This window comes from Microtus pennsylvanicus, chromosome 5 (assembly GCF_037038515.1).
Source record: "Microtus pennsylvanicus isolate mMicPen1 chromosome 5, mMicPen1.hap1, whole genome shotgun sequence".
Lineage (NCBI taxonomy): Eukaryota > Metazoa > Chordata > Mammalia > Rodentia > Cricetidae > Microtus > Microtus pennsylvanicus.
In genome coordinates this window covers 28,587,384-28,712,500 of record NC_134583.1, presented here as the reverse complement: position 1 = coordinate 28,712,500, position 125,117 = coordinate 28,587,384, and the positions used below count along the sequence as shown (strand labels likewise).

General features: G+C 45.5%; 3 protein-coding genes across 4 annotated transcripts; 2 read left to right on the top strand and 1 right to left on the bottom strand.

Moving 5' to 3' along the window:
* Positions 1 to 3,481: 3,481 nt before the first annotated feature.
* Rdh10 (retinol dehydrogenase 10) lies at positions 3,482 to 33,871 on the bottom strand. The gene is made up of 6 exons (XM_075971421.1): positions 33,386 to 33,871; positions 31,728 to 31,963; positions 12,423 to 12,521; positions 11,347 to 11,492; positions 4,882 to 5,013; positions 3,482 to 4,800 (listed from the first exon to the last, which is right to left on the bottom strand). The coding sequence occupies exons 1-6, from the start codon at positions 33,672 to 33,674 to the stop codon at positions 4,677 to 4,679; spliced, it is 1,026 nt and encodes a 341-aa protein (XP_075827536.1). The 5' UTR covers positions 33,675 to 33,871; the 3' UTR covers positions 3,482 to 4,676.
* Positions 33,872 to 35,233: 1,362 nt separating this feature from the next.
* On the top strand, positions 35,234 to 38,498 carry Rpl7 (ribosomal protein L7). Its single transcript, XM_075971420.1, has 7 exons — positions 35,234 to 35,347; positions 36,008 to 36,185; positions 36,381 to 36,547; positions 36,922 to 37,059; positions 37,156 to 37,265; positions 37,879 to 38,088; positions 38,435 to 38,498. The coding sequence occupies exons 1-6, from the start codon at positions 35,334 to 35,336 to the stop codon at positions 38,085 to 38,087; spliced, it is 816 nt and encodes a 271-aa protein (XP_075827535.1). The 5' UTR covers positions 35,234 to 35,333; the 3' UTR covers position 38,088; positions 38,435 to 38,498.
* A 4,528-nt stretch (positions 38,499 to 43,026) lies between these two features.
* On the top strand, positions 43,027 to 66,122 carry C5H8orf89 (chromosome 5 C8orf89 homolog). 2 transcript variants are annotated; one of them, XM_075974651.1, is made up of 5 exons: positions 43,027 to 43,433; positions 56,266 to 56,429; positions 58,351 to 58,492; positions 64,295 to 64,350; positions 65,806 to 66,122. In XM_075974651.1, the coding sequence occupies exons 2-5, from the start codon at positions 56,303 to 56,305 to the stop codon at positions 65,952 to 65,954; spliced, it is 474 nt and encodes a 157-aa protein (XP_075830766.1). In that variant the 5' UTR covers positions 43,027 to 43,433; positions 56,266 to 56,302; the 3' UTR covers positions 65,955 to 66,122. The 2 variants fall into 2 exon arrangements, with proteins under 2 accessions (XP_075830766.1, XP_075830768.1); XM_075974653.1 differs by having other exon boundaries at positions 56,263 to 56,429.
* Positions 66,123 to 125,117: the final 58,995 nt, after the last annotated feature.

Here is a 125,117-nt window from a genome sequence, read left to right as displayed (position 1 = left end):
TGTCCAGCTCTAAGTCAATGGTGATCACCCTGCATCCCAAACATACCCACTACCCAGTACTGGGGGCTGCACTCAGAGCCTGTACCTGCCAAGACAAGGCTCTGCCAATGAGTCACCACTCAGCCATTTTCTGAGACGTGACCCCACTAAGCTGCACAGGATGGCCTTGAACTCGCTCTGTGTGTAGCACAGGTGGTCTAGAACTTTTTGCTTCTCCTGCCCCAGCCTCCCAATATGATATGGCTTACACTGCCAGGCACTCCCCAAAATGTAACATCTCTACAGCTGTGTGGAGCCTGCTCTTTCCTTGTGGGTACCATGTTGCTCTTCGGTGCTGAGAGCTGCCAAGTGAAATCAGTGCAGTTCAGTCCAAGATCTCTGTTCTCATTGCTCCTTGACTTCCAGCCGTTCCCCATCAGCCTGGCTACTGTCGTGTCTGCCCAGTGTCTTCTCACTTCTGGCGTCTCAGGCATCCACAGAAGCCTGGTGGATTCCATCAGTTTGAGTATTTCACTTTCTTCCCATATCAAAAGGAGCTGGTTCCCATCCAGAATGATGGCTATTCTCAAGACGGAATCTTCTTAGTTTTTTTTTTTCTATGTTCTGTTTTAGCCACAATGAATAGAATTTGTTAACTTCTGGGGCTTCCCTGGAACGTTACCAAGCCGTGTCAGCTGCCACTTCTCCCCTCCCCCTTTACTGAGACCTCACTGCAGTCTGAGGCTTCATGCATGCCACGTGTAAACAAAGGTACCGGCATTGAAACTGACTCCAGACTGAGTCCCTGGTGCAGACGCCTTGTGTACCTGTTATGTATGAATACACACACTCTCTGTGCTCCCTGGCCTAGACCTGGCCACTTCTGGCCCTTACAGCTTTGGTTTTCCGCACTCATCTTTGTAAGTAGGTGCAGGGTGGGCGATACATTTGGCCTAAGAAGGGCTCACCTGCTCCCCTAGTCCCCACCTATTTTAGATTTTGTTGGAAGCAAAACAAATCGCTAGGATGGAGGACAGCGTCAAGTTAATTTCTGCTAGCTGAAAAAGACACTTCACAGCAGGTGGTGGCGCACGCCTTTAATCCCAGCACTCGGGAGGCAGAGGCAGGCGGATCTCTGTGAGTTCGAGACCAGCCTGGTCTACAAGAGCTAGTTCCAGGACAGGCTCCAAAACCACAAAGAAACCCTGTCTCGAAAAACCAAAAAAAAAAAAAAAAAAAAAAAAAAAAGAAAAGAAAAACAAACAAGAAAGAAAGAAAGAGAAAAGAAAAAAAATGAAAAAGGCGTTTCACTTTTTTTAACTTGGGAAAAATGAGAAAGGTATAGCCTTTCAAGGAAACAGGGTACTTACACACACACACACACACACACACACACACACACACACACACACGGGGGAGGGGGGCGCTGGCTTTATGTAGTTCAATCCTGTCAAGCTATTCTAACTTTATGTGACAGAGCAGCAGACCTAGTAGATCAAGGGGGTGACAATAGCTGGAATTCGTCTTTGTCAGCTTTGAAACTTGATTTCTGAGTCCTACTCATGATAATCCTTAAACTAGTTGAGAAGTTACGGAAGACAGGGCCAGTGCTGGCTAGAGTGAACAGGCCAGACGACAGTAAACTGTGGGGAGGGGGAGCAAAGGGACCGGCCTGGTACAGATGAAATAGCCTTGTGAACACAGAAGTGAGCAACAGAAGCATGGGGGGGGTGGTGCTAGAGCAGAGTCTGTGTCGAGGAAGAACGATCTACACCAGCCATTGCTTGCACATGTGTTAGGTGAAGACAAGGGGGGGGTGCTGGAGCAGAGTCTGTGTCGAGGAAGAACGATCTACACCAGCCATTGCTTGCACATGTGTTAGGTGAAGACAAGGGGGGGGTGCTGGAGCAGAGTCTGTGTCGAGGAAGAACGATCTACACCAGCCATTGCTTGCACATGTGTTAGGTGAAGACAAGGGGGGGGTGCTGGAGCAGAGTCTGTGTCGAGGAAGAACGATCTACACCAGCCATTGCTTGCACATGTGTTAGGTGAAGACAAGGGGGGGGTGCTAGAGCAGAGTCTGTGTCGAGGAAGAACGATCTACACCAGCCATTGCTTGCACATGTGTTAGGTGAAGACAAGGGGGGGGGTGCTAGAGCAGAGTCTGTGTCGAGGAAGAACGATCTACACCAGCCATTGCTTGCACATGTGTTAGGTGAAGACAAGGGGGGGGTGATAGAGCAGAGTCTGTGTCGAGGAAGAACGATCTACACCAGCCATTGCTTGCACATGTGTTAGGTGAAGACAAGGGGGGGGTGCTGGAGCAGAGTCTGTGCCGAGGAAGAACGATCTACACCAGCCATCGCTTGCACATGTGTTAGGTGAAGACAAGGGGGGGGGGTGCTGGAGCAGAGTCTGTGTCGAGGAAGAACGATCTACACCAGCCATTGCTTGCACATGTGTTAGGTGAAGACAAGGGGGGGGGGTGCTGGAGCAGAGTCTGTGTCGAGGAAGAACGATCTACACCAGCCATTGCTTGCACATGTGTTAGGTGAAGACAGGGGGGGGGTGCTGGAGCAGAGTCTGTGCCGAGGAAGAACGATCTACACCAGCCATCGCTTGCACATGTGTTAGGTGAAGACAGGGCATGTACGGGTTTGTGGCTCTCCACCTGCTGTCAACAGTTTCCCTTCCAGACTGAGTCAGTCATGGGAAAGACAGAGAATTAAGTCAGCCCAGGAGCAATTACACTGGGATGGGACATGGAAATGAAAGATAAAGTTATATGAATTAGGTTTATTAAACTTGGAGATGGACCACTCTATAAGGGAAAAGCAAAGAAAACTAGGAATAGATTTCAGCACATGAGAACAAAATTAAATGTGACAAGGGTTTTCCTTGGCTTTAAGGCTGATCAACAAACTATCAATCAGCAGAAATTTCTCAGGCTGGTTTTGTATACCCTAGGCCCCGATAACCTGAGAACAGCCGCCCCGCCCCAACATTGTGGGAAGACTACTTCAAAGGGCTTATTAAGTCCATAATCCAAAATTAAGCAGCAGCTGGCCAATTTACTGTCACAATGCCTCCAGGAGTAGCTGGCTGTCATTCCTAAAGAGAAGTCTGGCCTGGGGTGGTGGCGCACGCCTTTAATCCCAGCAATCCCAGCCGAGGTAGATGACCTACGTGAGTTCCAGGACTGCCAGGTTGGGCTGCACAGAGAAACACTGTCTCGAAGAGAGAGACCTATCCAGAAGGTGGGGCCCTGAACAGTGAGACACCCACACTAACACAGGCAGGAGGTTTCCTTCTCCCATTTGTAAGCAAGCTCTTGATGAAGTACCTGCTCCAGGCAGACTGTGACACTGAGGTTGGAGCACAGGAAACCCACCGAAGTGTGACCCCCTTCAAACATTTTTCTTTACGTAATTCAGGATAGAAGGGAAAAACCCCACACTGCTTTCCTTTATAATGTGGTCGACAGCTAATAAGCACACAGCCAGTCACGTAAGTATTTAATTAGTCCTTTAGAAAACTTCCCGATTAGTAAAGGTAGGCTTATTTTGACAGCCTTAAACATTGGTCACTGTTTAAACAAGACACCCTAAAACAAACAAACAAAAGCAATCACGGAATAGTTCATAGTCATTTACAAGAGGATGGTGCACACGTGGACACAGAGGTAGAGATTCACTTTTACAATGTTTCACTAATGCACAGATACCAAATTCAAGGCACGAAATAGCTTGCTTTACAAAAAATACTGTAAAAATGTCATTTGCTGTCCTACAATGTGAATCGACCTTTCAAAGGAACCTGTAATATAATGGGATCGTTACAGCTGTCCACAGCACTCCACACGAGATCTGCTCCCCACACTAATCAGAGTTGGCACAAACATGGGGACTTTTTAATGCAGAAATTCCCATTTTCCGAAACCGTCCTTAGAGCTGCTGTGTTCTGTAGACAAGGTCCCCTCCCCCAAATGCGACTCCACAGCTCCCTGAGGAAAGGGCCCTTTATGCAGCGAAATTCACAGGAAGAAAATGGACAGTCGTTTCAATGAACCAGGTCTCTAAACAGAGATCGAATTTAAAACTCACCTAATATCTTAGTTATCGTGTGTGTGAGAGAGAGAGAGACCCTCTGGCCTTCGCTGTGACATTCAGACTACACTTATCTCAAACTGACATCAAAAACTCCTCTTAACAAGAGCTAAACCCACAGACGCCATGAGAAGCCACCCACCCTTGCATGAGTAGAACCCAGAACACACAACAAAACATGGCAGTGCCAGTCCTTGAACGCACAAGGGCGCCAGCTGGCTAGACTTTCACAATGATGAATGAAGGAATGAATGGGTTCTGTGGGAATTCGGAAGGACCATACACAGGAAACACACTGTAGTCATCATTTCTAGACTTCCTTGTTCATTACAAAAATAATGATGTCACACAGTGCTTGTCTAAATACTGGACTCACTTTTGGGGCCCTGTCTAAAAAAGGCCCCATTGGCAGAAACCCAAGCTCACATTTTTTCCAGCACTCTAGTCAGTTAATTTACATTTTATTATTTTTTAAAAAGTTGATTAGAAAAAAAAAAGTTGACACGGGGTTAGAATCCAGAGACCGTCAGCACTGCTGATGTGCACAGACCGGACCATCCTGGCTGACATGGCACTCCGTACAAAGCAGTCTTAGATTCCATTTTTTGCTTCATTATTGTTTGTGGCTTGTTTCCTTTGCGCGATGAAGGGGTACATACACTTGTCAGCTCCTAGAAATCGGTACATGCACACGACTGCTTCGAAAGGAAGGATGCTGCAAAGGAAAGGCACAGTGAGCAAATGGTGGGCCGTGGTCCCCTTGGCTGGGGCGGCCGGATGGAGGGGGAGCAGTTACCTCTTCATGAAGGTCACGATGTACATGAGGCGCGGGGTGCAGATCATAGGCTGGTCGGTGAGGATGGCCCGCATGGCCTGCTTCACACAGTAGTCGGGCTTCAGAGGGGGCAGGAAGGGCTCGATCTCTTTTCTGGAATTTATATTCAAAAATGAAATTCACAATTAACATGACTTAGAAGACTGAAAACAATACATCAAAATACTGCGATGTCAACTGAGGAGCACGATTTTCAGAACATTTTGGTTCCTTCATGGTATTTTTGTTTGCCTCACATTTTCTACTATAAACACACTTCATTGCATAATCTAGTGAATAAATTCAGAGAAAAGTAAGCAGAAGGAGTTGGCTTGTTGGTAAAATGAGATGAGGTTACTGAGATGCCTTGTAAGCTGTCTGTATCTCAATCCTTCTAATGCTGTTCTCTGAATAGAGAAGGGATTTGCTTGTCATGAGCATTAGACTAACAAGTGGCGCAGCTTTCTGCATTGGTGCGGCTAAAGCGGCGTGAGCAGCAGGCAGCCTTTCCTGGCCTCACTGCTATAGCCTAGGAGCCTCCGAGGTGAAGGAAGCACACCGCAGGCTCGTGGGCACAGCACAGCTCTACGCAAAGGATAAGAGGCAGACCTGGGATTCAATTTCTTGTCTCTCATTTTCCTTTTCAAGCTTGGAACCAAAACCAGGCCTTGAACATGTTAAGCACATGCTCCAACACTGAGCCCCATCTCAGGCCCTAGAGCTAACTTCTCAGTCCAGACTTCATGCCAGCTGGAGCCTGAAAAGCCCAGACCACTCTCCATCACTTGTCCGACTCAGTAAGTCTACAGAAAAGTCCCCAGCAAACAGGGGGACTTGACCATTGTCCTTTCACCCTTCAAAGATCTCCATGTCAGCAAGTATCCCTGCTGATTCACAGGTGTGTTCACTCTGTTGGGAGCCTTGGCAGGTAAAACCCAATGTTTAGGAATTCATATTCCCATATGCCCCTTCCCAAGTGTGAGGGAATCCATTTAACTGTAACTGTAAATAATTTCATCTTATTGGGCTGAGTCTAGCTGTATATACTTGTTAGGGGGAAAAAGCTTTCAAGACTGTAGACTCGGTCTGTCGTGTGACACTGTCTGTCGTGTGACACTCACTAGGTCTGTAGTGTGACACTGTTTGTCGTGTGACACTCACTAGGTCTGTAGTGTGACACTGTCTGTCGTGTGACACTCACTAGGTCTGTAGTGTGACACTGTCTGTAGTGTGACACTGTCTGTCGTGTGACACTGTCTGTAGTGTGACACTCACTAGGTCTGTCGTGTGACACTGTCTGTCGTGTGACACTCACTAGGTCTGTAGTGTGACACTGTCTGTCGTGTGACACTGTCTGTCGTGTGACACTCACTAGGTCTGTAGTGTGACACTGTCTGTGGTGTGACACTCACTAGGTCTGTCGTGTGACACTGTCTGTAGTGTGACACTCACTAGGTCTGTAGTGTGACACTCACTCGGTCTGTCGTGTGACACTCACTAGGTCTGTAGTGTGACACTGTCTGTCGTGTGACACTCACTAGGTCTGTCGTGTGACACTCACTAGGTCTGTAGTGTGACACTGTCTGTCGTGTGACACTGTCTGTCGTGTGACACTGTCTGTAGTGTGACACTCACTAGGTCTGTCGTGTGACACTCACTAGGTCTGTAGTGTGACACTGTCTGTAGTGTGACACTCACTAGGTCTGTAGTGTGACACTCACTAGGTCTGTAGTGTGACACTGTCTGTAGTGTGACACTCACTAGGTCTGTCGTGTGACACTCACTAGGTCTGTCGTGTGACACTGTCTGTCGTGTGACACTCACTAGGTCTGTAGTGTGACACTGTCTGTAGTGTGACACTCACTAGGTCTGTAGTGTGACACTCACTAGGTCTGTAGTGTGACACTGTCTGTCGTGTGACACTCACTAGGTCTGTAGTGTGACACTCACTAGGTCTGTAGTGTGACACTCACTAGGTCTGTAGTGTGACACTCACTAGGTCTGTCGTGTGACACTCACTAGGTCTGTAGTGTGACACTGTCTGTCGTGTGACACTCACTAGGTCTGTGGTGTGACACTGTCTGTAGTGTGACACTCACTAGGTCTGTAGTGTGACACTCACTAGGTCTGTGGTGTGACACTGTCTGTCGTGTGACACTCACTAGGTCTGTAGTGTGACACTCACTAGGTCTGTCGTGTGACACTGTCTGTCGTGTGACACTCACTAGGTCTGTAGTGTGACACTGTCTGTCGTGTGACACTGTCTGTCGTGTGACACTCACTCGGTCTGTCGTGTGACACTGTCTGTCGTGTGACACTGTCTGTCGTGTGACACTCACTCGGTCTGTCGTGTGACACTCACTAGGTCTGTAGTGTGACACTCACTAGGTCTGTAGTGTGACACTCACTAGGTCTGTCGTGTGACACTCACTAGGTCTGTAGTGTGACACTCACTAGGTCTGTCGTGTGACACTCAGTAGGTCTGTGGTGTGACACTCACTAGGTCTGTCGTGTGACACTCACTAGGTCTGTCGTGTGACACTCAGTAGGTCTGTAGTGTGACACTGTCTGTCGTGTGACACTCACTAGGTCTGTCGTGTGACACTCACTAGGTCTGTCGTGTGACACTCACTAGGTCTGTAGTGTGACACTCACTAGGTCTGTCGTGTGACACTCACTAGGTCTGTCGTGTGACACTCAGTAGGTCTGTGGTGTGACACTCACTAGGTCTGTCGTGTGACACTCACTAGGTCTGTAGTGTGACACTCACTAGGTCTGTCGTGTGACACTGTCTGTCGTGTGACACTCACTAGGTCTGTCGTGTGACACTCACTAGGTCTGTCGTGTGACACTCACTAGGTCTGTCGTGTGACACTGTCTGTCGTGTGACACTGTCTGTCGTGTGACACTCACTAGGTCTGTAGTGTGACACTCACTAGGTCTGTAGTGTGACACTCACTAGGTCTGTCGTGTGACACTGTCTGTCGTGTGACACTCACTAGGTCTGTAGTGTGACACTCACTAGGTCTGTCGTGTGACACTCACTAGGTCTGTAGTGTGACACTGTCTATCGTGTGACACTCACTAGGTCTGTGGTGTGACACTCACTAGGTCTGTCGTGTGACACTGTCTGTCGTGTGACACTCACTAGGTCTGTCGTGTGACACTCACTAGGTCTGTCGTGTGACACTCACTAGGTCTGTCGTGTGACACTGTCTGTCGTGTGACACTCACTAGGTCTGTAGTGTGACACTGTCTGTCGTGTGACACTCACTAGGTCTGTCGTGTGACACTCACTAGGTCTGTAGTGTGACACTCACTAGGTCTGTCGTGTGACACTCACTAGGTCTGTCGTGTGACACTCACTAGGTCTGTCGTGTGACACTGTCTGTCGTGTGACACTCACTAGGTCTGTCGTGTGACACTCACTAGGTCTGTAGTGTGACACTCACTAGGTCTGTCGTGTGACACTCACTAGGTCTGTCGTGTGACACTGTCTGTCGTGTGACACTCACTAGTTCTGTCGTGTGACACTGTCTGTCGTGTGACACTGTCTGTCGTGTGACACTCAGTAGGTCTGTCGTGTGACACTGTCTGTCGTGTGACACTGTCTGTCGTGTGACACTCACTAGGTCTGTCGTGTGACACTCACTAGGTCTGTCGTGTGACACTGTCTGTCGTGTGACACTCACTAGGTCTGTCGTGTGACACTGTCTGTCGTGTGACACTGTCTGTCGTGTGACACTGTCTGTCGTGTGACACTCACTAGGTCTGTCGTGTGACACTGTCTGTCGTGTGACACTGTCTGTCGTGTGACACTGTCTGTCGTGTGACACTCACTAGGTCTGTAGTGTGACACTGTCTGTCGTGTGACACTCACTAGGTCTGTCGTGTGACACTCACTAGGTCTGTAGTGTGACACTCACTAGGTCTGTAGTGTGACACTCACTAGGTCTGTCGTGTGACACTCACTAGGTCTGTAGTGTGACACTGTCTGTCGTGTGACACTCACTAGGTCTGTGGTGTGACACTGTCTGTAGTGTGACACTCACTAGGTCTGTAGTGTGACACTCACTAGGTCTGTGGTGTGACACTGTCTGTCGTGTGACACTCACTAGGTCTGTAGTGTGACACTCACTAGGTCTGTAGTGTGACACTGTCTGTCGTGTGACACTGTCTGTCGTGTGACACTCACTCGGTCTGTCGTGTGACACTGTCTGTCGTGTGACACTGTCTGTCGTGTGACACTCACTCGGTCTGTCGTGTGACACTCACTAGATCTGTAGTGAGACACTCACTAGGTCTGTAGTGTGACACTCACTAGGTCTGTCGTGTGACACTCACTAGGTCTGTAGTGTGACACTCACTAGGTCTGTCGTGTGACACTCAGTAGGTCTGTGGTGTGACACTCACTAGGTCTGTCGTGTGACACTCACTAGGTCTGTCGTGTGACACTCAGTAGGTCTGTAGTGTGACACTGTCTGTCGTGTGACACTCACTAGGTCTGTCGTGTGACACTCACTAGGTCTGTCGTGTGACACTCACTAGGTCTGTAGTGTGACACTCACTAGGTCTGTCGTGTGACACTCACTAGGTCTGTCGTGTGACACTCACTAGGTCTGTAGTGTGACACTGTCTGTCGTGTGACACTGTCTGTCGTGTGACACTCACTAGGTCTGTCGTGTGACACTCACTAGGTCTGTAGTGTGACACTCACTAGGTCTGTCGTGTGACACTGTCTGTCGTGTGACACTCACTAGGTCTGTCGTGTGACACTCACTAGGTCTGTCGTGTGACACTCACTAGGTCTGTCGTGTGACACTGTCTGTCGTGTGACACTGTCTGTCGTGTGACACTCACTAGGTCTGTAGTGTGACACTCACTAGGTCTGTAGTGTGACACTCACTAGGTCTGTCGTGTGACACTGTCTGTCGTGTGACACTCACTAGGTCTGTAGTGTGACACTCACTAGGTCTGTCGTGTGACACTCACTAGGTCTGTAGTGTGACACTGTCTATCGTGTGACACTCACTAGGTCTGTGGTGTGACACTCACTAGGTCTGTCGTGTGACACTGTCTGTCGTGTGACACTCACTAGGTCTGTCGTGTGACACTCACTAGGTCTGTCGTGTGACACTCACTAGGTCTGTCGTGTGACACTGTCTGTCGTGTGACACTCACTAGGTCTGTAGTGTGACACTGTCTGTCGTGTGACACTCACTAGGTCTGTCGTGTGACACTCACTAGGTCTGTCGTGTGACACTCACTAGGTCTGTCGTGTGACACTGTCTGTCGTGTGACACTCACTAGGTCTGTCGTGTGACACTCACTAGGTCTGTAGTGTGACACTCACTAGGTCTGTCGTGTGACACTCACTAGGTCTGTCGTGTGACACTGTCTGTCGTGTGACACTCACTAGGTCTGTCGTGTGACACTGTCTGTCGTGTGACACTGTCTGTCGTGTGACACTCAGTAGGTCTGTCGTGTGACACTGTCTGTCGTGTGACACTGTCTGTCGTGTGACACTCACTAGGTCTGTCGTGTGACACTCACTAGGTCTGTCGTGTGACACTGTCTGTCGTGTGACACTCACTAGGTCTGTCGTGTGACACTGTCTGTCGTGTGACACTGTCTGTCGTGTGACACTGTCTGTCGTGTGACACTCACTAGGTCTGTCGTGTGACACTGTCTGTCGTGTGACACTGTCTGTCGTGTGACACTGTCTGTCGTGTGACACTCACTAGGTCTGTAGTGTGACACTGTCTGTCGTGTGACACTCACTAGGTCTGTCGTGTGACACTCACTAGGTCTGTAGTGTGACACTGTCTGTGGTGTGACACTCACTCGGTCTGTAGTGTGACACTGTCTGTCGTGTGACACTCACTAGGTCTGCAGCGTGAAACTCAGGCTTTTTAGAAGGGAAGGTATGGTGACCCTCTGTGACACTGATATTGTTTCATATCCAGGACAAAGTCACATTAAGGACTTCTCTCCTGCTGCCATCACCTGCCAAGACTAATAAATAGTAGAGAAGTAACTCTTAAGGATATAGCATCTAAGAAAACTCCCGGGTATCTGTATGTCCTCCTGGAAGATGGAGAAAAGCCTACTCCTATCTGATACTCGGGATTAATCCATTAGTATCAGCGTGGCATCAAGCCCTCATTTGTCAATCTTACACATGCACATTAGAGCCTTCCCTTCCTTCTCTGTAGCGAGGTCTCACAATGAGGCCCTGGCTGGCCTGGAATTCACCATGGAGACTAATCTGGTTTCTGACTTGTGACAATCTCCCTGCCCCTTGAGAAGTGCTAAGGGATCACTGACGTGTGTCACCGCACTCAGCTGGTGCTGACAGTTCAAGTGCAAGCCTGGCTGATGAGAGATAAGTCCATACATCTCCAACATTACTCTGTTGTATTAGCAAGAAGACAGGTTCCCACTGACCTGATTCGGCAGCCTCTGAACATGCCCGTGTCTACAAGGTAAGGGCAGACCAAAGTTGTTTTAATTCCATCCTTTTCAGCAGCCTTTAGCTCATGGCTCAGAGATTCGTGAAAACCCACAACTCCAAATTTACTGGCACAGTAATCCTGAGTAAGAGGAGAGAGAACAGAAATGCTAAGTCTGTACACACGCTCCCAGCTGATGTGCAGCTTCCTGGTGCTGTCTGGTTAGACGTTTACTATGAAGGTTCAGGTGACAAAGCCAAGACAAGGAAGCTGTCTTCAAGGACATATATCTGATGTGGTTCAGAGCAGAAACAGCATCTTCCAGGCAACAACAGAACAGAAGAATGCTTTTTGCCACATCAACCAAGTATCATGTTACTTTGGGGGAAGTCACTGCAAAGGGTTCTATGAAAGCTAAAAGGCTGGAGTGAAAAAATGCAGGGAGCTTCCCTTTGAAGTACCTGGAAACCTTACAAATGGCCTCTTGTTTAGCGAAGGAGACTGAAAAACCTGTTTGTTACCAGGAGAACAAAGATAAGTTAACTTGGGCTATAAGCTATTAGGATCTGAAGTTAAATAGCAAGAGCCATATCTTCTGAACTTCAAACACAACTTGAGAGCATATGATATAGGAGTATTTGGGTATCTGCAAGAAGCGGCGTTTCCAATTTTCCAGGCATCTGTAGCCACGTCTTAGGGAACAATGTGTGGAGATGTTTTATAATCTCAACCCAGCTGAGAATGGGTTAAGAAGCTGAGATCTACACACTCATAGAGCACCTGCCCCTGGCCATGGCAGTTCACCTTTGACCTCACTTATCCGTTCTCCCCACACTGTCGTGTCGCTCTGTGGGTCCATTCTCAACCCTGTACCTTCTACATCCAGCAAGGCTGCTGAGGAAAATGGGCTCCGTCCCTGCCCTGTCTTCTGGGCTGTGACAACTTGGTAAATTGGTATTGGTAAGTTTACAGCCAAGGAGAACCCCTCCTCCGCAGCTGGCCTGTTTTAGAGGTGTGGTAGCAGGTCTCTTGTGATGTGAGAAGGAAGGAAATGCTTTAGAGCTGACAAACCTCAACTCCAGCAGTGCTGAACAACCCCAGGGAGCTCGCGACCGTCACAATGTGGCCATGATTAATCTCCAGCATCGTCGGAAGAAAGGCCTTAGTGGTCTGAAAGAAGCAAGATGCAAGCTTTAGAATTGACATGTCACATCCCCTCTAAAGCCCAGATCACAGAACAATCTCAGAGCTGTAAAAATGACATCTCCTAGTTCATCTGAAAACATCTTCCATCTATCAAAGAGAGACCTTTTTTCTTAAGTGTCTGGCTAACTTAGCGCCATAGCATTGCCCTGCTAGGCCAGCTGTAAGCCGGGACCAACAAAGCTGTAACCCAAGAGCTTTGGGGGCTAATGTCCAGAGATGAAAAGAAAGTCATTAGGAGAAGGTTCTATATCACCTTTCGAGTGATAGAGATCTGCTAATCTGAACCACTCCTGGGTCACAGGGCCTTCTCCTGTCATGCCCCGTGGCTCAGCTGTGTTCTGGTCTATGAGCAGCTGCCAGCCTGCCCACCAGCAGGTGCCTCATGACAATGTTTCCGAGGTGGCAGATCCATGAATGAAGAGCCGTCCTAGCACTCTGCGACACCTAAGGTTTACAGTCTAAGAGATGAGCAGGAGTTAAGGTACTTTAGAACATAAACACTGACAAAGCTCAGAGCCATTTTAGTGAAAAAATAGTGTCATGGTGTGAATGCCGCACTGCTGGGAACCCAGAGGAACCCGAAGGACCACAGTCCACTGTAGAGCACATGCAGGGTCTCCCCACAAAGGCAGAAGTCCACCCCCTCAGGGTAGCAGATGATAGAGCAGGCCCACAACAAGGTAGCAAAATCAGATATTGCATAGGCTTTTTATTAAACTACTGACTCCTGTCTCCAAGACATAGGCAGTATTTAAACAAAAAGATCCCTTGAATTACTTAAGATGATCTATAAACCATCCCACCAGGCTCCCAACAGTTTTATAACCTGCTTCTTAAAAGAAAGCAGCGAAGAGCAATCTGTCTACTGTTGAGTTATGGTCTACTTCCAGCACCGGTCCCCATGATTTATGAACTTACAAGACAAAACACTACACAGCCTCCTCCGAGAAGAGCTGCGTTCCATTTCAGACTCTGGTATCAGAGTCTGCGCACGCATTTCTAGTGCTTAGATAACTTGTGTGCACAAGATCAAAAACAGTGGTCCCATTAATTCTGAAGGTTTCCACACTCCAATTCATGGGGCAGTTGCCAGATGAATCTTCAAGTGACTCGAGGTCTTGCCCAGACTGTTTCCCGCATCATCACAGAGCACCCATCCCCCAGACTGTTTCCCGCATCATCACAGAGCACCCATCCCCCAAACGACATCCCGTTTGCTTGGGGCTCTTTTGGAACCCATGCCAAGCTCACTCTCATTTGCCAGCATTCCTGTCCTATAGAAAACGAAGTGTAACATTCAGTACTCATTTACCTTGTTTTTAAATGAGTTTCAAATGCTCAACATCACTGGAATCTTCAATAATAACTTTACTAAGTTTTAAAATTCCTATAATTCTTTATTTATTTTAGTCTTTGCGTATGTGATATCAGAGATTGAACCCAAAGAATTATGTGCACACCACTCAAAATACAGCCCCAGGTCATGCGGTTTCGTATTGTTCTAGACCAGCTTGACTTTGTCTACACCCTAACATATCATTATGTATTTTACAGTGTTTTGATTCTGCTTGTCTTATACTTGTCTGGCTATCCCAGACAAGCTCAAAGACATAGCTCAGTCAGTCTTACAAATCCTTCTCACACCACATGGACCAGCGCACTGCTGCTGTCCGACAGAACACCAATGCTTTGGTTCCACTGTTTCTCTGGAGCAGTAAACAGGAGCAGGGCACATCCGATACTAATCATTACTTTGGTCAGTTGGCATTCCAGGTCACTTAAGGGCTCAGCTTCAGGCTCTATAACTTACATGCAGTGGTTATTCCACAGAACTGAGGTAGAGGAGTTTGCAGGAGCACATACATTTCGAACTAAAGTAGAAGGTATGAAGTCTTAAGAGTAGTTACATCTCCTGAATGTCTAGTTAAGACTAATGCCTGCAGATTAATTAAAGGGTCTTTCATTTTGTGGCCAGACAGACTTAGTGGCGAATACCAGGGATCCATCTGTGCCCCCTGCCAGCAGCAGCAGACTTAAGATCCACACCACCATACCTGGCCTTTACTAGGTGCTGGGGATCCAAGCCCAGGATCTTAATGCTTGTATAAGCAACACCTTATCAACTGAACATCTCCCCAGCTCCAGGGAAACATCTTCTTAACCTTCATCTGAGGTCACTTCTAGGGACTTGTGAGCCAACCTAAAAACTTACCTTAAGCTGAAAGGGAACTTACTATCCCAAATCTGCTGAACACTCCAGCTTATCCTGGCCCACCTCAAGTGTGCCCAGAGCACTTGTGTAAGCCTCCAGCCGGGCACAGGTGCAGAGCGACTGCAGAGCCTAACGCTAGTCCGGGGAAAGATCAAAATTCAAGGCACAGTTCCTTCTGCACATATTACCATTTCAAATCATCACAAAGTCAAGGGAACCTAGTCAAACCATTCTGAGTTGGAGGGACTGTCTATATTAAGTTTGCCTAGTGTTGAAAGACAGGGATAAATTTAGTGCCTTTTAAACTTTTTTGTTTTAAAGTTCTTAATGCGGGTAAGTACAAGGACTTGATATTAAATGCTAAGAAACGGCACAGTCTAAAAAGCCAGGAAGATTTTGGTCTTCTTGCTTTGGTGGCCATGTTCAGCAACTGGGCTGACTGAGAACCCATTCACACCAGAGTAGGTGAGATTCTGATAACCGCTAGGCCATATGTGCTAAGGGCCTGTCTAGAGGCATTAAGCAACTAACCCAGATCCCCAGCACAGAACAGGGCAGGTGACAAGTTCCCAAGGTTGTGACAAGGTCTCAACTTTAATTTGTTGCAAAGTTCTGAAACTGATTAATGTCCCTTCCTCCCTCCAGGAGGGAGTCTGGTAATATCAATGTATCCACTTGACAGGCACTCCCCCCACCCCCTGACATCTATCTAGTATTGGCAGGCACTATGTAGGGACCTGGCCAAGCAGCCATTAGTGAGCCAGGGGCTGGCCCATTCCTCCACTCCTGTCTTTGAGCACAACTCCACACTCACCTGTGCATCAGTGTAAGCCAGCTCGAGTTTACCTTTTGCATAAGACGGTGCACAGTGTCAAAACAATGTGTTTTGGGTCTAATTTTACTCTGATGCCCTTGGTCCACCTCACCCACCTGCAATGCTGTCTGGAAAGCGAAGGTACTCTGTGTTTAAGGGAGGGAACAGAAATAAAATCCAAATATGGCCAAGTAACTGGTCTTTATGTGTGCACTACCGGAGAACTGTTTGAGTGGCTAGTAACAAGACACGGAGAGGAGTGTTTTGTTCAGATACAAACCTCTTTTTAGCCTTAGTCTTTACAGTAGCAGTGGTCAATATTCAGTTAGAAATGCATGACTTCTTTACCTAACAGTTACCTCTGAATGAAGGAATTGGAATGTGCCTTTGTATAGTTTACATTTTAAGACAAAGGCTCATATTTTTCATTTAGAAAGTGTCCAGTTGTAGGTGAAGCTATAAACCACTACACTCCTGACGATACATACGCATTACAGTTTGACCCTAAGAGGTGAAGCCATCTGAGGCCGCACAGTCTGCCTGCAGGTTTCAGGCCGTTTGAATGAAACTCTTACCAGGCCTTCCCCTTTGCGAGGCAGAGACAAGCCTGAGGTACTCAGTACCCGTGTCAGGATCACTCCAGTGCCAGCTGACGTCACACGTGACTGTGCACTGCGGCCGTGGGCAATTACAGCTGCCACGAGCAACCCCACCTGAGGTATGAGCTTTGCTAGTAGATAAAGTTAGACCCTTACTTTGTAAAAAAAAAAAAAATACTGCAAATGGGTGAGTAGAAACCATGGCATTTTCAGGAATTTTCTGAAGTAAGCTTTCCTGTCTGATTCTTCTTGCCCTCAACAGTCTGCTAGATGACATCTGAGATAGCACAGTGTACTCCGTCCTTGACACAGCTTGACAGCACAAAGAAATCTGGCACTTGGCAATGAATTATTAATGTGCACAAATATTGTAGCATGTGTGAGGTGGAGACCAGCGAAAGGTGAAGTGCTAGTTGCCATGACACCAGTCAGTTCAAGCTAAGGTTCATCATCTTCACCTTTGTCTCAAAGAGTCTGAGTCTCGCGCCTGAGTGACTTCAGGTATGAACTTGAGCATGTTCTGCATGTGTGCTCTCAAAAGGGACAACTCAGAAAGTCGCTGACCATCGAGCGTGTTGAGACAAGAGGATCTAGATGGGGTCTTTCAGGCTGTGTAGCCAGGCCTGATGCCCACAGTGGTTGCTAAGGTTCCCTAGGTCCTGATTTAAATTCAGACAACTGTACCCTGCTTTCTCTTCTCGCAAACACGTCTGAAAGAGGAGGAAAAAAATCTAGTGTCCATCAGAGAAGCCACAGTTGGTCACAGCACCGGCAACTCTTAGTTGGGACCTAGAACTGTTTAGTGTTTGTGTTCCCCGCTCCCCTCCCCATTTGTAAAAATGAAAACTTTAATTGGCATTCCATGTTTCCGTCGGCACAGTTCCTCAGGGTCCCTCTTCAGAGCTCTGGGCACTCTGGAAGGAACTGTTAAGGGTCCCGTTTACACTCTGAGCAGGGTCTTCCTAACAGAGAAACAAGGGGCTGCGTAGGGACACTACATGCTGCAGCTTGAGCAATCTTTGAACGCTATGTTTACACCAAATTAACTTCCAACAGCCCGCTGTCCAGACTGTTCTTGGTGCTCTTAATGACAGACTGGGCAGCATGGAGCCTGCAGCTGCAGTGTCAGAACCAATCAGGCTCAACGAGAGGATGTGGAAAGATGTAGAACCCGGCAAAGGCTAACTTCTGCCATCTGGAGACATCGCACGGTGGAGGCGCAGGTGAGACACACAGAGTATGCTCCATATACCTGAGCTAGTTCAGGTTCACGGACACGAAGGGGAAAATTAATTTCTCTCAATAGAAAAAGGATTCACACTACATTTTTATGCATTTACCAGACCATTCCATGAACAATTTCAGAAAAGCTATCTTTAGAAAAAATTCAAAGTATTTGTCTCTCAGTTGAATATTCAAGGATAAACAGAAACTCGTTTCCAAGTGGGAAAATGGGAAATGGGTTAATAGCGCTGACATACCTAGTTAAGGGCTTGCAGATCTCCACACGGCAGCATGGTATACAATTCAGGGAAGGAAAATAAAGATGAAGGAGGGGAGGAACAGAAAGAGGAGTAAAACCAAGACTGCACACATGGAAATGTTGTTTCTCCCCAGGAGAAAACCCCTTTCCTTGTACTTTGCTCATTCTGTCTGTGCTACTACCAGAGTCTTTATCAGGCTCACAAAAGAACACTCTGCTTACTTGCACGACCATCATGGAATCTGGCGGTGCTCCTCTGTGAAGCCTCAGTCATGTCTCCTGGAAAACTGTGACTCAATCGTGAAAACCTTTGTATATGTGTATTTGTGTGGGTGCATCTTTCTGTCCTCCTCTCTCCGTCTGTGTGTGTGTGTGTGTGTGTGTGTGTGTGTGTGTGTGTGTGCACGCACATGCCTGCTGGGGGTAACCTCCAGTGCCACTCCTTAGGAGCCATCCACATGTTATTTTCAGACAAGGCCCCTCATGGGAACCTGGAATTCACAGATAGGACCACAATGGCCAGCCAGTGAGCTTCAGGGATCTGTGAGTCTCCATCTTCCTGGTGCTGGGATTACAAATGTGCACCACACCTGGCCTTTTCATGTGCACGGTGGGCATTAAAACTTGGGTCCTTAGAAGCACTTTACCAGCTGAGCTATCTTCCCAGCCCCTGGGAAGGACTTTCTAAGGCACTATAAATACAGCTGACTGAGTTTGGAAGATAATAGGATAAATCACTAACATGCCCAAAGCGTACAAATGCTGATGCACTGCACTCTAGGTAAGGAATGAATGGCTAAATATTTTGAATTTTATAAAGTTGAAGGTATCTGATGAGTAAATATATATCAAACTTTAGAACTTTGGCCACAGACAAGTGATGCTTGATAAAAGCAATCTTTATTACAAAAATACCTATAGCTAAGAGATAAAGTATATTTGCTAGGAATGTACTGATGAATTCTTTTAGATGCAGTTGACAGATCCTGCTGTTCATGTAGCTGCATGAGAACCTGTGCTCCCTGTCCCAGCTGGGCTCATTTGCACAGGCAGAAAGGTCTCTGAGTAGTTGTGCAACAGAGCCCTGGGGCACTGGAGCCTGGAACTATTTCCTCTTAGCCTGAACACAATGCACATGTTACTGTCCATTAAACCGAGACACAGTATTTGTTTTAAAGACAGAGGGGAGCTAGAGAACGTCACGAGAGTCACATCTGTGCTGGTGTTGCAGACAGTTCTGACTGAGAAGCTATGGACAAGGGACTGAAAGCATCAGCAGTTAATACTTGCACATGCACAAGAAGACTCCTACAGTTGCCCTGTAACCAAGAAGCTAATAAAAGCTCAGCCTTTCAAACGAACACCTAGATGATGACACCATTAGTTATTCAGCAAAAATAAATGCTTCATTAACTTGTCTTCCCACTGTTAAAGACGGGATGAATGTAGCCCAGGGCAGAAGCTGTGGTTCCAACATTCCCTTACAGCGTAGGGCCTGCTACACAGAAAGATCAGGGAGGAGGTGACTACACTCTCTCTGTTGGGAGAGTGCACTGGTCTTCGGGATCCAGAGCCTACATGTAGTCCCGACAACCAGTTGCCTAACCTTCCTGTCTGGCTGGACAGAGCTCATTTGTGATACAGAAGGGGACCTCCAGGACTTATGCTCCATGCCCACAGACTCCTTCATCCATCCCTCAACAACGAGAACTCACAGCACAGGTCTTCACTCTGCAGCATTCCTTGCCTAAGCCTCTCGTAAATGACTCAATAAGGAATCAACTCTATTACTGCAGCTGCCAGCATCTGGTGATCAGTAAAACATCGACTCATTAAATATTTATTTGTTGTCGTGGCTGTGCCTTTTCACATAGTTTAACATGCATTCATACCTTTTATCTATTAAAAATTACAAACTGTCTGTGAGAAACACTTATCATTATTCTCTGTTTTGCTTAAGTCTGTGGCAGTTCCATGTGTTAAAAACAATGAACATGGGTTTTGAAATTCTGCTTCCTCTGCTCCCCAGATGATCAAAGGAGAGGTCCAGGAGCTCTTAAGCTCGGGCCCCCTCGCCTATATAACAACTCTTATGGAATAATGAAAATAGCTCAGAAAATTGCAGCCATATCACCTGATGAGTGGCAGGCTGTTGCCCAACGCCATGCCTCACACTTGTGCCCCTTCCCAGAAACCACAATTAAGACAGACACTGGTTCTGTACTAGTGACCACAATTAAGACAGACCTTTCGAAAGGCAGACACTGGTTCTGTACTAGTGACCACAATTAAGACAGACTTTTCGAAAGGCAGACACTGGTTCTGTACTAGTGACCACAATTAAGACAGACCTTCCGAAAGGCAGATACTGGTTCTGTACTATGACCAGGAGCTACATCCAGAAGGCACAAGACGCCCACACCAGCTTAGCCACTGCAAGCGGCAGGATGTCTTTGCCCCGGTCCAAAGGCCCTATGGCCATCAGCCCTTGTAATTCACACATGCAAATAGTTCACATACTTCACTGCTTCCAACAAGTCTTTAAAGACTTCTTTATTTAGCACAGGGTACATGTAATCAAGGGGTTAACGCCTGAAAACCTATGGCATCTGTGCTGAGTTAGGTGCTGCAAAAACACAAAGATAAAACACTTGTGACTCTCATGAGAACTTTAGGAATTATAGAAACCACCTTTTCCTTTAAAACAGTGGTTCTCAAATCCTGCTGCACACCAGAACTATCTGTGAAGCTCTTCTCCTCATGTCCAGGCCACACACACCATCTATTCCACAATTCCCACGGGGGCAAAGCAGGTAGGACATACTCCCCCGGGGGACTGCAGATAGCAGGGGGAGATCCTCAGGACCACCAGGAAGTTTAGTGTCTTAGAGGCACACCTCGGGATGCTGGCGGAACATGCCTCTCATCTTCACTCGATGCCAACTCCATCAAGCCGACAGGAAGAAATGTTTCCAAAGGTTGCCATGCTACATGAAGGCAAGGCTGCCTCCTAAAAGTCATTCTCTAAGGAACATGGTCATCAGTGAAGAATGCATATATACATATATATGTACATATACAACCAGAGTGATTTTCTTTTAAGGTTAGGAATACATTCTATGCAAAAAAACAAAAAACAAAAAAACCCTACAAATTTGTGCTACCCATCACGTTTAACTTCTATGGCTTTACACTACCACTTTACAACTAAAATCTTTTTGGGAAGTAAAATAATGCTGAGGATACAGCTGGGAACTGAACAGCATTACAGGGTTGTGCGTGCGTGTGCATGTGTGATGCTGGAGTTCAAGGCCGTACACACTGGGTCAGTGCTTCACTACTGAGCTGCACCCCTAAACAAAGAACACTAAACAGTAACAAGAGGACTGCGATCACATTAGTCAGCTCCAGCTAACCCACCACAAGTGCTATTATTAAACTGTGAACTCCGAACAAGAAAACGTCCTTTTAAGTATAGCAAGTATACGTGACACCCTCCCCCATGGCAACAAAATGCCAGGGTCCTGGGCTGGGAGCTGGGACTCAAGGAGAGCAGCACCGGTGATGCCCCGCCCACCAGCCCACAAACCGTGGCCAGAGCTCACTGCAGTTCTTCATTTTCTGCCACTCAGCTTATAGCAGAGGGCAACAGTGACTTGGAGAGACGAGGACAAGCTGGACTTGCTCATTCCTACCCTAGATCTGAACCCAAATTAAAACAAAACAAACAAACAAACAAAAACCTAGCTGGGTGTGGTGTTTTTCTGGATCCCAGCACTGAGGCTGTGGCTGGAAGACACTGAAATCCAGGCCAACCCAGGCTGTGTAGCAAGACCTTGTCTGAAAAACAGGAGATAAGCCACTTGCTGTGCAGTGGGAAGACCCTCGTTGGAATCGTCAGGGCATAGCAGTGTGTTTGTAGTCCAAACAAGAAGACTGGAGCAGCCTAAGAGGCTCAAAGCCAGCCAGCATGGCATAGCCAATGGCGAATGAGAACCTGTCTCAGGGTGGAAGATGAGGAGAGACACGCAGGGTTGTCCTCTGGTCGCCACAGGAACACTGGTGTGTTGTGGGATGCACACATCTGCCCGCACACACACGAACACACACATACACAGAGAGAGACAGAGACAGACACAGACTTTTTTGTTTGTTTAAAAAAAGAAATCTTGATGAGGGTGGGCTCCATCTACAGTGTATGACAGGACATTTGCCTAGTTTAACAGGCGGGTTGAGGAAGCTGGGAGGAAGGATGAAGGCCTGCTCCTCTCCAGACAGAGATGGTACAGCGATTCTCAGAGGAGCTGCCACTGCTGTCACTCTCTGCACTAGCATGGCCCCACTTCCATTAGATGCTCTGTGAGCCCGTGAGCTCACCTAGGAGAAGATGGCGTCTGTACAAGTCAGGTGCTTCCGCAGCAGTACCAGCTGGTGGAAACCGCAGGATTTTCAAAATCCTCGATTAAGATTTTTAAAGAGAAGTCTTAGAGTGATCTGAAATTCTGATCTCATAAGATGCTTATGGAACAGAATAAAGATGTTTGCATTTCCCAGGAGCTAAGCAAACAAAAACTCGACCCATGCTGACTGAAATTCTGCACCAAGCACTCATAGGCCTTGCTCGCCCGTCCTTGTAGAAGAGGCCTTCTCATGTGCTCTCCTTCAGGTCTCCTCTGCAAGGCTGACATAAACCAGGAAGCGAAGGAAGGGAACTGGGTGACCATGGATGCAACCACATGACTCTCCAAGATCTTGGCCTCCTCCAATGTAGGCCATGGGAAATTAGAGGAAAGGCACAGAAAAACCCAGAGCTGGACGTTAGTAATAAAATTCTAGTGTGACACTGATTCTTCAAGCTACAATTTTACATGCATGTCTAATTTATAGAGCAAACTTTCTGGGGATATTAGCTAGGGTTAATAAGTCATTACTAAACTTACCATGCTAATAAAAAAATCACATTTGAAGATTCTTACATTATACCAGAGGGCAAAGACTGTAAGTGAGTCACAGGACAAGCTACTGGACAAGAGCTTTGAACATTAGTAACAACTTTACACGTCCTAACTTGGAGCTTTCGGGCGAGGGTCTGGGTCCTACCGCCTGCCTGGCTTCCTTGTGGAAGACCTGAAGGAAGTCTCGCTCTACCTCGAGATGGCTGTTTTAGCCACCGATGAAAGGATAATAGCGCTATTTAACTCAAACTTGCTGCAAGGCTCAAATGAAAGGTGAGTGTTTCTGAAGAATCTGCCAGTTCAAATGCCATATAAAAAGCCCAGTGAATGGACGGAGGCTTGTTAAGGACATGCTTGTAGGCTATTTTGGCTGAGTGCTGTCTATTTTTGGCTGGCTTGCTCGTTTCTTTCTTGAGGCTCCCGCAGTTCCTGGTTCTTACTATGTATAGCTGCCAGCCCTCCCTGCTCTCCGCACAGCACCAGTCCGTACTCTGGGTTAGAACCCGGATGTTAGCACAAGAGGAAGCCTTGTGTGAGCAGTTGTTTCACACGCCTTGAATCCCAGAGGATGCTGGGAAACAGAAGCAACACTTCACAGTGACACCTCTCCTCTAATGCCTTTCCTCAGTCCTTCTGGACTGAGCACAGAAAACAACTGTTTTAACTACGAACCAAAATAATACTTGAATGCAGGTTAAAAATACTCACTCCAAGTCTGTGCAGAAGTATTGAAAATAACTGATTAAACCAATTACCCTCTATGTTTCTTTCCCAGGAGACTCAGAAGCACCCCATTTAAAAGCCCTTGAGAAAGCAGCAGGGGGCAGTATGCTAATTACAATTTGCAGGTGGGAAAATCTAGGCTTTGAATGTGATGTTTCACTTGTCCTCAAAATACCCATGTGTTTACATAACTTACACTACAAATATTTTCCCAGTTACACTGATTTGGGAAGTGTTATTTTGAGCCTCATTGCTTAGAATAACACTAAGAAACCAAACCTTGTTAATATTCAAAAACTCTAGTACTAAGGTATTTGAGGGAAAAGCAACAAATTCACATTTTATGCAAGCAGCAAAAGCATTTGTGTGATCTTGGAAAGCTTCACAGACCAAGTAATTGGTCTTGTAAAAACACAAGTTTTGTTTTCAAATGTGAATTCCTTCTAAGTGCCTTGTCACTGAAGGGGCTGGTGTGGCGGTCAGGGCCCCCAGCAACTGTCGTTGCTTGTTAGACATTCTAGCGGCATTTGCGGACGCTTCTGTGATTACCAAGCAGACTCACATTAGTTTCTGAGCATGTTGGGGAAAATGCGCCCTGACAGGTGTGAACTTGAGTTTGAAGGGAATTGATAAATACAATGGAAAGGAAAAAGGAATTGCAAACAGGCCACACTTGGGAAGCTCATCGGGTAAAACAGGCCAGCATTCCTGTGGGTGAAATCCTTCTTGAGAGGGGGATGTGGAAGGCTGCACAAACCCAGAGAACCAGGTGACTGAAACTGGTTGGCCAGGTGTGTCACGGGAAGTGTGACTAAACCCTGAGGCCATGCTCTGCCAGCCAGAGTTAAGTCACAACACAGGGACATTTTCTGATGCTGCCTTCCTACTTTAATGTCAGAGGAAGAAGCCAAAGCTCCCACCCCCTTAGTTATTTGCTAATTATGAGGGAGGGGGAGGGGAGCCTGGAAAGAACTTCCAGGACTGCAGACAGATGTCAGGGGACAAGGCCCTCTGAGTAGCTAACATAATGCATTGCCCTCTGAGATAAGGAATCACTAATTAACCCAAACGAGATTAACACATTTTAGTCTGAGTTTGGGCATTACAGGCTCAAACACTGGATTTAACTCACTCAAGTGAGACAGGAGGTAGATCCCTATTCCTGAGGACTGTTAGACTTTTTTCTCCCCACACTTTCAAGATTAATAGCAAAGGGTCCCTTCTCCTAGGGAAAATCGAGTTATGTTTTATGTTTGTAGGAAATAAGATATAAATCTGACCTGCCATGACACCCCCTAGTGGAACTTTAGTAAAGTACAGTTTGGGGGTCTCAAAACATCTTGGATACAGGTTATTTTTCTAATCCAAAATGCCTATAACAAGAAGGGTTCAAAATTCCTCCATATTTGCATATGCATAATGAAGTATCTTGGGGATGGAACTCAAGTTTAAATGTAAATTTGTTTGTGTTTCTCACATATACTCTGCACATATACATAGCCTAAAGGAATTCGATGCAAATATTTTGCTTCTGTTTTGACCCTATCATATACATATGGTTAAGTGTGGAACTTTCAGGTTTCTGATCAAGGTGCTCTTGTTTCTGGGGACTTCCAGATCAAGGCTAGGGGCCAGCACCACAGTCACCTGCCCACCGCTCACCACTGAACAGAACAAAAGCAAGCAAGTAAATAAATGAAGCATGTGCTCTGCAAATTCCCCCAGAGTAGGGATCCGAGGAAGGCAAGCTGGCTGCTCGCCTCGGCTCAAGAGGCTTAATTTTAGTTTCTGAAAGAACTGAAGCAGAAAGTTAGGCAACTCCGCTATTATTTATATCCCTTATCCCAAGAAAAGCCTTAAATAAAAGGGATTCCTACTTAAAATTCTTCTACTTCTCAAGTAAGATTATTAAAGTGCTCCCAGTAATTTTCTGATTGTCGTTAAATTAATTCACTGAGGTCAGAGAATCAACCCACTCGAATTTGCCAAAGGTCATGAATGGCTCGCAAACAATTGCAGCAAAAGCAAATTTAAGGGACAAGAATAAACGGGGAGAACATGGGTGGCTGTACGTTTAACCGCAGTGTCTGCAGCTCTGCCCCTGCCTCAGCGACCGGCCCTGCAATGAATGACTAAAGACTCTGCCAAGGGCTCTCTGTTCAGCCTTTCTGAAGAAGCTACTCAGGGAGCTAGCCTGGCATGGGTTAAAGAATGCCCCACTCTCCCACGTCTTTTAGATTAATTTTTACCTGGGAAGATAATAAATAAAGTCCCGGGCACAGAAACTCCAGGCATAGAGAACAAATACCACTTTGCTTCAAGAAACTGAGAAGCACCAGTCACTTGCGATCAAACAAGAGGTCATTCCTTGGACCATGACTTTGAGGACTGTCCACCAGGGCCTGCCAATTACAGATAAAGACCCTGTTGCCCTTTCACAGGTGTGACGTGCATCTGCTTGTCCCTGAGACGGGAGTCACTCTGCAGCCCAGGCTGCACCTAACTCACGACAATCCAGCCGTGGCCTCCTAAAATTTGGGTTTACAGGCTTAAGCCCCCATATTTGACATTGTTTGAAAAAATCGATTTGATTTTATTGTCTCCCAAAAAACCCAAACTCTTCTCCAGTGCAAGAAGCACCTGGGAAGCATGGCTACACGGGCTCTCGCAGGTCAGTCGAGTGTCTAGTCCAGCAGAGACAGAGAGTGCCAGGGAACAGAACAGGTGCTGAACTGGGAAGACAGATGTCGTTCAAGACACCATGCTTATGGCCTTCGACTTCCCATTGTGAGCAATATGGTCACACTTCAAACTCAACACTGCTTAGATAACCCTGGGTTGGGCAGCAAGGAATAGACACAGGGAAGGACGTCCGGGGATCTTAGAGTGCAGGTGAGAGGACGTGGAGGCATGCATGATGGAGTGGACATTTGTTCAAAAAGGTCTTGGTGACCAATGAATGCGCACAGGACACACAACTGCTGTCAGGCTCGGTGACTCAGCCAGGACAGGGAGTGAAGGGGTAGGGGGCTGAGCATCCTCACAGGCTGAAGGACAGGGGGACAGCCAGGAGGAGCGTGAGCTTGCCAAGGGCCTAGAAATCAGTTAGGCCACAGATCACCCAGTTAGATAGAGGCACGGAGAGAAGGGTGTGAGCACACAACACCGAGGAGCCAGCGCTTTACCATGGAGAGCTAAGATGTGGAGCAAAGGGGAGAAGGGACTTGCATTTCAAGGAGGCAATCAAGGCCACATTCTGAGAACACAGGCTTCCCTCTGCCAGCTGAGAACACACGGCACTGGCTACCCAAGTCTGACAACCAGGCACAGACCAAAGATGGAGTGGCACTTTTAGATGAGATACCATTTTCTTCCCTGCTTATACCAGGATGCAAAGTACATTTTATCATGTTGTAAAATTTGACTTTTAGGGGCAATAGATTTGGCCCAGCATATATCAATATAGAAATTCGAAATTCACAGAGCATGTGATCTTATTCTGTGTACACAGTACAAGCTGTGCATGCCCCAAGCAGCTGCCAATCTAAAGAGAAGTCTCATCAGTGTTCAGCGACCGCCAGAACCCGACAAGGTAGCCAACACAGACCTCTGCTCAGCCACCACCTCCTTCTGCCCTCACACGGCTATACACAGGACGTCTACCGGGTGCCAGGAGCCAGTTCTGGCACACTGACAAAGAGGCTACAAACTCCACATTTTCAGCAGCTACCCTGAAATAGGAAAGTGATCATTCCATAAAAGATTTAGTTTTATAATATTAGAGTATGAGAGAGAAAGAATTAGACAAATAATTTTACGAGTACTTTAGAAAAAACACAACACTTAAAGTCTAAGAGAGCTTAAGCCAACTAGGTTTTTCTAGTCAGAGAATACAGTATATAAGATTAAAAACCAGTAAATCACATAAGAACGCAAACATTAACGATCATCAGGTACAGTGGTAGCGCGCTAATGTCTTTAAGTGCTGCCTTACTCTGATCTAGCCAGTGGGCTCTCACTTCTCCTGGATGGATTCTACTAAATAGACTGCAGACATTTAGATATAGATAAATGCTGAATTCGGTAATTAGTATTTTAAAACTGTGAAACCTTTTAAGTTAAGTGGTCTATTAATTAACTACCAATTATCTTGTCTGACTACCATATCAATAGAAGTAAATTACTGACTAGCTATCTGACAGATTTAGTCCTTTACCAAGGAAAATCTCTACTGCACATAAAAGGTCTGAGGTTGAATGCTTTTTCTTTTTCTCTTTCTAGTAATCCTGGATCAGTTTGCCAATTTGATAAAGGCCAAATGCAGCTCCCTGGTTTAAAAGGACCTATGGCTAAACTCTGGCTCAGAAACCAACCAAGACTCCCTCTCTGGAAAAAAACCCAAAGAGAAGCTAATTTAGTTATTTCAGGGAAATGCGAAGCTGCAGTCACTGTATGGAGGCCAGGCTGTAATGTCACTTGGTGGATGAGAGGTGTGTTTTCAAGTTCTTGCCTCTCACGGAGACGGCATTTGTGTGAATGACTTGGATGCTCATGGTAGACAAGCAGACTAAAGCCTACCCCGCATCATCCATTTGCTGACTGGAGCCAAGAGAAGGCTCCTGGAAGGTCTGCTGGTGCAGAACAACTCTGAAGGCTAGCGTCATAGCTGACGGCACGGCTGTGCCTTCCAGTCTGCAGAGTGTATGTGCTCAGAAGGAAGGAAGGCCCGGGTCACAGACAATGAATGATGGCTGCCATGCATTCAATCTGTGTTTGATTCACAGTGCTGTACCAGCAGCTGTCTTCTTCTTTTTTTTTTTTTTTTGTTTTTGTTTTTGTTTTTCGAGACCGAGCCTTGCACCTAGGAGTGGGTTCAGTATGCTACGGAAACAAGAGCACACAGGAGCAAGGGGAGCAAAAAGTGTGGGTAGCAACTGAAGGAGACAGAGACAATGAGTGGAAGGCAACCCCGACTTGAAGTCAATAGCTTGGTTAGTCCAGCATGATGTTTCCCTGCTCAGAAGACAGCATGGACCCATCTGAGTACTCTCTGAATAGGTTACCTTCTAAATATTTAAGCAGAAGCCTTAATATGATCAAATATTTATTAACTAAATTAGAATGCAGTTCCAGGTATGTGGTGTGTGTGTGTGTGTGTAGTGGGGGTTTGGCTATAACAAACTGCCACCAAACAATCTGTCACCAACTTTGTTATGTGAGGCACAAAGTTGACAAAATTCTTTCAGAAAACACTTACTATGCGCCAAAGGACAAAATGAAAATATGTGCCACAAAAAGCAGAAAAGGAAAAAAAAAAGTTATACACAGTTCATTTAACTGTAGCATCACTGGAAAAGTAGGGATTAGGCCAGGAGTGTAGCTAGGGGGTAAAAAGCCCCAACATATGCAGGGGCTCAGAGAACAGGGTGTTGAAAGGACAGTCCTAAGGCTCCTTACAGCTCCCAAACCCAAGGTACCAGTAAAGGCAGGGGTTGGGAGGGACGCTTACATGGCCGTCTTGAACTAGACCTTAGAGGAGCCGTGGCTGGAGCTGGCAGAGCTCCTCCAAGGTGGAGTCACGTGCTATTCTAGTTCCTCCACGACTTCAACTCTGAGTCAGGATCAACACAGTTGTTATTCTTCGAAAACACATTGACTGCTAGTTAAAAGTCTGGCTTAAGATGATCTGTCCAAATGGCGGAATGTACTCTGCTCAGCAGACCAACATTTTTAACTGGATGGGGCAACTTCTTTTCCCCGCCCAGGCATAGTCAAAAGGCACACTGGTTATTTCCTTCTGAAACAAGAATGGCGGAAGCCAAGGCAACACATCTTTGCAAACCTACCACTAACATTTTCAAACAAGAAAACCAGAAATGGGGCTGGAGAGATGGCTCAGAGGTTAAGAGAGAGCACCGACTGTCCTTCCAGAGGTCCTGAGTTCAATTCCCAGCAACCACATGGTGGCTCACAACCATCCATAATGAGAGTTGGTTCCCCATTCTGGCCTGTAAGCATACATGCAGGCAGAACATTGTACATGAAATAAATGTTTTTTTTTTTAAAAAAAAGAAAACCAGAAATGGAAGCTGAACTCAAGTGGCGTTCAGCAATACTTTTAAACCCCCGCAGCAACCACCGTAAAGATTAAAAGCAGCCTTCTTTTATGTTGCAGTTGCTAACTCTCAGCTTCTCTAAAGGTTTGTGAAGTCTTGGCAAGAAGTCAGAAATTCCAACACTAAAATGAATTTTCTGACTCAATATTGAAAATAAACTCTTAAGTTTAGATGCTTAGGGGAAAAACAGCTGGAGAATTCAGGAGCCTCCCATAGTTTAATACAAAGTGATGTCATTACCAACCAGGCTTCCAAGAACTCCCTAAATTGTGTGGTTAAGCAACTCATAGCTCAGCGAGGAGGTTAGGAAGGTGCAGCTCACCCTTGGTGCATGGACTCGGGCACAGGGGTGCAATTTCTCCCTGGACGCCACACTCACGTCAGCCTGTGCCCTTTCACAGCACTCTAAGCCAGCCCCTACATTTCATGTCTAGAGAGCTGCTGCTGTCCTGAGGCATGCATTTAACCCAAGGCTGCACGCTTTCTCTAAGAACCTGGGTATATTTAAAATTGTACAAGTCAGAAAAATGATTATGTAGAGAATAGTCAAGAAGGTGAAACTGGAGGAAACTTGGTGAAAGTTGAAGTTAATAGTTAGGAAATCTTGCATCACCTCAAACGTTACTGAGGGGGAAAATCAGTGTCTAGTTAATACTAATCTTCTAATGGATGTGTCTGTTCTCAAGACTGGCGAGGCAACTGAAATCAGCTGGAATCTGTGGCGGCTCAAACACGGAACTTACACTGTACCCGCAGTTTGTTTTTTATTTCAAATGCTGACCCTCGTTTTGTTTGTTTGTTTTGGAAACAAGGTCTTGCTCTGTAGCCCTGGATGGCCTGAAACTCAGTGTTATTAGACCAGGCTAACCTGGAACTTATAGAGATCCATCTACCCCTGTCTCCCAAGTGCTGAGGTTAAAGGTGATTGATGTGTGCTACGCCTTGTCTGGGGAGTTTTTTACACTCAGAATTATAAACACGTAGGATTCCTGACAAATTATCCTGCCAAGTCCATTCAGTTGGCCCTTACTAACTCATGGCTGTGCTGTGACACTTGATGCCTGTTCCTGCAGCAGCAAAAAACTTGTCTGCTTTGCGTACATGTGTGTGCTCATTCTCCCACACCATTCACTCATTAAAAATGCCACGATGGGTGAGTTCAGCTTATTCATATGTTCATTTCCAGAAGCTTGGAAACAAATTGCATAAAGCTCATGTTTCCAAATAAAACATTAGGATAAGTTTCATCCAGGACCAGAGAAGAGCCTTGATACTGGACAAGCAATATCTGAATACTTCAGAAGACAGATTAAGTTTTTAAGCAGTTGCTAAAACATTAATGAGGTTTAATGTGACCTGTTTAGGAGAAACAGCCCTTTGTTGAGTTCTATTGGAAGACATCTCTGCCTATGGGGGTAAAACCCTATCTCCTTACCCTTTCTTCTTCCTTTCCTCTTAGTTCAGGGATATAACCCAGGGCCTTGCACATGCTCAGTTAACACCCTACCACTACCTGAACTACTCTCAATTCTTCTTAGTTCTCTTTTACTGGATCATTTCTGACTACATAAGGAAAATACAAAGAAAAAACAGTAAATCATGGATCAACACGACATGCTCAGAGTTGGAGGGAAGGTGTCGCATCTACCTTTATTGACAATCCAGCTAAAAAGGTATGGTCCTCTGGGAACTGAAGCCCCCTTGCACTCTCTGGATGCTGTAGGGCTCACAGGGACTCACAAATGCTCTTCCCCTCTCTGCAGTTCTTTCAAGATGACTTCTCATTTGAGAGGCGCCAGATAAAACAGTCCCGAGATGTCCACCATCTGAGCAGTCTGTATGGCCGATGGATGCTAAGTAGCCGCCAAGGTGGCCTGGCCACTCCCAATTAACCACAGACGCTGATCTCAGAATTTCTGGCACTTTCTAAAATGTGGCTGAGCAGTAGTTTGGAAGCCTAACCCCTGACTTTATGTATCCATAAGAACTAGGGTTTTCTAAACTCAACAGAAAGCTAAATAAACAAAGCCGGGGCTTACACTCCCTCTTGTTATTTTAACAGCAACCTTTCAAAGTAGTTCACCATCATCAATTTCTACCTTCTTAAGGAACACTGAAGGGGGCAGTTTAAAATACCCACCAGACACGGCGGGAACAGCTCATTAGATGTGGAGGGGTGCAGGTGGCTTTCATGCTGGCACACGAGTCTGTCCTTCCGAGCCTTCTCACTGAGGACCCAGGAATAAAAACAAATACATTGATATTTACCCAGAAGTGTGCATGGCAGTTGACCATCATGGTTCTCTCGATGAGCTCATCAGGGCATTCCAGGAGGTGATGTCCAGAAACCACACCGGCATTATTGACCAGGACCGAGACCTCACCGACCTCCTTGCGGACCCTTTCAGCTGTTAGGTAGACATTCTCCCTCTTTCCCACGTCACAAGTGTAGGTAAAAACCTGCAAGTTACACGGGGGCAGGATTTCCTCCTCACCATTGCCAGCTGTCCTCGGAATCCAGATGAGGGGAGGATGGAAGAGAGAAGGGGTGCAGAGAGTGAACCACATGGCAGTCAGCAGGACAAACTCATACAAAGCAAAAACACTACAGTGAGCTTCAAATTTCTAACACCGTAATGCTTGCCAATAATTCAGCTTACAGCTGCCTTCCTCCCCCGAAAGTCTTTGGGAATTACAGCAATTTACTGGACAACCTTGCTTAGGGGAAAGTCATGTAATTGTGGCAACTCCAATACAAGTAGACCACATGGGATCAACTTGCTGGAGCTAGACACCTGCAAAGAACTGAGCTCAGCCCAGAGAATAACACACATTACACATTCCTGGTTTCAGATGGGGTGGGAGGAAGCCAGTGGCTAGAAAGCTCTACCCTCAGAACAGAAATCCTCTCCAAGGCTCACAATCCAAATTGTAAGCAACAATATGAACTCATTCAAAGCCAGGAAATGGATGAGAAGTTTCTAATGAAAGAATGGAGGTCACTGGTTTGTCTTTAAACCGATTCCCTTAAGAATTAATCTCACGGATGGAGTTTAGAAGTTAATGTGCAAGTTTACACAGTAGAGTTCAAACAGCATAAAATCAAAATCCCTTCCCTAAAAATGAATATTTCTTTCTCTCAAATGTGTTGCCTCTCCACACTAGCTCTGAAAATGTGACATTCTGAATCTCACCTAAAAAGCACAGTTCTGGTAAATTTGGTAACAAATGATAGGCATGGGGGAGAGCAGGCCAAGTCAATCTGGCCATTACCAAATTTCCTAGAACAGGATCTATAGCTGATCATGATCCCCACTTAGGTTTACATTTTTTTTCAGATGCACACTAGCTGTTGAGCTCATAAAATGCAGAGTGGGGTACCCCCAAAACCATGAAAGAAGTCTACCCAAGGTCTGAAACATTGAAGCACCTTCTTTCTCAGAGGAAGGGAATCGCTCTCAGTTACTTAAGGATGGGGAAACAATGTAATTATTTCCCGGAGCTAAAGTTATAGTGAAACGATCCACACAGCTCTAGCCTAAGCCGCCCAGACCTCACAGAAACAGATAACTGCTTCAGTTCCTTGTGGAACAACTTCCCAAAGACACTTTAGCTTCCCATCATGCCACATGCAAGCCAGACTGGGAAACTGCTTTGGGATCTAAACCTGTGGTAGAAGCAAATTCCCCCTTGCCCTCCACTATTGGCAGAGTTTAGGAAAGCTCAGCGTGGAGCCAGAGAAACCTGGCTTTAGCGCACTTCCAGTCTTTCAACACAGAAAACAGTGCTCTCTTATCAAGGGGCAAATTCCACTCGCCTTTGGAAGACCTGTGGGTGTTCTTTTCCTGGAGAGCGGGGCTGCCCGTGACAGTAGGATGTGGGGACCCTCCGGGGAGGGGAGAGGTTTGACCCAACCAAGCACTTACCTTGCAGAGCAGCGGCGTCGGCCGCCTCCAGGTCCCGGTAGATGTGACGAACCATGCCTGCAGTCTCCTCGTTGCTCTGTGTGTTGATGTCCCAAAGAACCAGCTGTGCCCGGCGCCGGGCAAACTCCAGAGCGAAGAGGCGGCCCAGGCCGCTGCCCGCGCCCGTGATGAGGCACACCTGGCCGGCCACGCTCTTCTCCTTGGGCCGTACCAGCCAGCGCGCCGCGGCCAGCACGAACGCCCACAGCACTTTGAAAGTGACCACGAAGAACTCCACCACGATGTTCATCACGACGTCCCGGGTCCCGCGCGAGCCCCAGCACCGTGTGTCCTCACCCTCTCTGAGCCAGACAGCCCAGCTCCTGGCCCCGGGAGCGCTTGTCACTGCGATCGGGGCGCGAAGCGTGCGCCCCGAGTCCGCCCCCGAAATGCCGAGAGGGGCCGAAGTGCTCGGGGGCCAGTCCCGCCCGGGCGCTCGGCGCGGTGGCCACGGGCTGTGCCTGCCGCTGCGGCCGCCCGGCTCGGCGCCTCCTGCTGGCGGCCGCTGGCTTGTCCCGCAGCGCCCAGCCGTCCGGCCCCGCTGCAGCAGCGGCGGTGACAGCCACGAGTTAGGCGACGCGCGCTGCCTTCATGACCAAGCCGCCGACGCCCGAACGTCCCCTGCGCCGCTGCTGCGGCTCCCTCTCCTCCTAGGGCAGGGGTGCGCCGTGCGGGTGGCTCCGGGCGCGGGAGTTGTCAACTTGACTCAAGTTGCGGGAGGGTGCGGGCAGCGCCGGGAAGGGACGACTTGTGGGGCGCACGAGAGGGCTGCCAACCGCTCGAGGTGCCAGCGCGCCTCGGGTCCCCTGCCCTGCACTCGCGCCGCTGTCACTCGGGCGCCGGGCTCTGCAGCGGAGCTGTGGCCGCGAGTCGGGGCGCTCTCCGCCGGCTCTGAGAGAGCTCCACACACCGCGCTATATAACCAGAGGGAAGCGCCGGCCGCTGCAGTGGCAGCGGCCCTCCCTCCGCTCGGCCCTCCCCGTCCCCGGGCGCACCCCGCCCCCGGCCCACCTCCCCCCCCCCCGCGCCCTCCCTCCGCCCGCTGGCCGCCTCACCGAGCGTGGCCGCCCCTCTCCCACGACCGTGGCCGGAGCCTCCCGCCCTCGTCGCGCTTCTCCTTGCGGCTCACGCCCCCTGCCGTGGGTCGCCGCGGCTGGCTCCTGCCGGGCCCCGCGGTCGCCAGAGCATCCCCCATCCTCCTCGGACCGTCCGGTCATCGCTCTTGCCCGGCTCGCCACTTTCGCCAACCGAGGGACTGTGGACTCCGCGGCCTGCGATCAGGCGCTGCGGAAGACAGCCACACTGGCGGGCGAAACGAGGACCTCGGCAGGGTGGCCGGGGTGTGGGGGGAGGGGAGCAGGGCTGCGTGGCCACGGACGGCAGAGAGCCCGCGGAGGTGGCCGACAGTGACTTCGTTTCTTAGTTAGCCGCTGAGGGACGTGAACCCCCAGACTCTAGAGAGCCTCACGGGAATCACCACCGCGAAGGCTGCCCAGAGTCCCAGTCAAAGTCGCCCTACAGCCCGGCGGGCTGTGGAGTGATGCATGCTGGGATTTGTAGTTCACATTCATGAAAGTGGCTTTTGGGTCCAACGATCCCGCGTAGTCTGAGCCTAATGTTGTCAACGCAACCTGGAGGAATTAAAGCCTCGAACTGATAAAAGTGTCAGTGTCGTGCTCATTTAAAAATAATATACTTAGTGTATTTGTTTTCCCATGAGTTTTACCCTGAAGTTGGGAGGCAGTGAGTAGGTCAGACTTGTTAATTTTGCGCCCGCAAAGTGAGCGCTCATTTCCAGATTCTTTTCTGGCTTATCTCAGGACAGCTATAAATCCTGGGGCTTCGCGCTCGCGGACCTTTAAGGGGACAGTGCGCATGCGCTGACTTCCTCTTTTTTCCGCCTGGAACCATGGAGGCTGTGCCGTAAGTAGAGTCTTCCCTTCTCCAGAATCCTCCTCCATCTCCCACACTAGAGGCATTTTTGTCTAACTTTTCCAGTGTCTGACTGTAGCCTGCACCACTCTCTACCTGTCTGAGTGTTTGTGACGCTGCGTGACATTAGGAGGGGGGTAAGGGCAGCCGAGGCTCGGAGGCCTCGGGGACGCCGGCAGCAAGCGGCAGAATGTGTGCGGAACCCGCCGCTCGGGCGGAGGTCCACTTCACGGTGTCATGCGTTTCGAGGGGGCCAGGAATGAGCAGGCTTAGGCATTTGCCGATCGGCCCACACCTTCGACATGTGGAACTTGAGACTTGAACCAGGAGGATATTTAGAGTCCTGGGACCTTGGTCCTACAAGTTACATCCTGTGGTAGCAGTTTCTACAGTGTTTGCCAGCCTTTCCATCAGAGGCCAGGACTGATGACTGGGAATAGGCCTAAGTCTTAATGTCTTAGGTGTTAGCCTTTAAGGCGTAAAGGTTCTAAGATTAATATTATGGACATGGAGGAAATCTAAACTCTGCATCTTCAGCAGAACATTCTAGGACAACAAAGATGCCAGTGGGCATAGCACTGTGTACCTGCAGTGTTTGAGAGACAACATTAAGGTTTTTCAGTTATCAACAGTTCTGTTTGCTAATGACAGGGAGAAGAAAAAGGTTCCTGCTGCACCGGGAACCCAGAAGAAAAAGAAGGTTCCTGCTGCGCCAGGAACCCTCAAGAAGAAGAAGCTTCCTGCTGTGCCAGAAACCCTGAAGAAAAAGCGAAGAAATTTCGCAGAGTTGAAGGTGAAGCGCCTTCGGAAGAAGATTGCCCTGAAGTCAGTAAGTAAACGTTGGGGGACTGAGAATGGAGTAAGATGTTAGTAGATTGATCTACTTCGTCGTGGTTATTGCTAAAGAGTTTCTGGCAGGTCCTTATGAGAATCTGCCTTTTAAGAAGTTGTCCCTTACTGTGGTGAGACAGTTTGCTAGAGCTCCCACTGAGCTAAAGTGTGAGTTAATTGCCGTGGTTTTCAGCTGCGAAGGGCCCAGAGGAAGCTCATCTATGAGAAGGCAAAGTACTATCACAAGGAGTACAGGCAAATGTACCGGACGGAGATTCGCATGGCCAGGATGGCAAGGAAAGCTGGGAACTTCTACGTGCCCGCGGAACCGAAGCTGGCGTTCGTCATCAGAATCCGAGGGTTAGTTCTCAGGAATCCTGTTCTAGGAGCCCTGCTGCAGAGACTTTGACAGTTATCATAAGTGCAGTTAGAAAGGGGGACCAGAGATTCATTGAGGGTTTATTTGTAAGACCTGTGCCTGAGCTCTCCACTCTGATAGCACTGTAGGAGTTGTCTAAAGTTATAATGTGCTAATAGTATTGTAACGAAGATGTCTACAAAAGTAGATTCTTGGTTGTTTTTTATTGTATAACAAATCAAAAGATAGAGAAGGCGGGTTAGTAGTGTTAAGTCTATTTATTGGGACTTGCATGCAGTCTTGTTGTGCTTAATTTCCTGTTATTTGAAATTATGGTAAAAGCTGCAGGAACATTCTTGGTCTCTTTCTGTGGCAGTATCAATGGTGTAAGCCCAAAGGTGCGCAAGGTGTTGCAGCTTCTTCGTCTGCGGCAGATCTTCAACGGCACCTTCGTTAAGCTCAACAAGGCTTCGATCAACATGCTGAGGATTGTGGAACCATACATTGCATGGGGGTGAGTTTTCCGCTTAGGCGATTAGTTATATGACAAGATGAACTTAGGTACCTTGACTGTATTCGGATGACCCCTTCCCTGATTTCCCTATTTCAGGTACCCCAATCTGAAGTCAGTAAATGAGCTCATCTACAAACGCGGCTATGGCAAAATTCATAAGAAGAGAATTGCCTTGACAGATAATTCCTTGATTGCTCGGTCTCTTGGTATGTTATGCTTTTTGGGGGTAGGGGTCGGTGCTCCATCAAGGTCATGCTTTCCAGCCACACTTTACTTTTATTTTGTGTATTTGCGGGTGGAGGCTATGTCTCACTAGAACCTGTCCTGTGTTTTCATGTGCTAGGAGGCCACCATGCTTGTCTTGGTGGTGGTGGTGGTGCGGGGCGGGGAGGGGGGGTGTCATTGTCTCTAAACCCCGGTCCTCACTCTTGTGCAACAAGCAGTGTTTATCTCCTGAACCATTTTCCCCGCCTGGCCCCTGTGACATTCCTAAACTCCTTGATGGTTTTAAGAAAAATACATGGCTTCACACACCTTTATTTTTGAGATAAGGTCTCAGTTGTACCTTTGGCTGGCCCTGCGTCCCAGCTAGGGTTAAAGGTGTGGACCACCGGGCCTGACTAGTCCTTGTTTATTTGATGGATAATATTTAATTCCGCCTTTGTGTTTGTTGAATAGCTAGGCGGTTGTGGCAAAGGCACCGACTTGTTCTACAGATTTAAGTTCCAGGACAGGCTCCAAAGCTGCACAGAGAAGCCCTGTCTCAAAAATGATAAGTAAATAAAATGGGTGATCTTAGACTCGATTTTTTTTTTCCAGGTAAATACGGCATCATCTGCATGGAGGATCTAATTCATGAGATCTATACAGTTGGAAAACGCTTCAAGGAAGCAAATAACTTCCTGTGGCCCTTCAAATTGTCTTCTCCACGAGGTGGAATGAAGAAAAAGACAACTCATTTTGTGGAAGGTGGAGATGCTGGCAACAGGGAAGACCAGATAAACAGGCTTATTAGACGGATGAACTAAGGTGAGAGACTGTGTCCTGAACTAGTCTTGTTTGTTTTTTGAGGCAGGATTTCTACATATTTCTGACTGTTCTGGAACTTTGTTGATGAGGCTGGCCTAGAACTCAGCTTTTGCTGTGCAGTTTCTGGGATTGAAGGCATGTGTTGCTATGCCTGGCTAAGAACTAGTTTTCGGGGAGGACGTGTAATCTTGAATGCTTTCTGTTAAATGTTGATTGGGTGTATCACTGATTTTTCTTTTATTTGTATGAGGGGTTCTGTCTGCCTTTGAAGTATGTTCTTTTACAACTGATGTTGACTTATAGCTTGGAGGGTAGTTTTTAACTTGTGTATGTTTTTCCTTTTCAGGTGTTGCCCATGGTATTTTTGTAATCTGGTCAGTTAATAAACAGTCACAGCTTGGCAAACTGAACTGTGTTGGAGTCTTTGTTGGCCTGCCTTTGGCCTATCACTGGTAGTAACAAATCCTAGAATATCAAAAGTTAAATCATATCAACAGCCTGTGACATGCAAAACCAGCTCCAGGGTATATGTTATGAAAAGCCATTTGTTAGAAGACTTCTGAAAACAGTCATTTTTTAAACTTAAGTAAATGAGTAAAACCTTGTGAGCATTTGTAATTTCAAGGAAAATGCCAGAAGTTTGATGTGTTGGACGTTTACTGCTGAAGTACAACGTCTCGGGCTTTGGCTTACCTGGCAGCCTAACACCTGGATGTATTTTGCTGTGGGTGTTGAGACTTCCAAACCATTGTTTTTAACTGCTGAGCCATCTCTAGCACTTCCTTCTGTTTTGATCCTTTCAGTTTTTGATTGTGAGTGAATTATACTTTTTAGTGTATATTTTAAACAGATACTTTGAGCATCTAAAGCAGTTTCAGTGAAATTGGTAAGCAAGATTTAAAAGATTTTTCCTTATTTTCAAATGTGCAGTGGTGTTTTGCCTGCATGTATATCTGTGTGAGAGTGTTGCATCCCCTGGAACTGGAGTTAAAACAATTGTGAGCTGCCATGTGGGGTGTTGGGAATCAAACCCAGGATCTCTAGAAGAGCAGCCAGTGCTCATAACTGCTGAGCCCTAAAAGGCCCCTAAAAGGTTTTTTGAAATATACATGTATGTCTTCTAATCCCTCCTACTGAACCCCTTCATCATGTTTCCTTGCACTTTCATGTCTGTGTGGTGTCTTGTCTACTGCATTTAATTCTGTTGCCTGCACGAGTACAGGATGTAGTTTTTGCCCTGATCAGTTTAAAGGCTATACCACTAAGGGATATGACTGCCCCTCCCCCAGCAACTATTAACTACTTACCTACCTCAGAAAGTAACAGACAACATAGTAAATGGTTTTTGGTCTTCATTAGTTGTACCAAAGTCTTGAGAGTAGGGGGGGAGGGGTGGTGGCACACGCCTTTAATCCCAGCACTCGGGAGGCAGAGGCAGGCGGATCTCTGGGAGTTCGAGGCCAGCCTGGTCTACAAGAGCTAGTTCCGGGACAGGCTCCAAAACCACAGAGAAACCCTGTCTAGAAAAACCAAAAAAAAAAAAATATTCTTGAGAGTATTGTCAAGTAGGTGACTTAAATTTGGGGGCACTGTTGGAGAAATTAATGGTTTGAATAGTTCTCATCTCATGGTCCTGGAAGATAATTTCTCTGAACTGAGAGTCTGAGTTCTGGAGAGAAATCCAGGTTAAGCTGATGTTAATCCCAGCAGTTCAGAGGCAGGTGAATTTTAATTCTGTGCTAGCTAAGGCTACACAGTAAGACCTGGTCTCAAAGAAAAAGTATATGCTCATCTGGGTACTTGTGAGAGGAGTTAAAAGGCTCTTGTGAGCCACATGGTATAGGTGCTGCACTGAACCTGGATCCTCCACAAGATGACTCGGGGCCATACCTAACCTCTTGCTCGGTGTGTCTGAGCAGGTGGAGCCAGAGTTTATGGTCTGTCTTGTGTCTACTACTTTGAAAAGTCAACACAGTACAACTGTTGGTGACTCCTTGGTTTCCAGGCTTTAGGGAGGGTGATAGATGGTCTCTGAGAGATGAGAGTCAATACAACGGACTACTGGGTTGTGGTCTTTATCAAAGTGTTAGGGCTATCTTGTGATAGGATCTTAGTTGATAGCCTTCTTTTGGAGCATATGTCGTCCAGTGACTGCTTTAACCTGAATTTGTGAGTATGAACAAGTTAGTAAATGAGTTGGTTCTCTCAACTTTGTGAGGGCTCTAGGGAGTGGACTCAGATCAAGCCTGCATCGTAAGCACTTTTACCCATTTGCTGGTCCCTAACTTACTGTTTTACAATATTGTATTTATTCTGCATATGTGTATGTTCACGTTACCACAGTGCATCTGTGGAGGTCAGAGGAAAACCCCTGGATGCCTTTCCTGCCTTCTTGTGGGATCACAGATGGCTGGAAAGTATTTCTACCTAGTGAGCTATCTCACACCTCTAACTTACGTTTAAAAAAAAAAAAAGAAAGACAGACAGACAGGCTGCCCCTTACCCAGACTGTCGTTGACCTCACAGTCCTCCCTCAGCCTCCGACAGGCTGGGATTACAGGTGTACACCGGGAGTCACTTGTTCTCAACATTATATGCTGGCCATTGTTTGGGTATTTATACCAGCTGCGTGTGGAGAGTTATTAGGTACCCTTTACTTTTTAGATAGAATCACTGTTTTGTTTTTAAATGAGAAAAACTTTTTTTTGCTAGAATATAATTGCATTTCTCATTCTGTTAAAAAATCTAAGTAAATATGTGAGTTTGCCACTTTCGTGTGAATTCTTTTCACGTTTGCCCCCTGTCATTTCTTCTGACTGGGATGTGGATGGACTTGCGCTGGGAAGATGGCTCAGTGGGCTGATTGCCTGCTGCCCAAGTGTGAGGTCTGGGAGCCTCAGAAACTGATGTGTAAAACCTGGGACATAATGAGTATGCCTGCAATCCTTTCACTCCTACAGGGAGATGGGAGGCAGAGTTAGCTAGTATGGCGTAGACAATTGTAAACAACACAGACCTTGTTTTAGCCAAGGTGGACAATGTCCTGTTTGTTCTCTGACCAAACAAACATGCCTGCATTCAGACACACACACACATGTGAATTGTGTGCGTGCATGCATGTACACACACACACTTTTAAAGACTAAGGAGAGACAGTGAAACAGTAAAATAAGGTGGCCACTCTGGGCTTTATCATGTCATTGGCAAATAGTACGGGATCCAATTTTTTGGCTCCCTCTGTTTCTACTGTGTTTTGAATGTTTGTATTCATGTTGAAACAATGCTCAATAACATTAAGAGATACAAGATTATTGGTGGTCAGGTTGAGAGTTTCATGGATGGGATCAGGGCCTTATAAATTGCCTGGGGGCAATATGGCAGCTCTCCTTTTGCCCTTCTCCATATGACATTTGTTTTTCTGGAGCACGTAGTATTCAAGGTGCCTTCTTGAAAGAAGGTACTGTGTCCTCACCGAGCACTGACCCTGCCTTCTCATTGATCTTGAACTTCTTAGCAGTAGAATTTTTATTTGTTTGTTTGTTGTTTTGTTTTGGTTTTTTGAGACTGGGTTTCTCTGTGGCTTTGGAGCCTGTCCTGGAACCAGGCTGGCCTCAAACTCACAAGAGATCTTCCTGCCTCTGCCTCCCGAGTGCTAGGATTAAAGGCGTGCACCACCACCACTCACCTAGCAGTAGAATTTTAAGAAAACAAACCAGGCAGTGTTGGCACACGCCTTTAATCCCAGCACTCGGAAGCAGAGGTAGGTGGATCTCTGTGAGTTTAAGGCCAGTCTGGGCTACAGAGAGACTACCAAAGCTACACAGAGAAACCCTTTTTCGAAAAACTAAAAGCAAACATACAAAAGCGTTTAAGGGCGGTATTTAGATACCCAGCAAAAGAACAGCTGGGGAAAGGCAGAGTTTGTATGGTGCAGGAGCCAAGAGGGCACGGGGAAGAAACGTTTGAATTCTAGCATATTGTTTAATCCACATGATCTCTTCTATGTGATTCTCTACTTTGCAACTCCAGAACTGAATTTATAATTGGTTTTGAGATTATCTCCAGACATGTTTTCTCTTAATTTCTACCCACTAAATTCTCCCCTTAAGGAAGTTAATATGCAACCCAATCTTATATTTCTCATTATCCTTATTTTTTGTCAAGAATTCTTTTATTTATATAAAGTATACATATTCACATATTCTAGACTGGCCTTGAACTCACGATTACCTTGAACTGATCCTCCTGCCTCCACCACAGGGTTTGGGATTACAAGGCATGTGCCACCCTGCCCTCTTTTATGTACTGCTAACCACCAAACCCAGAGCCTGGTGTGTGCTAGGAGACGGATCCGCCATCTAGATGCCCAGATCCACTGACCCTAGTTTCACACGAGGGCTTAGTTTCTCTACCGAGTCTAATCTGAATTAGCTTTCTTAACCAGAGGCCCTGAGAACCGGTATCCTGTGTGTTGAACAGCGAGGCAGGCTGATGCTGAAATTACTGAGTAGCTGCGGGTGCTAGACTTCTTAAGGTAGGGAGGGGACACCCTTTTCACAAAATACTTGAAAGGGTCTAGTTACTTTGAATCTGAAAAATGAGGCTGATGCCAGCTGATGTGCTAACGGCCTAGGAAGCCAAATTCCACCTTGTCCAACTGTCCATTCTCTCTCCTACCATTGGAAGAGTGTCAGGACTGACTAATGTGAGCCAGCTTGTTTCTGCATAGCGACGCTCTCAGCAGTGACCCAGAGGTAGCAACAGTGTAAGCGGTCTCCGGGCACTTAAACTAGTTTGGTACCCTGACGCAGGATCCCTTCCCTGCTCTCAGTGTAAGCAGTTTTCCTAACCATCCCAGTATCACTCCGGCCCGGTACCCCGCCCTGCTCTCCTAACCATCCCAGCATCCACTCTGGTGCGGCACCGGGTCTCCGGGTCTTTTCAGCTGCTGTACTCTCCGAGCTCAGTGGGACGGCCCCAGGCTACCGGCGCCTAGCAACCAACGGCGCACTAGGCAGGCGGGGCCACAGCTGCAAGCGCTCGCTGGCCCGGCAGGACCGGGCCGTGCTGAGCGGCGGCTGCGCTCCGAGCGTCGCCGGGCTGCCGGCCGCCGAGCATGCTCGCCCTGAGAGTGGTGCCAGTGCGAGCAGGCTGCCGGCCGCCCCGCCCCGCCGCAGCGGACAGTCCCGCGACACCACCGCCGGCCTGGGCCGAGGGCTCGGGTCCGCGCCAGGCCGTCGCTGGCCCCCGCGCTGCCCGCTGCCCCCGCTGGCCGAGTCGACCTCCTTGGTGCCGTGGGTCCGGCACCTGAACAAGCCCATCTCTTCGGTGCAGCTGCGGGGACGGTGAGTTCAAGGAACCAGGGCTCCAGGCTGGAGGCAGGAAGGGCTTCCTCTAAGGAGAAACTGAATGTTTAGAGAGCCACGTGGGCCACTCCAAAGCTGCTCTCGTGACACTTCGGCCGGATGGCTTGGGCATGGGGACCTGACCAAGCCTACTCCACTTGTGGGTCAAATGGCAGGAAATGGGGATGAAGTCATGAAAATTCTTTCCACACCAGTTAGGTACTGTTCAAGCAAAGCACCCCAGTGTTTACTGGACACACCCTTACAGGTTTGCCCTCCACCTCTCCCAGAGTGGAAGCCTAAGGTTGGGACCAGAGATGATGCATTTACTTAGCTTGACTTCCATTTGTCTCCCTTTCTCCCACGTAGACTCAGCTAGATGAACCAGAAGTCACTGCGCTGCCAATTCAGTATTGTTTAATTTTTGATGTGCCCATATTTGTGGGTGCATTTTTTATTTTCACTAGATTCTAATGATACTAGGAACTAATAATGCTGGGCAGGTAGATTGTTTGATGCACTGGTCATCCACACTGGTTGTTCCGCCTTTTTGGAGTCATAACCATCAGGGAAACCATAGGGACAAATGCAAACAACTCTGCAAACAAATGGATTTAGGTCATTGTCCTCCAAGAAGCAAAAGAACCGCAGGTCTTGGGTCATATGCTTGGGCGCATATGTGACCCTGTTAAATGTTAGAATGGTGATTCATAAAACCCTCGTTGTTAAAAAGGTTCTCTGTGCGCTTGTTAAATTATATTATGGCATTTGGGGGCTCCTCGTTGATTTGTGAGCAGGACACTTTCCTTACTTCCTACTACTTCCTTTACTTTTTAATACATTTACTGTTCGTGTTTTTCCACCATTTCCTCCTTTGATTTTGGCCACGGATAGTGTAACCTATACAATCCACAGAGAATGGTTCCAGTTTTTCCCGTTTACAAACAACACAACGATGAACGCCATTCTCACACAATGAAACAGTTCTGTGGAACAAACCCCTTGAAACATAACTGCCGAGGTGAGGGTAGGGTCTGTGAGATGGCGTGAGTGAAGGCTTTTGCAGCACAACCTGATGTCTTGGATTCCAGAACTCCTTAGAGGAGGAAAGAGAGAACCAACTCCACAGGGTTGTCCTCTGCCCTTCACAAGCAAGATGTAGCATATGTGACCTCTGCCCTCTCCCCATACACACCACGCACAGGAAGGACAAAGTAAAGAAACAGTACTGAGTCGGATTACGTACATTAAAATTTTTGGTAGAATTTTGCTTTTAAAAAATGTATTGACTTGCCGGGTGGTGATGGCACACGCCTTTAATCCCAGCACTAGAGAGGCAGGTGGATCTCTGTATCTCTGTGAGTTTGAGGCCGGCCTGGTCTACAGAGGGAGTGCCAGGACAGGCTCCAAAGCTACAGAGAAACCCTGTCTTGAAAAAACAAAAACAAAAAAAAAACAAACAAAAAAACCGTGTTGACTTGCATTTTCTTTTGGTGTGTGTGTGTGTATGTGTGTGTGTGTGTGAGAGAGAGAGAGAGAGAGAGAGAGATCATGGCCTCCAGGCTAACCTTGAACTCCCTACGCTGCTTGAACTGATCCTCTTCCTATTTGCTCCCAATTATAAGAGCGCCATCAAGCAGAGCATGATTTCCCTTGTCATCAGCAGGTGTGGCGAGGGGAAAATGTTTATTATTATTTAAAAATAACTTAAATCATAGTTTCTGTTTGCAGAGTGCTGGACACTTAAAAGTCTTTTAAAAATTCAGTTTTTGTCCTCTTATGAGAGTCAGAAGCACAGCCCTATGAGTGTTTGACTATCAGAAGACAAAGTGAAGACTAAATGCAGGCTCCCTTGACTCTGATGCTGTGCTTCGTGGGCTTTAAAGTCCTGTGCATTTGTTGGCCTGCAATCATCTCATTGGGCACTTGAGCAGTGTTAATCTTTCTCACTAACTCTTGTACACGTGGATATGGCCTCTTGCCTCCGTGGTGCTCGGGTTATCTGTCCGGTCACTCCTCTCTGGCCTTTTCTTCATCCTCGTGCCCCACATATATCTTAAAGGCTCTTCTGGCTTTCTTCTCTTTCTCCAGTCTCTTTTGCCAACTTTAACAAAGTTTCTGGCCTTCTCGTCTGTGAATAGTTTTTAGCATTTTTTAAAAATAGTTTATTTTTATTTTATTAGCATTGGTATTTTCCCTGTATGTCTATCTGTGTGGAGTCAGAGACAGCTGTTAGCTGCCCTATGGGTGCTGGGAACAGAACCCGGGTCCTCTGGAAGAGCAGCAGTTAGTGCTCTTAACCGCTAAGCCATCTCTCCAGCCCCTAGTTTTTAGCTCCTTGTCTTCAAGCCAGTTACCGTACCCAGTTTCTACTGCTTGGTTCCAGGTTTTGTGTGTCTACTGGATGTCCTGCTGGGCTTGTTTTATGGAAAACAGTGTTTCTCTGCCTGTCAATCTCCACTCTAGCTCAGTCCCTTTGAACTCTGTGTATCGGTCAGGTTCTCACGCCCAGATAACAGCTGCAGTCACCTTCAACTCCCTCTTCCTTGTCAGAGCTTCAGTCTTCAATCTATTGTCAAGCTCATTCTCACTGGACTATTTTAATAGTCTCTTAGCAGGGCGTGGCGGTGCACGCCTGTAATCCCAACACTTGAGAGACTGAGTTGGAAGTTTGTGACTTTTCGGCCATCCTGGGCTACATAGTAAGACAGACGTTGTTTAAGAAAAGAAAAAGTACTTGTTTTAGCAATTTGCCAGCTATAGTGACACGCAGATCCCAATATGCTAGTTGCTTTTATATATAGAAGTTGCTCACATTGTAACAATCCCAGGGCAGGTGCATTTATCACCTGGTGGCTTGCTTCCAGTTTTTAGAAGAACCCAGACTCTGCCTAAATTATCCTTTCACTCCTATCCAAATTCAGCTAGCAGACAAATGGTGGCTAAGCTCAGCGATCCAGCTGGAAATTGTGTTATATTTTTTGACTTAATCTTGGAAGTCACACTGACTTCCTTTGCTTTATTTATTTATCTATTTGTATTTGTTTAATGGCTGAAGATGTTAAATTCAGGGAAAGCGGCACCGATCTCATCACTGAGCACTGACGTCACACAGGAAGTGTGACTGAATTTGTACTAGCACATCCATCTTTGACAAAGCCGGTTTCCTAAGTGCCGTGAGAAGACAAATCGCAAACTGCCTTTGGCCTGTGAAGGCTACTAGGCTTGCCATCTATCAAGGAGTGAGCTGCGAAAGGGCGGAGCTGCTAAGCTAGACCAGCTCGACTCTAGGGCCAGAATTCCCACTGACACCGAGTTAGAGACCGCAGCCCAAGAAGATGACTTGATTTTGCCTGTAACTGTGAAACCCCAGGCCAGGCAGAGACCAGTGGGAAACTTCTCTGTATAGCAAAGTACCCATTGCTTAAGTAACCGTTGACTCCTGGAGGCAGCGCTCTCCCCAAATCTCCCTTGAATGTTGGAAGTAAATTAACCACAGTTGGGAGCCGCGGCAAAAGCAGCTTGTGGAATATTTGTGGACAGCAGCTCCGAGCCCCTCTGGGCCCAGCGACACCCCCGAGAGTAGCAACAGAGAGCCAGAGGAAAGATGGGCAGAGGAGTCACCATAGAGAAAAGGTGTCTTGCAACTGCTCTGAGAGCTGCTCAGCATGGTGGCCCTGGAGACATGCAAGGCTTCTCAAAGCGCGCGCGAGCGGGGAACGACACGTTGCAGTGGGAGCCATCTTGAGAAGTTCCCAGCAAGCCTTGCGGAAAAAGGAAAAGGTGTCCATCCCCCGTCCCGCAGCGTGCACGCGTCTTTCCAAGCAGCTCAAAGTCCAAGATGAGGAGGGAGGAGGAAGTCAGAATGGTGGAGAGGGGAATCTCTCCTTCCCTGCATGAGCACTCCTGCAGGGAGGGTCTTTTTTTTGGGGGGGAGGGATATATTTGTTTTTTGCGTGCACTGACTGGTTAACTGGAGTGTGTTTAATTCCATATAAGTGCAAGTACTTTTCATTCTCCTGTTACCTTACTCTTCCTCCCCCATTCTTCTCCATCCCTCAATCCCTTCTCTTTCCATCTCGCTCCTTCCCCCTTAAGATCAAGCCTTTCACTTTCTACTTTTGTCCTGTTTTTTCTTTTTGGGTATTAGATTTTTTTTTGGTTTTTCTCCCTTTTTAACAACTTTTTATCATAATAAAATATGATTGTTATAGTAATCATTTGGCTTATACTATTTCTCCAGCAATCCAGCTGCTGTTGCTCTTAGGTTGTGGATGACGTAGCTGGTTCTTGGTCTTTACTGTACTTTCACTGTTACATGCTGTTATGGTTTTCTCCTTCCCACAGTGTTTGGAGAGTGCTGTGTAGACGTTGAGTGTGAGCCGCTGATGGGACACACCCAGCTCAGAATCAGCACATGTTGCCTACACATAACCTCCCTGGCTCGGACATCAGCAAATACATAAACTCCAAGAATAGGAGAGGTAAAAATTCCAAGCCAGGGACCAGACTCTAAGTAAGCATGGTGTGTGTGTGTGTGTGTGTGTGTGTGTGTGTGTGTGTGTGTGTGTTATGGAATTTCTGACCCCTGGGGGGAAAACATAGATTCAATCCAATTATAATTAAAGGATTTATTGATTACTGCTAGCAGAGCAACAGTTTTTGAATTGAGTATGAGACTCAACTAATGACTGCTTGTTCATTTCCTGACTGCTCAGACTCAAATAATCATACACAAACCAAATTAATTACAACACTGATTGGCCTATTAGCTCTGGCTTCTTATTAATCAACTCTTACATTTTAAATTAACCTATTTGTATTAATCTGTGTATCAGCACGAGGCTGTGGCTTACTGGGAAGGATCCAGTATGTCTGTCTCCTTTGGCAGCTACGTGACATCTACTGATTCTACCTATTCTTTATATCTCTGTTCAGATTTCCCATCTGGCTTTGCTCTGCTAAGCCATTGGCCAAAACAGCTTTATTGCTCAACCAATGAAAACAACACATATACAGAAGGACATCTAACATCAATTTGGCTCTGCCAAGTTTAGGCAACCTGAATGCCTGCACAAGCAGGTTACAAAAAACCAAAAAGCAGTTAGTCACCACAAAACCAGTAGATGGTCATAGATGTGCATTTTTGGGTAGGTGGTCACTAAGTAAGAGTTACTGGGAAATTATCTTCCAGGGACTGGAGTCAGAGACAAACATCTAGTTGGCACCAAGATGGATGCCTGTCATAAAACAGAATATATTTTAGCCATCCTCATGGTCGACAATAACAGAGGAAAATGGAAAAGCCTGACAAGTCTATGGACCCTGCTCCTATAAGGACCACAGCACAGGCTGAGCCCACAGCCTTCAGAACACACGTTCTTACCAGGATAGAGGAGTAATTGAAGGAGGAGGGCCCTGTATGTTCCAGTGTCTACATCTTCTGGATCCATTCCTGTGAGGCCTCAGAAAACAGGATCCTCAGCTTTCTAAATAGTGTGCACTGTTTGAAAACACTAACCCCTAACCAAGACATAAGCAGGGAAATTATACTATTAAATCCATTAGGGTATATATCCACCACGTAAACATTGTCATGTCAGAGGCTGTCTCACCAAGGGAAATCTCTTCCCTGAAAAGGCTGCCACATAAAAATGGAAATATATCCATCCAACATGGAAAGACAAGAAACGTGGGGGAAAAAACCAGGCAAGATGACTCCTTTGAGAATTCATAATTCTCTAGAAACTAGATCCAAAGTTATTGAAATGGGTAAAATGCTGGGTTAAAAACCTCAAAATTATGACTCTTTAACAGACCAATGAAGGCTGGAGAGATGATATAGGTATGAGTAATTTGCATTGATGTGGATTTTAAGGTCAATTTTGCTATATATATATGTATTTCTGCTCTCGATTAAGGTATTGTGATTGTATAGTTCATTAAAAAATGTAATGTATAATTAAGAAATATAGGTTAATGGATAATCATCAGTAATAGTCAAGCTTGTAGTCATGTTAGGTCAGCACAGTTCAGCATGGAGCAGCCACTCCTGCCTCAGATCCATTTGGCGCCCCTAAGCTGAGCATAGTTCCAGGCACACAGCAAGTCCACATTGGCACCGCAGTCAGCAGTTTAACTCTGAGACTGAGCGTGCAGCATAGAAACTCTTTTCATCCAAGTTACAGCCAAATCTGACATGCAGAGCACTGCGCAGTCTGAAAACATCACTCTATATGTCGGCAGGAATCTGCCATGTTCTTCCGCCTGCCTAAGCCTGATTCTACCTTCTGCCCAGGTGCAGGTGGGGAGCGCTGAGAGCCATTAGCATGGTCTCAGAGCACTCTCCTTCCGATCCCAAGCAGGAATAGAAACATCCAGTACCATAAAATCCATTGAAATGCTTTTAAGCCAGAGTTCATGCTGGCAGCACAGCCCCAAGAAGCTGTGCTTTAAAATGACGCAGCTTTTTTTCTGCTGCTGTTGCAGAATCAGGAAATCTCTCTACAGCACACCACCAACAAACAGCAAAAATCTGTGTTAAACTCTCTCTCTCCCTTATTTTTAAGCCTTCTCAGGTTTTTAAGTGGATTTGGTCCATCACGTCTGGGTGCCATCTGTTGAATTAGGAGCGGCGGGGCTGCGTCCCCGGCACCCGGCCGCCCCCACTGCTAGCCAAGTCTGATGACATGAGCTTGATTCCTAGAAGCCTTGTGGTGGTAGGAGAGACCTGATCCCTGACTTCTTCACACATGTTCCATATGTACACACACACACACACACACACACACACGAGTAAATAAAAGTAAAACAAAAAAAATCATTGAATTCGGGGGGGGGTGTGAATTAATTAAGGAAGATAATACAGGATACGAATAAGAAGTTCAATAAAGATAGATTTTTGAAAAGAAAACAAACATGCTTTTAGAAATAAAAAACTAAGTAAGTCAAAATTAAAACAACTCAGTGGAAAACTTCACCGACAGGGGAAGTTAAGAAGAGAGAATTTCAAGGCTGGAACATGAGGTTCATGAGCTAAACTACGCAAACAGGAATAAAGAAAAAGAAACTTCAAGCCTTTGAAGTGACTGAGAAGCTACAGTAGGAAAGTCATAGGCTTGACGCCTACCTGCCTGCAGACCAGCTGACGCAACTTCCCAAGATAAAAGGCAGAGGCTGGCTCAGCACTTAAGAGTTTACTGCTCTTCCTGGGGATTCAAATCAGGCTTCCTGAACCTCTTTTGGGTGGCTCACAACTTCCTGTCCAGTTCAGAAGAAGAAAACAACAGCCATGAATGCACAGGAGAGAATAAATTCGACTAGGAGAAAAGATAAGCAATCAAAAATTAGAAGAGCACCAATTAGGAAGATAAAAAATGATAGGAACTAGGACACACATTTATATTATCACCTTAAGTGAAAATGGTTTTATTTCTCTAATTAAAAGATACAGACTTCTGAGCTTCAGAGGTGCTGTGTTCAATTCCCAGCACCCACAGGTTGGCTCATGACTCTCTATAGTGGGATCTGATGCCCTCTTCTGGCATAAAGTCATACACACATGCGAGATAAAAAGATAGATAGATAGATACATAGATACATAGATGATAGACAGATAGATGATAGATAGGTAGATAGATCTTTACAAAAAGATGTAGACTGGCTAATTAGATTGAAAAACAACAATCAACTGTTTGCTCCTGTAAGAAACACACCTCACTAACAATGACACGTACATAGGCTGAAGGAAATGAAAAATTATATTTTAAGCAATTGTAGTCTGGAAGAAAGCAAAATTAATTGTGTTCATATTTAATAGTGCAGACTTCAAGGCAAAATTAGGAGAAACAAGATCACTTCATATTAGTTCAAGGAATATAAATACATATGCACTTAATGTTGATGTACCCAATTTTATAAAACAAAACAAAGCAGGAATTACTGGACATAAAGGGACATGGAGGCTCCAGTATAACGATAGTTGGTTACTTCAATAGCTTATCCTCACCAGTAGTTTGGTGGCCCATAAATATCTCACTCACACACACACAGAAAAAAAATCACTGAAGGAACTTCAGAGATGAACTATTTGAAAAATTAATGGAGCCAACAGACTCTAAGCTTCATCTAACAACTGCAACATACACATTTTGGATATTTTATGGAAATTTCCTCAAAACTATATCTCTGAAATAGTTATTTTTAAGGCAGAAAACAAGTCTTAAGAAATTTAAAACAGCCGGATGGTGGTGGCACATGCCTTTAATCCCAGCACTCGGGAGACAGAGGCAGGCGGATCTCTGTGAGTTCGAGGCCAACCTGGTCTACAAGAGCTAGTTCCAGGACAGGCTCCAAAGCTACAGAGAAACCCTGTCTCAAACAAACAAACAAAAAAAAAAAAAGAAATTTAAAACACTTGAAATATTTCCTGTCACCTTCTCAGATCATAAAGAAATAAAATTAGAAATCAACAGCAATATATACTACAGAAACCACATAAACATGTAGAGCACAACTGTCCTTTTTGGACAGTGAGCAGATCATTGAAGATATAAGGAGAAAAATTTAAAAGTTACTAGAATCAAATTTAAAATGTAGACACAATCTATTAGAGTATGTGGAATATACCAAAGGCTGTTCCGAGAAACGAATAGCTATGAGAGTCCACATTAAAACAAACCAGAGCTCTCAGCCTGATGATTCATCTCAAGGTCTTCAAAAAAAAAAAAAAAAGAAACCTGTAAATAAAAGGAGGAATACAGATCAGAGTTGAACTCAGTGCAATGGTGGCCAGAAGGACAGTACAAAGACCCAGGCAGACAAGGAGCTGGTTCTGTGAGTAGGTTAGCAAGACTGATAAACCCTTAGCCAGTCTAACCAAAAGAAAGAGAGAAGACATAAATTGTTAGAGAGGCAAAGCAAGATACTATAATATAATGGACAGAAATCCAAGAGAGGTAGCAGGAATTCTTCAATTAAAACAGAACTGCTATAGTGTCTGCCTTCCAGGGCTTTGGAACTGACCTTACTGGGGTGACAATGGATGACAGACACAGTCTTACAGGAGAATGGATGGGGAGGGCTGTGTGAGGCAAACCAGTAGCCTAGTATGTAGTAATATGGGCGCAGCGGGCTGCGTCCCCAATACCCCAGCCGCCCGGCTCGGCTAGCTTATGCCCCGAAATAATTACACACAAACTGTATTCTTTTAAACACTGCTTTGGCCCATTCCTATCTAGCCTCTTCTAGGCTAATTCTCACATATTAATTTAGCCCATTTCTAATCATCTGTGTAGCGCCCCTAGGTGCGCTTATCGGGAAGATTCTAGCCTAAGTCCATCCTGGGTCGGAGCTTCATAGCGTGCGTCTTCCCTGGAGCAGGTAGCATGGCGTCTCTCCTGCGTCTGCTCCCGAGAGGAGAGCTGTGGAGTCTGACCTCACTGCCTCTTCCTCCCGGCATTCTGTTCTGTTTACTCCTCCCACCTATCTCCTAACCAATGAGAGCCAAGCAGCTTCTTTAATTTTAACCAATGACCTTCCTCCATCATTAGTAGCCTAGTAGCATGTACAGCTGGATGAACAGCTTCGCTAGTCTCAGAAGGAGGTCTCTGTACGGAAGTAGTCTTGGGCTTCAGTCATCCCAGAGGAAGTGCTTTCTGCCCACAAGATCAGCATCCACTCAGGGATGCTTGTCATTACCCGGTGTCTGGCCTGGGGAAGGTCTGAGGTATGAGGGTCCGCAACATGGCTGTGCTCATGTCATGAATGTTCATTCATACCTTTGCTCCCCAAATCCACCCATACCTGGTGTATGGGGGAATCAAAGCCATCATACATGAGAGGAGCCTGCGATGCCATGTTGATGATGACGGTTTTCATTCAGCCAGGTTACTGAATCAGCCCAGGAGCCTAGCAGTGTCTGTATGCGTAAAGAAAATGTGGCAGCCGGGCGGTGGTGGCGCACGCCTTTAATCCCAGCACTCGGGAGGCAGAGGCAGGCGGATCTCTGTGAGTTCGAGACCAGCCTGGTCTACAGAGCGAGTTCCAGGACAGGCTCCAAAGCCACAGAGAAACCCTGTCTCGAAAAAACCAAAAAAAAAAAAAAAAAAAAAAAAAAAAAAAAAAAAAAAGAAAAGAAAATGTGGCAAATGAGAGTACTATCCAGACACACAGAGGGATGAAATGATGTCATTTGCAGGAAATGGAGGAATAAAGACCATCATATTAAACCTGGGTCAGGTGATTCCAGGTCCTTGGCCTCTTATCCAAGAACTTGAACATACTTGCAAAAGCGAGATGACTTTACTAAGAGCGAAGTCATGGTGTAGGTTATAGAAATAAACACTGTCAGGACTGACATGGGACAACTTGAGCGACAAGGGTCCTGATTATTATTATCTTATTTGTTTATTATATATACATACAGTGTTCTGCCTGCATATATGCCTGTATGCCAGAAGAGGGCGCCAGATCTGGTTACACATGGTTGTGAGCCACCGTGGGTCGTTTCTGGGAATTAACTCAGCTCCTCTGGAAATCCGTCTCTCCAGCCCAAGGGTCCTGATTATTGTTCTGAGCTTCCTTTTAAGGTTCTCAAGAGAAAGAGTTGGTTACTAAAGGGTTTTTTTTTTTTTGAGGGTTATGTAATGATTTCTCCTTTGGGCATGCATCTCACAGTGCATCTGATGAACACCCCAGCTGTGCATAAGCAGAAGGTGGTACATAGTGGATCCTTCCTATAAAGTTTCTAGAAGACAGTGTTTGCCTTGCGCATGTACCCCAAACCAGTTCAGGCCTGACTGGCCCTTGTATTTCCGTGCCAGATCCATTGGGAATACACTTGACTGAACTGCTCACATTTGAGAACTTCAGAGCTGGGAGTGTGTGTAGTCTAAAGCAGGTGAAGGAGGGCAAGGGGCGTCTGGAGCAGCTAGCTGCACTGTGTGGAGAGGGGCGTGTGTGCGCACAGTTATATGCAGGTGAAGTAGGCGGTTATTAACTGTATTATTACAGGAGGGTGTGTGTGCATAACCCCAAAGCAAATGGCAACCATAGGGCACTGGCCTCCCTTGGTAGAGATTGTGTTTATGAGAAACACCAGAAAAAGCATTAGGTCTGAGTCCGGTGAGACAGCTTAGCAGAGAAAGATGCCCAATGACCTAAATTTGGTACCAAAGATCCACAAAGTAGGAGAGAACCAATTCCCATGGATTTTCCTCTGACATCCGCATGCGTGGTGTGGAACATTTTGTTTTTGAGATAGGATCTCTGTAAATGGATCTAGCTGACCTTGAATTTACAGAGACCCACCTCTCTCTGCTTCCCAAGTGCAGGGATTAAAGATGTAAGCCATCATGCCTGATTAGTTTTGCTTTTTTCTTATTATATCAATTCATTCTTGAAGTTGTGGACTCATTATTTTTTAATTTGTATTTTAAATTTCTCTTTTTTTTATTCCACCCCCCCCCCAAAGTTTTTTTTAAGACTATCTTATACCACCCAAACAGGCCACAGACTAGTCAAGGATGTTCTTAAAGTCCCCATCCTCCTACCTCCCCACTGCTGAGATTACAGCATCCACCATGGGGACAGAGTCTCTCTCTCTGTAACCTTGTAACCTGGACCTCCCCATGCAAACTGGTTTGGCTCTGAATCTACCAGCTTGCCTCTGCCTCCCGAGTGCTGAGATTAAAGCAATTCACCAGAATGCCAGGCTCTCAAATGTGGACTTTCAAACAAAATTTTATCATAAAAAATGTAAAATGTAGATTTAAATTTAGAGATTTGTCTTCATGGATTTATCGTGTGGATGGTCTAGAAAAATCCTGCTGTAAGAACATCTTCTGATCCAGCAGGATAAAATATCCCTAGGAGGCCATTGTGGTCTGAGACACTCAGAAGTCCAGTTGAGTGTCCCTTCTTCCGTCTTCCACTGGCAAGCAGGGTCTGTTGAAAGGGAGCAGGAGACTGGCTTAAAGCTGAAAGTTCTCCAGTTATCTCTGCTTCTATAGATAAAAAGGAAGTTCTCAGAATGGAGTCTGGATTATGATTCTAAGAGTCTTTTCTAAGAGTCTTTTTTTTTTTTGAGCCAGGGTCTCACTCCTATGTAGACCAGGCTGGCCTCAAACTCACAGAGATTGTCTTGTCTCTTCCTCCTGAGTGCTGGGATTAAAGGTGCGTGCCAGCATGCCTGGCTAACTACATGTCTTTTAAGAAACTATCAGTTACTTCGTATTTCATTTGCAGTAATTTTTATGACTGCTGTCGCGCAGAGAGTGGTCTTGGTGGGTCTTCACCTCTTTAGCCACAAATCCTATGGCATCAAAAGCACTTAGGGTATCAAAATACAGGGAGTGGGTGGCATCTTCCTGTTATCTCAGCTCTGGGGAGGTGGAGGAGGGAAGATGGGAAGTTTAAGGCCACCCTTGGAGAGATCTGTATTTAGCCTAGGATAATTGAAACCCTGTCTCAAAACACCAACCAACTGAAAACATTCATTAAAATGCTTAAAACATAGCAAATTTTATTCTTAAAACTGTCTAGCTTTAAAATTCCAAGGCTATGCTGAGCATTGTGGTGCGAGCATTTCTTCCCAGCGCTTCAAGGCAGGGGCAGTCATGTCTCTGTGAGTTCAAGTCCAGCCTGGTCTACATAGTGAGTTCCAGGCTACTCAGGTGGTATATAGTGAGACTTTCAATAAGCAAAACAAAACCCCAAGAATGCCTATTTCCACATTATAGTAAATGTGTGTTAATATTTAATCTTCATGGTAACATGAGAAGAGATAGTTACCAGAAATGCCCATGTTCTTGCCTTCCCTGCCCCGAAGCAGCGTCTCCTTCTCATCCGGGGTATTGAAAGAAGAGAAGATGACAATGTTCTCTCCTGAGTTCAAATTCGAGGCTTCCAAAGTCAGCAGAAGTTCCTTGGACAACTGCTTTCTGTTTGAGAGCAGTTGGAGGAAAGCAGTTTTGGAAACACAGAAGATGAGGAAGGGTAAGTTCATCTTGTTTGTCATCTCTTGGAGAAGCAGAAGGGACGCCTGGAATTTACATATATTTCCCCCTAAGCAGTCAAGAGACATCATGTAACTCCTATGACATTTATATTGGGCTAGTATATTAAGTTTATGGAAAGGGGAAATGGAAGCAAGTTAAGATTAATATTCTTTGAGTGATGCAAACACAGTTTACTTATTTACTTATGTTTTAAATTATTTTATTATGACTTATTTTTAGATTGTTTTACGACAGTCTCACTATGTTGTCCTGGCTGGCCCGGAAGTTGCCATGCAGTCCAGGCTCACCTTGACTCTTTGAAATCCTCTTGTTTCTGCCTCTCAAGTCTGGTGCTAAAAGCATGCACTGCAATGTTCAGCTATCAACTTTTTAAAAATTACCCTTTTCCCTCCTATTTTTCTTTCTAACAGGGTTTTACATACCTCAGGCTAATCTTGAACTTGTAGTCCAGGCTGACCTTTTAATTCCTCATTTTCCTGCCTCCACCTCCCAAATGCTAGGATTTCAGGCTTGTGCCACTGTGACCTGGAAGCTTTTAACCTCTCAACCTGCCTCTTCTATTTAATGTCTTTGTTTTTATTTGTTTTTAAGAGGTGTTTATTATTTTTGTTTTATGAGTGTTTGCCTGCATGTATGTGTGGGTACTAGGTCTCATGGAGACCAGATAAAGATGGAACTGCAGTACTACTAGACTTACCCTGGGGATGAGGAAAGAACTCTGCCCGTAAAGCATTTGCTGAGCAGCGAGTTTAGATCCCCAGAACACATGAGCAGGGCAGCCGGCATGGCAGCCCTCCTGTAACCCAGCACGCCAGCCAAGAGGCGGTAATTACCAAGCTGGCCGGCCATCCAGCTTAACTCCACAGCTCTGCGTTCTGGGTTCTGCCTTAATATATGAGGTGAGAAGGATTGATGAAGGTATCTAAGCAAATCTTGGGCCTCCACACAGGCAAACACCTCCACATTCCTACACACATGAGAAAAAAAATGAAAGAAAACCTGAAGTGGAGCGTACTTCTTGTGATTCCAGGATTTGGGAGGCAGGAAAATTGTTGCAAGTTCAAAATCAGCCTGAGCTACATAGAGAGACCTTGTCTCAATTAGAACCCCAACCAACCAACCAACCAACCAAGCCCAAAACCTAAACAAAAAGACTTGGCAAAATGTGAAGCCAAATGAAGGCAGTCTGGAAACTTCATTTTGGCTTTTACAGATTTGGTTTGAGTTTTGTGGAGAGAAAATTCAAATCACTGCCAAGGGAAGGGTTTCAGATGATGTAATTTCTATTTTGTGGTTATTCACACAAACGCGGGACAGATTCAGTAGCAGACAATGCAGGTCTTGAAGGTGATGCTTGTCTAAATGTGGTGCTAATATTCTGTGAACTCTGATAAAGAGAACAGCCAAAGACTGGCAAAGCTGCCACTGCTCGAGCTTTCGTTCTTGGGGGAAGGGCCTGTGGGATTCTAGGGACGGAACCTAGAGCCTTTCACACTTAGTGAGCCCTGCTACCGAGCTGCTTCCCAATCTGTGCCTTTTATTTTCAGACCCAGAGTCACTAAATTGCCCAGGCTGGCCTTGAACTCACTTAAGGCCTCAGGCTGGCCTTGAACTCAGGACCCTCCTGCCTCAACTTCCCAAACACTGGGATTTCAGGTGTGAGTCAACACACCCTACTCTTGTTCCCATTCTTACCCACCCTCCAAATCTACTCTTCCCTGTGGTGAGTCTGGCTGCATTTGAAAGTCATTCTCCTGGGAGAGACAGATGACAGCAACGCCATGTTCTTCCCTCTGTGGCTGATTTGCTTTGCCACACTGTGTGCTTTAGTATGTGATAGAAGAAGTGTGCATTTAACCAAGACGATTATGATTTTTTTTTATCACTACACACTATAGCATTTGGTCTAGAAGAGCCCAAAGAATGTTTCAAAATGCCATATTTACCAGAACTGCCAAGTTGCCCACACAGCTTAAATTCAACTCCGCTGGAGATCCATAAGCACTTGCTGCATGCTGAGACTGAGATCCCTCCAATCAGGTAGGTGGCCTGCTTCTGACTGCCTTTGTTGACTGTTTATGTCTAAGTAAAGATGCTGAGGTAAAGGGCTTTCTGGGCTGCTTACTGATTTTTTTTCATAAAGGAATGAATTTTATTTGTATTTTTTGCATCTAAGTTAGCCATTTCATTCAAGTTGACAAATAGGCATGTTTCTCTCTTTTCAAGTGGCATTGTCAGACAGGTTTGAAGGACCGGATTTTAAGTATATCAATTGTCTGAGCCTAGTTCAAATGCAGAAGAACACAGGAATGATTCTCTATAAGAACTTTAACTCTGTAGAGTAATTGGCGACTGTTCGTTCATTTCTCAGCCACCCAGAGCTGAATAATCACACAGAAACTGTATTAATTGCAAAACTGCTTGGCCTGTTAGCTCAGATTTCTTAATAAGTAACTTTTACATCTTAAATTAACCCATTTCTATTTTGCCATGAGATTGAATCCTACTGGTAAGGTTCCTGCGTGTCTTTCTCCTTTGGCAGCTACATGGTGTCTCTCTGACTCTGCCTACTCTCTCTTTCTATTATCTCTTCCAGCCTGGCTATATTATGCCCTTCCATAGGCCAAAGCAGCCTTATTCATTAACCGATAAAAGCAACACATATACAGAAGGACCTCCCACATCACTGCAGCCTTTGCAGGTTTCGAAAGACTATGGGGGAGACTCGGGGCTGATAACATCGTGCAGCATCAGGAGGGAGTTTCAGCCAGTCACCCACCTTTGTAAACTGCCCCTAAACGTCTGGGCTCAAGAGCTGGGCATGTAGCTTGGTGGCACGGTGCTTGCCCAGTAGTCTAGGTCCTGAGTTTCATCTTCAGTACTGAAAAAAAAAATCCTATCTTTATCTGCATATCTGTAATCTCAGTACTTAAGGAGCCCAAGGCAGGAGGATTTCTGCCTAGGTTTTAGAAAGAGGCCTATTCCCCCTGAAAAGGAAAGCCCTTGTTTTCTAATATAACTCCGACATACTAATCAAAGAAGGGTTTTATTGATTTATTTTTTTCAAGACACAGTTTCTTTGTACAGTTTTGGCTGTCCTGGAACTAGTTCTGTAGACCAGGCTGGCCTCAAACTCACAGAGATCTGCTTGCCTTTCCGAGTGGTGGGATTAAAGGCATGCACCACCACTGCCCAGCTCAAGTTCTTTTCTAATATAAGAAAACATCTTTCTACAAAGAAATTGATTAGTGTCTAACTCCAGCACTCTTGAGGACAAGTCAGGACTGCTGTGAGTTTGAGGCCATCCTGGGCTACAGCATGAGTTAAAAAGGCTAGCTTGGGTTATATAGCAAGATCTTATTTCAAGAAATGAAATGAAACAAAAGCAAACCAACCAAGCAAACAAAGAAACAAACACCACTGTACAACCTAGAGAGGTGGATCAGAGGTGAAGTGTGTGAAACAGCTCTTCTTGGCGACTGCAGTTTGATTCTTAGTACCCACTTAAGGCAGTTGACATAGCCACCTGTAATTCCATCTCCAGGGGATCTCTCTCTCTCTCTCTCTCTCTCTCTCTCTCTCTCTCTCTCTCTCTCTCTCTCTCTCTCTCTCTCTCTCTCTCTCTCTCTCTCTCTCTCTCTCTCTCTCTCTCACACACACACACACACACACACACCAAAAAAGCAAAAATGTAAAAGCCATCCTAAAACAAAAGAGAGAGATATCCGTAGGTTAGTAAACCATCCTCCTGTTCTTCTAGGCTTCTGCCTTACTGACTACTGAACATCTATGTCCTAGTTGCTTTCTCTGCTGGTGTGATAAACATGAGCAAAAGCAGCCTGGGGTGCGGGCAGGGAAGAGTTTATTTCATTTCACATTTCCAGGCCATGGTCCATGCTTGTGGGAGGTCAGGCAGGAACTCACGGCAGGGACTGGAAGTTCCAATAGAGGAACGCGGTGTCCTGCTAGCTCTCTGGCTCACATTCGGCTACTTTTCTTTTTAAAAATTATCGTTTTATTTTATGTGTCTGGTTGCTTTTTCTGCATGTATATCTGTGTACCATACGCATTTCTGGTGTCCTTGGAGGCAAGAAGAAGGAATTGTTTCCCCTGGAAATGGAGTTACAGACGGTTTTGAGCCAACTACTTTTCTTATACAGCCCGGGATCACCAGTTAGTGTTGGTACCACCTACAGTGGGTGATATCAATTAACAACTAAGAAATGAGCAATGGACATGTCTTCAGGCTAACCTGACGAGGAAATCCTTCAGTTAGGGTTGCTGAGAACCAAGATTAACCACCACAGGCTAGTATTTGTTCATTTGGCGATCTTAGAGATAAGAAACATTATCTGAGATAACTTTTTTAAAGGAGGTGTATTAATACACATTAATACACACACACACACACACACACACACACACACAAACATACACACACGTAAAATTTTGTTTGACTTTGGTGCTAGAACCACCACGCCTGGCACACTTAAATTTTTCTATGATCTTTGTGTTGTCCACGGACAGCACACGAGACTGGGCTTTCAGATCTATTCTTTCAATTGTCTATGAGATGGGGTCTCACTTTGTAGCCCCGACTGTCCTGGAGCTCACTCTGCAGACCTCGCTGGCCTTGAACTCACAGAGATCCACCTGCCTTTACCTTCCAAGTTCTGGGATTAAAGGCGTGTGGCACCATGCCTGGCACTGTCTGTCTTTGGGCTGCTGGAGATTAAGGCCAGGGCTCTGTGAATGCTAGGCTAGTAATCTACCACTGAGCCCTATCCCCAGCCTTTGGTTTGTTATTTTGTTGGAGACAGGGTCTCCTGTAGCCCAGGCTGGCCTCTCATTCACAGTGTAGCAGAGCATTCTGTAAACTTCCAACATCCTGCCAAGTTTTGGGACCATAGGCATGTGGATCACACCTAATTTTATTTCTTTAAAAATGATTTTGTCTTGTGTGTGTGCATGTTTTCCCTTCATGTATGTGTATGTACCACATGCATGACTGATGCCTGAAGAATCTAGGAGATGGAGTCAGACCCCTGGAATTAGAGTTACAGATAGCTGTGAGCTGCCACGTAGGTGCTGGGAACCAAATCCAGGTCCTCTTGCAAGAACAGCAAGTGCTCTTAATGGCTGAGCTACCTCTCCAACTCTCAGTTTTCTTTCTTGAGTTTACCAAATCAGATTGCTGTTCAGTGCTCTCAGAATTAACTGTGGTAGCATAAGTAGGTAACAAGACGATATTAATGAAGAGTCAGCAGTCTCACTGGCTGATGGCTGCCATATTAGAACTCGGGTGAGTCGGGGGAGCTCACTTTTGCTCAGTCACTTAATGAGCTCTCCGACAGATCAGACACGGGGAAACCTTATATCCAAATAAATAAATAAATTGAAAAATAGTGGAAGATATTTCAAGTTTACGGAGACTCTGGAGGATAAAAAGAGCACAGGGTGTTTTCTTCTATGCTTCATTTTCATGGGTTCATTTTAGTTGTGATCTTAGTTACCTGGACTTTTCATTCTGTCCCTTTCCCCAAAGATCATTCGCAGGAACACACACACACTCATGTGCTCATGATTCAGGTGCCCAAGGAGGCCAGAGGCATTGACACCACCAATTCTGAGTGTGGGGAAGAACAGTCTTTGCTCTTAACTGCTGAAGCATCTCTACAGCCCCTTACTGTGCTGTTTAAAAGCTAATATTGGCCAGGCATTGTGGTACCAGCCTTTAATCACAGCACTGTGGTAGGCAGATGTCTGTGAGTTCAAGTCCAGCCTGGTCTGCAAAGCAAGTTCCAGGCCAGCCAGAGTTGCATAGTGAGGCCCTGTCTCAACAAAGCAAAAGAAACCACAACAACAAAAATATCCAAATCCAGCATCCCCCAGCCGCTGTACTTGACACTTACCCTGCCATATAATCCTCACTTCACATACTCTTGCCGTCCACGGTACTGCCCTCACATTGCTCCGTGCTTTGTCTAACCGGCTCCTCTTTTAGGCGTGTAACTTCCTGTGACATCCCTGGTTTTGTAAGTAACATCACAAGGAAACCCTGCTACATACAGCTTGTGTCAGCACCTTCAATGTTTTTCTGAAAACAGATTTTCTAGCATCAAAATGTAAAAGGCGGAGGCGGGGATCAAGCACAGTTGGTAGAGTGTTTGTCTACCAAGCCGTCAGTCCTGAGTGTGATACCCAGCACTTCACAGTGGCAGAGCATCCTGCCATCCAACATTCAGGAGGCAGAGGCAGGGAGCTTCAGACTTCAGGGTCACCCTCAGTTATAGAGTTACATGAACTACGGGAGACAATAACCTCAAAAGGGAAGGCAGAGATGGAGAGAGTAGGAGAGAAATAGCAGTTTCAGATGTGTATCACAGAGGAAGGATGGTAAGGGTGCAGAGAGAGGAGGTGCCCTTTGAAGCGTGCACCCCAAACTTATCGGGGACCGTTTACACCATTTCGAAGACATCAATGTCCATGACACTGACCCTGCTCCTGTCACTTTATCTGCAGCCACAGCCCTTCGCTTGGGTGCAGATGAGAGCGTGTAGGGTAGCCTGTGGTAACAGGGTCTATATCAGTCTAGTCCAGTCTTGTCACCTTCTTCCAACAGATGCTCAACTGGAAGTCTGGGAAACACCCCCGGAACTAACCCTCCTACTTCCACATTTTGAATCTGCATCCCTTTCCCGACTTCAGCTGGTTTTGTTTGGCTGTTTGAGAAATCACTTCTTGACACTTTACATTGACAACTGTGAATTTGTCTCTTGCTGGAGGATAATCTGAATACATTTGGTCGCATTCTGGCTAGCGTTCCTCACACATGAAGTGGAGCGGTGGGGACTAAGTGACATAATGTATGTAAACTGGTAGGCAAATGTAGATGTTAGTTCTTTCCCTTGCCTGTGAAGTTCCAGCCATCCAGTGAGGACACGCTGCGTTGCTGTCCGCATTTTATTCCCCCTGCACATTGTTCTGTGAAAGAGCAGTCTTGGCAAAGCGGGGGAACACTCCATTTGTTTGTGCACAGTTTCTTGCCTCTTTTAGCCCCTCCCCCCAATTATGTGAATATTTGACTCCAAAACTCTGGTAAATGTCTAATCTTTTCTCAAATATTCTTAATGGAGATCAGAGATATCAGTGTCTCTCATGACTCACAAGGGATGTGACTGATGATAGCACCGTAGCCGTAAAGATTCAAGTTTACCTTAGTTCTGTGAAATGTGGAATGCTTACGATGGCTCACTTACCCCTTTCCCTAATAATTTGCTATGCTAGATATTCCTTTCGGGACAAGAATGATAGCAAAAATTTAGATCATGGTGACTGACAGAGAAAAAGTACAACAATATGGGATAGGGACATCTACATCTCAGCACACCTGCAGACACATCCGTGTGCCTGCCCCCAGCCTGGCTTCTGACTACTGACGGCTACACACACACCTGTGCAGAGCTAGACTCTGTGCTCGGCTATGGTGAGATGTATTCGGAATCGGCCATTGGTTTGGTTCATTCCTACTTCTGCTGGGGTTGATTACGGTGGAGCTGTTTCTCTACTATACCATGGTTTTTTGTTTTTTTTTTTGGTTTTTTTTTTTTTTTGGTTTTTTGAGACAGGGTTTCTCTGTGGTTTTGGAGCCTGTCCCGGAACTAGCTCTTGTAGACCAGGCTGGCCTCGAACTCCCAGAGATCCGCCTGCCTCTGCCTCCCGAGTGCTGGGATTAAAGGCGTGCGCCACCACTGCCCGGCTGAGACTATGATGTTTGTCTCCCGTGTTCTTCAAAGTCAACAGGTTGATATATGCCATTTTCTGACTGTCTGTAATCTTTAGGATTAAGAAGATCAAAGAGTCGTGCAGCATGACAGCGCTTCAGGAGAAGTCAAAAGGTACTTCATGTTCCCTTGCTCTCTCTCCTTGCCTTTTTTCTTACTACATAGCCAAGGCTGGCCTCAAGCTCACTGGAATCCCCCTGCCCCAGTCTCCTGAGTGAGCACCTAGCTTTTTAATGCTTCTGTTAAGCTCTTCTTAGTCTGCAAATTTAGTGGATTTGAGGTTCATTACATACACGTCTGTCATCTCAGGACCAAGGCCAGCCTCCAACAGAGCTCCCCTGGGCCACTAAGCAGCCTTCAAGCTGGCTACCTTATTTTAAATCTCCGAGTTTTAAAACCATTCAACGCTGCAACAGAAGCCTGCAGCCTTGATGCCCAGTCACACTGCTCCCCTGTTTAGCAAACACCTGCTCATTACCACGGACTAAAATGTCAGTGTAGCTCTGAACCCTTTACCGCCTTCCCAGAAAGTTCCATTCTATCCTTATCTTTTTCTTCTATTTTTAAAAACTATTATTTTATGTGTGTGGTGTTTTGCTTGCATGTGTCTTTGTAGCAGGACTCTGCACCGTGTGTGTGTGGTATACTAAGCACCAGAAGAGAACACTGGAGGCTTCCCTGGAGCTGGAGTTAACAGTTGTAGGCGTCAATGTGCTAGGAATCAGCCTGGGTCCTCTGGAAGATCAGCCACCGCCGAGTCATCTCTCCAGCCCCCATCCCCATCTCCTGTTTTTTTCTTGTGAATTCTGTGTACTGAACACATTTATTCACTGCAGAAACTATCTATACTAGCCGGGCAGTGGTGACGCACGCCTTTAATCCCAGCACTCGGGAGGCAGAGGCAGGTGGATCTCTGTGAGTTTGAGGCCAGCCTGGTCTACAAAGGGAGTTCCAGGACAGGCTCCAAAGCTACAGAGAAACCCTGTCTCGGAAAAAAAAAAAGAAACTATCTATACTGTACCTGTTTAGAGCTCCACACGGACTCTTAACTCAGTTTCTTCCTAAGCACCACTGAGTAGTCCCACCGTATCTGGAGGAGAGTCTGTCCTTGGATGCTTGGACATCAGACACTCCCAATTTCTCGCTTAGGATGTACTTGGTTAGAATTTTGTTCTTTGAAAGTAGACACTAACACCTGTGCTCAGTCAGGGGCCTTAATGACATCTGCAAGATTCCAGAGAACTTTCTCGTAATTCAGGTGGCTGCATTCACTGCCTCATCCCTGTACTTGTTAGATTTGGGGGTATTGTGTTAGAGGCGATGCATATGGCGTGTGACAGAATTGCATAGCTGGTGTCCGAACCCTATAATAATGTAATTTGTCCCAAAGTTAGTGGTAACGTTTCTTGAGCCATATACTCAAAAGTTTCCCATTTTTTAGTTGTGTCAGAAGTAGGCACTGGCCTTTCTGGAAAGTTCAAGGTGTGTTTTGTGGGCATGGGCGGAGCCACACGTTGCTCGTCATATCAGTGCTGAACCGAGTTGTGAGAGTTCGCTTTCTCCCCGCAGGTTCTGTCTTCAGTGACCCTTTCTCAGGAGCTCCCTCTCAGTTTCTGCAGAGACTGTCCCGAATGGCCATACTGGAATACGACACTATTCGCCAGGAAACACACAAGAAATCAAGGCGAGGCAAGAAGCGGGATCTCCGAGACTGCTGAGGGTCGCACAGCACGCACCATGCACCACGCCATGCTTCTCCCCTGTGCTGTGGTTCACATTCGTCATGTTTCTTTTTCTTTCTTTCATTCTCTTTTGATATGTGATATGATAGACATACAAATGGAAATGTAAATAGCAAATAAATATTTTATGTTATATATGGATTATATTTTTTGTGAAACATGTCATTTCATCTTTTTTTTTTACTTTTTTCGTTAAAACGAATATTTTATTATTAAAATTGAATGATTTTACTTTGGTACTAGGGATTGAACCCAAATCTCTGTGTGTGCTAGGTAAGTGTTCTGCCCACTGAGCTATATCCCCATCAAAAAACATTTGAATTATGCAAATATATGCATAATGGAAATTATATTCCATAAGATTATATGTCTTTTGACCTAATTTGATAAATGCTTTTGAGACTTACCTTTGCAATGGACTGCATTAGTTGTTCAGAAGGTTCGAGAAGAATCCAGGGATGATGTCATACATCTGAAATCCCATCATTCAGGAGTCTGAGGCAAGAGAATTTTTGAGTCTGGACTGCAGAGTGAGGCTCTGCTCAAAACAACCCAACAACCAAAGAAAACAGTTTAAAGGTAAGTAAGTGCTGTTGGCATTAGAAGGACCAGTACCTGGAGAACTGGCTCAGCTGGTAGAAACGCTCGCTGCTCTCCCAGAAGACCCAAGCCTGGCACTTACACCTGCTCACAGCCACCTGGATCTCCAGGCCCGGGGGATCTGACTCCTTCCAAGGGCAGGCACCTCCACAGCTGTGACACACGGCCATGTACAATTAAAAAAAAATGTTTTTACTTAAAGAGAAGAGAGATTTTTCATGTTTGGAAACTACTGTGAGAGAAATCCAGAGCCAGATGAAGAGGAAAGTATCGCCTCAGTTCTCCGATGAGGTCTAGATGGGCAATCCTGCCTTTGTTTGTGAGACAACGATGGACCCTCCAATCCTGAACTTTAGAACAGAGCAAAGGAACACACGCAGGTTAGTACCCGCTACTCTTGATCACCCGTAACCTCAGGGCCTTTGTTGCCAGGCAGACAGAGTCTCTCCGTGGCATAGATAGACTGATCTGTGAGGGGGAGGAAGGGGAGAAAAACTTACCCCATCTTCATGGAGTGGAAAGACTCGTTCAAGAGAGAAGCCCTTCCTTCTCCAGGAAGCCTGTGGAACGCCAGACCCATGCTTCCACGAAACCAGCTTCAGTTTGAGCTTCTAATTGTTTTCGGCCTATACATTAATTGACTTCAAGTGAGTTGTTTACACATCGGAAGGATTTACATAAAACAGTCTAGGACACTGACAGCTGGCCTTGGAGAGTACAGGACACTGAGTCTCCTGGGAGTTTAGACCAGGCAGTAACCCGCAGGCAGAGAGGGCCTTGTGGAGGATAGGCCGTTCTAGAAAGCTGAGAAAAGGCGTACTCTACACTTGGGGAGGACACACATGGGGTGCAGTGTGCACAGAGCAGGCAACGTAAGCTCAGTTCTCCACACCCCAAGCCAGTTCCAGGCTCTGTGGCCTCAACAGGCAGAGACTGTAGTAAACCTATCTGAAAGGGCCTGGACGCCTAGCTTCAGTTCTTTGTGTTATATGAGTCCAAAGTTGCCAGATAGCCCAGCTTTTTGAAAGAAATGGGAATCTGAGTTTTGGTGCAACATTCCTATCTTTGGGTTTTTTATTTGATGTGAAGACACCATAGCCACAGCAGCTCTTAGGAAAGAAAGCATTTAATCAGGGCTTGCTTAGAGTTTCAGAGGTTTAGTCCATTGTTATCATGGCAGGAAGCATGGTGACACACAGGCCACATGGTGGTGGAGAGGTAGGGGAGAAATCCACCTGCAGCAGGGAGAGAGAGCCACTATGCTCGACTTGGGCTTCTTCTTCTTTCTTTCTTTCTTTCTTTCTTTCTTTCTTTCTTTCTTTCTTTCTTTCTTTCTTTTTTTTTTTTGAGACAGGGTTTCTTTGGTGCCTGTCCTGGAACTAGCTCTTGTAGATCAGGCTGGTCTCGAACTCACAGAGATCCGTCTGCCTCTGCCTCCCGAGTGCTGGGATTAAAGGCATGTGCCACCACTGCCCTGCATGACTTGGGCTTCTGAAACCCCAAAGAGACACACTCCAAGCCTAATCCAAGTGACACCTCCTAACCTCTCTCAGGCAGCTCCATTTCCGTAATGACTAAGCATTCAACTATTTGAGCCTATGGGAGCCATTCCTACTGAAACCACCACAATTCCAAAAAGTATATAGAGAGTCTAGTTAGAAAGTGGAAGAACTGGGAATCTACCCAAAGTTCATATACAGAAACTCTTGGGAATAGTAATTTAAAAGTACTTTCAACTTATCATGCCAAAAGATACGTCACGACTTCTTGCCAAAGTCATCAGGACCTTCTTTTGACACAACAGATGTAATGAACTATGGAAATAAATATAGCCAAATACTATAATAATGTGGTCAATCAATCAAGCAAACAACCTCAAACTTAGTTGATAATATACATTGTATTAAATATTATAAATATATAAGAAATGTAATCATGGCTTAACTGATTAAAATTTAGGGTGAGCTAGAACATCTATACACAAACCGCGGCTTCAGGTCATGACAGTATGACATCATGGATTGATGCCTGTGGAACGAAAGCTGACGTTGCTTATACAGATATTATGTCTGCCCCACCCTGTTGCGGGAGGTCCTCCCGCTTCTCCAACCTATAGCTGCTGAGATACCAGCCCATTGGGGCGTGGTCTCTCTCCCTTTAAAAAAGCGGCCACTTCCCTCTCCTCTCTCTCTTCACTTCCTGCTCCCCCGGCGACTAGTTGGTTGCGTAGAGGGCTGTTGCCTGGGACAGTGATCTGTAAGTTTTTTCCCCTTTAAATAAATATCACCCTATTAATCATAATCCCAAATTGGTGTGGCATTGTTTGTGACTTACGCCTTCACCACCCTAACTCCCTAGGAAAGAATTCAACTTAAGATAGTTCCAGAGTGGACTATTTGCTTTTATTTATTATGGGGGCTGCGGGGGAGTTATGCCACACGTAAGCAGGAGTCTTTGGAGGACACAGGAGGCACTGGATCCCCTGGAGCTGGAGTTACGAGTGGTTGTTAGCCATCTGACGTGGCGCTGGTACCCAGCTCAGGTCCTCTTGAAGAGAGCAAGTCCACTCTTGTCCACTGAGCTGTCTCTCCAGTCTCTATTGTTTCTTTTTTTAAAAATATTTATTTATTTATTATGTATACAATATTCTGTCTGTGTGTATATCTGCAGGCCAGAAGAGGGCACCAGACCTCATTACAGATGGTTGTGAGCCACCATGTGGTTGCTGGGAATTGAACTCAGGACCTTTGGAAGAGCAGGCAATGCTCTTAACCACTTGAGCCATCTCTCCAGCCCCCTCTATTGTTTCTTTTTAACAAACAAGAAGGGCTGATAGTAACTGATCTCTTGTTGAGCCTTAGAGTCCAATTTAGTTTAAGATTTTCATTAAATCTTTTCTTGCTGTTTGCTTGTCTTGAGACAAGGTCTCATGTAGCTCAGGCTGGCCTCACACTTGAGGAGGATGATCTTGAGTTCCTGATTTTTCTGACTCCACTTTCCCAAGTGCAGGGGATAATGGCATGTACCATTAGCATCAAGGAAGCAGATTCAGTAAGCTGAAAAAAAAATTCACAGGCTCTACTACTTTAGACCACATTTACCTTCTGTACTTGATAAACAATAAGGAAAACCAGTATGTATTTTGAACACAGAAAGCACAAGGCACCTTCAAGCAGGACAAACCAAGGACTTAGAGAAGGATGAGATTTATGTTTAGTGCATATGAATGTTTTGCCTCCATGTGTATCTCTGTGTAGTACCCTAGAAGGCCAGCAAAGGGCATGGGATCCTCTGGAACTGAAGTTACAGGTGGTTGTGAGCCTCTGTGTGAACTCCTGGCCCTCTGTAATAGCAACAAATGCTCTTCACAGCTGAGCTATCTCTCCACCCCACCCCTGAAAGACCGACTTCTATTACTGCAGTCACCATAGATAGTAATACGAGTTTCATCTTTGTGATTTGGAAACCCCCTCCAGAGTAAGCAGCACCATTCCCAACCCTAAGGACCTGTACCTTATGATAAACATTTAGGATGGGAGGACGGAGTTGAGAAAACAGTTCATTTAGAGGTTTATTTTAAATGTGTGTGTGTGTGTGTGTGTGTGTGTGTGTGTTACGCTTATATGAGGTCAGTGCCCAAGGAGACCAGAAGATTGGATTGGATTGGATTTTTGGAGCTGGAGTTACAGACACCTGACATGGGTCTAAGTCACCAAATGTAGGTGCTGGTCCTCTTACAGAGTTATGTGCTTTTAACCTCGCTGTTATTGCTCCAACCCAAGAAAAAAATTCTTTATAAAGAACTAGTTACTTCATCGGAGGAAGCAGTTCTAGTCAACGACGATTCCAAATTAATTTTTTCTAAACAGAAAGACTCATTTTCTTTTCTTTATTCCTTTCAAAATCCAACAGCTTCCTTATATGTAATTTGGGTTTCTCAGTAAATGTATCCACTGAAGATCAATACTTTCTCTAGATGAAGTATCTTGGATTTCCATTGGCTCTGTTAATTGAATTTACTTCCCTCACTCCCTCCCTCCTTCTCTCCCTCCCTCCTTCTCTCCCTCCCTCCTTCTTCTCTCCCTCCCTCCTTCTCTCCCTCCCTCCTTCTCTCCCTCCCCCCTCCCTTCCTTCCCTCTTTTCTCTCTTTTTCTTTCTTGAGACAGGGTCTTAAGACCCTAGCTGTCCTCTGCCTCCCAAGTGCTGGGATAAAAGGTGTGCACTACCACCTCCTGGCTAGGCCTTCATTTCTAATTGATCCTTCTGTGAGGACTTTCAAACTGACACAGGGGAGAACTTCTTACACTCCAGATTCTTGTGGCACTTGGGATTGATGGTCTGTGATGCTGTAAAGCACCAGGTGATGCTAAGGACGCTGATTGTGGACCACTTCAATAACCCTGCCTTAGCACGTCCTGTGCTCCAGGTACTGGATGGGCTACCCCTTCAGTAAGTAACCTTGCGCCAGCATCTCCTACACTCAGGGACACTGGGTGAACTTTTGAGAGCTACCCTCATTCAGGCATCATCCCAGAGTCTGATCCAATTTGGTTAGGGTGCCTTCTTGGGTAATATTTAAACTCTTCCTGCCCCCATAATCACCCATATGTTACCTGCATTCTGAAGAGAGCCTTCTTTGCATTTCCATTTCCTCTCGAGCAGCTGTATCCCTAAATCATCAAACTCTCCCCGCTTCCCTTACTTATTATTTTTACATGTATGGATGTGTGCTGGCATGAGTGTGCGCACCATGTAGCTAGGTATGAGAAACACTCCATAGGTTGAGAAATTACGGAGAATATTTAGAGACTGAAATAAGCTTCTTTCTTCTCTAAGCCTTGGTCTTTCCTCCAGAACTCCACGGATGTTGTTTCCTTGTCTTCCAGTGTCGTCAGCTGCTGATTGGGAAATCTGGAGGGAAGCCCCTCGGTTGGCTCCCGGGGAACTGCTGGCTGTCACCTAAGTGACTGTTGGGATCCCTGAAGTTGATGTTGATGCTTCTGGTCAGGCTCTCATTGGAAAATTACAAGAAGTCTTAATCTTCAAGGTGACTTACACTTCTTCCACAACGACAGTGAAGTGCCCTTTTGATTGTTCTCTCTCAGTTCTGTTGCGTGAAGGAGCGAGATCTCCCACTAAGACGTTCTCAGGGATTTGCCTCCCAGCATAAAACAGCAAGTTCCGCAGCACAAGCCCTCTGCCTCCTTCCTCCAGCCACTGTTTTGGGAGTTAGCTCAAGACTGTCATTTCTCCTGCAGTTGTAAGCCTCCCTTCATGGTTTACTTTCTGGTTGTGCCTATTAGTTTCGTTTTTGTGTGGAGAGAGAATCTTGCTAAGTGGTTCAGACTGACCTTGTACCGTGATCCTCCTGCCTCAGCTTCCCAAGTGCTGGGATTACAGGCATATAACCCCGTCAGACTCCACATAAGGAGTGAATTATCTCCTCAAATCTCTTGTACCCTATTTGTCACTTCTGCCTGGGTGTCTGAGGACTTTCTTGGTTATTAAGGCTGAATCTGAAATGGTTCACCGTAGCAAAACCCCCGACACTTGGCGGACACTTCCGGGATCCATACTCAGTCCCCTGACACAGGGCAGACTGTTTCAGGATCCAGACTCGGTTCCCTGACATCCGGCAGACTGTTTCAGGATCCAGACTCAGTCCCCTGACATCCGGCAGACTGTTTCAGGATCCAGACTCGGTTCCCTGACAGGCGGCGGACTGTTTCAGGATCCAGACTCAGTCCCCTGACATCCGGCAGACTGTTTCAGGATCCAGACTCGGTCCCCTGACCACAGGGCAGACTGTTTCAGGATCCAGACTCGGTCCCCTGACCACAAGGCAGACTGTTTCAGGATCCAGACTCGGTCCCCTGACCACAGGGCAGACTGTTTCAGGATCCAGACTCGGTCCCCTGACCACAAGGCAGACTGTTTCAGGATCCAGACTCGGTTCCCTGACAGGCGGCGGACTGTTTCAGGATCCAGACTCGGTTCCCTGACAGGCGGCAGACTGTTTCAGGATCCAGACTCGGTCCCCTGACCACAAGGCAGACTGTTTCAGGATCCAGACTCGGTCCCCTGACCACAAGGCAGACTGTTTCAGGATCCAGACTCGGTCCCCTGACATCCGGCAGACTGTTTCAGGATCCAGACTCGGTTCCCTGACAGGCGGCGGACTGTTTCAGGATCCAGACTCGGTCCCCTGACCACAAGGCAGACTGTTTCAGGATCCAGACTCGGTTCCCTGACAGGCAGCGGACTGTTTCAGGATCCAGACTCGGTCCCCTGACCACAAGGCAGACTGTTTCAGGATCCAGACTCGGTTCCCTGACAGGCGGCGGACTGTTTCAGGATCCAGACTCGGTTCCCTGACAGGCGGCAGACTGTTTCAGGATCCAGACTCGGTCCCCTGACATCCGGCAGACTGTTTCAGGATCCAGACTCGGTCCCCTGACCACAAGGCAGACTGTTTCAGGATCCAGACTCAGTCCCCTGACACGCGGTGGACTGTTTCAGGGCCCGGACTCAGTCCTTTCTTCATTTGGGGGCATCTTTTCCTGCATCCATGAAATTTCAGCTCTTTCTGTTCTGTGGTTTTTAAGGCCTCCTTTTCCCCAGGGACACTAAATATCCTGATTTGGGACCATTTTCATCGATTTTAAATATCTGGAGGGGGAGGAAAGGAATTCGTGAATAGTTTTGATTTTCTTTCTGATTGCTTTAATCTGTGGGCTTCTCCATCGCTGGATGCATTCGTTGTTGATTTTAGCCTTGTTCTAGGTCAGCAGTCCAGCCTCCAGCTCTGCCTCTTTGCTGTTTCTAGTTATTAATTCTGTAATGATATCATTCCTGTTTTCAATTTATGTGTTTTTTAGGTCTGCAATCACTTTTTATCTAATTCTATGTCAGAGATTGGCAGCCTACTCTTTTTGAAGGCCAGACTGTAAGCACTGTGGGCTTGACAAGCCATGCAATCTCGATGCAACCACTGAACTCTAACATTGTAGCCAGAGAACTGTTGTAGGTTCCCTGTCAACATCACACCTGCAATAGATATGATGGATGGTGTACAAAAAAAATATTATTTACAAAAGAGGCACTGGCTCACGTATCCCTAACTGTAGAATGGCTTAGCACGTACTGTTTGTTGAGTGATTGTTAGAATGTTCCTCTTCCCTCGTTACTAACTGTAGAATGGCTTAGCACATACTGTTTGTTGAGTGATTGTTAGAATGTTCCTCTTCCCCTCGTTACTAACTGTAGAATGGCTTAGCACTGTACTGTTTGTTGAGTGATTGTTAGTATGTTCCTCTTCCCCTCGTTACTAACTGTAGAATGGCTTAGCACATACTGTTTGTTGAGTGATTGTTAGAATGTTCCTCTTCCCCTCGTTACTAACTGTAGAATGGCTTAGCACATACTGTTTGTTGAGAGATTGTTAGAATGTTCCTCTTCCCCTCGTTACTAACTGTAGAATGGCTTAGCACGTACTGTTTGTTGAGTGATTGTTAGAATGTTCCTCTTCCCCTCGTTAAGCTCAGGTTTTAATTCCCCGCCTCGAGGGTTAGGTAACATATTTTCCTGCGGATGCCTCTCCAGAGGCATCTTGATCATCACAGGTTGATTTAACAAGCACTGTTTCTTCCTTACGTGCTCACGAGGCACAGAACACTGTGCAAAGTGCTCTTCATCTCATGTCTTACTTCATAGCCACCCAGCTGTGTAATTCCTGGTCGCCTCCCTCCTTGCCCCATCCCTACAAACCTCTCATTCCAGGATTAGGACCCTTCGTATTTCCTTTCTAAAGCAAAATCAATGAAAAAGAATTTCTATTTTCCTAAGATAGAGACCACCTGGCCCTGTGCTCGCCTGTGTGTGATCCGTATCTGCTGGAAACACCATCTGCTTTTCTAGTTCTCTTCAGCAGCTGCAGTCCCAAACCATCACAGTCTCTTCATCCCCAGGAGGTGGTGGCACACGCCTTTAATCCCAGTGCGCAGGAGACAGAACTAGGTGGATCTCTGTGAGTGTGGGGCCAACTTGATCTACAGAGCTAGTTCCAGGACAGACAGGGCTGTTATACAGAGAAACCCTGTCTCTCAAAAAAGCAAATTAAAAAAAAAAGCAACAAGAAAAGTGTGTGTGTGTGCATGCATGTGTGTGTGCCTGCATAAGTCAGTGTATGTGTACCGTGTTTGTGCAGAAACCTGTGGAAGCCAGAAGGAACTGGAGTTACAGGGGTGTGTGAACCACCATGTGGGTGCTGGGAGCTGAATTCTGGTCCTCTGCAAGAGCAATAAACACTCTTAATCCATCTCTCCAGTTAGTTTTCCCTCTTAGTTATTTCTCCCAGTATAAAAACTCAATGCAAGACCTCCTGTCTTGAGCAAACACACATACGCACACATACACGCACACACACATACATACGCACACATACACACACACACATGCACACACACACACACACATGCATACACACACACACACATACACGGCTCCTGTGATGTACTCCTGCATCCATCCTGAACAAGCACAAGCACAGGTCCTGTGAGGCCCTACTGCATCTGTTCACCTTGACAACAAACTCCTCCAATGTATGGTTGGAACTAGGCTTCTGCTTCTTTGACCCAACCCCCTTTCTCTTTCAACCCATTTTAATCACATCACTGAAACAGCCCTTGTGAAGCTTTCTGAAAACCTATTGTAGATAAGCCAGTGAGAACTGTCTTTGTTATCTTACTGGACCAATAAAGGGGTATTTGATATAGCTCTCCCCCTTTTATGAGAAAAGAAGAGAATGTTTTCAGGTATTATTATTCTCTTTCCACCCTCTTCCTCCCTTCTGGTCAGTTCTCAGATGATTCACAGGGCCTGTGGTCTGTCTGGGATTTGAATGCTTCAAGGCAGATACTATGACTGTTTATTGCTGTGTTCTCAGTATGTACTATCATGCTTAACCTGTACTGCGGACTGAGAACTTTATTGTTTTCACAGAATGTAAGAACTGGAAGTCCATTGATGATGACACAGTTTAGGTCAGAGACACTGAACTGGGTAACCTGAACACAGGACCAGATAGTGGGTTTCCTGAAGCATGAGGAAGAGATGGGAGGCCCAAGAAGATGAAGTCAGAAGATAGTCTTCGGTTAATACCTGACAGAAGGAAATCTAGCCTTGACTGACAGGCGCTGTCTTCAAAGACTAACAGCATGGAGGTGAGGGAGCGTTTTCTGGTCTTGAGTCAGAAGCACATGGTCTGAGGATAGTCACCGAAGACCCAGACTCCGAGTTGGAGCTGAGTGGGGGAGGGGAAGTGATGAGGCACCAGGACAGCCTTGGGGAAGGGCGATTCACAATTCCACAGGGACCCTGGGGGGCTAAAAATCTCAGTATTGTCTCATCCTGAAACAAGGATGATGGAGGAAGGTCATTGGCTAATAAAGGAACTGCCTTGGCCCATTTGATTGGTTAGAACAGAGGTAGGTGGAGTAAACAGAACAGAACACTGGGAGGAAGAGGAAGTGAGCTCAGACTCGACAGCTCTCCTCTCGGGAGCAGACGCCTCAGAGAGAGACGCCATGCTCCTGGCTCCTGGGCAGAGGCACGCAATGAAACAAGCCGCCAGGTCAGACATGCTGAATCTTTCCCAGTAAGACCGGTGCTCACAGTTTATTAGAGATGGGTTGATGGGGATATCAGAATTAGCCAGTAAGGGCTAGAGCAGAATGGGCCAAGCAGTGATTAAATGAATACAGTTTGTGTGTTGTTATTTTGGGCATAAGCTAGCCGAGCAGGCGGCTGGGGTGTTGGGGACACAGCCCCGCCGCTCCTTATTACTACACAAGGAGACTTCATCTATAAAACTGTTCTCCAATTGACTCTGATCAATTTTTGGATCATAGGATGTGAACTGTTCTTGAGGAGGGGTGGGACCCTGGACAAGGTGGCTATCTTCTGAGAGAAATTCCCAGAGAGAAGTTTGACAGTGAGCACTGTAAGCAATGTGCTCCAGGGAGGTTTCCTGGGAGGAAAATCACCGTATCTATTATACATGTACACAGAGGAATTAAAATTCACACAGAGAATTAATCCATGCATCTAAGGGTGGACAAAGAAAATGTCCTGGAGTGGGTGAGATAGCTCAGTGGCAAAGGTCCTGGAGCGGGTGAGATAGCTCAGTGGCAAAGGTCCCTGTCTCCAAGCCTGATGATCCGAGTTTGACCCTCGGGACAGAGCTCTAGAAAGTTGCTCCATGTGGACACCATGGTGCTGTAACACACACACGCACACGCACACACACACACATACACACACGGTAATGAAATATTTTTGAAAAGAAGATGGCACAGTCATGTTTGTAAAGCCCCTGTTAGGAAATGAGTCAGATGTAGAGACTTCACAGACAGAATTAAAGAATCATTTAAGATCAGACATATCCAGAGAACAACGAACAGAAAGTTGTTACTACTCTCTGGGCAAAAGGGTCAGAGGAATAGGCAGTATCAGCTGACCCCAGTGGCGCCTGGTGATGTAGAAGAGTGGCCACTTTAAGAGAGCTGCGGTTAAGAGGGCTTGTCGGAGATGGTGTATCACTGAGCAGATAAATCCCCAACTCTTTCTACCTCCCGCCAATGGTTCCCCACAGCAGCCCCAGTTGAGAGTCTGCCCACAGTGAAGCCTCGGTGATGAGCTCCACAAAAATCAGAACTTAGCATTGGGCTGAGTGCACAGAGAGTTCAGGACCAGCTGCCAGAGAATATCCAGCAAAGAGCACACGTTAGACGCTAGGATCGCAGCCCAACACCACACAGCATCAGGTGTGGATGGAATATCTAATTTAATATCTAATGTCATGTAATTTCCCTGCTCTACTTTCCAGATGGCCAATACTGAGGTGAACTTGGAGTTTGGAGAGTACCAACTTTAGGGTTTCTTGATTTGAAGCCTGGGCACAAAGCTTGAAGGCAAAATTGAGTGATGGGCAAATGGTGGAAGGACCGAAAGAAATAAAAAAAAATTAATAAATCAATACAATCCCCCACAGAATTCAGGGCAATGTACTTTGCCTTCTTGTCCAGCGGGTCTGCTGTGTTTGCTTGCTTCTCACTGACAGAGTTCTGATGGGGGGCCAGCTCTGCCTTTCAAGTAGCAAGGGAACTACAGCCTTGCTCCCGGTGAGAGGCCTGGAGAGCGAGTTGAGTTCAGGAAGAGGAGGAACCCTTAAAGTACAGGTGCTGGAGCGAGGGTGGGGGGCAGGCTCTGCTCGGAAGGCACAGGGGTATCGAAGAGCGCACATGTGGAGTGTGAAAGATGAGGACACGCCTGTACTCGTGGGTCTCAGCTGACATCTGTGTGGGAAGCCGTCTTCACACTGCCCTCTTTGCTTGCTTTTCTGTAGTCCGAAGCGAGCTCTAGCCCCGGACTAGAACCCTATTGCTGGGAGGACAGACAGACCTTCCAAATTCTTTTCCCTCAGGAGATGAGAAAGGAGCAGCTTGTCTGTAGTTTTTCTTTGGGGATAGATTTGGACTGTTCACGGAAGCATCTGCAAGTCAAACGCGCTTGTCCTAAGAGAGAGTGGTCACTCCTGGTGCACTGCTTTGAGGTCCTACCCAAAAAAAGTTCCCTTTGCCAGGAAGGAAGGAAAAGGGTGGCAGATGTTAAAAAGTGATTCATTTCTCAAATTGTCAGTTACTAACCAGTGGTTCATATACTAGGTGACTGTTCTATGTCAGGTCTATATTAGGTGACAGGATGGGTTGAGTGGTGGCTTTTCCTAAAGATTTCTAGAACTTGTAAGAGAGGCATTAGGAAAAGGGAGTTTTCAGGTGCCAGTGACTTAAGGATCTAGAGATGAGACCATTCAGGATTAGTGGGTGGTCCCTAAAGTCAACGTCAACTATCTACAGTCTGTAGAGAAAGGGATGCAGGAGACAAGGAGGCCAGCTGCACACAGGTGCTGAAAGAAGGGAGAGAAGGGGGAGGCAGAAGCTGCCTCTCTGAGAGGGAGACAGAAAAGAGAGAGAGCTCAGGCTGGAAGCTGAAGATCAGCCTGTCTCCACAGATGGGGGAGTGAGTAGGTGTGGCTTGTCTCTTAAAGAGACAGAACAATCATTACAACTAGTCCAAATTCATCATAAATTATGTAATAAATCTGAAGTCAGCTTGGAATTCTGTTTCCAAAACAAAAAAGAGGTGGGCATGGTGATGCATACCTTTCTTAGTACTCCAGAGGTAGAGGCAGGTAGATCTTTGTGAGTTTCAGAAGAGCCAAGCCACATAGTAAGACAATGTCTCAAGTTAAAAACAAACAAACAAACAAAAAACCAAAACATAAACAATCTACAGATTCAATGCAATGCCCATTAAAATCCCAGCAAAATTTTTCAAAGACATCGAAAGAAGGGTACTCAACTTTATTTGGAAAATCAAAAACCTAGGATAGCCAAAACAATCCTGGGCAATAAAAGAACTTCTGGAGGCATCACAATTCCTGACTTCAAACTCTAATATAGACCTACAGTACTGAAAACAGCCTGGTATTGGTGTAAAACAGACAGGAGGACCAATGGAACCAAATTGAAGACCTGGATATCAATTCACACATCTTCAAACACCTGATCTTTGATAAAGAAGCAAAAAATATCAAATAGAAAAAAAAGCATATTTAACAAGTGGTGCTAGCATAATTGGATATCAACATGTAGAAAAATGAAAATAGACCCATAACTATCACCATGCATAAAACTCAAGTCCAAATGGATCAAAGACCTCAACATAAAGCCAGCCACACTGAACCTTATAGAAGAGAAAGTGGGATGTTCACTTGAATGCATTAGCACAGGGAACCACTTTCTAAATAGAACCCCAGCAGCACAGACACTGAGAGAAACAATTAATAAATGGGACCTCCTGAAACTGAAAAGCTTCTGTAAAGCAAAGGACATGGTCAACAAGACAAAACGACAGCCTACAGAATGGGAAAAGATCTTCACTAATCCCACATCAGACAGAGGTCTGATCTACAAAATATACAAAAAACTCAATAAATTGGACACCAAAAGATCACATAATCCAATAAAAAAATGGAGTACAGACCTAAACAAAGAACTGTCAACAGAGGAATATAAAATGGCTGAAAGACACTTAGTCATCAGAGAAATGCAAATCAAAACAACTCTGAGAGTCCATCTTACACCTGTAAGAATGGCCAAGATCAAAACCCCTGATGATAACTTATGCTGGAGAGATTGTGAGGAAAAGGGAACACTTCTGCCTTGGTGGTGGGAATGCAAGCTGGTACAGCCCCTTTGGATGTCAGTGTGGCAATTTCTCAGAAAATTAGGAAACAACCTTCCTCAAGACCCAGTAATACCACTTTTGGGTATATATCCAAAGGATACTCAATTGTGTCACAAGGACATGTGCTCAACTATGTTCATAGCAGCCTTGTTTGTCATAGCCAGAACCTGGAAACAACCTAAATGCCCCTTGACCGAAGAATGGGTAAGGAAAATGTAGTACATTTACACAATGGAGTACTACACAGCAGGAAAAAACAACGACAGCTTAAATTTTGCAAGAAAATGGATGGAGTTATAAAACATTATTTTGACTGAGGTAACCCAGACACAGAAAAACTCATAGGTGGTTTTTTAAACATAAAGTAAAGAAAGCCAGCCTACAAATCACAATTTCAGAGAACTTACACAACAATGTGGACGCTAAGAGAGACTTACACAGATCTAATCTACATAGGAAATAGAAAGTATAAAAAGACAAGATCTCCTGAGTAAATTGGGAGCATGGAGACCTTGGGGAAAGATTGAAGTGGGGAGGGGCAGAGAGGGGAGCAGAGAAAAATGTAGAGCTCAATAAATATCAATAAAATAAATAAACAAGAACAAAAACAAAAACAACCCAAAACAAACCCCAAACCAAAGGTGACCCTCAGGGCCTCATCACCTCTTCAGGGACCACCTCCTAATTCTATCTTCTTGGGCACACCTTCAAACCACAGCACACACAGGACTCTGTGATCCTGAAACACGAGAACACACACAGAGGAGATATTTGGCTGATTCTTTGGATGAGGGCGGCAGAGGGTTCACAGATCAAGCAGAGTCCTGGTGTCCCACAGTGTCTGAGGGTCTGCACCTCACAGCAATTGGTCTTACAGAACATTTAAAAACCTCCTTTTAGTTCTGTAGACTAATATAATCAACCTCATAAATGCAAATTATTAATATTTCTATTTTTTTAAGTCTGAATTTTTCTGTATTTGGAAATAACGAGGGCCTTATTTTCTGCATTTGGAAATAGGAAGAGCTGGCTCCTCCTTGAACAGACTCTGAGTGTTAAACGTTGAGTAACTGATGTCAGCAGACAGTGCCGAGCAGAACTGCACTAAGACATGCTTTACAATAAATATTTATGATTCCTCCAGTAGTTCTTGCCTTTTAATGTATGGCGTTTTCAAAATGCTTATAGCCTGCACCCTGATGGATGCGTCTGTTTAGAGAACTATAGACACCACATCGGTACCTGGTGATTCCCACCGGGGCATTAAGCTAAACAAAGAAAATGAATGCGTTCCCAACCACAGGCACGATTTACAGCTCTTGGAATAGAAGCTGACACGGACTGCAGCGAGGTATGTGTTGGGAGGGTGCATTTGGACTCATCCAGAGGCTTTCATCTGAAACGGGAGCCTGCATCTCCCCCTTACTCCACACACCTGAGTAAAAACTTCAGTGCTGTGCACTCAAAAAGAGACCCGAGTTTGGCTGTGGTAAGACAACTCCTCAGGGACCTCAGCCTGAGCTGGTGGCTTCTGATGTGGCAGACAGATATAGGCCTGGGCTTATCGGGTATTGTTCTGATGACAACTGAGAAGAGCGAAGAACAGAACAGCACCCTCTTTGGCTCAAAAATAGCCACTTTCATTTAATAGAAATAAATTTTAGCAGATTAAATAATTTTTCAACTTGATTTACAAATTAGACATTTCGTACATGGACTTAAATAGTTTCAGAAACCTTCTGCTCCAAATATAAATCATGTTTCTGCAATTTTTTTTATTTGAGAGTGTTTCATATAATCTAGGCTGGCCTTGAACTTACTATGTATCTGAGGATGAACCTTAAACTTTTGATTCTCCAGCCTCTACCTTCCAAGTGCTAAGATCATGCCACTATAGCTGGTAACCTTGAAAATTTTATTATGATAATGTATATAAAATATAACATCTATAATCTTAACTATCAATCTGGTTGTTTTAATTAAAAATGTTGGTGGATGGTCAAATGTCTGTCTCTGCACCACATGTATGCCTACTTCCTGCAGAGGCCTGCAGTGGGCATCACACTCCCTGGAACTGGAGTTACAGATAGTTGTGAGCCACCATATGGATGCTGGGAACTGAACCCAGACATTCTGTGGGAGCAGTTAGTGGTCTTGGCCACTGAGCCACCTCTCCAGTCCCTGGTGTGTGTGTGTGTGTGTGTGTGTGTGTGTGTGTGTGTGTGTGTGTGTGTGATTGAGAGAGAGAGAAAAGGTCCTCCTGCCTCACCTCCCTATTCTGTACCATCACTAATTGTGTTTTCAAAAATTTATTTTCACCCCAGGAGGTGGTGGTGCACACCTTTAATTCCAGCACTCAGGAGCCAGAGGCAGGTGGATCTCTGTGAGTTCAAGGCCAGCCTGATCTACACAGTGAGTTCCAGGATAGCCATGGCTACACAGAGAAGCCCTGTTTTTAAAACCAAAAATTCCATAAAGCAAAGAAAGCAGCCTACAAACCACAATCCCAGAGAACTTAGACAACAATGAGGACATTAAGAGAGACTTACATAGATCTAATCTACATGGGAAATAGAAAGAAAAAGACAAGATCTCCTGAGTAAATTGGGAGCATGGGGACCTTGGGGGAGGATTGAAGAGGGGAGAAGAGAGGTAGGGAGGGGAGCAGAGAAAAATGTAGATTTCAATAAATATCAATTAAAAAAATAAAAATAAAAACCAAAAAAGATTTTTTTCCCACAAGTCAAGACTTTGCTGTGTAGCTCAGGCTGTCCTCCAATTTGTGACAACCTTCCTGTTTCACTCTCTCAAGTGCTAAGATAACAGTCCTCAGCTGCCACACCCTTGTCCATTTTGCATATGGATACAAATATGTGTTTGTGTGTGTGTGTGTGTGTGTGTGTGTGTGTGTGTGTGTGTGTGTGTGTGTCCAGAGGCCAGAGATGCAGTTTGTTAGCACAGGTGACCTCCTGCTTGTTATGTCTCTTACTGGCAGGCTTATGCTAGGATGACTGTCCTGTGACCACCACCTACACAGGTACACACACACACACACACACACACACCCCACAAAATGAAGTGAATCTATGAAATATAAAAATGACTAATGTAAGGGAATCTGTTAGTATTTTAATTAAACTTCAAAGTGAGTGAAATTACAGGCTGAGAGGCAATTTAAGAAACCAGAGCTGCCGGTCTAGTCGACACAAATGCTGGAATGCTCACGACTGTCACTAGCAGGCTCCAGCCCCACCCCTTGGCTGCAGATCTCCTAATCTGAATTCCTCAGCATGGTCCGGGAAGGCCATGTGGGGTGGCCCGTCACAGTCTTTGTTATCAGCAGGAACCCATCTTCTTTCATCTCGGAAAATTACATCCTTTCTGCTATGAACGGACACAAAACCACAGCGTGGTAATTGAATCCCGCTCAGCCATACAGGACTGAGTGAAAGCGGCCCAATCAGCCCCTCTTGAGTTACACTCCTATTCATGTGGCTTTTAAAAATTGTTTTTAGTTCTCACCCTACCTCTGACACTCCACAGGCTTTGTTTGATTCCTGAGAGGTGGGGTAGAGCTATCTTGAAGGGCTTTTATAAACTTAAAAGCCGCTCAGTCAATACCGCATGAAGGGCATCATTCTGCCAAGACCCCTGAGAAATGGGTGTTACTCGACTGTGTTTTTAACGTCTCCATGTTTCAGATGACCACAGTTCGAGAGCTGGCGATGTTCAGAGGAAGGATCCGACCTCGATTCTAGTTGACACGACCGGCTTTCCGCGGCACTTTATGAACTGCTCGATTTGAAACTCCCGAGACCCACACGCCGACATCTTCTGTCTCAGTCCATTTCCTGGTGCTAGAACAAAATACCCGAGGTCAGGACCTTGATAAGGAATAGACACTTCTCTGGCTCACCATTCTGGAGATCAGAAAGGCAGACTCCATATCCGCCTAACCCCTAACAAAAGCTTTCTTATTGCATCCTGACAAGACAGAGAGCGTCACGTGGTGAGACAGCTAGCTCAGATCCAGCTAGACTTCTACAGTCATCAGGTCTCAAGACGGGAGACGTTCTATTTGGCCTTTTTAACACACTGAGACAATGGGGATGTTCTATCGGAAACTCACCAAGGCCAGCTGGCCTGGGTCTGAAAAAGCATGGGATAAATCCGGACTAGCTGAACATAGAGGACAATGAGAAATACTGAGAACTCAAGAACAATCGCAGTGGGTTCTTGATCCTACTGCATGTACTGGCTTTGGGGGAGCCCAGGCAGTTTGGATGCTCACCTTAGGAGACCTGGATGGAGGTGGGCGGTCCTTGGGCTTCCCACAGGTCAGGGAACCCTGATTGCTCTTCGAGCAGATGAGGGAGGGTGACTTGATCGGGGGAGGGGAAGGGAAATGGGAGGCGGTTGCGGGGAGGAGGCAGAAATCCTTAATAAACAAACAAATTTTAAAAAAAATTAAAAAAAAAAAGATTGAGGAAAACCGGACTTTAGAGACAGCAGAACCTTCACTCCCTCCACCCCCGCCTTATGGCTAATGCTTCGGTCCTCCTCCCTGTCAGACCTTGCTGCCCAAGACATCCCTCCCCGCTCACAATCTCTGTGGCATCTTCTAGGAGAGCTACCTGCATCAGACCTCTTCCTCCTTATACAAAGCTTCAGGGTCTTTCATCTGTTTGCTAATTTGTTGGAATTTCAGGGGTAAAGCCAGGAAAAGAAAGGAAAAGAGAAGTCAGTTCTAAACAAAACACCAAGATTATAGATGCAAATATAACACACTAACGGTTAATACAGAGGCTGGGGATTGTGCTTGCGTGCACAGGTGAGGACCCAAGCGGGATCCTCACAGGCAGCACCGAAAAGCAGGGCCTGGCAGCATACACTCGCAAGGGAGCAAAATGAGGGAGTTACTTCTCTGTGTCTACCACGTGGGTCCTGGGTACTGGACAGCCAGTATCTTTATCTGCTGAGTCATCTTTCTCACCCCAAATGGTTTTTTTTTTTTTGAGGTTGGATTTTGCTAAGCAGCATAGCTGACCTTGAACCCTCAGTCTTGCCCCAACCTTTCAAGCAATAATCTAATCCTGGTCTAGTATTTAACTTTAAACTATAATTTTAATCATACAGCCATAATATTACAGCTCTCCAGCATGTGGACAGCCCGTATTGGACCATGGAAGCTGATCAAATAAAGAACCCGTGCAATATATATCCACCCTATCAGTTCTGTTTTCTAGAATAGTGGTTCTCAACCTGTGGGTCGCAGCCCTGAGCTCAGATTATCCATTCACAGGCATCTCCTAAGACCATCGGAAAACACAGGTATTTATATTATTGTTCATAGCAGTAGAAATTACAGTTACAAAGTAGTAACAAAGGATCCCATTAGAGAGGTTGAGAACCACTGCTCTAGGAGGCTTTAGCTAACACATCTCCACTAGGGTAGAACCCTAGAGGGTGCTGCTGTTTCTTTTTGCTGTACAGAAGATTGATAATAACTGTGCTGGCTGCTTTAATGTCAACTTGATACAAGATATGGCCATTTTGGAAGAGGGAAATTCAATTGAGAAAGTGTCGCCCCCAAATGGGCCTGTGGGTAACCCTATGGTACATTTTCTTGATTGATGAGGGAGGGCCGAGCCTGCTGTGGGCGGTGCTACCTGAGCAGGAGGTCCTGGGTTCTATAAGAGAGCTGGATAAGCAAGCCATGGGGAACAAGCCAGCCAGTCAGCAGCACCCTCTGCAGCTTCTGTATCAGCTCCTGCCTCCGGATTCCTGCCCTGCTTGAGGTCCTGCCCTGACTGCCCCCTGTGATGGAGTGTGACCTGAAAATGTAAGATGGAATAAATGCTCTCCTCACAGCAACAGAGCCCCAATTGAACAATAACTTACTATGCTTTCTAAGGCGTTTCTGGTGTGTTTGGTGGAGATCTTTGAACACTACCTTGATCTTGTAAGAGGAGAAATTTTAGAATGCTTCAAGAGAAAGCAAAGATGAAAATGGGTACAATCCGTAGGGCATTATTTCTTGCTCTATCCATTCGGGTGACCCCATCAGCAACTGTGTTTGTACAAAAGAACCTCTTGGATCACTTGGGGTTGAGGAGAGGGTTCAGTCAGTAACGTGCTTAGTACACAGCACGAGAACCTGAGTTCAGATTCTAAGCCCCCAAGGACAAGCTGGCTGTGACAGCACACGCGCAGCTCTGGTGCAAGGGGACAGAGAGGCAGGTTTGTGATGCTGGCTGCCAACCCCACCTCGCACAAACCAGCGAGCTCCAGATTCATTGAAAACTTTGTCTCTAAACATAAGTGGAAAGCAGATGGAGAAGACTCTGGATCTTGACATCTGGTTCCCACACTCACAGGTTCACATACACTCATGCACATACATGTACATACACATACAAATCTCACCCCCAGCGTGCGCGCGCGTGCACACACACACACACACACACACACACACACACACACACACAGAGAGAGAGAGAGAGAGAGAGAGAGAGAGAGAGAGAGAGAGAGAGAGAGACTCTCTCACACACACAGAGTGGGAGATTATTCGCAGCCATGTGTGAGTGCGCTATTCTTCCTAACTGGCAGATCTTAAATGGACACATAGAACTGTCAAGCACCTGTGATTGCAGGCTGAGCCATCATGATTAGGAAGGCTGGTTTTTTGGGTCAATGGAGTCAACACAGCCCAAGGAGGCACAGGGCTGTTCATTAGTTGGAAAAGGAATTTGGTGCTTGCGCAGCGCTGGGTGTTTGCAGCCGCTTTGTGGCTCTGGTTTGTCAATGCTCCTCTTTCATACTCTTGATGAGTACACACGGCCATATTCATTTGACACGAATGACAAATGGCATTTGAATTCACCAGGTTGAAAGGTCAGCCCTGGTCTCTATTAGTCAGTGAGGCTTCCTCAAAGTGTCTCAGTCATGAGGGCACAGCTGGAATCCCTGAGTGCACTGTGCTGCATCCCACTCAGTGTTCACAGACGCTGAATTCTGCATGGCCTTGCCTTGGGTTCCTGGTGCCTGACTCCGTCTGGGTACTGATAGAGGAAACCACGTGCTGCCTAGCACGCTGGCTTTCATCTGGGAAGGGGTTCATAATAACAGCGCAAGAGTATGAAAAAGATCTATTTTCTGAACCCAAAGAAAAGGGTTCATTCTCCAAGGCATTGTGGTGTGAGAACAAGTCCTTTAGCCAAGCATACATCCCGAACTGTTAGCAGGGGCACAAAAACACCTCTTTACTTCTCCTGGAGGAACAGGATCTGGGAATTGCCATGGTAAGATGGATGTTTAATTCAAGTAATGACAGGACCAGCAGCCTCTGCACATCTATGTACCTAGTACAGAAGGCTTTGTTACACTCAGGATTTGTGGGTTTGGGTTAAAGTAATGGTCTGACTCCTAGGTGCTTGGATCTAGGATGCCTTTTTCTGTCTCTGTGTGTGCTTACAAATGTCATGTATGCACCCAGAGAAGCACAAAGGGACCAGAAAACATCAATCCACACTCTATCCACTTTGCAGTTGGTGCCGTTTGCACTATTTCTGATTAGGATTTAATTTTGTTCTATCTGTAATAAAACAAATCATCACAGATGTTGTTGGTTTTATACTTTCTTATTGTTTTTGTTTTGTTGTTTGAAATAGGGTTTCTTTGTTTATCTTGGAGCCTGTCCTGGATAGCTCGCTCTCTCTCTCTCTCTCTCTCTCTCTCTCTCTCTCTCTCTCTCTCTTCTTTTTTTTCTTTTTTTCCCTTTTAGACGCGATTTCTCTGTGTAGCTTTGGAGCCTGTCCTGGAACTTGCTCTGTAGACCAGGCTGGCTTTGAACTCACAGAGATCCGCCTGCCTCTGTATCCTGAGTGCTGGGATTAAAGGTGTGCACCACCACTGCCCAGCTAGTTTTCTTTTTTTTTTCTTTCTTTTTTTTGAGGGACTCATCATATAACTCAGGTTGGCTTCACCCTTTCGGTCCTCCTGCCTCAGCTTCCTGGGCACTGGAATCAGAGAGGTGAGCCACCATATCTGGCTCTTTGAAGATCTTCCATATAGTAAAGAAATTAGAAATAAAATATTATAAAAATAAAATGAAGTAATTTTTTTGTAGACTTCTAAGTACCAACTGACAAAAATAGCTGATAAGCTGATTCGAGAACTAACTCTTCTTATTTGCTAAGGGCCTTTCTAGTCCCTCTTTCGGCTGTATTAAGACCTGTTTCAGCTGAATAACTATCTACTTCCTCCTTTCTGCAAGCTATGACATCAAGTGACCTAAACAAAATGTCTGTGGATAATTATGTTGAAAACTATGGTAATTAGTCTCATGTACTTTTGTTATAGATATGCAGTAAAGTCGTGAATCTATAATAAAAACTCTACAATCAGATTTTCCCTTTATTAAGTATTTAATGACATGTTATATCATACATATGTTATATTTACATCTCACTATGTTAGTAAGATGTAAACTACTTTGTATTTAATCTAATTTTCCCCGAGACCAATGAGATAAATGTAAATATGGCATTGATATCGTAGATGTGATTCAGAAAGGTCAGGTTACTTGCACAAGCTCCCACAGCCTGTGAATGGCAGAGCTGGGATTCAGATTCACATCCTCTGGTTCCAAAGTCAGCTCTGAAACACGCTGCTGTACTGCATCCACGGCAGAGAAAACCATCCCCTGCATCTGAGAGGGGAGGACCTGCTGCTGTACTGCATCCACGGCAGAGAAAACCATCCCCTGCATCTGAGAGGGGAGGACCTGCTGCTGTACTGCATCCACGGCAGAGAAAACCATCCCCTGCATCTGAGAGGGGAGGACCTGCTGCTGTACTGCATCCATGGCAGAGTAAACCATCCCCTGCATCTGAGAGGGGAGGACCTGCTGCTGTACTGCATCCATGGCAGAGTAAACCATCCCCTGCATCTGAGAGGGGAGGACCTGCTGCTGTACTGCATCCATGGCAGAGAAAACCATCCCCCACATCTGAGAGAGCAGGACCTGCTGCTGGGCTGCATCCACGGCAGAGAAAACCATCCCCTGCATCTGAGAGGGCAGGACCTGTTGCTGTGCTATATCCATGACATAGAAAACCATCCCCCACATCTGAGAGGGCAGGACCTGTGGAGTCTGTGTCTATGCTCTGCAGCAGGTACTCTCCATGAAGTATTCCAGGAAAACCTCTTCTGGCCTTGCAGGTGCGGAGTGAAGAGAGTTGTGGTTCAAGGCAAAACAAAAGAGGCAGGTAGATGACTCAACAGGTGGAGGCAACTCACGCCAAGCCCAAATAACCAAGTCTGGCTTCCCAGATACCTATGGTGGAAGATGAGAACCAACTCCAGTGAGTTGTCCTCTGACCCCTACAAGTGGTCCACGACTTGTATGTCCCCTGTCTCCCAACACACGTGCGTGTGCATACACACACACACACACACACACACACACACACACACACACACACACACACAAAGCAAAGTTTGAAAAAAATAAAAAGATCAGCAGAAGGTAATGTCTGCTGCAGGAATGATTTGCCAGCAGACTCATCAGGCAGATCCTGATCTCATTGAGATATGAGACTGTGAAACAGAAATCCAGATGCTGTTTGCTCATGTGGGAATGAGGAGACTCTGGCTGAGAGATTCCACATCTGTTCGTCATACACCAAAGGACAAGGGGAACTTTCCAGTGATGTGCGTGCTGAAAAACAAGTGTAAATCACAAATAACTTTAAAAATGTGCACTTAGTCTGGCAGTGGTGGCACACACCTCTAATCCAGGAGGCAGAGACAGGCAGATCTCTGTGAGTGCAAGGCCAGCTTGGTCTACAGAGTGAGTTCTAGGACAGGTAGGGCTACACAGAGAAACTCTGTCTTGGGAAAGAAAACAAAAACATGTGCATTAGTTCTTTCTGAAGAACCTGTGGATGATGACCCTAGGCAATTTTGAATTGACCTCAGTCTGTTTTCTACACACAAAGTGCATCCTACACACAAAGATGCTAGAAATTCAGTTCAGCACAGTTCTCTGCATTTTACTTTTCAAATTAAACCAAAGTAGAAAATCTTAACACTCCTTTGATTTTGAAGAAATTCTCTCTCTCTCTCTCTCTCTCTCTCTCTCTCTCTCTCTCTCTCTCTCTCTCTCTGTGTGTGTGTGTGTGTGTGTGTGATGCTGTTTGTTTGTTTGAGACAGGGTTCTCTGTGCATCCTTGGCTGTCCTGGAACTCGTTCTGTAGACCAAACTGGACTTGACCACATAGATATCCTCTTGCTTATGCCTATTTATTCTTTCTTTGACTTTGAGTAAATTTTGTTTTTAAAATCGCCTTGAGACTCCATCTCACTCAGTCAGAATTGTCATCAAGAAGACAAATGACTGCTCCAGCTTGTTGTCGATGGGGTAGATGCTGGGGGAGCCAGCCAGATGGTGTGAGGGGACTGGTCCTGTGGAACTGTAATATAGGATCTCCATGACTCAGAGCATCAGCAGGATATCCAAGAGGAGTTTGGTAAGGGTCCAGGATTGATGGTGTACCAGAAGCCAGAGGCCTTGAACCAGACCTTGAACCTTTAGCAGGGCAATGAACATTTGCAGGTAAATCTGTTTGGACAAAAGAGCATACTGCATGTCTACTGGAGCTCCCAATACCAGCAAGACAAATGAAGAGGGGATTAAAAGGCAGGAAAGACAGATAATCAAAGTGATTTTTAATTAATATTTTCATTTTCTTGGGGGGAGCACTACAAGGATGAAGGGCAGATATGGAGGGTTTTAATACAGTGAAAGAAACAAAGCCTGGCTATTAGGCTAAAAGATCTAATACAGAGAGAATAGAATTTGTTGAGCATCTGGGTATGACAATTAGAATGTGGGCTGTAAAGTGAGAATGTCTTGTGTTGTATGAGAGGGACCCAGGCTTCCGAAAGCCTCATCAGCTCAGCTATTTCCCTTGGAAATATTGGAATTGTTCGTTTGGTGTTATCGGCAGTGGACAATTCCTAAGGCGTGAGAACACGAGAGGCCTCTAGCAGGACAATAATACAGTCTGAGTTGGTTATGGATCCTCCTTTTGTTGTTACTAGCCCGTGCTCCTTCCACATAGCCACATGTGACTGGAGACTGTGAAAGAGTGCTTGGATTCTGTATAAAGGTTTAGGGTCTATCCCTCTGCTAGTTGAAAGGTGTGAGCAAGAACTATTATTTTGGTCTGTTGGTTTGTGGTTTGGGCTGGAAGGGCCTGTGCCTCAACCACTAGAGTGTCTGAAATGACAGCATATCCTGCTTTGCATGCGACTTCATATAGGAAGGAGCTGTCATCTCTGTACCATGTATAGGTGTCCTGAGGTAGTGCTCCCTCATGCATTTGTCTAGGATATGGTAATACCTCCTTTAGGGTCTCAATCAAGAGCAAGAAGGGAACTATTCCAGGATTGGTCAGGAGAGAAGACTAGAAATGTTAAGAGGTAGACATGGCCAAAAGGTAAGTGTTGCATCCTCTACCAATGCTATCTGAAGTGAGAAAACTCTGGAGGGAGGCCATGTTTGGAGATCCTTGTATATTAGAAGGTGGAACAGGTGGTGAGGAGAGAGGATAATATAGGTGACCCAAAGGTTAAGTTCTTTGATGCACATATGAGAAGTTCAGCTTGAGCAAGAGCTCATAGACAAGGTTTAAATTACCTTTAAAAAAAAAAGAAAAGAAAAGAAAACAAATGGCAATAAATGCTGAGAAAAAAAAAACCACTTCTTCACTGTTGGTGGAAGTGTGAACTTGAGCAGACACTATGGAAATCAGTATGAACATTTCTCAAGAAGCTAAAAATGGGACTGCCATACACTAGTCAGGAAATTGAAACAGTCCAGCTCAACACTAGTGTTGGGAACACAAAGGTCCTTGTCCCGTCAGAGCAATAAACACATAGAGGTCTCTTCTCAAATGAGGAACACCCATTTTCCACCTAAAAGGCTGGGAGTGGATATTGTTAATGACCTGTTGACCTCTTTTGCTCTCTGTGGCAGCAGACCTTACCCACCTTTTGCTGTAGAGACAGACTTCACCCAAATTCCCCAGAATGTTTATTTCAGACTCCTCCTTCCTAGACCTTTATCGTTAGCTCCCAGTTAATAGCATCATCCTTTGGGGAGATGTCACATGTACTTTATAGCCGGGTGACCTCTATGCTATCATGGTCAGAGACCACACCAGATTTTAGGCCTTTTAGCTATAGAATCCACTCTCATGGTCACATGTTCTTTGCAAAGGAGTTTCTATGTGGTCACCCCTAAGCTTTATTGTGCACCTGGAGCTGGGATGATTGTTGCCTGGAAATGGTCCCCAAAATTGTACTATTTTAAACATGCTCGCAATGAACCTCCTGACACCAGACTCCCAAGTCTGATCCAGGTTGGTGAAGTCAACCTGAACTCTGATTTTACTCTCAAGTCTTTGTGGTTTGCTCCCATGTCCTGAACATCTGCAAAGTCCCTATAACATAACATAACATAACATAACATAACATAACATAACATAACATAACATAATAAATAAAATATGGGATTTTATTCAACCATAAAGAAAAATTAAATCATGACAAAGAATAGACTAGAAATCATTATGTAGGATGAAATAAGATAGAGAATCACGTGTTCCCACTCACTTGCAGAATTTAGATTTAAAATTTTCTCTCTCTCTCTCTCTCTCTCTCTCTCTCTCTCTCTCTCTCTCTGTGTGTGTGTGTGTGTGTGTGTAGGTTATGAAGGTAGAAAGGAGATTATAATAGGGGTTGGGGAGAAGAAAGAGCAATAGAATAAAAGCTACACAAAAGCAGAGTGGGGAGCAATCTATGGGAAGGAAGGGAACCAACTGGAGCTTGAGAGGAGGAAGAATTAGAACGAAGTATAAAGAAATAGACATTAGAATTGATCATGAGGAGAACAAGCTGCCAGATCTTGATGATAAGGAACAGAGATTGATACATTTGATGGAAAACAATAATAAAAATTTAAAAACGAGCAAAGGCAGCAGGTGACTCAGCACTCACAGGGGCTGCTGAGCAAGCTTGGTGACCTGAGTTAGAGCTCCAGGTCCCACATATGTGGCTCACATCTGTAATCCCAGAATTCCTGCCAAGAGAGGCAGGGACAGGAGAATTTCCCAGAAGCTCATGGACCAGATGGTCTGGAGCACACAGAGAAGAAAAACCAGAAGGGACACTGTTTCAAGGATGGAAGCAGAAAACTGGGTTCTCAAATTGTGCACTGAACTCCACACATGAGCTGTGGTACATGCCTGCTCCATACGCATACAGTAATAATATAGTAAACAACAAACAAAACCCCCAAATGAATGGAACATGAAAAAATTTGAGGATGCCACCAAAAACCAAACCGATGAATTATGGTCATAAAAGAAAGAAAAGAACTTCAAGCTAAAGGCATAGAAAATATTTTCAATATTAGCAAAAATTCTCAAAATTGAGGTCCATCCAAGAACAGGAGTCACTCAAAGCACCAAATAGACAGGACTAGAAAGAAACTTCTGTCTTAGTTACTCTTCTGGTGCTGTGCAGAGACACCATGAATAAGGCAGCTCTTAGAGAGTATTTAGTAGGGGGCTTGCTTACAGTTTCAGAGGGCTAATTCATGGCTGTCTTGGGAAGGAATGTGGCTGCAAGCTGGCAGGCATGATGCTGGACAGTAGTTAAGAACTTATATCCTGATGAGAAAGTTGCAGGCAGAGAGAAAGACAGGCACACACACACACACAGAGAGAAAGAAAAACAGAGACAAAGGCAGAGAAACAGAGAGAGAGATAGAAAGATAGAGAGACAGTGCCTGCCATGGGCTTTGAAACCTCAAAGCCCAGCTCACTGGCACACCTCCTTCAACAAGGCCTTATCTCCTAATCCTTCTCAGTTTTGCTAACTGGGGACCAAGTGTTCACATCTATGAGCCTGTTACTTTAGTTGGGCTTCAAGTCTGACTGTCCCACAGGAAAGGCTCCCCGGCCTCTGACTCCTGTCTGTGTCTTTCCTAGGAGCCTCTAAGAGGAACCTTCAGCTGAGCACACCCCCAACCTCTTCCGTCTGGGGACTCTACTCATTTCAAACTGACACCACCTGACACGGGCTTTTCTGTTGAGCTAGAACAGTGCCTCTTGCCTTTAATCCTAGCATTTAGGAGGCTGAGGCAGGAGGGTGCCATTATTCTCAGATTTAGTGAGTTTTAGGGCAGCCTGGACTAGCAATTCTCTGTCTTGAAATATATAAGCAAGCAGAAAAACAACAACAACAACAACAAAACCCCAAAAACCCAACCTAGTAAATTTTAAATCATTCTCCCTTGCATTCTGTACACACAAAAGATAAAATGATATTCGAGTCCCCTCTCTTAGGCATACCAGCCTTTGGAGCTCAGGGTACTTGGTTGCCTTGTGACTTCAATGGTTTGGTGAGTTCTGAGAAGGGCCATGATTGTGCAGACTCCCTGCTTTTGTTTTCTTCTTCCACTGTGTGGATCTGTGTTCTCTGATGGCATCCAACAACCTAAGTGGAAACAGAACCTGCTGGAAGGCTTCAAACCACAAAAGGATATTATCTGATTCACATGTTCAACAGCCTCTGGCTATTTCATGGAAAATGCATTCTAGGGAGGCCCGAGTGGAAGGAGGGATTAGCAAGGAAGGAGTTTGGTCATGACAAGATGGCAGTCTGGACTAGATGGTACAAGCAAGAGGAGAAGGGAAGATTTGGGACATGTTTGATTTTATTTATTGAGACAGGGTCTCATGTATCCTAGGCTAGCCTTGAACTTGCTAGGTAGTCATGAGTGGCCTTGAACACCTGACATTAGGATGACACACAGACATTACCCCTCCTGGTTTGTGAGGTACTGGGGACCAATCCAGTGCTTTGTGCATGGCAGACAAGCATTCTACAACCAAGTTGCTTCCCCGGTGCTTAAAAGCGAACTAAGAGACTTAATGAGGAACTAATGAAAGGAATGAGCGGCAGGAAAAGCTAATGACTCTTGGGAGAGGGGCTGAATATTATCATTTTCCGATAGGAGAACAGACCTGGAGAGGATGCGGAACCGAGGTTTTAGGCTGGATGCGCGGGATGGCTAGTTGTAACTCTTAGTTTTGACATGACCCAGAATCACCACAAAAGAGAACCTTAGTGAGGAACCATCTAGATCAGTGATCTGGTTAGTTTTGTCAACAAGTTAGATGGGATGAGGAACCTTAGCTGAGAAAACAGCAGCAGGTTTTCTGTAGACAAGTCTGTGGCATTTTCTTGTTTTCTGATTGGTGTGAATGGTAGTGCTATCCACGGGAAGGGGGTCCTGGATTGTATAAAAAAAGATGGCTGAAAAAAATCAAAGCAACTTTGAGATTTCATCTTATTCTAGTAGAATGATAGAGATAACAAAACAATGGGCAGCAAACTCTGGAGGAAAGGTAACCCCATTCACATTGGTGGGAAAAATTACGTAGTTATATTTTCATTTCAGAAAATAAAAAAATATTAATTAAAGTACAGGAAGCAGGCTGAGCAAGCTAGTAAGCAGTGTTCCTGCACACCCCGCCTGAGTTCCTGCCTTGAATTCTTGTGCTGATTTTCCTTCATGAGGGACTTTGAGATAGAAGGGGAAATATGTCTTTCCCTCCAAGTTGCTTTTGGTCATGGTGTTTATCACTGCAATAGAAAGCAAACTAAGACCATGGGGCTGGCTTGTGAGGAACTGTCTTGACTGCTTTAGCTGAGATGGGAAGACCACCGCTCGGGTTGGATCCTGGACTATGTTGAGGGGTGGGTCTAGCACAAGTGAGCACACAAGAGTTTATTTCCTTCTGCTGCTGACTGAGGATGGAACGTGATTGGATGCTTCAGGTTTCTGCCCTAACTTTCCCACAACGATGGATTGTGAACTGTGAACTAAAACAAACCCTTTCTTCCCTAAGGGTCGGGTGTTATTGCAGCAGCAGAAATGACGCTACTACAAAATGCGAAGTTCTAGATCAAGGCCCAGGGCACAGGGAAATCCTGATTTGACCATTTCCCTGTGAAAGTTCAATCTGGCAGTCTGGGGTTGGATGGGATTGCCAAGGGAAGGGATATAAACAGAGCACTGTCCACAACTGAGTCTGGGGACAGTTACCACTGCACATAGGATGGACAAGAAAGCACAAAGGAGACACAGAAACGTGGTCAAGGACAGAGAAGAAGACTCTCTCATTGGTCCCTTGAAGGTGATTTTAATCTATATTTGGTAGTTATCAGCTATTAGCCATTTGTCATGTGACTGTGATAGACTACTTGAAAAAGAAAACTAAGGAAGGAAGGGTTGCTTTGGGCACAGTTCCAGTGGTGACGTCCCCCAGGGTGGGGAAGGTGTGGCAGCAGGAGCGTGACGTTTCTGGTCACCTTACACCCACAGTCAGGAAGCAGAGAGTACCGAGTGCCCATGCCCAGCCTGCTTTCTCCTTTGTGTCTGGTCCGGGACCCCAATCCATAGAATGGTGGCACCCACATTCAAAGCGGGTCTTCCCAACTCACTAGACAACCCCTCACAGGCACACCTGAAGTTTCTCTCCTAGATGACTTGAGATTCTGTAAAGCTGAAAACATTAGCCACCATGGGTAACCATCCACAAGTAACGCAACACTGTATTTTGTCCAAACTTTAACTTGAGATAATGAAACTCTACTTTCTCTTTGACGATTAAGAGAGTAGAATTTCTAGTTGCTTCTAGAATCTGGGGCCAGGCTCTTTCTCTGATGCCAAGTAGAAGCCTGCTACTGCTAGACAGGGGCAAAAAGATCTCGTTTTCATAAGAGTTAAATTTCTGGAAGGAAGTTCTGATGTTCCTATTCCACAAGATGAGAATGAGCCCTCCTGAGAAGGTGACATGGTGCCTTGCTGCTGTGTGGTGTGCAGGGACATCTCACTGAAATCTTATCAAGCTTTTCAGTGTGTGTGTGTGTGTATGTGTGTGTGTGTGTGTGTGTGAGAGAGAGAGAGAGAGAGAGAGAGAGAGAGAGAGAGAGAGAGAGAGAGAGAGAGAAATAGAGACAGAGACATAGAGAGGACCTCCTGTTTCTCTCGAAGTCATTTCACCTCTCCTCTGAGGCATTCAGTCCTGGCATGACGAGTACCGGCTGCCATGGACAGTTCTGCTTTGGTTTCTGCATGTGTTATTGTGAAAGAGGAGATTCGCTCTGTTGAGTAAGAGAAATGCGGCTAAAGAAGCATGGTAGCAAGGCTCATCAGCCTCCTCTGTGGGTAGTGACCTTCTTCCTTAACCCTGGTAATGTGTTGTTTTGGGTTTTAAAAACAAACCACAGGGGCTGGAGAGATGGCTCAGTGGTTAAGAGCATTGTCTGCTCTTCCAAAGGTCCTGAGTTCAATTCCCAGCAACCATCTGTAATGAGGTCTGGTGCCCTCTTCTGGCCTACAGACATACACACAGACAGAATATTGTATAATAAATAAATAAATAAATAAATATTTAAAAAAAAAAAACAAACCACAAATCTCACAGTTCTTTCATTTGGCTTTTGAATTGTACATAGACTTAAACTTACTAAGAGACTTTAGAAGTTAAAAAAATACTGTCGTGTTTGGTCTTTTGAAAAAAAAATTCAGGAAATCAAGAATGCTATTGTAAGGGCTGGGGATACAGTTCAGGTGATAGAGTCTTACATGTAGCCTGGATTTCGTCTCCAGTCCCTGACAAGCTGAAAGTTGTGGTGCTGGTCAATAAACTCATCCCTCGGGAGGTAGAAGAAGGATGATGGATGCTCAGGACCATCCTGGTCTACACGACACCCTGCTTCAAAACAGAACAAAACAAAACAGCGTTTTATTGGAAATGAGAGAATGGACATGGAGGAGGGGGTTAGTTTTACCAAAGTAGCAAACACCATCATCTACTGTGCTACTGTTTCCTAGCAACCTTAAAGGGCCATGGGCTTCAACACAACCTAAAACACAGCACTACTACCCAAAAATCTATCACGAAAACTTAAGAAATGAACTCTGCTAGGATTCAGGTCACAGCTGAGTTTCCAAACTATGACTTTTCCCCCTCCTAAAACACACAAATCTGAAACCCATCTTGATCATTCTCTTTGGAACCAAGAACAGCATTTAGATTAAGACAGCTACTTTTCTTAGTTCAGGCACTTCTCTCTTCTTGTGCCATCTTAAGGATCTTGATTCTCTGTCAAACCCCAGACAGTGGGCTACTAGCCCATGGTAGGTGGTCCCATGCAGTTGTCAACAACCACAGAATCTTTTCCTTCTTCTGTCCTTCCACCCCCATCCAGAGAGGGGAGATACTGGTAGGAACAGAACATTGGCCCCAAACTGAGAAGTATTTTCCCTTTTGTGGAGTGGAACTCCAGCTGTTTGCTGGTATACACCTATAATCTCAGCCCTTCAGACGCAGAGGTGGGAGGATTGTGTGTTCGAAGCCAGTGTGGGTTATATAGCAAGACTATGTCTCAAAAACTAGAGCAACAAAAGTATCCATGGCTCCTTCTCCTTACACATTGCCTCTCTTTAAGTTACATTGTTTTTGTCCATTCATGTGCTGGCTTCATTTGAGAGAGTAGAAATAATTAAAATCACCATGGGATCCCCAGCAAACTTGTGTCCTGTGGCTCTACTTCAAAGTATGTTCGCTCAGATCACTTCATTGGATGTGGCCTGTGAATTTGTAAGAAAAATAATGGTTTGGTTTTTAGAGACTTCATATTTCTGGGTTGGCAAGGAGTGCCACTCTCCCTCTCCTTTTCTGAAGACCTCTTTGACTATGACCTGATTATTTCAGAGAACTAGTTCCTGCCTCACAGCCGGGCAAATTCCTTGGGCAACCATGGAATTGCTTGCTTTTGCGTGGCACCTAGCTCCACTCCTCACAGCTGTGCAGATTCCCTGGGGAGCCACAGAATGGCTTGCTTTTGCGTGGCACTCCTTGATGACTGGTCCAGTCTGTGAACTGTCTTGCCATCCATTTCTGTTAGTTGGTTAGTTTGTTTTATTTTTAGTCAGAGTCTCTCTGTGGTGTTCTTGGCTGTCCTGGAACTTGCTATGTAGATAAGAAGTCAGGTTCACAGACTTCTGCCTGCTTCAACCTCTCAACTGCTGGGGTTAAAGGTGTGTGTTACCATACCCCACTTGGAAATTATTATCTCTATTCTAAGTTATGCCAACCCACACATGGAATTTAGCCCTGTTCTTTAGTTATGTTCATACATGTGTTCACACACATATGCATAAGTGCACAACCACTTGGATGAGTTGGGAGTGTTACAGACTGAGTGTTCTTGAGAAAGGAAAGTAGAAATACCTGTTTTACAGGTCAGAGCTCCCAGAGGAGCAGAGCTAAGGGTGTGTTTGTATCTTTGACAGTCTTTTTTAGGTGTGTGTGTGTGTGTGTGTGTGTGTGTGTGTGTGTGTGTGAGGGGGGTGCAGTGTCTTATCTGTCTCAGGCTGGCCTTAAACTTGCAACGTAGAGGAGGATGGCCTTGAACTTCTGATCCTCTTGCCTCCACCTCCCACGGGCTGGCTGGTGTTACAGATGTGGGGCGTGGTGCCCAATGCGGTTTGTGTGTACAATCAGAAGCACATGGGGATGGGGGGGGGGTGAAGGAGACAGAAAGAGGAAAAAGGAGAGAGAGAGAGGGAGAGAAAGGGCAGTGAAGATTGAAAATAGAGATTTTAAAAGAATCTGTTTGGGGGGAGATGCCTCTACTCCAGTCAGTCGCTGGCAAGTCCACTAGTTGTGCTAGGCCTGAAGATGTGTAAGCCTTGGACTTGCAGGACAGCCCAGAGGCGGAGACCATCAGCCCCTTCCCACCCTGCTCATAGAGACTCCAGGTTGACAACATGCAATCTCACCACGCCTGCCTTTTCCTTCCCCACATGCTCCTGAGAAGGTGCAAAGATGTCAAATTTCATGCATTGTCTTAAGTTAAATGTGCAAGGAAATTTTCCTCTTGTCAGACCTTTTACAACTATCCATAATAAAATGTAAACTCTTATAATTCTGTCCAATATTGCTGATTATTTACCCAGTTTCTTAAAATATAGCACCTGTCTTAGTCGGTGTTCTATTGCTGTGAAGAGACCTCATGACCAAGGCAACTCTTTAAAAAAATGTTTAGTTGGGAGCTTGCTTACAGTTTCAGAGGCTTAGCCCATTATCATCAAGGCAGGAAGTGGACAGGCACGACCCTGGAGCAGTAGCAGAGAGCTTTACTTCCTGACCCAAAGACAGGCAGACACAGGGCCTGATGTGGACTTTTTAAACCCTGAGGCTCCCCTCCCTAGTGAGACACCTCCTTCATCAAGGTCATTCTAATCCTTCCAAAGCAATTCTACTGAGGATCAAGCATTCAAACATTCAAGGCTGTGGGGGGTCATTTTCATTTAAATCAATACAGCATCTTATGAAGATGATTTTTACACACACACACACACACACACACATACACACACACGCACATGCACACACAATGAACTAATATTCAGTCATGAAGGAGAAATCATGCCTTCTGCAAAAAAAATATAGGTCAAACTGAAGAACATTGTGCTAAGCGAAATAAGCTTGGCTGATTCAGAAAGACAAATTTCTGGGTTTATTTTTTTATATTCAGAATCCGGATTCTGAAATAAAGACATGAACTGAGCATGGTGACACACGTCTGTAGTCCAGTACTCAATAGGCTGAGACAGAAAGAAGCCAGGCTTGACGATGCAGGGAGAACCTGTCTCAAACAAACAAAAACATGACCTGACTGGGAAGCTGAAAAATAATAAAACAGAAGTGGGACTATTAGGGAAGACAAAACAGAGCATGGGAGGGGTAAAGAGAAGTGATGGAGGCCAGCCTGAGCTCTGGGGTAACACACACACACCTCAGGGACTGGAGAAATGCCTTATCAGTAAGAGCACTTGCTGTTCTTTCAGAAGACCTGAGTTGGTTCTGTCCCACATGGACAGCCCACAACCACCTGTAACTCCAGTTCTAGGGCCCCTGACATTGTCTCTGGCCTCCTCAGGGGCCTGCACACATGTGTACATATACACACACTCAGATCCACATATATACACACACTCAGATCCACATATATACACACACTCAGATCCACATATATATACAAAAATTTTTAAAAAATTTATTTATATTTTATGTTTGAGCATTCAATATGTATACCTGCATGGCAGATGAGGGCATCCGATCCCATTATAGATGGTTGTGAGTCACCATGTGGCTGCTGGGAATTGAACTCAGGACCTCTGGAAGAGCAGCTAAGGCCTTTAACCCCTGAGCCATCTCTCCAGCACCTAGGTCAGGTTGTTCACAGCTTCCTTTAACTCCAGTTCCAGGAGACCTGAGGACTTGAGGGAACCTGCACACATGTCCCCAAACACACAGATGTACACCTGCTTCCAACAAAATAAAACATTAAAGCTAAAGACATCCTGAGTTTCATACTGGAAAACCTTCATAATGTCTGTAGAGAGGAGGAAGAGTCATGACTGAGGCTCACTACCACGGGGCTCAGTGTGACCTGTGTGGAGCCCTGACACCTTCGGGATCCTGCTGAGGACAGCTTCTAAGGCATCTGTTGAACGTGTTTCACAGACAACATTTGGGGAGCATCTAATCTGGGAGGAATCCCATTTGGGGCTTGAGAGCCACATCTCTTTGTCCTGGTGATAAACACTGGCCGTCACAGGGGCAGGATCTTAGCATCAAGGACTGCAGGGTACAGTGGCAGCGGTAGCATGCCCTGGCCAAGTGGTGCTGGTGGCCAAGTGTAAATAAAGATGGAAACCGCTGCTCTGACATGGTCGCGGGCACCGCAGGGCAGACAGTAGAGCAAGGCCACCAGGGCCTTGGAAGTGTCAGTGAGGGAGGTACCCGCCCTATGGCTGTACCTTACCTCATAAGACTGTTTGCTTGTTATTCAGGTCATATACATGATGGCAGAGACGTAAGAAGGGGGGAACGGGCTAAAGGAAAGGGATGGGAGAAGGGATGAAGGAAAGAAAGAAGTGGTAAGATTTCTGTAGAAGGTTTATTACTGAGAGAAAGTGGGTGTGGGGCTCTAAATGATTCGTGCAACTTCTTGACTCTACGATCATACAAAAAAGAAATGACAAAGGAATGGGTAATCTCATAATCACTGTCACTGGTTGTGATGTGCGTCTTTGGTTACTCTTGGAGACTCCCCACTCCGGATGGAAACCGAGTCACTTGTGGGCTACCACAGGTTATCAACATGCATGTACCTCTGTATTCATGTGTGTGTGTCTGTGCTTGAATGTGTATAATCTGCAGTAATCGACAAGGTACAGTAACTGAGTGAGAGCTACTACAGAGTGGGAGCCGGTCATTCTTACCGGATGTTTTGTGTCTGTGTGAACTCTCCAACTGCTCATAAGTAAAGCTGTAAATGACCCAGAACTACGGCATACAAGTACTGTTACTCCAGACAGACACCCTGAAAGCAGCCTAGATGATACTTCTGTTTAAGGATATTACTGGTGTCCCCTAGAATAAAAACCTCCACACTGGCTTTAGACACTTGCCCTGAATCAACAGTCCATCCTATACAGAAGTAACTAGAAGGGCCAGAGAACAATGATCTGGTACAAAGACTGGACTGGGGGTTTGGGAGCTGGTGCAGTTGGTGCAGGGCCTGGGCTTGGGTCCTTAGCACCCATGTAAAATGCCCGACATGGAAGCAGGCATCCCTAAATTCAGGGCTGAGGAAGTAGTGATAGGAAGGTCCTGAGGGTCGCTCACCAGTCAGGCTAGCCAACTGGAAAGCTCCAGATTGGGTCAGGGACGATCAGAAGTCAGGTGGAGAGTGTTGTTGGAAGATTCCCAGTGTCCACCTCAGATCTCTGTTTGTGTACTGGTCAGTGCAACCTCATATATACAGACATGTACAGACACAGACATGTGCATGCGCGCGCACACACATACACACACACACACACACACACGGGGTGGGGGGGAAGCTGGAGAAAAGGTGGACGAGAAACCCAGATTCCCAGAAAGCAGAAAAAGGAGCACCGTGAAGTAGGTGGCGTCAAGGACCTAACATTTAAACCAATATTAACTTGGTGCTGACCTGGAAGTCAGAGGCCTCCACCAATAGCCTGGCTGCACGGCGTCCTTTCCATCTATCCGGATGGAGAGGCGCGTGAGACCAGTCAGAAGACCACAGTTCCTGCTTCTCCCCAAGGATCAGGCTTCAAGTCCCACCATCCCACGCAATTACACAAACATGGCTATCCCATCCTCCCCTGAGAACCGGGGCACCCCACCCTCTTGCTACTTCAATGCCTGCCTCCCGCAGTGAGTACCAGATGCCTCTGTCCCCAAGTGCAGCCTTCTTCCCAGGCTGTGAGACCGCGTTATTAATAAACTGCAGTTGATCTCACCTGCCCACTTACGGGTGGGACTGCCTTCATCATCACCACGTGAAGAGGAGGCGATCAGACCATGTGGGTGTGGCGTCAGCTGCTGGAGATGCCCTCTGAGGAGCTGCGCCGCCCTGGGGGGGGGGGGCTTGTCTTCGTGTGTGCCGTCCAAGCCTCAACGCAGAAGCTGTTGGGGCAGTTGGGGTACTTGTTTGCCTTGATTTACTTACATTTCCTCTTTTTGGAAGAATTCTTGTCAACAACCTGAATTTTGCCTTTCAGGGCCAGCTCTGATAGTGAGGAAACAACTGCTTACCAGCACAGCTATGGGCTCCTGGCTCAACAGGAAGAGCGAGTCTATCATCTCCACGTGTTCCCACGTGATTGCTAGTGAGGTTTTACAACATCAAACGAGGCTGGAGTGGAGGGGAGGATGGATACTCTTAATCGTGCTGTTGAGGTCTTACATGCATATCTGGAGAATTTGGAGCAGGCTGTGTGTATCCAATGGGACAATAAAACAAAGGACCGGGTAGGAACCAAGATACCGTCCCTTCAGGAAACCCGGAAGTAAATGAGTGCATTGAAGACAGCTTCCTCCTGATGTGTGGGGGTCATAATTCCTATCTTTGTAAAAGGGCACATCATGACAGTCCTGTGAGCTGGGGCAGCAGTGTGACGTTTACTGAATGTCATTTTCAGTTGGAGACGAGGGTGTAATCAGAGGGGATTAGAACACGTGCTTTTTTACCACTTCCGTGCAAGGGTCTCACCCGGTGCAGCTTGGTGAAAACCTGAAAGAAAATACCGTGGGATTTTGGAGTGGGAACTTCTTTTTCTTCACTATTGCGCTTCAAAAAAGTTTCAAATTTACCGAAAAATTTTAATAAAGACTTACAGAACTTTTGCCTGTTGACGGTGTGTGTGTGTGTGTGTGTGTGTGTGTGTGTGTGTGTGTATAGTCCAGAGGTCAACGCCAGGTCTCCTCCACATTTTCCTTTTAAGACTGTCTCTCCCTGAACCTGGAGCACACCAACTGGCCTAGGCTGGCTGGCTCCAGAGCTCTGCCTGTCTCGGCTTTCCCAATGCTGGAACTCTACACACATGTAGGAGTGAGTTTTTACATGTGTGCTGGGAATTTAAACTCCGGTCCTCACACTGCGTGGTCAACACTTGATCCCCCCTCCCCATTTGTGTGGACAACATTTTAAAACAAGTTTGATGTGTTTCCCACCTACCCCATACCTTTAAAAAAAGTGTATTTATTCCTATGCAATTTCGTATACATATGTGTATATAATTTACATTGATCATATCATCCTTATATCTGCTCTCACCCTTCTGTGTTCTGATGAGCCAGTTCTTTTATTTAGAATCCCCCTCCCTTCCTACATGTTTGCTTGTTTACTGTCTGCAGCCCAGCTGATCTAATTGGCTCACTTTGATGAGAATGGACGGCATTAGTTACTTGGGCAGGTACAACTTACCAGTGTTTACATCTCTGAGGAATATGACTTGTCTCCACCAGCTACCATTAACAGCCTACAGCTCCTCAGGGAGCAGTGGGGATCTCAGGAGCCTCTCCTGCACTTCTGAAGGACTGTTGATGGGTTTGGGCTTGCGCAGGTAGCTACGGCTGCTGTGAATTCATGGATCAATAACCATGCTATGTCCAGAATATAGCATTTCATGGAGCTTCCCCTCCTCCAGATCGCAGATTCTCTCTAGTCCCTCTTCCACGCTGTTCCTTATTTCTCTAGTTGTTTGTGTTTCGTTGTTGTTTTGAGATAGGGACTCGCTCTGATTTGTGACTGGTCTGGAACTCATTATGTTGGTCTAGCTGTCCTGGAACTCACTCAGTAGACTAGGCTGACCTTGAAGTACACAGAGCCTTCTGCCTCTGCTTTCTGAGTGCTAGGATTAGAGTCATGGACCACTACAATTAACATCCTTTTCTGTTTAAAATGTTTTGGTTTATCCTCTTGCTTGTTGAATCACACGAAAGGGTTGGAGACATCCACTTTGCTCGCAGACAGCCCAGCGTGAGTCTTTTAAGGACAGAGAGTTCACACAGCACGTGAGACAGCTTGATCTCTGCCACTAATTGTCTTAGTTCCTTTTTATCCCTGTGACAAAGCACCAAAGAAAGCATTTGGTTGGCTTACAGTTTTAGAGGCTTAGAGTCCGTTGTGGTAAAGCAAAGGCATGGGGACAGGACAAGCTGAGAGCTCACGTCCTGATCTGCAAGTAAGAGACAGAGGGAAGCACACTGGGAATGGTGTGAGTCTTTTAAAGCTTACCTCAAGTGACACCTCTAACAAGACTATACCTCCCAGTCCTTCATGTATAGTTCCACTAACTGGGGATCAAGAATTCAAACATGGGGCTGGAGAGATGGCTCAGAGGTTAAGATCACTGGCTGTTCTTCCAGAGGTCCTGAGTTCAATTCCCAGCAACCACATGGTGGCTCACAACCATCTGTAATGAGACCTGGTGCCCTCTTCTGGCCTGCAGGGACATATGCAGTCAGATCACTTTATGCTTAATAAATAAATAAATCTTTAATAGGAAGGAAGGAAGAAAGAAAGAAATGCCGCATTACCAACATTGTTTTAAAACACAGACTGAGTTTTTGAGTCTAAGAGTCACAGGAACTAGACACTGAAAATGTCATTGCCATCTCATTTCTTTTGGGAGAGACTCTAGCCAGCCCAAGTGTGGCAAACACGGCTCTGGAAGGCCTTGTAATTCTCCTGTATTCTTTCTGCCCTGCTAAAAGCCATTAGATTGCATTCCTAAAGCTAGCCACCAACATCTATTCCCTTATTTGGCCACTTCCTCCTCCTAAGGCTGACTCTCAAGGTCCAGCTATCAATGTATTAAAATCCAGCAATTAAATGCCCCCTTTGGCTCACTTAATTAACATGCCCCATTAAAATTAAACACCTCACCCATGGGGTTTCCTCTTGTACCTTTATAAACCACCAATCTCCTATGTGCCATGTCTGTCTCCTTTCTATCCAGAAGCAGTCCTTTGTCCCACTCCCGGGTAAATAGCCCTCCCCACTCTCTCTCCTTCCCGTCCCCTTCTCCTTTGCCCTCTATCTCCTGTCTTTGTCTCATATTTTCTGCTCTTTGTCCCTCTGGGGCAAATAAATCACTTTGTGCTGAGAACTTGGTCTTGGGGTGTCCTGAGTCCATACGTGTTCTTTCCACTTTCACTTTTCATCATTTACAAGTTTCTAAAAGAGTCTAAGTGACTAAAAATTTAAGTGATGTGACTGCCTTCTGTTATAATCCAATGGCTATATTGCTTTTTTCTTTGTAGTACATAAAATAACAGCACATCTTACATATGACAACATATTCTAGGCGGCTGTCGTTCCAGAGCTGAGAAGAAAATAAGCCGGTATGTGAATCTTGTTAAGAGTCCTCAAGTGTGACTGTGTGCCTGGCTTGCTTTCTCTCCTGGTCTCATCTCTCTGGAGACAGCCTGACTCTCATGGTGCTTCCTGTTCAAGATTCCAGGCCAGTTGAGGCCAGGTATTGTAGAGAATGTGTCACCCTAAACAGATCACTTTAACATAGGGACTTTTGTGAGTTGAAAACATTTAGTAGAAGCAGGCACAAGAATTGGTGGGAAGCTTCACCCAGCCGGCTCCTCCCATTCCAGACCCCACCCCCGAGAAAGCCTGCCTTTTGCGGCTCCTCCTCCTGAAGGAAACCTTGTGTTTTCTTCTGGTGGTTTCTCTTCCTCCCTTGGAAGCACCCGGGAATGCTTTAATCAGATTAATCCTGGACTTATTAATTTGGCCTGATCTGATTTATTACATTTGCGGAGAGACTTAATACCCGAGTACAGAAATCTTTCAAGAATAACTGTCTACCTTTCTATAGTGGTTTGAATAAGAATGACCCCTGTTGAGCCCAGGTTGGGGAGACCCCAAGAAGACCATCAGAGACACAGACTCACAGAAATGCAAAAGCAAGGTTTAATCATGCAGTACAACCTGCGGTAGGGACCTCGTCTCTCACACTCATGCGGGGGGGGGGGGGGGAGGCGGCATAGGAGGTGCCCCACTGTTCTTAGGCAGGGTTTATAAAGGCAAAAAAACCCCACAAATCTTCAGCTATGGGCATAAGGGATGCGGTTTGCGGGTGACTCTCCAATTGTCTCCAGTCTAGGGGACTTTTCACTTTGCTGAAAGTACCCACCTTGAGCAGCTGGGCTGCAGTCTAGGGAACTTCCCTCTCTGCTGATAACTGCCTTGGGGGTCTAGCACAAAATAGAGTTGGTTTTGTCCCTTCAACCCCCATAGGCTCATATATCTGAGTGCTTGGGCACCAGGGACTGGTAGGATCCAGATTGTGGCCATGCTGGAGGAAGTGTGTCACTGGGGGTGGGCTTTGAGATTACAAAAGCGCATGGCAAGCTTAGGCTCTTTCTCACCGCCTGTGGATCAGGATGGAGAACTCTCTGTTCTTCTCCAGCACCATGTGTGGCCAGTGTTGCCATACTCCCTACTGTGACGATGATGGACTAACCTCTGTAACTTTGAGCGAGGATCAGATAAAAACTTTTTTTATGAGTTGTCTTGGTTGTGGTCTTCGCAGCAATATCAGTGACTAAGACACCTTTCTTATTTGCCCAAAAGCAGATACAATTTTACCAGGGCCAACATGTCCCATTTCCCCCTCTCTACCATGAAGAATAAAATTTGAATCCTCAAGTTAACTTTAGACCCATGTCAGCCCGGAAAAACACCACAGGCTTCTGTGTGACAAAACCCCATTTGTTGGCCTTCCTGGAAATTGCCACTTCTAGAGAATCAGAGTCCTTCCCTTTTATCTCTCCTTGTCTCTAAAAGAATGCTGTCCTTGCTGGGCGATGGTGACACACACCTTTAATCCTAGCCCTCTGGAGGCAGAGGCAGGTGGACTTCTGGGAGTTCAAGGCCAGCCTGGTCTACAAAAGTGAGTTCTAGGACAGCCAGGGCTGTTACACAGGGAAACCTTGTCTTCTAGAACAAAAACAAAAACGTATTGTGCTCACCATGATGTAAACCAAGAGTTCTAAGGTATTTCTTTAGAATTTCTTAGGATTGCTTATGTATGTGTGAAAGATATGGGCTATAAATATTCCATTTATTTTTTAATAATGATCTACCTTTGTTAATCTGACCCAATTGAAAACCCAGGAGTTGAGAGGGAACTGACTTTTCCTCCCCTGTACCGCGGTCACCTTCTTTCGCGCTGACTACTCTGGGTGACCAACCGCCTTTGCTTAGATATTCCTCAGCTGATTCTGAGCCCCTTGGACCTTCTCTCAGTCCTTCTACTGACTGGTCACGGGCTGTTTTGAGCTTTTCCTTCTTCATCTGCTCCTGCAGGACAGTCATATTTCTGCTTTCAGGAACGTTCATGATCAGAGTCTGGTCCTGGCTGCTAGTGTGTCTCTGCCCTGGATGATTGAGACCTGAAGTTCTCTGGTCCCTCCCCAGTTTGTCCCAGCAGTTAAGTCCAGGAATATTCCTGGTGGGCATTTGCCTTTGATATCTTACCTCACACCTAACTCCAAAACCTTCTCTCCAGGAAGAAAGAGGAACTTCCTTCCCCTATCAAAAGTCCTCTGAACAATTGATCCACAAAAGATATGTGGTGGTAGCTGGACAGAATCTGAAAAGGAGGGGGAGGAAGAAAGTTTTTTTTTTCTAGAAATCCTCAGAAACCTTGGAAACCTTTGTTAGTGGGATGGAAGCATCTTGTTTGATAAATCCAGGAGCTTTAAATTAGACCTCAAGATTGCTCTAGGAAAAGCAAAAATAAAAACAAACCTACTGTTTAGGGTCTGGGGAGATGGCTCAGTGCGTAAAGTGCTTGTTATATAAGCATAAGAACACGAGTACAGACCCTAGAACCCTATGCACACCTGAAATCTCAGCGGTGGCCAGCAGATCTAGCATAACTGTGATCCTCAGGGTCAGTGTAAAAGAGAGACTCTGCCTCAAAAACAAAGGAAGAGATGGGTACAGGAATGCACCTGATGCCAACTTCTCTCTCTCACGCACATACACACATGCATGCACGCACGCATGCACACAAACTACCATTTGAATGCTTAAATAATTGCCTTCATTACCAAAGTCACATTAAACAAACAACAAACCTCCAACCAGTTATAAAAAGTCTCATAGCTGTTTGTCTTAGCAGATTTCCTTCTATCTTTCTATTTTGGGTAGCAGAATCCCAGACTCTGCCATAAAGGCCTGGGCACGTGGCCTGGACAAGCAAACTGAAGGATCCTGACCTCACAAGTTAGTGCCTCTCACTCTGATGTCGTCAGCCTCGCTTTCACGGCATTGGGGACAAAGCTTTCTTAACAGGGGAGTTGCTTAATGTGGTCTATGTATGTAGTACAGGGGTGCCAGCACTCAAAGAGGGGAGGGGAGGGGTGTGGGGGAGGGGATGCTAGAGCTGCAGAATTAAGCCGGAAGAGAAGGACAGAGAGTCAAGCAGAGTGGGGAGCGGGGAAGGTGGGTGGCAGTAGGTTCTCTGTTTCTCTCTTCCTTTGATATTGGATGGGTTCCCTAGGCGCCCTTCACTCCCCTATTTTAACCTAATCTGCTTCGAGTTTCTGCCAACTGCTGTCAAAGGCATTGCAAGTCACACCCATCCTCCAAGTTGCGAAATGGCCCCTAAGCAAGATGTCAGGGAACCTTGGCTGCAGTTTCTCTTTGCTTAAGAGCTGTGTTTTTTTGTGCTTCCAAAGGCTTTTGCTCAGGAAATACATTTGCTTCTGAACTACAGGGAAACAAAACAACAGCTAAACAAACAAACAAAATAATAAAAAATGAACAAACAAAAAGCCATGGAAAGGAACTCAGCTTCTGGACAGCGTTTCACCCCAGTCGTGGTTGGCTCTTTCATCAATGTGTACAACTTGACACTCAGACTAATGGCACACCCCCAACTCCGGCACACCAAGTCTTCTTCAAAGATTTCAAAGTGAAATAATTACAGAGTGAAGGCAGTAATGGCAGATGGATGAGGGGTGCCAGTATTATGGTAATCTGATACACTGTAGAAGGGCTGGGGCGGGCTGAGGGGAAACCTCTGCCAGAAGGCAGCCACTTTCAAACTTACACAACAGCAGCAAGGCTTGTGTGGATCAAAGCAAACACAACCACCGCCTTCCCTGAGGCTGAACTTTGGCTCCTTCTGCTCCGCAGTCGACTGGCCTGGAAGGCCTGTCAGGAGTAATTAGAGTGCTAAGGACTAGTTGCCCTCAAGCTAGCTAAGGGAAGGAAGACCCTTGGCCTGCAAAGGTGTGATAGGGCAATACACCAGACACATGAGATATATACACAGATATACCAGACACATGAGATATATACACAGATATACCAGACACATGAGATAGATACACAGATATACCAGACACATGAGATATATACACAGATATACCAGACACATGAGATATATACACAGATATACCAGACACATGAGATAGATACACAGATATACCAGACACATGAGATAGATACACAGATATACCAGACACATGAGATAGATACACAGATATACCAGACACATGAGATAGATACACAGATATACCAGACACATGAGATAGAGATACACAGATATACCAGACACATGAGATAGATACACAGATATACCAGACACATGAGATAGATACACAGATATACCAGACACATGAGATAGATACACAGATATACCAGACACATGAGATAGATACACAGATACACCAGACACATGAGATAGAGATACACAGATATACCAGACACATGAGATAGAGATACACAGATATACCAGACACATGAGATAGAGATACACAGATATACCAGACACATGAGATAGATATACACACAGATATACCAGACACATGAGATAGATACACAGATACACCAGACACATGAGATAGATACACACACAGATATACCAGACACATGAGATAGATATACACACAGATATACCAGACACATGAGATATATACACAGATACACCAGACACATGAGATAGATACACAGATATACCAGACACATGAGATAGATACACAGATATACCAGACACATGAGATATATACACATATATACCAGACACATGAGATATATACACACAGATATACCAGACACATGAGATATATACACAGATACACCAGACACATGAGATAGATATACACACAGATATACCAGACATGTGAGAACTGGAACAGACAGAGCTGGGAGCAAGGACATCTCATTTCTCATTATAGGCTTAAAACTAAACTTCAATTTGGAGAGAAATGTGACTGGTGGCTGCCAGGATGTCAGACATTCCTGACCTTGATTAGAGGAGGTACGTATTGAAGGTGAGGTCGTGTCCAAGGGTAGCTGGCTGAGCTTGGTTCTTGAGCAAAGACTACAGACTACAGTATGTCTGCCTGTGTGCAGCCTGTGCTTCTCCCCATGTAGTAGAGATTCAGGGATTTCACGGAGTTTCTTTCTGTTTGTTTGTTTTTCCGATCTGATAGAAGATAGGAACTTTGCTTACGGTGTATGCATATGTGAGTGTTGTATGTATATGTGAGTGTGTGTATATGCAAGTGTGTACCTTGTCTGATTTCAGCTGGGCCAGATCAGACCTGATCTCCCGTCTGCGTTGTGGTGAGTAGTCCTTTCTCTTCCTGGCTCTCTTCTACCCCTGTCCTTATTCATGTTCTGTGACCACTTGGTGTAAGACAAATAGTTCCTTCTACTTTAAGACAACCTGAATATCCTGTCCCCTTAAACGTCCAGCAGTGCCATTGTCATTGTCTTGTTCCCCCGGGAACATTCTGTAGCTCCCCATTGTCTTCTGTCCTGGGAGAACTGGTTTCTCTGAATCTTGTCTGTGACCGAAGCCTGGTACGGTGTCAGCCTGATTAAAAGTAGAGATAATTTCCATAACCTCTGGACGCATTGCCAGGCCAGGCACAGAATACACGTGCAGTAAGGCTGTTGTTCCTCCTATGCTAAAGTTTGCTGAGTCAGTGCCATTACCATAGCATCCCAGGGACCCCAACTTCCTTAAGAATTTCCCTTACGTCCTCTGCATCCCTGGTTGCACCAGGTCAAGCTCACTGAGATGTGTGCCAGGAAACTGGGAAGTGAGGAGACTGCCATCTAGAAGGGTCCAAGTATTTTGGCCTTAAAACATGTACCATGAGCTTGGTTCTCCCAGCCTCTGCAGTCACCAGCAGGCTATTGCCTACACCTCCACATTGTCCCCCAGGCAGCAAGTTTTCTCAGTTCTGCTCAGGATACTTCCACATAACGTTCAGGCTTGTTATTTGAGCATAAGGACCAGTGGACCCCTTACCTTGTTTACATGAGACAGGGCTTGGAAAATGAATATGAGAGATTAAACATCCCCAAGTCTGGATTTGTACCCACGCATCCCAACTGTGGGCTGGCTTCCTGGGTACCAACACGTGTGTGTCATTCTTTAGTTACGAGGAACAGAAGTGCTACGCCTTGATATAGAAGGCCCACAGCCTCCAGGCGACTCAGATGTGCAGCATAGACTTTGAGACTCACGATCTGACTGTTCCCTGTCTCTGGGGTTTCTTTCTTACTGCGTGCACTTTCCTAACAGCACACACCTGGCATGCTGCAGGCACAGGCTTACACTGATTGCAAATCAATGTCTTCTGCTTGAGCTGCGTCTGAATTCTGTAGGCTCTTAGTTATGGTCTTCTCGTGTGCTTAGAGGCCTTTCTAGAATGTTCCCTGCCTCTTTCTGATTAACTCCAGCCCTGCACTTGGGATTCCTCGTCAGGGGCTTTAATGGGTTTTGCCCTGATTGCGAGCCGACTTGGAAGCATCTGTCATGTGTGCACAGCCAGTGACCCACTGGAAGCTCTCGCCACTGTCCACCAGCAGTTGGCACATTTATTTCCTGGGCTATATTTCATGTACTGTGGTATCATCATGTGTTGTTGAAGCTAAAAATGTTTCCTGAGCCGGGCGGTGGTGGCGCACACCTTAATTCTAGTACTTGGGAGGTAGAGGCAGGGGGATCTCTGTGAGTTCAAGGCCAGTCTAGTCTACAGTGAGAGAGTTTTGGGACAGCCAGGGCTACACAAAGAGAAACTCTGTCATGAAACAGCCAACCAAACAAACAAACAAGTTTCTTGAATGAATAAATGAGTGTATTTCTTCCCAAATAGATCCCTGTTGCAGAATCACGTGCATGAACTTGGAATATGAGCATTAGTTTGTTTATTTTTATTTTTTTCATGCAAGGTCTCAGGTACCCTAGCCTGGCCTCAAAAATGTGTAGCTGAGGACAAGCTACTGCTTGTTCATAGGGTCATCCTATGACCTCACTCACCTTCGGGGCAAGGGACAGCTCAGCTCATCCATGGTCATTCCCGTGAGTTAAGATGTCAGTTGACAGAATGTGCTGAACCAGGGCCCACGTAAGCCTTTTCAGGAATCAGTTCCAAACCAGTGTGTTTCAAGTGTAATCTTGGCTGTTGTGACTGGGAACTCTGAGTAGAGAAATCAAGGCGAGGTGTATTATGGTCCTCCAAGCGCAGCTCATAGCAAGCCTCACCTTTGAATGGGTTTTTATGTGGGTACCCTCTCCCCTCTCCCCGTTATGGTCTTCAGTCCCCCTCACCCACATGCCAGAACTGAGTTATTGGCAGTGGCGTGATTACTTGCCTCCAGGGGATAAGCTTTTAATCACCTAAAAGAGCTGTTGGCCTCCTCTAAAAACACTTCAATAAAGTAGAATTCGGCCCTTGTCAGTCCTAGGCTTTTTTGTGCCAAGATGCATTGAAGCCAGAAACCAGGGTCAAAAAGTTACTGAGAACTGACCTAGCTCAGACGCCAGCTACTATGGTATGTACTTCTTAAAATGTTTGTGCGTTTTAGCTGCTCCTTCTCTTAGTGATATTGGTATCTGTTCTTCTCTGCCTAGTTTGGCCAGGGCAGCTGTCATGAAGGACGGACAGGCTGAATCATCACTCTTGGCTCACATCGGAATTCCTGGTGTCTGAGATGGTTCGTGTGGAAGATGCAAATCAGAGAAGCTGGGATCTGTAATCACCAGGGAACCGGCTTGGAAAAACAGGACTTTTAAGGCTGTGTGCCTTCGCGGAGGCTGTCTGTGTCCAGTGTCCACTAGATGGCGCATTGACATAGGCACAGGCCATGTGTCTTCTGGACTCTTAAAGAGACTCAATCACGACTTACCTATCCCGAACAAAACTGGGGAGTTGCTTGCTAGTGAAAGTGTATGCAGGGGTGGCAAATGAATCTGTTTCTTAAATCTCTACATACATATTATGAAAATTGTATGAAAAAATTTTATGTTTGGCTAATACTGAGCAGGCTTAGGAATGGGAAGGTACCCCTCTGTCAGGTGAGAAAACACCATTCAAAGCACTGTCACTACCTCTGGTATTTAGAAATTGTATTCTATCCCAGGATTTAGGCAGAACATATGCCACGCCACGCAGCTTTTATGCCTTTCCAGGTGTGGTCCTCCTCGGCCTCCATCCATTTCTGTATCCTTGCAGGGATGTAGGAGGTAAGGGCTATTTGATGTGTACATTTGTACTTCTACAGCCATTAAAGGATTGTTATTCGAACCACCACACATACGACATCCAAGGATGCTCCAGTTCCTTGTGGAAGATTTATCTATTATTTGCCTGAACTCACGTGATATTTACAACACCCACTGTGAGCAAATGCTGTGTGACTTGTCATGCTATGTTGTTTAGGCACTAATGACAATCTCTACCGAGTCAGCACCCATTGTCAGTCCGCTTTAACCTAAGGTTCATTGCAAATACTGCAGACAGAAAAACCTGAGTCACGGAGAAGCTGAGTTATTTGTCTCAAGACAGAGCCAGTGAGTGCTGGAGATGAGACTCAAACCTAGAGAGCTTGGCTTTCTCTGAAGTCCATGCTCTCCGTGTCTGTGCTAAACACATCGTGGAAGTCCAGGAGTGTGGTTGCAAAGACAGCTTTGATGCTTTCTCATGGCCAGCAACGAAGTTCTAATTCTTGGTGCTAATTCCCCAGCCCCCCGGGCCACATTGGCCTCACTACACTGGGATGTAGTGTTCCTCATAGCTCTCCATCCCTCATCTTCTAGTTTCAGCATGAATGACACCACCCCCACAGAGATAGTGCTGGGCTGCATGGTGATTTATCTGCTGGAAGAGCATTTCCTAGGAGCGGATGGTGCAGCTCAGTGGGCAGAGCTCTCCTCTAGTGTGCACAGAGCCCTTGGTTCGGTCCCCACAACTGCATAAACCAGACATGGTGACTCATACCTCTAATCTCAGCACTTGGGAGGTGCAGACAGAAGGGTCAGAAGTTCACCTTAATCTTCAGCGACACCATGAGTTCAAGGCTACTCTGGGATATATATCTGTCTTAAACAAAAATCTCCTTTATCGATTAGGAAAATTAACACATCAAATCCTTCTGCCTCAGGTTCGAGAGTCTTAGGGCTCCAAGCATATGCCACCATTCTCAACTTTATGATTTTTTTAAATCAACTTTTTTTAAAATGTTTAAAGTCCACTGTGTATTTTGCATTTGAGGGTTTCCCCCAGATTGATTGAAAACTGGCATGACTGAAACACCTTGAGATTCCAGCAGGTGATTATCAGATTCCAGCCAAAGCTCTTCCTCGCCCTGTGCTGCTGGCTTTCGGAGGAACCAGAGAGAACATGTTTCTCTGGTAGGTGGAGAGATAGAAACGGCTGGAGCCAGCTCAGGCTTGTATTTATTTTAAAATGGCATAAATATTTAAAATATGATGTGTAAACTTGCTGCCAGGTCACTTTCCACTTCAAGGGGCCTTGACAGTTCCCTGTTAAGTCTGTCTAGGGGGCAGAGGAGGCTCCCTGGGTGTTCCCTGGAAGGAGTCAGCAAAGGGAGGTGTTGCTATTCAGGTAGCCCTTTGCTCTTCAGCAAAATGATGAAGGAGGGAAGGCAGTCAGGCCAGCACAGGAGGCTGCTATGTAGGAGATCCCTTATTCCTCTAAGGTCAGGATGGTGGCAATAGGCAACCCCAGAATCCTAGCATCTCCAACTAATGCTGTCATTTCTCCATTTTGCATATGAGAGCATTAGATTAGCCGTAGCTTCGTGGGGCTGCTTCTCATGTACTTGCAAAGCTAGTTCTGGGGCACATGCAATCTAAAGCATGCAGCCTATGGCAAGGGCAAGGCAAGGCCAGGCAGCTGCATTCCAGTAGCTGCCTATCCGTCTCCTGTGGACCCAGGAGGTCACATGGACAAACCCAAAGTCATTGGAGATAAGGCTATATTATAAGGAAGGAGAAAATAAACTGTAGTTAATCATTCACTCCTTGCGTATTTGCCACTGCTGAGACAGCATTGCTCCAGAAATTGTTCTGGTTTTTCCTCCAAGGAGACCACGACTCAGTGCGGGGTGCAAATGATCAGAGCAGCAACTGTAACGGATCTGAACTTGATCCAACATTTCAGAAGTCTCATAACAGTTCCGGGGCAGCAGAGTCATAAAATGACAGCCATGAAGTCCAGTGATGAATGAGCCCAGAATGTTTTCATAGCAAAAGCCTGAACAGCATTCTTCTACAGATAGGGTGGGATGTGATGAAAGAATTCTGTTTATGGAAATTCATCTCAGGTTCCTGGCCTTCTGATACCGGCTACTCCAGGCCTTCTCTGCTGAGGCAGAGCCAGGCCTTTGCACGTTTATCTGACCTGAGATCTTTTTCTCCACCTTCCCTCTGCAAACCTAGCCCCGTCTCCTTCCTAGCCCTGTCAAGTCCTGAGGGATAAAAACTTAAATAGATCCAGCTCTGTATAAGGGGTGGAGGATCAAGATACCCTTGGGTATTTGTCTCCAATACCGGATGCTCCAATTTTGAAAACAATTTCTGCTGTATTCCTAGGTTTTCTTTACAACCTCCCAAACTGCCACTACTGCCCCCATCTACCTCCCCTCCCCCAATGACCCCCCTTTGCCTTCTGCACTCCCAGTTCTAGGGCTAACAGCCTCCAACAATTCTTGCATGTCTGCACAGAAGGGCACCTCTCAGAAGGATCTTCTCCTGGGTACCACTTCTCTTACTGTCTTGAATAATGCTTGACCAGGAGAGCAGATATTCTGCTTATTTCCCTGATATGACATCTGTCTTCCTCTAAAAGAAAGAAATCTTGGTTTATACCTAGATGATATTGATACTCATACATTGATATTCAGGGAGGCCCTTTGATAGAAGGTGGCTGTGCTGCTTTCCGAATTTACTGCTCTTTAAAACCAACTACGGCAAAAGTGTTGGGGACAAAGTGCATGTTGATGATGGCCATGGAGGGGATGACTGTGCATGATGGCAGACCATGAATTTTAATTAATGATTTGTTGGCATTTATGTTCTCACATGAGTTCTTGGAGCCAAGAATAGTGACCCTGGGCACTGGGATCCAAGGCTGCAGGAAAATGTGCACCCTAGGTTCTAATGGAGTTTATATAGGGAAGGCTGCAAAACCAGGCATCCAAGTACAGAAGCAGCTCAAGTGTCCCAACTACATGGCTTTACTAAGATTTATTTGGAAAGTTACTGATAATCTTTCCTAAAGTGAATCTTCAGATTGCCATACTCCGATTCCAAGGACTCTGAGGTCTTTATAACAGCCATCATTGAGTTCTTTCTCTTTGTAAGGAGATTAATTAGGTAAATTTCATTAGAGTAACACCAGCGTTCTTGGAAAGAAATTATCCAGCTTGAGAATGACTTTGAGTTTATATCTGGAAACCAAGCAATGTGAATGTTTACAGTGGAGAATGTGAAACCTTAGGCTTTAATAGATGTTGATGTCATTCTTGGCATCCTGCAAATGATATAAACGCTTCTATAAAGAGGTAACACATTGTTAAATGTAACCAAAATGCAAAGAAAGAAGTGAAATGTATACACACACTGTTCAACCCTGCCTCCCACTTCCCCACCCTGCACTCACCTTCTGAGCTGAAACAGAAAACAGCAGGTGACAGGCACGATCTATCAACCTTGTCTAGATAGAAACCGGGAGTGACTACCACATGACATATTGGTTTGATGCTCCTATAGTTTAAAGGAGGCAAAATGGCCAAGGAGAGAGGTCGGTCTTGGTACTGGTTCTGCTAGTTCTTCCTGGATCTTGAACCAGTCCCTTTGGTTTGAGAAACTTATAATTCGGCTTCCAATGATGAACATAAGAATCTTATCCTTGGAGGGAATACTTTCCCCACTGTCTGGATATACTTTTGCAACCTCTAGCCATCTGATGTCACTCACCCAATTCCAGAGAGAATCTGGAAATGTGGGCACCGACTCCTTAAACACACCCAGATGAGTTTTTCAGTTGAGTTGTGGATTATTCTATGGCCTCCATAACAGTCAGGAATAAATCAATTCTGAGCCTTCCTTAGAGACAGAACTGGACAACTTCACTCTTGGGACCCTTTTCCACACTTCTATATCATTCTACATCATCACCATTCAAAGAGTTACTCCTATGTTTTCTCATTCTCTCACTTCTATGAGGTGCATAGCCAAGACTCTTGTAATTGGTATATGAACACCAAACCAGTTATATAGGTTGAAAACCTAGACTACACTGTAGAATTTGTTCTACAGCCCTCTCTGGAGAGCAGCACCTTTCCGTGATTCCTTAGCTTCTCTAAAATCATGCCCCACAAGAGCTGAATATAATTATTGGAGTGTTTTGGTAGGAGTTTGACAAGCCTCACCAGGGCGTGTAAATAATAGTTAATTGGGTTCATTCTAGGGGCTCTAGGACCTGGTCAAACTCTTAGTAGTTCTTTTAACTACTTAGTGATTCTGACTTCTGCCCAAGGATCTACTGAGCACATCTCTGAGGTCCCTCCACTACCTTTGTACCAGCTGCTTTCTTGTTGCTGGGACCAAAGACCTGATATGAAGCAGCTCGGGAGAGGAAGGGTTTGTTCTGGCTCACAGTTTGAAAAAACATAGTCCAGCAAGGAAGAAAAGACAGGAAAGCAGGCAGCTCTGTGGGGGCAAGGATGTACAACTGGGACTCTTCATTTTCTCACATCTTAGTGGGAGGTAAAAAGAGAGAAGACAGGAAGTGGGACTGGCTATAAAACCTCAAACCCTCCCCCGAGTGACCCATGCCCTCCAGTGAGGTTTTCCCTTCTGTAGATTCTATAGCCTTTCAAAAGAGCACCAGGAGGTCAAACATATGAATCTATATGTTCAAATCCCAGCAACTTTAAAAGTCAAATGTATATTGGACTCAGCATCAAAGACATTGGCTTTGGCCTGGAGAATCTAGAGGATCCTGGAATGCTCTCAAATGTTTGCACCTACAAAGAAAGCAGGAATATGGAATGTATTCTGCATACTGACCATAAAAGCTCTCAAAATTGTGTTCCCTGTTTTGGACTCAAGAACTCAAAATCAGCATAAGAAATAAGGTACGATTTGAAGATAATGAATGGATTAGTAAATGTTGGTTTTGCAGGAAGTTAGAAAAACTTGGATAAGTTCCCTTTGGGGAGAGAGAGTGGAGGAGAGTTTTTGTGATACTCTTTTAAATATACAGGAAGCATTTTACAAAGATTATAGTTTATTTGTCTTCCATGCGTGAGGTCAAGAACAAGAAGTCTCACACTCAGGGATCCATGGATTTAATTAGTGAGAGGGATGCTGTATTAGTCAGGGTTCTCTAGGGTCATAGAACTTATGAAATGAATCTCTATCTATCTATCAACTTGTCTGTCTTATCTATCCATCTATCTATCTATTTATCTATCTATGCATCCATCCATCTATCTACCTACCTACCTACCTACCTATCTGTCTATCCATCTAGGAATTCATTGGAATGCCTTACAGGATGCAGTCCAACAATGGCTAGTTGTGAATGGAAAGTCACTCAGTCTCATGAGGCTGGATGTCCCAGCTGAACTTCTGTATATGCTGGGATCCTGAAAAAGTAGATTCCAATGCCAGTGAAGGAGTGGATGTGCTGGCAAGGTGAGAGTAAGCATGTGAGGAATGAACACACCCCATTCCTTCTTCCATTGTCTTCCAACAGAAGGTGTGGCCCATATTAAAGATGAGCCTTCTGATCTCAAGGTCTGGATTAAAGGCGTGTATTATATAGCCTCAAGATCTGGATCACAATGCCCTCCGTTTCTGAATTATAATTCATTTTAGATATAGTCAATTTGACAACCAACCATAGCCATTACAATGTGTGGATTCAGACCCCACTCCTGGTACCAACTCCTGTCTTAGGGTTATGTTGCTGTGAAAAATATACCATGATCACTGCAGCTCTTATAAAGGAAGCATTTAATTGGGGTGGCTTGCTTACAGTTTCAGAGGTTCAGTCCATTATCATCATGTTAAGGAACATGGCAGCATTCAGGCAGATGCAGTGCTAGAGTAGTTGAGAATCCTACATCTTTCAGGTTATAGGAAGTAGATTGAGACACTGTGCTATCTTGAGCATAGGAAACCTCAAAGCCCGCCCCCACAGCGACACACTTCCTCCAACAAGGCCATACCCACTTCCACAAAGCCACACCTCCTAATAGATTGTGGGGACCAATTACATTCAAACTGCCACAGATGCTATTCTGTCAAAGCAGCGAGGCCCTGGGATGAATCTAAGAAAGTTGCAAAGTGCTCTTCTCCAGCTCCCATGGAAGCAGGGACCTTTTCCTTCTTGCTGGTGAGTTCCCTGACAGTAGCAGATAGACTAAATAAGACTTTTAACTATTAACACTTTGGTGATATTAATTTTCACCAAAGACAAAATCCATCCACAGATATGTAAGAAATACCTTAAAAGAGTCTGAACGTCAGGAGGAGTCCATGTTAACTGTCAATGCCAGGCATTGCAACTGTGAGGGCTGCCACCCAGGCTGGAACCCCAGAGCTTGCTTCCTAGACACATTTCTGAAACCATTTACAGGATGGAATGAGCTGTTCTCTCAGGTTTCCAGGACTCTGGGGTTAGAGCAGTGCTTCTGAAAAGGGGATATTTCGAATGTACCTGTAAATGATAAAGGAACAAATCACTCTGCTCCATCGGTAACTCGGGGCTTGAAAACAGAAATGGGAAATGGCCAATGGTAAGGTTCCATTTTATTGAGTTGCTGGATAAATAGATAATGAGTTTTCGTGTGTGTTTGTTGCGTGAAAATAACAGTTTCACCTAGAGCTGTGTTTCCCATTGTAGGCTTTTTCTTCATGTCTTGTGTCAGCAGGGCACCTTGGTAGAACAGCCAATGGACCAGGGGATTTCCTTGGCCTTTATATCTATTATCCATGAGAGATTGGATCTGGAATCTCCACAGATGATGTAAATTTGTATATAACTCTTCCATGCTTCTTTCCAGATTACCTACAATCATGCATAAAACATGCTGTGTAAATCACTCCTATACTGTATGATGTCAAGAAGAAAATCTGTACATGTCTGAAGCTGATGCAACTATTTTCTCAATATTTTCAGTCTTCTACTGGTTGAACTTGTGGCCATATGACTCACAGAAAAAGGGAATGACTCCTCGTTCTGTTTTCCTCATGAGGGACCAACTATGTGCTCTCAAACTCCTTAGAGAGTTCTGGTTTACCTTCTAAGATGATGCTCTCAGGGTAGCTCCAAGTATCAGGCAGCTGTGGTTAAGCATTCAAACCTCACCTTCCAAATGTTGCCTGGGCTTACATAGTAACTTTTCTCTTTACATCGACTGCCTGTTCATTATATACATTTGTTTAAAAGGTAATTTTATACCTTATATGCTGTCTATAAATAGAAACTAGATATGAAAGTGAATGCAATGAACATGTTATTAGGTTCTAGCTAGTGAGCGCTGCCTGCCAAAGACTATGAGACTGAGACTTATGCTCTCTTTATTAAAAAGAGACACTAGCAGTGTTAGAAGAGTGTCAAAGATATATTATTCCCAAACCAACACTTTCTCTCACATAATTACAAGAGTTGAAAGAAACCTGTAAGACTTCTTTTTTCCTGGATATTTTTTTCTTTCTTCTTCTATTTTTTTTTACACCTTTTTCTTGTTTTGGAATTATCTCAAACTTGGAGAACAGTTGTAAAAATAGCATAAAGGAACCCAGTATATTTCTTTTCACCTGGGCTTAATAGATTTGGTTTGGTTTTGTCTGCAAACATTAAGCCACTGTGCTGTACTTTTAAGCAGCTGAGCTCAAGTTTCTGGATGGGTATGGAAAGACAGTCATGAAGCAAGGGCTCCATGGCTAGGGGAGCTAAGCCAGGGGTAAGGATGCCAGAATCAAACCAAAAGGGCACACCCACTAGTCACTGTGCATCTCAACGAGCTAAAATTTAAACGAGCTTAGATTTATTTAGAATGTCTAGGATATCTTTTCAGAATCCTTATCAATAAAGATCAGGTTTTATTTCATAGTGTTCTGTTTTGAAACACCTCCCAAACAGACACACACTGTGGAGTTGAAGAGATGCTCAGTTGACAAATCTCTTGCTACGCAGCATGTAGAACTGATGTGTAAAGTTGGTGTGATGGTATGAAGCCAGCTCTTGGGAGGCAGAGACAAGAAGACCCCTGGGGATCTCTGGCTAGTTAGCCTAGTCTAATTGGTGGTACTTGTTCCAAAGAACAGGGTGGACAGCTCCTGAGAACAACAAGTAAGGTTGGCCAGAGTGTACATAGGCAACTTCCCAACACACACATAAAGACTGAAATATACCTACGATGTAGTTATAGAGGCTAAATATAATTAATCATTACACAATCACCTCACATAGTTATACTTTTTTGTTGAGAATACTTACTATCTGTCTTGCCAGCAGTTTTTATAACTATAACCATTGCCATTGTTATAGGCGTCATTATTTTACAATAGATCTCTTGAGCTTATTCCTTCCATCGGATTGAAATTTCAAATCCTCTGGTCAACATGCACCAACTCCTTTCTGTAGGCCCTGGTAACCACACTTTATTCTCTACTCATTTGAATTAAAATTTTTTTGTATTCTACATATGAGCAAGATTATGTAATATTTATCTTTATGTGCCTGGATTATTTCTCTTAACATAATATCCAGGCTCGTTCATAATTTTTCAGATGACAAGGCTTCTTTTTTATTCCTTTTTGGTATTACTGAAGATGCAGGACAGGAGAAGAAGCTCTAACACTGAGCCCAACTCCTATCTCTGTACTTCTTTTGAAGACTGGATACTATTCCATTAGGTATAGACCATGTTTTCTGTATCCCGTGTGTTGATGGACACCTGGAAGGATTCCCCGACGTGGCTGTTGTGAGCAGTGACTGCGGCAGTGAAGGCTGGAGTACCAATGTCTCTTCATCACTGATTCCATCTCCTGTGCTCGTGCATCCAGTAGGGATGCTGGGAGTTCTATACTTCACTGTGTGAGGTGCTTCCATGCTGGGTTCCGCAACGGCTGTGTGACTTCATATCCTTCCAGTAGCTTTATCAGTTTTGCACATGGACTTCATGTGCTTCTTCACTTTACAAATACTGAATGTGGTTTGGAACCACTGAGAATGCAATGCTATGCCATTATCGCCCCAGTACGCATCTTTGAAGAGCAAAGATAACTGATTTTATGGTTGCAATACAATGGTAACACCAGGGAAGCTTGGTAGTATGGGATATTCCCACCTGACTGCAGACTATAGTTCAATTTTTTAGGGGACCCAAAAATGCTGTTTGTAGCATAGTTTCCTTGTGCAGAATCACTTCTGATCCTGTTCTGTATCTAATGGTCTTGTCTCGTCAATCTTTTAAAATAAGGACAAGGCCTCGGCTTTCTTTGGCCTCTATGGTGCTGACAGGATTTGAAGAATGCAGGCTGGCTACTTCTACAGGTTGACCCTAAATTCCTGTGTCTGATGCTTTATTCTGATTAGGATCAGGAAAGGATGACATACGTATGATTCAGTGCTATTTAATACTGCGCCCATGTCTCAACGGGATCCTCTCTTTCAAAGTAGTGAGAGCCACCACCCTTGGCTGACACCGAGAGAAGGACTGTCCATAGTACCTGTTAGTGCATGCCAGTTTATATTCCCAAAGAAAATCCAAACACTAATATTAACCAAGCCACACTACCTACACTAAATCACCTTGTACAATCTTTCATATAGTTTCTGGTCCTGCCAGGTATTGTATAGAGAGCTTTGAACGGAAAAGTGCTCTTTTTGCATGCCTCTGTCCGGGAGAAGGACTGATGAGAGCAGCATCAGTAAAGCAGAGAGAGATGTCTGAGTTATATGCAGAGTGGGTGGTTACAGCTCCAGTCCCTGCTCCTGACACCCTCGAGATGACTAGGAATGGAAAATAAATACTAGGGGTGAGATGGTCGCTGGTGAGCTGTCTGGTTCAGATCAGTAGTCTCCACATGTAGCTATAGAATCAGGAGAAGGTTCTGGAAACCTTCTGCTATATGAAGTGTTTTTATAGTTTAGAGATTTAAAATCAGTTCAAACTAGCATAGGCAAAAAGAATTTATTGGTTCATTTCGGCTTCGGGGATGGCTAAATCTGGAGGCTGATGTGGACCACCATCAGATGGCTTCTCAGTACTGATTTCCCTCTGTGCATGCTCTTCACCTCCGTCTGCTTAGAGAAACAATGCTTCCTTTAATTAATAAAGCTCGCTGTCTCAGAAGGAGGGAACTGGTTTCCCATATTGGTCCTG

What these genes read in the sequence shown, in the direction of transcription:
- Rdh10 (XM_075971421.1), bottom strand. Translation starts at nt 33,674, where the DNA reads ATGAACATCGTGGTGGAGTTCTTCGTGGTCACTTTCAAAGTGCTGTGG. An exon ending in ACTGCCATGCACACTTCTGG is followed by an intron (nt 12,522 to 31,727) that starts GTAAATATCAAT and finishes TGCTTCTTTCAG; the next exon opens with ACCACTAAGGCCTTTCTTCC. An exon ending in TCAGCACTGCTGGAGTTGAG is followed by an intron (nt 11,493 to 12,422) that starts GTTTGTCAGCTC and finishes CCTCTTACTCAG; the next exon opens with GATTACTGTGCCAGTAAATT.
- Rpl7 (XM_075971420.1), top strand. An exon ending in AGAAGATTGCCCTGAAGTCA is followed by an intron (nt 36,186 to 36,380) that starts GTAAGTAAACGT and finishes CGTGGTTTTCAG; the next exon opens with CTGCGAAGGGCCCAGAGGAA. An exon ending in GAACCATACATTGCATGGGG is followed by an intron (nt 37,060 to 37,155) that starts GTGAGTTTTCCG and finishes TCCCTATTTCAG; the next exon opens with GTACCCCAATCTGAAGTCAG.
- C5H8orf89 (XM_075974651.1), top strand. Translation starts at nt 56,303, where the DNA reads ATGACAATGTTCTCTCCTGAGTTCAAATTCGAGGCTTCCAAAGTCAGC. An exon ending in ACTGAGATCCCTCCAATCAG is followed by an intron (nt 58,493 to 64,294) that starts GTAGGTGGCCTG and finishes TGTAATCTTTAG; the next exon opens with GATTAAGAAGATCAAAGAGT. An exon ending in GCTTCAGGAGAAGTCAAAAG is followed by an intron (nt 64,351 to 65,805) that starts GTACTTCATGTT and finishes TTCTCCCCGCAG; the next exon opens with GTTCTGTCTTCAGTGACCCT.